This window comes from Catharus ustulatus, chromosome 25 (assembly GCF_009819885.2).
Source record: "Catharus ustulatus isolate bCatUst1 chromosome 25, bCatUst1.pri.v2, whole genome shotgun sequence".
NCBI classification, from domain to species: domain Eukaryota; kingdom Metazoa; phylum Chordata; class Aves; order Passeriformes; family Turdidae; genus Catharus; species Catharus ustulatus.
Genome location: NC_046245.1, coordinates 69,808 through 211,250, shown reverse-complemented (window position 1 = coordinate 211,250; position 141,443 = coordinate 69,808). Strand labels below are relative to the sequence as shown.

Genomic DNA, 141,443 nt, shown 5'->3' with positions numbered 1-141,443 from the left:
CCCAGGGTTGTGAAGGAGCTGGATGCTCTCACCATTTCACTCAGTTTGGTTCTGCAGGGTCAAACAGTCCCAGGCTCTGGGTGCCAAACACCTCGCTGTGTGGGAGAGGTCCTTGCTGGTAGCATGTTCCCATCCCACGCAGAGCTCCTCAACTCTGGATGCAAACCAGCCTGTGGCAGCCATGCAGCCCATGTTCTTCACTCCCCACATGTCCCAAGTCCTGCACAAAGGGACTGTTACCTGGGAGTGTTTTTCTCTGGCTGCTGTCCCCCAAAGCCTAATGATGCTATTTGGCTTCTGGGTTGCATGTCTAATGCTCTATTTTTATTTTTTTTTTTACAGCCAAAAGAAGAGTAGTGTAGTTTAACTGTGAGTCAGGGAAGGAAAAGAACGGAATAAACAGTGACAGTCCACAGATGGAGATGGAGCAGCTGTGAGGAGGTGCGAGTGCTTCCATATCAAAGGAACCACTGCTCCTCCATCAGAGCAAGCGTGGTCACGGGTGTTCTCTGAGCGTGTTGAGGCATTGAATGGACCAGGTGCATTCAATAAAAGGCCAGGGACTACAACCAACTCTTTCACCCACTTCTGAGGTGAGACACCATAGCCCAAAAGAGTGAGTGGGTGGGAGGATCTCTTGATCCATCTGTTCCTGTGTGACTGAGCAGGGAGAGGCCTGCGCTCTGCTTTGCTTAGACAACAAGATAAATAACAATTCAAAGGGGCAATTTTGAATCAAACTCCAAGTGGCGCTTGGCTCTGCTGTGAAGATCCTACCTAGGCTCAGATGCTCTGCACTGCTGGGGACGAGCAGTTGGAAGTGCTGTGGAGAATCTAAGGTGGAACATGGTCTTCCAGTTTTCTTTGAGAAGACCCAGTGCTGGTGGGAAGCCAGAGAGCATGTCCTTCATCTGGTACTGATGTGCAATGTGGGTTTTAGAGTAATGCGCAAAACAGGAGGCTGGGGATGGCAGAGCTCAACTGAGCAGATAGCTGCCAGCGCAGTGACGGGCTGGAAGGGCAGGTGAGAAGCTGCAGGACATCTCTGCTGTTCCTGTTCCTGCTGTTCCTGTTGCTTCTCTGTCTTACTGAAAATGGGAAGGAGTCCTCCCTGCTCTGTGCTGCTGCATTTTTGTCTCATTTAAAAGACGGATTTAGTATTAATCCTATTAGGAATTTTTTTCTTGTGAGGAAAACAGGATATTGTTTCAGGATATTGGGCAACAAAGCTGTCCTTGAAAAGCAACACTAAGCAGCCTTGCAGTCGTGCTTCTGACTGCATTTGTGGTGGACACTAATCAAGGTCAGCATCCGGGACAGCCAAACCATTTCATTTCCAGAATGAGAGACGCCTCAGCAGAGCAGTACAAAATCAGGTTTTCTGTGTTCCACTCTAAACACTAAGGACCTCTCAAAACATAATAATTAGTTCTGATTTCTCTTGGAATTAATGTCTCTAGCAGATGTAGAAGTCTAGTCCTCATCTGTCATGAATACACATGTCCTGCTTGATAAGAGAAGTAACAACATGAGTCCAAATCCAGGAATTATTGGAAATCTCTTGGGAAGGTCTGTTCTATTGAGATATCCATCCTAGTTTCCTGACTAGGCTTTGGAAAAGGGTTTTCTGAACATTTGGATTGACATTTGACTTCAACTAAGCTTCCAGGCTCTGAATTTACCCCATGACAATGGAAGCAGAGTAGAAGGCATCAGATCACTGTCCTCACAGAATGTGCAAGTTCTCCTCCATGGATGATATAGGTACGACATTGTTCAGGGGTATATTGCTGTAACAGCCTCTGTCATTGTTTAGAAGATAATCTGCCTTAGAAAGAAAGGGCCTGCTAAGATGTTCAAAATGGCCACTAACACCATGGAAGGCTTCTGTGGTTGTGTTCATTTTTATGCTCATTTAGGTCAACACTTTTTACCTGTCTGAGCTCCCATTGCTGCTCTGTTGCCCCCTGTGTCAGGCTCACACACATGTGCCCCAGTGATGCACTTAACAAGGTTGTGTGTCCCCAGCGATCCCCCTTGGATCCTGACACTTGTGGCCTTGTCAGAGAGATCTGCATTTGCCATCATGAAGAGCCCCATACTTGTTACCTAGTGGCAGTGGAGGTAATTCCTTATCAAAATCGGTTGTTGGGGCACTGTACGACAAGTGAGTGGTGAGGTAGTGATTTGAGTCATGAGATGATGTGAGGCCAGCAGAAGGAGGATCATCTCCTGAAGTCTGTCTCAGGAGCCCTGACCAAAAGGAACTGCCACCTCCCTGGGAGATCCAGGGGAGGAGGAGTGAGGAGGATGGTGTGGAGTGGTGGCAGTCAGAGGCAAGTGGCAGCAAGTCAGAGGCAACTGGCAGCAAGTCAGCTGGTCCTGCTGTTCCAGATGGGAAGAGGGCAACTGTGCCCTGTAGAGAGCCTTGCCTGCTGCATTTGCTTTGATCTATCTTTGCTGCATCCTGCCTAAGAAAGAGGAGCCTGTGCTGGCTCCAGCTGCATCCTGGAAGCTGCCACTCCTGCTCTTTGCTGCCAGAAGCAACTCCCTTTCCTTGGGAGTTTGCCTAGAAATAAAGGATCCTTGACCACATGGAGACCACATGGCAAAAGTTGAGATGTCACCATTGCTGTAGTCCTCCCTTGTCTGTTGCACTGTGCCTCTTCCCCATGCTCTGGGGTAAGAGCTTCCTGGCTCTGTTCAATGGGCCCCTCATGCTACAGACTGCACAAGCACATCACCTTTGGTCAAGGCACTTACCTGGCACAAGAAATAGTATCTCTGTTCCTCGTGCCCCTCCATTCCTGGGCCAGAGAAGGTGAGGCTATTCAATGTCCTTTTTCCAATACTAATTCAATGCTCTGTGAGGACTCACTTATGAGGGTCTCTGCTCTCTCTTCGAGGAGTGTGTGGGCTGCTGTCCTTCCCATATGATTGCTATCCCGTATGTTCCCAGTGCAGTGACTTGCTCTTCCCACATTCTCCTTCCTTGTTTCCCGAGTGCTGGCTGCCCGACAAGCATGTCTTGGCAGCACCAGTCCTCACTCAAGCAGGTAACTCATCCTTTAGGGTCTGTAGCCAGTGCTGCCAGTGCATCCATGCAGGCAGGGGAAGGGGCTCGTGTTTCTTCTAGCACGAGGAGCTTGGTGGGTGAATATCACCCCAGGGAGTGACAGCCCACTGGAATGGAGCATCACCATGGAGAAGACACAGAGGTGATGCTGCTGGATGAACACCTAACTGCATCCAAGCCACACTATTGTTGTCTTCAAGCTGGGGTCACCCAAACCGGTCTGACCAGCACAAGATCCTGTTCTGCTACATACATCAGATGCTGGGATCATCTTTATCCAAAAGCTTTCTGGCAGAGCTGGGGACCCCTGAGGCAAGAGGCGAGGGTACTGGGTCAGGCCACAGCAGTGGGTGTCCTTGCTGTGTCCAGCTCTCCCGTGGGATCTCTGCTGTCCCAGAACATGCTGTTTTAATGACTCTATTCCTGTTCTTGGGGTGGGGAGGAAAAGGTGGGGGCTCAGCAAATAATTTAACCATATCCTGCACCAAATAACTTCATATGTCAATAACATTCATTTGAAATGCTCACCTGCATTTCATTCTCCATTGTATCCCTGCCCAGAGAGGCTGTTGCCGTCTGGTTTCAGCCTGCTCTGCATGATCCCTGGCTGTCAAGAGATTGGTGGCTTTCCTAGCCATGTCTCTTGATCTCCAAACAGACTTCAGCACTTCTCCCTCTCCACACAATGCTTCTTTAGTTTTCACTGCTGGTGGGTTTGTTGACTGGGCTGCTTCTGAGAGGATGCTACCTTCAGTGAGCTCCGGGTAGTATCACTATGGGGATGAGCTGGAGCTCTGGGCTGTGCTCCAGTTCTGTTTCTCCTTTGCAGCATCTACAGCGGCTGTTTTATTGGAATATTGCACAAAGCCAGGCTTCTCTCTGGAGTACTTGACATTTTTGGTCCTGCTCTCAGGGGAGCTTGGCCATCAGTAATGAAAAGAGAGAGAAAAGTGGGACCTGCACCACACTGCCAGCAATGCCCCAGCCTGTGCAGCTGCCTGTCTCTTCAAATGCCCAGCCCCCAGCCCATCAGGCTGCATGGAGGTGAGCAGGGGAGACAGGAGAACCAGCACTGGCTGAGTGTGTCACTGTTTCTGCCTTCCCCTTGCTGGCAGGGTCCAGTGGCAGGATGGCCACGATGTGCTCCCATCCCACACTGTGAGCGCACAACCTATTGTGTGCATGTGTAAATACATATTTGTGCTGCCTTTTCCCAAAACCCCTCTTGTTCTGTTCCCAAAGAGCCTGGAATGACAATGTCAGGAAAACCTCTGTCCCCCGGCTTGCTTTGACCATGCTTGTTTAGAGGAAAGATCCCCGGAGAGGAGCTCACTGCTGCCCTGACAAGGGGCATGTCCCGACACAGGCTTGCTGCTGGCAGGCAGGGGGCCCCAGCTCTGAGCAGGGAGAACACGCTGCAGGCTCTGCTCCCTCCTAGGGCCCAATTCAGCATCATTTCTGACCCTGGGCAAAAGGGAACAAAGAGCAGTGGCCACGGCTGGCTCACTTGGAGACAGCTCTTTGTGAAGTAGGTCAGGTGCTCTCCCTGCACAAACACAGGCCTAAGTCCAGCACCACCAAAGTACACTGATACTGGAGGCAGCCCTTGCCCCAGAACAGGTTTTGGGGACTTTGCCTTTTGCTGCCAGGGAGATGGGTTTTCATGCCCTGCCAGTAGCCAAGCTCAGGCCAAGATGCAGGTGATTTGTCCTTGGGAAGCTGCTCCTTTACTACCACATCCACCACTTGTCAGCATCTTCCCCCCACCCCATCCCACTAGGATGGTCTCCCCACTCTGCCCACTCACCCTGCTTGGTCTGCCCATTCTGCAGGTCGTCATAGAATCATAGAAACATTTAGGTTGGAAGGGACCTTCCAGATAATTTCATTCCCACACCTCCCCACAACAGGCAGAGATGCCACATACTAGATCAGGTTCCCCTCTTCTCTCTGAAAGAGTGTTGTCCATAGTGGTGAGCAGAAAGAAGGATGTTTTGGGAAAGAAAATATATTTACAGAGCCCAAGTCCTGTCTTCCTGCATTACTGGAAATAAGGTTTGGACACTGTGAAGTGTCCACCAAAACTAGCTCTCACTGGCAAATTCAGTCCTGCCTTCTCCACATGCTGTTTTGTGTTGGGTTTGCACACACACTGGTGACTGAGCTCTACAGAGAGGAGGAGTTACATAAAGCAATTTAATGAGTCTTTTGTGCAAGCTGTAACTTCTTCTTCAACTGGATAGGTGCCTCATGAACCGGCTTTTGACCCATCACCCATCATGGTGGCACAACCACCCATGGCTTGACAGCTACAGAGGCACAGGGTGTGTGCACCGGGCTGGCTCCAAAAACCCTCAGCAGAAAATAGTTGCAACAACCCCAGTTACTAAATCCCTGATATTCCACAATCAGAGAAGAGGGTTAAATGTGCCTAATAAGCTCCTTCTAAATTGCCATTACCTCTCTAATAATAGCTGATAAGCCAGTCTTTTGTGGGACAACAAACATTTCTGTTATTCCCCAAACCCAGCTTGGGAATAAATAAAGCCAGCTCTTGTTTTAAAGCAGGAGGTCATGCTTCATCTTAGGATAAACGCACTGCTACCCTTTCCGTGGTTTACAAGCTTAAAGGAACAAAAGTGAGTGCTACAAAATGTCACAGAATATTTGATTTTAAGGGAGCAGCTAAAGACAAGTCATAGAGATCGTCACTGAGCTCCCTCCACGTGTGTGTTTAGCAGATAATTTGTTGTCATCCCAGTTCAAAGTTAACCTGCTAGAAAGCTGCTGTGGGAGAGTTAGTTGATCTGCAGTGTTTCAGATTTCCACGTTTCAGTTGGACGCAAACTAAAAAACCTCAAAAAGCTTGTTTTTGATTAAGCCTGTTGCTGCCGGATACAAATACTTACCTTCTGGGTGGAAGTTCATTAGGGCACAAGCACCAAACATGATTAATCACACAGTGCCCAGTGCCATGGCTTGGGTGGTGGCAGCTCTCAATGCTGCCCTGTGGTTTTCACTTCCCTGTCCTGAGATGGAGAGACGAGGGAGGAGGAGGAGGAGGAGGAGGACAGAATTTCCTTACACCCCTCTGTCTTTGGGGGTTCAGGCACCAGCCCGGGTGGGCCAAGGTCTCAGGCCTCTGCACTGGCTGCCCTCCTCTCCGAGCAGCACCATGGGTCCCCATTTGGCTCCAAATGCCCCAGTGCAGAGACACAGGGACTCCTTCAGCTCCATCTTGTTGGGTCTGTGGCAGGAAGCCGTGGTCAAGGCTGTTTGCCTGTCCTGGCTCATCTGCTATTCTTACACACCTCGCGGGGGTGAGCTGTGTTTTCACTGTCTCAGAGACGGGATTTGCCTCTGTTATGCTTTGGAAAAGCAGCCAGCTGTGGTCCAGGGAGCAGGAGGGGAGGCACGTGGTCTGGGCTCACAGAAGATATTTGTTGTAGAGCTAGTGGCAGCTGCAGACACTGCTTCCAGGTATCCTGCAGCATCCCAGTCCCCTTTGCTTTGTGGGATGCCCTGACCTGCTCAAGTCTCCCAGGATGGAGAATTTCCCTCTAAGTGAGTTCTTTCAGAACCAGCCCAGCACCTCTGCTGCGTTCCAAGCTGCGTGACTGCCTCTTGCCTCTGCCCCAGGAGCCCATGCTGGGGGCAAGAACCTCAGCCCCAGTACCACCAGGGCAGGAATGGCCACGCTGCCACCTGCCAGGGTTCCCCAGGGGCTCAGCTCTCTGCCACAAAGCCCCAGCACCCTGTCCCAGCCTCTTGTGTGTCTTGAAAAATCCCAGGTCCCAGCTGTCACCAGCCACCCTTGGCTAAATGACCCCTCCTCTGCGGTCTGGTCTCAGATCAAGCCACAGCAAACGTACATCCCAGGCAGGTCTTTTTGTGTCACCAGCCATGGCCCCAGTAGGGCTGCACGTGCACACGGCTGTGTAATGCCATAACGAGATTACACTGTGACATGATGGTTGTGAAATAATCCACAGTATCATTCAGTAAATCCCAGGATCCAATTACCTTCCCACATGACACCCCTTCCTGGGCATGGGTAGGCCAAGGGGCTGCAGTCCAGTGCCCTGCCCTTCCAACAGCCTCCTGCTTGGCTCCTCCAGTCCCCTGCACCTCTCTACCTCCTCCTCTCTGTCATTTAAGATTATCAAGGTTTGTGTTTCTCTGCAGGAATCCCGACCCTCTGCCAGGCTCTGCTGTGTTTTCACAGTCGCCTGTTTGCTTCCCAGCACCGCACTGACCCCCCTGCCCAGCCAGCCCTGGCTCCCTCACCACCCCAGCAGCACCTGTCCCTGCTGAGCTGCTGCTCAGCTGGCTCAGGCAGTGATACCAGCCTGCCCAGGGTGTGGCAAAGGCCCAGTCTGGCTGGCTGCAGGTCCACAGCATGCGGGAGTGCTGAGCACACTGTGGTGTTGAACCCAGAGAGCTCCGGCATGCACCCTGCCTCCCACAGCAGCAGTGTTGTTTGCAAACATTTTTTTTTTTCCAGGTCATTTTCCTTGTCGTGGCAGAGCTGCTCTCAGGAGCCAGAAGATCCCTTTCTGTGAGAATAAAGCCCGGGGCACAGGTATAGCTGCGCTCGGCGGCCCAGCAGCGGTGCCAGGGCACGCACAATGCCCCGCGGCCAGCTCGGCGCGCTCCACTGCGGGCGCCACGATCGCTCCTGGCCCTGGCAGGTGTTCAGACACCAACGCTGTTGCCAAGTCAGACAGGGAGTGTGGCCAGCTGCAAATTTCAGCTTCGTTTTTGGAGCCTTTGAATCACTGGCCAGCCGCCAGGGTTGTTATTTGTTAGTCTAAGTATTTTTTTCCCAAGTGAATTTCAAGCTGGCGAGAGGAGCCAGGCAGAGGAACTTGGCAGAGGGGCCCTCGGTATCCTCAGTGCAGGGGCAGCGGGACTGAGGGCAGGATACTGTGGAATGGTCTGCCAGACCCCAGGCAGCAGGACAGCAGGCTGCATCAGTGCTGGCAGAGCCTTCACACCACTAAAACTTTAGTTTCGCTTCCCTTGTGGGGGAACTTAGACAAAACTCCCACTTACCTGTCAGAATCCATGGAGCAGCCTGTTTGGAGCAGAGTCTGCACCTCAGTACATCCTTAATGCTGCATGGGTCTCGGTGAGGTTTCAGAAGCTGTGACCCCAGGCATGGATCCCTGGGGTGAGCAGGTGATTACTATCACCCATTTCCATCTGAAGAAAACCAGAACCCCACCTGAGACAGAGCTGAGGCCGGGGCTGTGTCCCCATCTGGATACCAGAGGCCAGGAACCCTAACTCTGGCCCTGCTCTCTACTGCTATGTTGTCCACTCACCCTCCGAGCTGCAGCTTTGTGCTTGGCCAGCTCGCACTTGCTGAGCTCCGGGGGCAAGCAGCTCCCTGGGAAAGGCACCTGGCTCCCACTCCCATCCATGTGAAGGTTTGGGCAGAGCTCACAGGGCTCATACTTACAGGAGTGGGCCTGGGTGCCAGGGAGAGCCACCACAGCAGTTGTGAGCTGCCCCAGTGGCAGCAGCCCTGGCTTCTAAGGCTGTGTGAGAAGAGAAAGGAAACAAAACAAAACAGGGACAATTTGCAGGGGAAGAAATTGCTTTTCTGCCTTGGAAACCTGAGCCTCAGATCCACTGGCTTCCAGAGACAGGAAACAAAGACTTTGGGAGGGAAGGGTGGCGGGTCTTTGGGAGAGCAGAGAGCCATGTGGGACAGGGAGCTGTGGGATAGGCAGCCATGGGGCCAGGGATGAGACTGCGGCCCAAGGGAAGTGCCAGCAGGAGGAAGCATGCCAGGATCTGGCAGGATGGCACACAGGCAATTGGAGCGCATCCTGTCCTTCCTCCCACACTTCCCATCTCTCCGTCACCTTTCCAGCCATTGTTCAGCAGCCCGGGGGCCAAGGCACAGCACGGAGAGAGGTTGCCTGTTCTCCCTTCCTGCCCCTCCACCTCTGCTCCCACTCCACCACCTTGCAGGTGATGTCCAAGCCCTACCACCAGGCCTCAGGAATGTGGATCTGGGGCACCCTGTGCTCTTGCCTGCCTCAACACCCCACCACTGTGGGGAACAGCAGCTGGCTTATCCCAGGACAGCGTGGCAGCAACCAGCACCTCCCCAGGAGCCAGTACATGGCCGGGAGCAGGGCCAGGATCCAGCTCCATACAGCCAGAGACACCCACAGCAGTTAGAGAGGCTCCATGGACCTCTCTGTTTAGATGGATACACCTTCCATGATCCCATCTCCAGGCAAAGCCATTTCTGTCATGCTGCCTCATTCTCCTGATATTACTGTGATGGATTTTGTAAGGGACTTTTCTGCCTAATTGTCTGAGTATCTTTTCTGGCCACTGCAGCCACATCAACCCATCTCTCCCAAAGGCAATCCCAGCCCACCTGATGGCAGATTGAAAAGCTGTTCATGCTGATAGAGCAGGAAAAAGTGTCAGCACCCACCCAGTACATGGCACAGTGGCCTGCAACTCTGTGCTAGGGGGGACACTCCAGACCCCTGGAGATCCCTTTGTGTGCACGGACCTCTCTGACATTTCCCAGCACAGAGCTGGCAGCCCACGAAGCCTCATAGACATCACAGGGGGCACGTGGGAGCCCCCAGTGCCACAGCTGCAAGTCCCACACGAGTCTGAAAGATTAATGACCTTTTCCCAATGTTTGCTTTAGGCAGACGCTCGTGCTCCAGGGCTTTGCTCAGATAACAGTCTGGTATGAGAATAAGCTCCCCTGGTGAGTTGCAATTTGGAGAACTTGAATGGGGGGGCTACAAAACTAGTTGCAAATAAAGAGATTAAGATCAGTATTTGTCCTTTTCTTTTCCTTTTTCCTTCCTAGTGGAGCAAAAATATTCCTGTTTATTGCTATAAACCCTTGGGGGCTGTGTGGTAAACTCCCAGTGGGAATTACTGTCTCAAGAGATCAGAGATCCCGAGAACATCCCCTTGCCAAATTTACAGTTATCGTTAGTTCTAATTAGCCTTGTTTATCTCTCCCTGCAGTGGTATTTGGGAAACCAGCTCAGGTCAAACACGGGGCAGTTCCTTTATTGTTACCAGATATCCAAAATCTCCCTTCAGGCCACACCAAACTGTCACACTGTGGACACCTTCCTCAGGCCTGTGCTGTACCCCAGCTCTGGGCTCCTGCATGTCTGTGAGGAGGAGTAAATGGCTGCTGGGAAAAGGTCAGGAGAGGAGGAGACCCTATTATCTCACCCCCAGCATAGCACCCGCAGCCCCCAGCCACCCCAACCACTCAGCTGTGACGCCTGCTCACTCACACCCTCCCTGCTCTATATTCTTCCTAAGAAAATAAAGCATCACTGTCCTATTAATTATGTGAGTTCTGGAGCAATATTTTTCCCAGAGTCACCTACTGGTTCACATATTCGTTTTCCAGGCAGCTTAGCCAGTAGCCTGGCAACACGGTGACCTTATGCTCTGCTCAGCTTTGAGCATTTTATTAGCCACACTGGACTCTCTCCACCGCTCCATATTGCTGAGCCCCTCATTAGTACAATTAATAAGCCGCTTCTGTCAATTCAATCAAATGCCAGGCTCGACAGCAGGAGAAAGCTTTGGCAGATCAAGTAGGGGAGATTCTGGGTAGCACTGGGAAATTGTAGGAAACCTTTCATCTCCCCCAAGGAGCCGAACAAGAATGGAATTGTGGGATTGGGATTCTCTCAGGTCATGTTTATTTATCGCTGGCTCGTTAGTATAATAAATCAGGTCCCCTGTCACTTTGAATGAACTCATAGGTTTGCTGGAAGGAACTTGGCAGAACACCTTGATATTATTAGTGATGGTGTGGACAAAGCCCCCTGAAAGGCGATGCCCTGGCTGGGGTGCGTGGGCACCTCACATGCACTCACTCAGCCCTGCACCCTGCCAGGGACTGGCACAGTCATGCCAGGGGACCAGGATTGTCCTGGGACACACCACACAGCATGTCCCAGGTACTCAGTAGCCACAGGAATGGATGATTCTCCCTGCTCCTGTGCTTGCTTCAGGAGACGTGTGTGGTGGGACACATCCCCTTGGCCCCACATGTGTTGCCAGTGCACAGCATGGGGCAGGCACTGCGGGCGACATCCTGCACTGGCAGTCACGTGGATCAGGCACATGTGGCGGCACTTTGCCTTTCACACCTCTCAGTGTCCTGCCAGACTTTGTCCTGGCTCTGACGTCGGTGTGCTCTTTGGATCCCATGCTAGTTCCAGGAGCTCCTGCCACAGCAGTGCTGGGATGTGCTGCGGCTGCAGGGCAGATGGGTGGCAGGCAAAGGCCTCATGCTCACACTGGTGCTCAGTTGCTGTGTGGCTGTGGCTCCTGAGCCTGATCCTTGTGTCCTCTGATTGGGACTTAGCAGCAGCAAGGGACCAGGAAGTGGCTTTTGCATTTCACCTCCCCCTGAACTGGGCATACCTAGTGGTCTACCAGAGATGCTGGAGAGGTCACAGTCTCCTTGCCTCGATCTGGCATTTTTCCACACCAGAGAACAGATGTGCAGGTTGGTTCCTGCATTGGAAATAATGCTGAGGCACCACAAGCAAAAGATGTGATTGGCATCACAGTCTGAGTGCCCCAAAAGAGCAGCATCACAAGTGTATGTTCCAAAAACCTTCCTCATATAAATTCCCTAGGAAATCTCTTGATCTGGTCTGATGGTGAGAACATAAATTAGAATATAGCTTAAAGGTTACAAAATAACCCTTCTGTTTTATTGTTTAATATAACACAGTGTTTAATATTAAAATGTTACTAATTTTCTTTTCATGGACCTTCTCTATGAAGACTTGCACCTTTCACTTTTGCTGCAAGTCAACTCCATCATCTCTGAACTGGCCCTGCATCACCCTTGAAATGCAGGAATTCCCAAACCATCTGTGTGCTGTTGAAGCATTCCCCATCTCCATCCCAGCCTGTTGCTAGTCCATAGGAGTCTGGGAAGCTCCTGGGGCCATGCTCCTGCTCATTAGCTCTCTTGACTCCGGCTGACCTATAAACATTGAAGGAAACAAACTGCTGGGAGGGAGAGGAAGGGCTCTAGGTGTTGGCAACATGTCAGTGGAACCAAGCCAGGCTCCAGCTGAAGATGCTATTGTGTCTCAGTGATTTCCCTGGAAAAACAGGCCTGGAGATCTCCTTACTGTTCCTGGGAAGAACTGGATGATTCAGGGCACCCGGAAGGCTGTGGGGGTGTTGGAGGCTTTTGACAACATTGTGAATGTGACCCTGAGCTGACACGATTACAAACCTGCAGGACTGGACAAGGCACCAGCACTTAGCTCCAGCACACATGGCTGGAAGCTCCAAGGCTCAGCTCTGGCTCCCAGACAGACAGTGGGTGTCTGCAAAGACATGCAGGTGCTGCACTTAGAGAGGTCCAGAACACAGGCACAGCAGCTCCTTGGCTGCTACCCATCAGCAGAGCGGTGGTCCGTTGGCCACCAAACCCGTGGACTGAGAGCCAGGAAGGAGATTGTGGCAGTGGGAGCGTCTCCCATGTGTGCTCCAAGCAAGACCTGTGAGCCCTGGCCAGGCCCACCGCTGCTGCTGTTTGGGTTTTGTCACCCCTTTCAAGGCCAAAGTCCAAAGTTCAGTCCTGGTTTGTTGGCAGAGTGGATGTGGAAAGGCTAGTGTCCTGCTCCTGGAGCAGGTGCACAGCAGACTGCTGCATCCCGGGGGTCTCCAGGAGAGGCAGCAGTGCCACCTGGCACTCATCCCTTCCTCCCAGGAAGTGGCCTGGATACTGGGGCCATGGCAGACACAACCAGGATCGCCCATTTGCATCCCGCCCCTCAGGGCTCTGAGTGCAGACACCCTGGGAATGGACTGGAGGAGACAGGAACATTCCAAGAACCCCAGCCAGAGCCCAGCCATCTCTGTGCCATGAGGAGAGTCTGTGGGTGATGGAGTCCTCCCCATAGTCCCAGTCCTCTCCAAAGCTTCACAAGCAAATCACTTCCATCTTTTTAAACGTCTGGCTTAAACCATTACCTGAGTATCCCGTACATCGCCAGCCACTGCCCACACTCAGCATGGTACATGGAAAGCTGTCTGGGGACACAATGCTGTCCCTCTCCTGCACCACAGGGGAACCTCCTGCATCCACCACCCCTTGACGGTCTGTAAACGCCCCCTCCCTCCTTATCTTTCCCTGAGCAGCAGGGGTCTTGGCATCTCCTTAGCCCCCGTTTCCTCTTCCAGCTCCTGTTGACACAGTGGCCTGGGAGAACAATGGGGCCAAGGGCAGCAAAGAGACAACCTGTCTATTCCTCTGGCTGCCCGCTCACTTTCCTGCGCACAGGCAGGCCACAGGGACCTGCAGCACAGCTGGTGAGGTGGCAGCACCAGGCAGAAGCCAAGGCAGGGTGACCCAACGGGAGAGCCACAACCTGAGCAGTCTGGCACTGCCCCATACTAGTACTGGGTATCCCACATTGCCTGGACGCTGGTGGAGATGTCCCAGTGAGGAAAGGGTTGCAAAGGTACCTCTGTGCTGATAGGAACAGGGCTGAGAGGGCAACGGGGGCAGATAGAAAAGTGGCTGTTCAGGGATTTGAGGGAGAGAAGAGTTTTAATTGTCAGTTATTGGCCAGGCTGGCACCCTCTGCCTTCCAACAGTGTCATTGGCACAAAGAACAATATTAAATAAAGAGTTCGTTTCAGGCCGTGCTCGTCAAGGCCAGCAGGTTTAAAAGCCTCCCTGAATTTCCAGCTTGCGAGGAGCAGGGAGGTGAGCTCACTCTTACTTGGAGGGAGTGCTGGTCAGGAAGAAAATTGCGTGCTCCTGAGGAGCGGCTGGACGCCCAGCCGGAGGTGCGGCAGATACTGTCCAGCCAAGGTCAGAGCCCCGCTCCGAGCCAGCCACCGCCAGCGAGGGCGGCGTGGAGGGAGCAGACCCGAGGGGCTGGGAGCCCAGCACCTGCCAGCACCTCCTGGCACCCCCCGCACCTCTCAGCAGCCGCCGGCACCCCCAGCCCGCAGCCGACAGCGGTTTGCTCAGCACCCCGAGGCCACCCCGGCTCCTCTGCTGGGGCTCGTGTGCCATCCAGTGGCGAGGACAGCTCCAGTACAGTCTGAGCCTTCCCACGCTGCCGCTCAGCGCCGGGAATGGAGGAAACATGCTGGGCTGGAGCCTGCGGAGCATCTCGCCGTGGAGGACCCACCGTGGAAGCTGCAGGCAGCAATGGGATGCGCTGAGCCACCCAGCCGGGGAGGCATGCCCAGGCCAACGATGCTCGTGTCAGGAGCGGGGGCCTCCTGCTTCTGTAGCAGAATCCCAGGCTTCCTCTCAGAATGCTCAGGGAAGCAGTCCAGGTGCTGAGAGAGGAGAGTGGCCCGAGGGGATGAGCAGGGCTGGGCTGCAGCAAAGCCTCCTGCACCTATCGTAGGGATCCAGGATCGACCTGTGGTGGGGAACGGGGAGATTCCTCATCTCAGGGAGCTGTTCAAGTCCTTCCATGGCAAGTCCCTGACCACTACATCTCTCTTGTCCCAGCCAGGGACAGGAAACGGATCGAGTGCCTCCTCCATTTTAAACCACACTGACACTGATGGCTGGGGTGGAATTACCTCCAGCGGGGTCGTTTCAGCTGTATCCCCGGGTATGCCACTGCTACCTGCTCTGCAAGGGCATGTGCCCACCTTAGCACGGTCAGCAGGGCTGGGCTTTGAGACACCTGTGGGCAATCCTGGGCACACAGGAGGTGTTCTGTGTATAGCACTAGCCCTGCCTGGGCAAATGGGTTCCAGAGCCCCGCTACGTCCACCGTGTGGGCACACAAGATGGGTCAGCTCGGAAGGGACAACAGTGGGTTATCTGACCCCTCCCATTGACAGAACAATTGTTTTTGGGACTGGGTGGGGCCTGTGCTCGCCCCACCCTCTCCTGGCCCTGCCCCTTACACCTTCAGACCGAAGGTACGGGAGGGGCTTGTGGTGGCACGGCCAGCTCTTCTCCCTGCAGGCCGAGGGTGCGGTCCGCAGTGGTCACCTGGTCTCTGCCCCTGTTTGCCCGGCGCCCGAGAGGACCCCGCTGCCGGCGGGGGCGGGGCGGGGCGGGGCGGGGCGGGGCGGGGCGGGGCGGGGCGGGGCGGGGTGGGGCGGGGCGGGGCGGGGCGGGGCGGGGCTGGAGGTGGTGCCTCCCTGCCCTGGCTCCGCCCTTCGCTGGCTCCCAGCTGATTTACCGCCCCGAGCTGGGGGGGATCACGGCGAGCCCCGCCCCGTGCGCGCCCCGCCCTGTCTAACCCCGCCTGCGGCCGGCGTGGCCCCGCCCCTCGCCGCCTGCGCGCTGCGGTGGCTCCGGGCGGGGCGGCGCGGCCGGGCCGGGGATGCGGGGAGCGGGACCGGCCGTGCGGGCCGCCCGCGGGGCGCTGCCTCGGGCCCGGCCGCTGATGTTGCTGCTGGCGGCGGCAGCGCTGTGTGCGCGGGCGGGCGACGCCGAGCCCTGCGCCGCGCCCTGCTCGTGCCGCCGCGGCCTGCTGGACTGCAGCCGGCAGCGCCTGCCCAGCGGGCCGGGCCCGCGGAGGATTCCGCCGCTGCCCGCCGGCACCACGGGGCTGTGAGTGGGGGCTGCGGGCCCGGACGGGCGGTGGGCTGTGCGCGGGGCTCGGCCTGGCGGGGGTGGGAGCTGCGGGCCCGGGGCCCGGCGGCGGGGGCGGTGCGAGGCCCGGGCTGCACGGCCGGCAGGGCTCGGGGCTCGGTGTTCGCACCTCTCTCTGTAACTCCCTGACAGGAGGGTGCAGCCAGGTGGCGGACGGGCTCTGTTCCCAGCTAACAAGCGATAAGACAAGAGGACGTAGTCTTAAGCTGTGCCAGGAGAGGTTCAGGTTCGACATCTGGAGGAATTTCTTAACAGAAGGGATGATTAGACATTGAAAGGGGCTGCCTGGGGTGGTGGTGGAGTACCATCCCTGGAGGTTTTCAAGCAGTGCCACGGTGTGATTGACAAGGTGGTGTTTGGTCATAGGTTGGTCTCAATGATCTTGGAGGTGTTTTCCAACCTAATTGATTCTGGGATTTTGTGCGGGATGTTGGCACGGAGCCTGGAGTGGTGCCTGGCTCTCTCGGGGGCAGCACCGAGGAGAGAAAGAGGGTCTGGTCCCCAAGGCTCCATGTGCCGGGGTCCCAGGGCGCAGCATCACGCTTGTCTTGCCCTACTCTGTGATGGCAACAAGTGAGAGGAGGGTGGAGTACGGGCGGGTTGGAGTTAGTAAGTCACTTATTAATGCTGTTCAGTCCAAGACTTGAAGTTGTTTCAAGTTAGGCTTTAGGACATTGTCTTTTAGGACTGTGCTTGGAAGTGTTCCTTCAAGGACCAGCCTCAGCTGTGTTGTGTTACTTCCTATTGCTTCTGGTTTCTCCTGTATCCCACTGCTGCCGTGCAACTCGGTGATACTCTCCTTTTCCTGCATTGTGGACTCCCAGTGACATTTACTGCCATTGTTTTTCTAAAGAAATCCCACAAAGCAGTTTAGAACCACCCTTAGTCTCTACTCCAAGTGTTCAATAACACAATCTGCTAAATAGTGTTCACACAGGTCAAGCCTTTGTCTTTCCTTGACTTCTGCCGTCACAGTCACCGTTGCTTTTGTTACCTTTGGCTACAGCATATTTGGGAGGAAGAGGTGCTGGGATATGAGGGAAATCAAAACTTGCTTCTGTGCACAGAGTTCTTAGTCTCTCTTGGAGTTCTCAGGCTTCCTAGTTGATAAAAACAACATTATTCCAGACCAAGAGAAAATTAAGCCTGTTGGGAAGGTACTGTAACCATACAGATCCCTGGAGTTAGCTCCAGGAGTTCCTTTAACAGGACTCAGAAGTCTGATCTGTGTTAAAAACTGGACAGGTCCAAGGAATCTTGTCACTTTCTTGCCCCTTATGAGGTTCTGTAGTTCTCTCCTTTTTCTACACAATCAGCAACTAGAAATGTTTAAGAGAAAACATGTATTTCAGCATAGAACTGCAACAACTTGTGTGTGGAACCTTTGGTGTTTAGAGAGGTACAAAGGTACTGGAACTTGCTAGGGAAGTTGTCAGTATCTCAGAAATGGAATTGGCAGTTCATCTGGAGGCTAAGAATCAAAACTATATCCGTGCTGTTTGAAGAGCATGCTTTCAAGCTGCGACAAATACTTGTATCTTTGTTCAAGCTGATAGAGGGTGTGTTTAAAACTGTTTGGCACAACCTGCAGTGGGGAAGAAGCACAGCTGACACTGTGCTATGTTGTGCAATCTCTTATGCTGCAAACAATAGTAAGGGGATCATAGACTGGTTTGGGTTGGAAGGGACCTAAAAGCTCATCTTGTTCCACCCCCTGCCATGAGCAAGGGCACCTTCCGCTAGAACAGGTTGCTCCAAACTCTAACCTGGCATTGAACACTTCAAGGGACAGAGCAGCCACAACTGCTCTGGGTCACTTGTACCAGGATCTCCACAACCAAGAATCTCTTCCCAAAACCCCATTTACCCCTGCTCTCTGGCAGTGGGAAGCTACTCCCCCTTGTCCTGTCACTCCATGCCCTTGTTCCCCTTGTTCCAAGTCCATCTCCAGCTCTCTTGGAGCCCCTTTAGGCACTGAAGGGGCTGTGAAGTCTCCCTGGAGCCTTTTTTCTCTAGGCCGAACACCCTCCACTGTCCCAGCCTGGATCCACAGCTGAGGAGCCCCAGCTCTCAGAGCATCCCTGTCACCTCCTCTGAACTTGCTCTGACAGCTTCACATCCTGCTGGTGCTGGGTTCCCCTAGGGTGGAGGCAGCTCTGCAGGTGGGGTCTCACCTGAGTGGGGCAGAATCCACCCCTGCCCCTGCTTCTCATGCAGGGGGATCAGCCCAGGGCTCGGGAATTGTTTTCTGGGCTGCAGATGGACGTTTCTGTTGAGCTGCTCATCCACCAACATCCCCAGAGCTGCTCTCAGTCCATTCTCTGTCTGTGCTCTGTTGTGGCTTTCAGGATTGTCCTGGGGTGATTTTGGCACATGAAGCATGGGTGATGTTTTTTCTTCACTAGGACTACTCTAGCAGTTCTGAATCTAAATGAACTATAATATATACCAGCTGTTTAAAATTAATCAAAGCCTAATTTTTCTCACATGATCAAGTCCCTTATGGGCTTTCTCTCTGTTAGTTCTGATACCATTTCAACCAGCACTGAGGATTAAAAGTTTTTTTTCCCTAATTCTCAAATTACTTGCAGGTGTGCTTCCAGTGTGTGTGTGCAGATTGGTTGTATTTTCACTTTTTGTTTTTAATAAAGCCAGGAGAGCAGAACTTGGTTTTCATGATGGAACTACTCACACAACTAACTTCGTTTTTCCTCTCAAGTTATATGTTTTGTGGCTAACCTGGTGGGTGATGGAAAGCATTGCAAAGTTAGGGAGTTAGGAAATATTTTTTTTACGTGTCTGCCTCTTAACATTTCTTTAGAGCAAGTTATGCCAGGCCTCTGTGTAGGGGCAGCAGGAAGCACAATGCTTGTGGTCACTGCCTCCGGTCCCATAGTAGTAAGTGTGTTTATATATCGTGGTAACCAGAGAGATGATGAATAAAAGTAGTTCAGGTATCAGTTAATTATTTCAGCAAGTTCCATTCACAGTAGAGTTTTTAGGTTGGGCTCAAGTGATTGCCTGCATTCTGCATCAACACATCTATACTGCCACAGTATGCTCAGCTTGGGTGAACTAATGTTGTTCTTCATCATCCATAATCAGTTTGGTATATGTGTTCTGTTTTATTTACTTAAGAAATGAGTACCAGTTAAGCTGAAAACGAATGTTTAGATGATGTTACATACAATACCAGATTAATCTCTAAAGTACAAATTTTGCATATTTTCTCTGTATTCTGCACAGCTCAGGCCTCCCAGTTACAGTGCAAAGGCTGCTTAAACGATGAGTTCTTTGGTTTTGGCTTTTCGAGAGCAAGGGGATTGCATCAGGATAGCAGGAATTTTAGCTGCGTGATTGAATGGTCTCTAAACACAGAAAATAAGCCAGTGTATTTCATTCTGTATTTTGTGATCTGTTGGTCTATTTGAAAAAGAAAATCATCAGTAACAGAATGTAGATATAAATAATGTCAGAACCACTTCAAATATCAACTATACCAAACTTCTTGAAAGAGTACTTACTATAATAAAAACTTTGTTGTAGTCCAAATCTGAGTAATAATAGAAAAATACTTTCCTGTGCTTTCTGAATTAAGATCTTAATTTCTAACTCAGTAATTAGACAGTAGGCTTCTGGGGGGAATAGCTGGATGTTAGCATGTCCTCATCACCCAGATCCTATGGCTGTCAGTGTTTAAGAGAAATTTGGATGGTGTCCTGAGTAATTTTAATTTTTGGTCAGTTCTGATGTGGTCGGGTGGACTAGAAGTTTGTTGTAGGTTCCCTACCTAGGTATAGTATTCTATTATATTCTTCCTGAAAGCCTTAGAAAAATCAAGTTTCAGTTTTCTTCGCATATTGATCTTGCTTCCAGGATCTATGTCAGTGCCCACTAGCTGTGCCTGACACAGGTTGGTCTGGCTCAGAACCCATGGCCTGGTTTTGCTCATCAGTGGAGTATCTGCACACCTTGAGGGGTGTGTTATCTTCCATGTCCATTGTCTCCTTCCTCGTCTGTTGTGCACCAGTTCTTTGGGAACAGCGTGGCTCAGTCCTTCCTGCTCTGCTTAAATACACTTCTCCAAGATTAGACTGCTCAGCACTGGCTAGGTGCCTGCAGGTTTGAAAAATGCAGGAATGACTGCTGCTGGGATTTGGGATCATGTCTCCCTCCACTTGTCTGTGCCAGGCTCCTGTGGATGCCCAGACGCTGGGGCTGAGCTGGGTTCAGGGGTATATGGGCAGCTGGAGAGAGTGTCTCGAGCATTCAGCCCCCTGAGGTGGGAAACTGGCTGAGGTGCAGCTCATCCTTCATTGGTTTTGTGTTTTTCCTGGTATTCAGGGCTGCCTTAATTCCCACACTTACTGAGGAAGCAGAGCTGCAGAATAGTTCTGCAATTGGCTGCAGTTGTACTCCAGGTTTTCTTGATTCTTTTTTTAAAATTGTTTCCAAACCCACACTGCTCTATCTGTGTAATTTACATCTTGGTGTAATCGAAAGAATACATTAACAACTGCCTGACTTGCATGACACCCAGGATTTTAATAATTCATTGTTAGAACGGAATCTTTACACTGAACCTGAGTGAGAGTTAACAACTATGACTATACTGTAGTCTATCAATTGTCAGTCCATGTTGTCTCTTAGTAGGGTTTTTGGTCTTACAGATCAAACATAGTCTGCCAGAGCTCAAGGAGTGTTTGGACAACGCACACGTGGTAGAATTTTGGTGTTGATCTGTTCTGGGCCAGGATTTGGACTTAGTGATTTTTGTAGAATCAGTTTTGGCCCTCGGTGTATTTGGAGTCAAGCACAGGCCCAAAGCTATTGCAGGAACAGAGGAGCATGTGAGTGCTGTGGCTTGTCCAAACCTGGTTGTCAATGGAAATATTTTGAACTATACTCATTTATATTTTAATATTAATGTTTTTTGATTCAAACAAAGATATAGAACTGTTTAGACTTGTATTGTGAGTTACCACTAGAACAAGTGCTTTTCTTAACTGAAGGAACAATTGTATAAAATACATTAATACAGTTTCAAACTTGAGATTGCATGAAGTATACATGGTTTGGGCTTGTTGAGAGTTTTTTATTATCATTCCAAGAGCTAAATAACCTTTTTCTCTGTTCTCTAGGGATTTAAGTCATAATCATTTATTATCATCCAACTGGAGCATTGATTTGTCTGTCCATACTCTCCAAGAAGTGTGAGTTGTTTTTTATAAGGATAAAGTCTAAAGATATCCTACCTAATTCTAATTATATTTTATTGCATGTCAAGATACCTAGTCTGACTTGCAGAAGTATTCAGTGCAAGTTAATTAAAAATGGATGCTCCATGTTGACAGCACATTTTATGTATAAAACTGTTCTGTTGTGAGCAGAAATCTTTCCCATGAAAGATCAGAAGACCAGTATTTTTAAAGGGAAATGAGGATAGCTTATTTTAAAGGAGGGAGAAGTAATAGTATCCATGAAAATTAGAAAAGCTAGCATGTTTCACTGTGCAAATTGTTCAAATTATTAGTATTTCAGCTCTTGGGGAATCTTTTTTGTCAACTACTAAATATTAATAATTCAGTAAAGTTATTAAATGCATTTATATGAATTATTTCTACTGTGTGCAGAAGGATTTTTCTCCTCTTTGAAATGTCAGTAATTTTTTTTTTGCCCTCTATTTAAGGAAAATGAATTACAATGAGCTAAGTGAAATTCCATATTTTGGAGAAACAACTTCCAATATAACTCTTCTCTCATTGTAAGTAATAGCTCATCTGCCTTTTTCTTGTTTAACAAATGGGAGAACCGTGTTAGAGTTCTGCTATCAAATTGTAGGAAAACATCTTTTTTTCTTGAAATACTGCTCATGTAAAGAGCAGCAGGGAATATGTAATCACTCTAAAGAAATACAAATCAGACAATCAAGTCACCCTAATTACCAATAAAATGCAGTCAGCCAAGGAAGGGAGCTTTGAAGGGGTGGGATTCTATCCAGGAATTACATTTCCCATAAGGTCCAGCTCAGGTATAGGCCTCAAAATTTGAATCTGTTCATATGTCACAGTGGCAAATGGCTCTTGGATTTGCAGTATTGCTTTAGGAATTAATGTTTTTGGAAACCTGTCCCATGCATGTCCCATTCATGAAGTTTACTGGTTGATATACAGAATCCTGTTGCTGTTTCAGCTGTGCAACTGCAAGGATGAGATGTTGTGATAATCATATTTATTGCTGATCTTTTTCAGGGTGCACAATACCATTCCAGAAATAAATGCTGAGCAACTCCAGGTCTACCTTTCATTGGAAAATCTAGATCTTAGTTCTAATCTTATCTCAGAAATTAAAGCCTCTTCCTTTCCCCGAATGCAACTGAAGTACCTGTAAGTATGAATGATCTACTGTCTCTGAGATTCCTGGCTCTACAATGATGATGTTGGAGACCTCATTTACTCTTAAATTAGTGTCTTAAAGTCAGCATCCATACACTGCTTTGAACTGGTAGCATTGCTTATTGGAGCTACAGATGTCTTTGAAATAAAATAGTTTTCTAACCAATCTGTATTGTATTTTCCCAAATAACATGGAGAACAACAATTGCTGTTGTCAGAATGCAGGTATGTAAGCCATCAGAGACAGGGTATAATTTCTGCCCTCTTTGAGTAGATCACTGTGGAATTGTGTTAACCACTTCTAACTGAAACATGGACGTGCAGTAAAAATCAACTCCTAACACTGATTCATTTGGGAAAAAGGATTTAACTTGGTATCCCAGAATTCAGATTTTTCATGCGACTTCTCAAGAGTCTTAGGTTCTTTTAATCAGTGGTTACTCTGAGGTGCTTATGCTATTGTGTTCATCAAATTCTCTATGTTCTGAAAGGTCTCTTTCCTTCTTCTTTCCTTCCTTAGGAATCTGAGTAACAACAGAATAACTACTCTAGAAGCAGGTTGCCTTGATAACTTATCTAGCTCCCTAATGGTGATAAAACTGAACAGAAATAGGATTAGTATGATTCCACCAAAGATCTTCAGATTGCCTCATGTGCAGTTTTTGTAAGTAACAGTCTTGAAAACATCAAAACAACATTTACAGCTGAGCTGTTAATCTCAGCATGTTCTTGACTTTCAACCAGTGATGCTTGTTGCAAGGTGTCTTAATATTTGAATGTCATCTTTATGAAAGGGAACTGAAAAGGAACCGGATTAAAATAGTGGAAAGTCTTACATTCCAAGGATTGGAATCCTTAAAGTCCTTGAAAATGCAGCGCAATGGGATAAGCAGACTGATGGATGGAGCATTCTTTGGCCTGGGTAATATAGAGGAATTGTGAGTATGCCTGGATGTGGAATTTTTTTAGCAAAAAGAAAATGGCTCTGGAGATTTGTGTCCTGTATGGTTTCCCTTACATCAAGGCTATGCTGAGATATTGACAAAATCATAGGAAAAGAGTATTTTCCCATTATTTTTATGTCATGTCTGGTTACTTTAGAAGTAGAAAGAGAAAATTCCCTATTCCTGGAAGTGTTCAAGGCCAGGTGGAATAAAGCTGAGTGGGTTGAATAGAGCAACCTGGTCTAGTGGAAGGTGTCCCAGCCCATGGCAGGGAGTTGGAATTGGATGATCTTTGGGGTCTCTTCCAACACAAGCCAGTCTTGTGATTGTTATATTGGTCCTCTTTCCGGCTTATTCCCACATGGTGGTCAAGAATGTTTGCCTCTGTAGTTGCTTTTTGCTGGTTTTCATTTGCAATCCCCGTAACATGGGATTGTTCTTTCCCTCTGTGACTTTGACAGAGTGAACACAAGGATGTATGATGCAATGTTAGCAAAAGACTTCTTTTTTAAAAAGCTAATTTTGAGAATAGGGATTATAGTTTTGCTTCTGCCAGTGAATCCCTGAAGCTGGTTACTCAGTTGGTTGAGTTACTCAGTTCTTCATATACCTTAGTTAATTTTTTAAATTTCAGTGGAATTGAAAGAATCATGCATTTTGTGTTGTCTGAGGCTTAAAGTTAGTAAATAATTTTGAGATCCACAAGGTGAAATTTTGTAAGTAGATATTTCATTGATTATCTATTTGGCAAATGTTTTTTCTGTCTAATTCATTAGAGAACTGGAACACAATAACTTAACAGAAGTAAACAAGGGCTGGCTGTATGGGCTGCGGACATTGCAACAACTCTATGTTAGCCAGAATGCCATCACCAGGATCAGCCCAGATGCATGGGAATTCTGCCAAAGACTTGCTGAGCTGTAAGTCCTGGGCTGCTATTCGTTGGGGACTTTTGGAATGTGGCAATGATTGATTGGCGAGAATGAATTACCAAAGGAAGTACTCCATTTCCTTGCTAGGCCCATGGTAATGATGTATTTTAATTGTAAGTATTCTGTTAGAGAAATTAGAACACAATAGTTCATTAAGTCAGTATCTTGATAATTAATCCTCCTGCTTGCCTTTAAAGTGTGTGTTGAATGTTTCCAGGGACTTGTCATACAATCAACTCACTCGCCTCAAGGAATCTGCCTTTGTGGGACTTGGCTTATTGGAGAAGCTAAACCTGGGTGACAATCGCATTAATCACATTGCTGATGGTGTCTTTAGAGGTCTGACAAATCTTCAAACCTTGTAAGTACAAAAAACTTCAAACAGAAGTTTTAGTTTAATGCAATTTTAGTTTAAGTGAAGCTTTTGGAAGTAGAGACAATGAATATTGCAGTGTGGAAGCCTGAGATCATTGTTGGTGCTGTTGTGCCTACGGGTATGGTAGGACTGATAACCTTTTGGCTTGCTAAGATGACAGAATTCCAGCCCAGCTAAAACAAACCAACCACTCAATTTCAGAGGTGGTAAGAAACAGTGACTTAGTGACGCTGAGTGCTCAGATGTGTGTCCTGCCAGTTCTGAGAGGTGTGGGTACGTTATGTATCCAGTTGTGGAGCAAATAACCTGGAGCTCTTTATTCTAGAGGACTTCCTTAGGTTTGGAACCTCAGAAACGAAGGACTGAACCCTTTTGTCTTGTAGAAGGTGTGGTTTAGCCCATCCTGCTTATGTGCTGACCTCACAAATGTAGCAGGGGGTGTAGAGTTGCTTCTTGCTGCTAAAGGCATGGCTTTGCACTTGCCAGGTCCTTTTGTGGCAGATCTTGTATCTTTCTGAAAAAAACCAGTCCTGTCCCAGGTAGATCTGAACAGTTGTATTTATCTTAAACAGCAGCACTTGAGAAAGGAGTGAAAAGTTATAACCCCTCTGTCACTTCATTAAATAAATGCTTAAATAAGCAAACTCACCAGAGAGATTTATGTAAGCAGTCATATTCTGTTAACCTTAATGCAACCTTTTAATGAAATAATTAAACCTAATTTCTTAGATTTAGAGTAGCATGAAAAAGAACAAGAGCAGATTAATCAGTAGGTTTTCCTGGCCTCTCAGGGGTGTCAACAGCAAGGGCCTGGCCCTTTGCTTTGGGACTGGAATGTGGAGGATGGAGAGCAGTGGTGATTAACAAGGCTCCAAGCATTAGTGCCCAGCCAGGCATGAGGAGCCAACTCCTCTCTCACACAATGAAGGGCTTTTCTTTTGGGCTGCTCACTCATTTTGCTGAGTGGTCTGAGTAGTGGAGTGTAAAAAAAAGTCAAAAAACCAAGAGATACCATGTGGTTTTAGTTCCATTGTTGGTGGTGTGCTGGTTGTTTGGTGCTACGTCCCATGTACATACTTCTGTATGTTCAGCTCCTGCCACTCTGTAGTGTAGAAGAATAAACAGTAAAACTGTGCATTAACTGCAAGTTAGGATTACTGATCTAAGAATAGCACTGAAGTTTTGATGTTTTACATATTATTACATTATTTACTTCATAATATTGTGAGCAGTTTGGCATTTGTATTCTCCAGCACTCACAGTCTAACATTCTGAAGCAGATTTTGAGATAATTCCAGAAATGTGTTTTAAATCAGTAGAATTAGCAACTTGGAAATAAAATTGGCGTATTATTCGTATAGCCTTTATTAGCTCAGCTCCATGTTGGGTACCTTAGCTTGAATAACTTTCAAAGAGGAAAAGATTTAATGTGAGCAAGTTTCAAGGCCATATTTGTTCAGACCTTGTGATGCATGAAATATGAATTCCTTTGTTTTTGTCCTGAAGTTGGACGTGTGTAAATGCAAATTGTGGAAGTGACTGCTGTGTGTGGTTTTAACAAGATTTCTATATTTCAAAGTAAGGAAAGTAAGAAAATGGTGTGTTACCACTGGTATTATCCTGAAGGTTCATCCAATCTCTTTCACGATGGTGTTATACACAATTTACAGTCTCACATAATGGGAAAGTAGAGACTGCATTTTCCCTTCATTAGCACAGGGAAAGAGGTGTTTATATGAATGGTATATACAGTTCCCTGTGAGTGCAGCTGGTTTTGTGTCAGTTGACTAGTTTGGATGCTTCATCCAGCTGTTGCATAGAATATCTGGTAAAACACAGGGCAGACTTTATTAGTGTCATTTCCTTTAAATACACTCCTCTCTGTGCATTGTGGTATCAAAACAGATGCTCTTGGCTCAGTCCATGCCATTCAGGCTAAAAATGCAAGTAAATTTATTTCATCTCTCTGAAGAGCACTTAATATTCTCCAAACTGTATTGCTCTATTGCTTTTGCTGTTTAGACCTCTCTTCTCCATGAGGGGCTGAAGTGCTGTGCTGAGGTCAGTCAGAAATCCCATTAGCTGATAACGAGATTTGTGAGCAGAATATCAACTTCATTTTGAAAATCCACCACGGTGTGCCTGGCAGGCCTACACTGTAACCTGGGCGTAATCCCTTAATATGCTAATGCTCATATAAGCCTGTTACTTGTGAAGATTAATGCTGCTGGTGTATTGGTTAATTCCCTTACAAGAACCAACTTGCTTCAGGAGCCTCTCCCAGCTCCTGGCAAATAGCTCATCACATGAAAAGTGCTGGTCAGACTGGGGCTTTCCTTAAATGCCACATCAGGAAGTTGTGCTGCAGAATTCATTTGTGGTGCTGACTGCAGCACTTACCATTAAGTTTTCCGTTTTGTCCCTCTGAAGTGAGAAATTAATCTCCTGACAAGCTTTAAAGATTGGTAAAAGATTTGAGACCTTCGAGGTGATGCTGTGCCAGAGTCCCATACCTGATCTGTCTTCCCTAGCTCACCACTAGCCCTGGTCACGAAGATTTTACAAGGCTTGTTTCTAAGAAATGTCTTCCCCTGCAGGGACTTGCGGAACAATGAGATCTCCTGGGCCATAGAAGATGCAAATGAAGCTTTTGTGGGACTCAGCAAGCTGGATAAACTGTATGTATTGCAAATTAAGGGAACAACAGCACTTCCCAGGCATGCAGAGAGGGACAGTGGAAAATACTAAGTAATTGTAAATCAATGACCAGAGGCAGAAAGCCTTGTCCACAGTATGCCAAACCTCTTGATGTAGTCCTAGGTTCCTTGTTCAGGAGCATCAGATCCATGTAGCACTGCATTTCCTTACAGCACCAATTTGGTGAGATTAAGCATAAGTATATATGCATTTATTATTCAATACCTCCCTCCCTCTGTGTGATGATTGTCATTTTTTGCGCTTCTTTGGTTTGGGTAAAAGTTACTGTTTATGAACAAAACAACCCCAAAATGCAAAGTATTTTTGAGCAAATTTGAAACACCACTGTATTAACAAACTTCTTGATACTTAGACTGGGCACTTTTCATCCAGTACCACGTGCTTTGTAGGAAGCTCCATCCTGTGTAGTTATACAAACGTTGCTTATAACAAATAGCTTGGTATGAGGGTGCAGTCCAGGAAGTTGTGTGGTGATAGCAGGTTGGTATTAGGAAGTTACTGCTTAACTCCCAAGTTCTACTTATTGCTGTTTCATCCTCCTGACTTGAATGATCTTCTGACACATTTCTAGCCCAAATCTCTTAAACTGAAAATAGAAATGAAGCCTTGTTCGCGGAAAAATTAGCTGAGCCTTTAAGCTAAAAAAAATAGTATTTAGTCCTGTATTTCAGCTAGAATTAGGAAAAAAATGTAGTTAAGCATCACAGGGAATTTTTTTGGGTCTTGTTTGTGAACTCATAATGATATTCAGACTGGTTTCTGGGCCTTTATTTTCAGAATCTTGCAAGGAAACCAAATTAAGTCAATTACCAAAAAAGCATTCTCTGGTCTTGAAGGACTTGAACATCTGTAAGTATTTTAATTGGTAGAACTCCTAATTTGTCAACTTCAGTCTTGTATTCTCTGTGAGATTTTCAAAAACTTAACTGAAGGCAGCATATGCAATCACACTGACTCATTATTGTGCTCTTTGCTTAACTTACAGGGATTTAAGCAACAATGCAATAATGTCCATCCAAGAAAATGCCTTTGCCCAGGCTCACCTGAAGGAGCTGTAAGTTCATGACAATTATTTAGAAATTCTTTACAAGCCCTACCTTGGAAAGAATTCTTCAGCTCTTGTAGGCTTGTTTGAAGTTGTCTGAAGTGTCTGCTTTCATCATGAAATATTTGCAGCAATGCTGGTAAATTATCAACTCAAAGTTGGTAGCAGTATATTTAGATTTAAGGTTTGATAAAATCTTCACCTGCATTCCTGTAGTTGCAATTACTAGGAATTAACTTTTTCTTCCAGTGCTGAACCATTAAGCTTTTCCTATCGTACGATTTTGCATCAAGCTCAGCACTGCATGTAGGCAGTGAACAGAACAAATAATTCATCAGGAATCTGTTAGGGGGATTAGCAAATCCTTTGTTTTTAATTCCTATTTTTGGGGGCTAGGGAAAGGCTTTAAAAGTCACAGCTAGACAAGATTTTGTATGTTGCTCAGCAGATATTTAAGCTGATAGAGTCTCTTGTGGTCTTCAGACAACTGAAGAAATATAATGTGAAGTGACCTTCACATCCAAGAGTAGTCCTACTGTATGCAATCCTTTCTGTGAGATAAAGTCTCTGACTGTTGCAATCTGGTCTAAAACTGTTAATCCATTAGTTAACCTAGGCCAGATGGACTTAGTCTGCAAAATCTGCCCCTGTGAGGAGACAATTTCAGGTGTTAAAGACTTCTTTTGCCTGCTCTGATGTATTTTAAAAGTGATGAGTCCTTGATATGTACAGGCAAAGAGCAGGATGGAATCCTGGCTTGTTTGGTGCCTCTTTTCTGCCATGGCTGGCTTCATCTTAGGGCAGATCACTTCTTGTTAAATGCTGGACTGACTCCAGTCAGTCATACTCATACTTGGATACATACCTACAAAACTCAGCCCCTCAGTGTCTTGAATTCAGTTCAGAGGTGGCGTCTGGCACTCCAGGGAATGAGTAATAATACTTAGGAAATTTTGAAAGCAGGTGGTAGGAAAGAAGAGACCTGTCATTGTTCTAGGTTTTCTGCAGAGCAGAGAAAGCGAGCTGCAGTTGATACCTGTATGAAACAAATCACTTTTGCCTTAAATATTTGTCAGCTGACATTAAAATGAGATTTGAGGCTTCTGCTCATTTCATAAATGGCAGTTGTGTTAAGTTTGAAACATGGAGCAGCTCTGCAATGTTATGTTCCTTTCAATTGCTTTAAAATGGGGTAGTTCTAAACACAGGCTTAGTGGTTTTGGGATTTTTTTTTTTTAGAAGTTGAAACTCTGAGTTTATATTCTCCAGGATTAAAATGAAATGTAAGGTTTTAATGCTGACGTAGAGGGATTGATTCTAGCATAAATAGCTAAGATTTTATAATAAATACTCATATGTATAAAATAATACTGTAAATTTGATGGTTGTGTATGTGTACGCTTTAAGTTGCTTTGCTGCATGAAATCACACATATGCATATAAAATGAACTTCACTCACCCTTTTGTTTTGCCCTGTTTCTGCAGAGTATTGAACACAAGCAGTTTGCTTTGTGATTGCCAGCTGAAATGGCTGCCCCAGTGGCTCAGTGAGAGCCGTTTGCTGCAGGCTGTCAGTGTCAGCTGTGCTCACCCTGAGTGGTTGGCAGGACAAAGCCTTCTCAGTGTGGACCCTGATGACTTTGTTTGTGGTTTGTATTTTTAGTGACTTTTGATGCAAAATCATGGTAACACAAGTCTTGTAGCTGAAATGAAGCTGTAGTGCTGGGGAGGTACTTGGTCCTGGCTGTGGTGCCCATGTGGGCCCATGTACATCAGTGAGTCTGCTGTGAGTTTGGGGTTTCATTCTGCATCTCTTCACTCTGTTTTGTGGTGTTTGAGCACTGAAGTTAACCTGAGGGAGTAGTGCTGTTGGGCACTGTTTATTATTTAGCCTAACTACTAAAAATGGATTATGCTTCCATTCTCCCTGCTTATGGCTACCTCTAGCTGTGTAAGGTCTGTTTGACACTGTCTTCCTGGTTCTTGCCCATACCAGCAGAATATCACAGAATCTTAAAATAGTTTGGGTTGGAAGGCACCTTAAAGATCATCCAGTTCCACCTCCTGCCACAGACAGGGACACATTCCACAAGAACAGGTTGCTCCAAGCCCTGGCCAATCTGACCATGAGCTCTTTCAGTAATGGGGCAGTCACAGCTTTTTCTCTGGGCAAAAATTAGAGTAGTTCAGGCTCTGGCACATTTTCTGGTGCTTCATATCTGTGATGTTTATGGTGGTCTCAAACTCTTCGCCCAGAATCTGGGTGAATCAGTCTGGTGTTTCCTTTTCCTGGTGAGCAATCTTACAAGAGTTATTTGTGTATATGCAATTCTTTCATTGCTTTGGTGGCAAAGGCTACAGTAATAATCTTGTAGGTGCACGCACTTACTTCTCCACTCCAGTATCACCAGGGTGGGTCTCTGTGAGAGTGTCTGCTGAAATAATAGATATGGAAATCAGTTTCATCGAGTGGGATGAGATAGTGAACTGCCAGCTTGTTATGCTTTGTGCTTGTAGAGCTTCAAGGCTCTTCAGGATATTTAAACTATCTGAAAGTCCTTCATAAAATGGCCTGGCTCTTCAGCTGAGCAGGATTTTTGAGTTTGATCTAAATATAGCGAGTTCAGACACTTGCACAAAAGGCAGGCTGCTCAGCACCGCACTTTCACACTGATTGTATTCAATGCTGAATCTCCTGCCTCCTTCACAGCTTGATTTCCAGCTCAAAACAGCTGAATTTGTCAAGCAGGACATCTGTTCCCAAAGTTTTGGTTGTGCTTACATTGTCTTTTGAGTGAGCTTTCTTGCAATATTAATTCAAGTTTAACAGGGAAGTAGCTAATCTTGGTGCTTTTCTTTTCAGATAATTTCCCTAAGCCACAGATCAGAGTCCACCCAGAGACCACGGTGGCCCTGCGAGGCACAAATGTGACCCTGATGTGCACTGCTGTGAGCAGCAGTGATTCACCCATGGCCACGGCCTGGCGCAAAGACAGCGAGGTCCTCTATGATGCAGAGGTTGAGAATTTTGCCAGGTACCAGCAGCAAAGTGGGGAGGTGCTGGAATACACCACTGTCCTGCACCTCTTCAATGTGAATTTCACTGATGAAGGGAAATACCAGTGTATTGTCACCAATCACTTTGGCTCCAATTATTCCAACAAAGCCAAGCTGACTGTCAATGGTAAGTAACCATGGTAAAAAGGGAGAAACACTCTGAACCTAAAACTTAATTTAAGTAGCTACAAGTCTGTTTTTCACTAAAGCTGGCCCAAAATAGTCTTGCAAACATCAATGGGATTTAGAAGTGTCACACACTATTTTATAAAGCTGGAAATAAGTGGTTTTGTTTTTATTTTTTGTGGTTGAAAAGCCTCTATTCACTTTTTGAAAGTGGCAGTTATCTCCTGTGCTTTATTAGAACACAATTAGTTGTTCATCTAGTCTAGTTAATTGCAGGTGGAATTGTTTAAACTAAAAGCTCCCTCCACTGTCTTCTCTGAACTCAGCACCTTTCCCACATGTTTGTAAAACTGGGGAAGACTCATCTGAAAATAAGTGGTAAAACCCCTGAAAAGTCAAAAGCAAAGTATTTTTTTTATTTTTAGCCATCATGATTATTTTTATTTTGAGGGAAGGGGAGGTAAGAAGCCCATATTCACATCAGTCAGCAGACCACAGATCCCCACAGTACCTCAGAGCAGAGGTGATGAGATGGAAGCTTACCTTCCCTTTTACCAGGGAACGAAAATGTGGAAAAGACTTTTCCCTGGATTCTTCCTATAAGAAATCATCATCTTCACATCATCTTAGAGGTACTTAATGGCTTTAAACTGAAGTAGAGTAAGTTACATTGGATATTAGGAAGGAATTTCCCCCACCGAGGGTGGCAAGGCTGTGGCACAGGTTGCCTGGAGCAGCTGTGGCTGCCCCATCCCTGTAAGTGTTCAGGGCCAGGCTGGATGGGGCATGGAGCAGCCTGGGAGAGTGGAAGGTGTCCTTGCCCTTGGGCATATATTGTCTTATGGGTCCCTTCCAACCCAAAGCATTCCATGATTCTATGAACACTGTAGATACAGTATTTAAATTTTGGGAGAAAGGCTCTTGGAAATAACCACTGAAAATTTGTGCAGTTCTTCAGAAGAACCTGTTCCTCTCTCTTACGGAACATTTCAGATAGGTTCTCAAATTTTCTCTGTGCTGTGGAGCTTCTGCTGCATTTTACCTGATACTGAAAATGCTGAATTGATGTCCCCTTTGATCCAGAGCTCCCTTCTTTCCTGAAAACTCCCATGGATCTCACTATCCGCACTGGGGCAATGGCCCGGCTGGAGTGTGCTGCCGAGGGCCACCCCCCACCGCAGATCTCCTGGCAGAAAGATGGTGGCACAGACTTCCCTGCTGCAAGAGAGAGGAGGATGCACGTCATGCCTGAGGATGATGTGTTCTTCATTGCAAATGTGAAGATGGAAGACATGGGGATCTACAGCTGCATGGCCCAGAACATCGCAGGGGGACTCTCAGCCAATGCTACCCTGACTGTGCTGGGTAAGTGTGACTGACCTGTGCTGGCAGATGGATCCCTGCACATCTGCAGTGGAAGTGTAGCTTAGCTACAAGTAGCAAGTTCAGTGGTGGAGAATGAAGTTAAAATGCAAAGAGCAATACAAACACTGGTGTAATGTTTACACAGTGAAGCTCTAGAAGCTGAGATGCCTGGTGGAGTTGTAGTGTGATCTTTGCAGGCAGCTGAGGGGTATATCTTAGTCCAGCAGTGTAGATTGGGCAAGTAATTTGTGTTGCCTTAGAACAAATTTAGTCACAGGTAACAAACTTGCCAGGAAGAAGACCAGGGGGATCTTGGGATGCATGCGAGAGCATTGCCAGCAGGTCAGGGAGGTGCTCAGCCCTAGTGAGGCACATCTGGAGTGCTGTGTCCAGTTCTGGGCTCCTCAGGACAAGAGGGATGCAGAGTTCCTGGAACAAGTCCAGCAGTGGCTGCTGTCCCCTAATGAAGGGAGTGGAGCATCACTCTCACAAGGAAATGGTGAATGGTTAGACTTGATAATCATAGAAGCATTTTCCAATCTAAATGATTTCATGATGCTGTGGAAGGCTGAGGGAACTGGGCTTGTTCAACCTTGAGAAAAGACAGCTGAGATGGGCCCTCATCAATGTGTCTCCGTGTTTGCAGGGAGGGGTCAGAGGGTGGACCTGGCTGTCCTTGGTGATGCACACCAATGGGACAAGAGGCCATGGGTAGAAACTGATGCACAGCAAGTTCTGCATGAATGTGAGAAAGAACTTCTTTACTGTGCGGGAACAGGCTGCCCAGAGAGGAGGGTGGGGAGTCTCCTTCACTGGAGATGTTCCAGAACTGTCTGGATGCAATCCTGCCCTGTGTACTCTGGGATGTCCCTGCTTGAGCAGAGAGGTAGGACCAGATGACCCACTATGGCCCTTCCAAGCTGACCCATCCCATGAACCGTGCTGAGTAATAATGGAAGGTCAGTTCCTTCCAGAGTGCAGCATTTTTTAAAGATGCTAACTTTTAACATTATGGCCAAATTTAAAATTGGCCTGCCACAGGTTTCCCAAAGCGACTGCAGCTGCCCCATCCCTGGAAGTGCTTGGATGGGGCTTGGAGCAACCTGGTCTAGTGGAAGATGTCCCTGTCTATGGCAGGGGATGAGACAGAATGGTCTCTAAGATCCCTTTCACCCTAAACCATTATAGGATTCTATGATTCTTTGAAGTTCTCTTACAATTCTATTTTTTGTCCCAGAAACTCCTTCCTTCATGAGGCCCCTGGAGGACAGGACAGTGACCCGAGGTGAAACTGCTGTCCTGCAGTGCATAGCTGGTGGTAGTCCTGCCCCTCGCCTCAACTGGACCAAGGACGATGGTCCCTTGACAGTCACCGAGCGGCATTTCTTCGCTGCAGCAAACCAGCTCCTCATCATAGTGGATGCAGGACTGGAGGATGCTGGGAAGTACACGTGCATCATGTCCAACACACTGGGCACTGAGCGTGGCCACATTTACCTAAATGTCCTGGCTTCCCCCAACTGTGATTCTTCGCAGAGTGCCATTGTCCATGAAGAGGATGGCTGGACAACAGTCGGGATCGTGATTATTGTGGTCGTGTGTTGTGTGGTGGGAACGTCCTTGGTGTGGGTTATCGTCATCTATCACATGAGGAGGAAGAATGAAGATTACAGCATCACTAACACAGGTTAAGTTTAAAATCAGCAGTCTCTGGTCCTGTTTTTAATCCAAAACACTTGAAATTCCTGGATTCGTTACAAATGGATAAGATTAAAGAACTGAAGATTTCCTTCTAAAATCCCTCCAGGGATTTGCTCAAATTCCTCCATTTTAGAGATTCTTTTAAATACCAGAAGTGTGCTAATTCTATTCCTTATGCACCAGGTTTGTCCTACATTGAGGGAAAATGGTAAAGTTTGGAAGTAAATATTTGAATAAACTCAGAAATGTTTTCAGGGCCTGGAATAGTAGATGTAAATTTTCTTTCTGGCCCTGTCAGCTTTGAACTGGCCATCTGGATTTGTAATTACTGAGGTAGAAAAAAGATACCTACATGCGAGTTGAAATTCTGGATGTTGTTGTTAATGTGGGGAATTGGTCTGATAATACCTTGAAATCCTCACACTGTTTAATGTTGTCAATGTTAATTCTGCCTTGCAGAGGAGATGAACCTACCTGCTGACATTCCCAGCTACCTGTCCTCTCAAGGAACGCTGTCTGAGCCTCAGGAAGGCTACAGTAACTTGGAGGCAGGGAGCCATCAGCAGCTGATGCCTCCAGCTGGCAGCTATATGCACAAAGGCACAGATGGTAAGCAAAGCCCTCAGGTGTATTGCCAGTGCCTCAGCAGAATACCAATGCACAGTCTCATCCTCAGAGTGTCAAGGTAGATCTTTATCCCGTTTCTTTCCTTTGGCATTTCAAGAGCCCAGACTGAAGAGTGGAAATAGATTTTGCTTGGAAGATGACTATCTGTGCCTCCTGTCCTTGGTATAGAATTCCTGCCTGTGCCAGACATCTGGTTGGCTTGTTACAATCATAACTAAAGGGTCTGCACTATTTCCCTGCCTTGTTTGGACAATTTCCTAGAGGTTTGTGTCATTGAGCTTACAGAGATGCCTTCTCTGCCATCAAAATGCTACAGACTCATCATTCACTGTATAGGCTGGCTTGAAAATTGATCCTCAGTGTAAGCTTTTCACACCTGTCCCTGATCCCTCCAACCCAGTCCCACTGCCCTAGAGTCTAAATCAGGAAGGAGTTGAGAAAGCAGCTCATCTAATCTAAGTTTATCATCAGCTCTGATGTGTGTGGGCATGCAGGGGCAAGTCAGGTCCAAGATGGATGTGGGCAGGTATCCTGGTTTAATCCTATTTAAGGATTAAATCCTGGTTTAAGGCTGTTTCACCATGGTGCCCAAGCTGGCTGGACCTGCATGGAACTTTTTGCTCACAGAATAGGGGAACATGTCCATGGTTCCCCTGGTCAGCTTCAGAAGGACACCTCTGTGGAGAATTTGGATGGGGGGAATCTGGGGGGTTTCTCATGTGACCTCTAAAGTTGAGTACTCTGTTACTCCCTTCACTGTAAAAAAGCCCTTGAATTTGTGCTGATCGTTCCAAGGCATAAGGCCTATGGAAATCTGGCATCCTCATCCTGTTTGAGAGTATTTTATTTTTCCATTGTGTTCATCAGGTGGTGCAACACCATTAGTGATCTGCTCAGATTGTTATGACAATGCCAACATCTACTCCCGGACCCGAGAGTACTGTCCCTATGCCTTCATCACCGAGGAGGACTCCCTGGATCAAACACTCCCGAATCTCATGGTGCAGATGCCCAAGGAAATGTACACAGCACACACCCAGAATGAAATCAGTGCTCTGGGTAATCTCTTAGCAGACACAGATGTGCCTGTCTTCCTTACCAGCCATGACAAAAAAAGTGATAAGAAAATCTCTTCCCAGCAGATTTTTGGTGAGTGTCCACTTTTCCTTTTGTTGCTTTGTATTCCTTGATAACTTTGGCTTTCATTATGCTGCCCTTCACTATTGACACACAGCTAATCCTTCAAGTGCCAGTAGTTTGTGGAATTACATTTATTAACCACTTGTTCTCCAAATGGCTGTGTTGCATCAGCAAACAGCTTGCATCCAGTACCTGAGACTGAAGAGGGTGATGTTAAAAAGATGGAATTTCTTAATTTGCAGGTTTAAGTTTGTGGAGTGTGAGCCTTTGCTTATACTTCAAGGACATGTATTAGCCAAAAGTTTGAGCTTCACATGAGAAATTCAAATAACCTTTCTGTTTGAGCTGGTCTGAAGTTCAAAGAACTCCCCAAATTGCTTGTTTTTTCTCTTCACTTTCTTCCAGATCACCTTTTTCAACAATTCACACCGAAGCTTTGTGTGTTCCCAATTACTATAAGAGATTACTGGAAAAGGAGAGCATCTAGTAAAATATACTCTCAAAACTAGAGAAAATCAGCTCACAACGACTGTAATTGCCAAATCACAGAGCTCAAATATATTTAAAATCTGAGTGTGATTGATCTCTGCTTTTTGTGAGCTGTGACAGAACCTGAGGGAAACAGCTGGAGCTGTATCAGGGATGGTTTGGATTAGGTATCAGGAAAAGGTTCTTCCTCCAGTGGGTGGTCAGGCACTAAACAGGTTCCCCAGGGAATGGTCATGGTCCCAGGTCTGCCAGAGCTTAAAGGGTGTTTGGACAATGCTCTCAGGCACAGGGAGTTTGTTGGCGTGTCTGTGCAGGGCCGGGAGTGGGACTCGATGATCCTTGAGGGTCCCTTCCAATTTAGGATATTCCTTGATTCTATGAACTTGCTCCTGTTCATCTTCTAATTTTTCTCCCTCAGAGCCCTTCCAGGTTCCTCTGTGGGGAGGCAGCAAAGACCTGGCTTGCTCTCACCCGCAATTCCTGCACCATCCGCTGGCCCCCGAGGCCCCACAGCCACTCCGGAGAGACGGTGTCGCCAGCAGTGACCGAGACCTGGCGTCACCCAGGCCCTGCCACAGGCTACGGGAGGAGAATTTTGATTTTAACAGGACACGGAACATTCGTGACCACAGTGAAACCACATAAGACACTCACAAAGCCTTCAAAGCAAATCCAGATTGACGACTGTATTTACTACCTCAGGACTAACCCCAAGGCCAAAGATGTTCATATTTGTGTCTGCAAGTACTAAACAGTCAGACTTTGTTGGAGGAGGTGGCACGTGCCCCTTTTTCTGCAATTTCTCTGTTGGAAAATGAGAATGTGCACCAAAGAACATGTGGATAATTAGTACAGTCTACAAAAATAGCATTAAAACATGGATTGTGTGATGCTGGAAGCAGCCTTTGTGGTGGTGTGTGCTTTGGAAAGCTCTTAAGAACATGTGTGGCTATTTCACAGTGCTTTGTCTGCATGGAAACAACCATCAGGGCCTCCTCATGAAATTCCCCCGGAACTATAAGCATAAAACTCTTGGCCAGCTTTTCCTTCCTTAGACTGTTGGCAGGTGTCTGTTTTCAGTCCAAGTTTGGGGCTTGTTTTCTTCTATGAATAATGGACTCTAGTTGTAAATAAACTCACATTTATAAATATTTTGTATACACTAAGCATATAAATGTGTTGACTGTAATGTAAATTATTTTTTATTATGCCAAAGTATATATCATACTGTTAGTCTTGACAGCTGCATATCAAGCCATATGGGGGGACTTGGGCAGACTGAAAGCTTGTTTGTGAGGGAATAGAGCTGTCGTTGTTTTCAAAAGAAATGCATTTACTTATACATATGTGGTAGAACTGTGATATTGATGAATTTCATTGTTTCTTACAACTGTGTGCCTGGCTGACCTGGCTGCAAGCTGATCAATTTCATTATATTAGCAGAATTTCAAGGTTTATCTAAGCTTTTATCTATAAAAACCCCCTTTGTACTGTGTCTGTTGAGAGGGTCTCCATATGTTTCCTAGCTGACAGTTAAATGAACTTTTAAAAATAATGTGGTGATGAAAAGCATGAGGTAAATGGAGAGAGGACTTGATAAATACTTACTACTTCTGCACAGCCAAAGGCATATGGAATTTAAAACACTGGTCCTTTTCTGTTGTAAAATATCAGGCTAATTTGTTGAACTAATAGTTCCCTTAAACCTTACTGTGGTCAAAATGTTTAAATATTTGGCAAGTGAGAAATGATACAATGCAGGCAACTCCTTGCTACTGAAGAATCTTGCTCAGACTCGATAGTTCCAGGAGATATGCTTGACAAAATGAGGAAGAACAATGGCATTATAAACACTTCCTGAAAAGTTCTTTTTTTGGGAGTAAAATGCCCCTTTTTGTAGACGGTGTTGAAAGAGTCCTCAGGGATAGGTTTTCAGCGGGTGCAGTGTGCTCTGTGCTCATGCCTTTAGAGTGAGGTGCTTCCTTCCTGGTCACTGCTGCCTGCTTTGGAGCTGTAGAATTTGTACCCAGATAAAACCATCTGTGTGATATTTTTATAAAGACACAAACCCCTTTTTGACCCAGCTCAGTTGTAGTTATGTGAGAATCCCCATTGATCCATTACTGGACTGAAGGGTTTGTGACTCAATTGTCAGGTCTAGTAATGCAGAATCACAGCTGAATTTATAGACTGTGGTGAAGTATTTGAGTAAATGAGTGGGGAAACACTGGGAATAATGATGCTTTTCCCGTGGCTCTTTGGACAGGAATAATAGTCAAATCTTTGCAAATGAGCAAATATTTTCAAGGGCTCTTCCCATGCTCTAAAAGCCAGCATGGCTGCTTTGGTAGACAGCAGCTTTAGTGGGAAGGGGATCCAATTGTCCTTGACCTTTGGGTAAAATAGAGAGAAACACAGGTGTGTAAATTTTTCTATTTTGACAGGTGAAATGTTTAAAAAAAAATAATCTGAAGTTCATTTCTTTCTGGTTTTATTTCCTCCAGACTTTTACTTTCCAGACAGCATTTAAGGCACAGTGCTTATTCTGAATCCAAAGTGATCACTGCTGCAGGGACCCAGCACTGTCAGTTTAAATCCAGATGAGAAAGGTCATGCCGTGAAACTACAGCAGCAGCAAAGCCTTATCCTTTTGGGCTGCTCTCTCAGGCCGTCACTCAAGCTGCTGGGGCAGGGGGCTGCTGGCACGTGTGATTTCCAGGAGTGAGAAAACTGCATCCCTCCTGCTGCTGCTGCTCTCTCATCACCGTTTGGCAAATGCTTGTTTCTATTTCTTTCATCCCTCTCTCTCTTTGTAGGAGCTGAGCACAGACAGATCTGTCACAGTGCAGCTGACGTTGTCCAGACCCTGGGACTACTTGGGGTACAACTCCCATGAACAAGGGAATTCCCTTTAGATAGGTGAGATGGCTTCAGCTGGACCAGGGCTTTAAAACTGCTGCTGTCTGACCAGAAGTATGCTGGCTGTCAGAGAGTGCAGCTAAAGCTGCTCTGACTTCTGTGAGAGAGTGGCCTATAAAAGCTGAATCCTGAATTAAGGCATTTACATCCTTCCATGAGCGTTTAAAGTCTATAAACTGGTTGTAAATAGCTGATGCTTGTAAGTAGGTGACACTTTGCTGCACTGTGGAAAAACTTCTTTGGTAGACTTGGAGGAGAAAATCATGTGCATCTTCTTTCCCCTTTGCAGAGGGGACAGAGTGGCCTTTCTTTTTTCAGTAAAAACAAGTGATTGCCTCAATCAATGCCAAAGCACTACCGGTACAGGAACTGAGGGGTCAGAAGCAGCAAGATCAAAGCTGCTTCTGCTCCCTCTTGCTATTTCCTATTGTCTATTTATATTTTTTTCACATCAGAATGTATATTTTGTATAGCATATGTAATATATGTTTGTCCATTGTAGCATACGTTCAAACAATAAAATGCTGTATACATTGAGTGTTCAATGTAACTCTTAGTTTGCAAATTGAATAATGATATTTTGTCCAATGGCATTTAATTTTCATGGGAGAAAAAATGGAGTAAACTTTGCCAACTGGACATGGTCCTGGGACTCTGAGATTTGGACAAGGTGACCTCCAGAGGATGTTTCTATCTCAACCATTCTCTGATTCTGTGATTCTAATTTCAGTTTTCCTGCAGGAAGTACCTGTACCCTTTCTGGAAAATGGGGGAGGTGCGGTTCTTCCATGGTAGTGTTGACTCTGGGCCAGGAGCCTTACAGATCACTCTGCTTCCCACACTTTTCTCCTGCTTTTCCAGTGCTGCCCTCCTGCAATCCTTGGATCATCTGAAAAGAAGATTTTCTTTCCAGCAGGGAGCCATCAACACAAGTTGGTGGGAGCATCTCCCATGTGCCAGCTGCAGGAGGTGCTGCTAGCCCAATCCCTTCTGAAAACCAGCATGAGCTTTTTATTCCTTTGAATAACTCCCCCTCTCTCTCTCTCTCTCTCCCACTGCATTCTTCTCCTGGTTCATGTTCTGATAATTAATCACCTTTGTTCTGTCCTGTGTTCTCCACTCTTATATTTGTTCCCAGATCCCAGCACCATGTAGCTTTTCCCAGGTTAACCTGAGCTCCTCCAGCTGCCTCATCCTCTGCCCTTGCTGACAGAGATGTTTACACCCAGGCAAAGGGCTCCCAAGAGCTGTGTGTGCCTTGTTTCCTCCACCCTAGACACACTGACTTCCATGTTTATTCTGGAGATGGACTTTGCACAAGGGCCTGTAATGACAGGACAAGGGGGAAAGGCCTTAAGCTGATGAAGGAAAGTTTAGATTAGATATTGGGAAGAAATTATTCCCTGTAAGGGAATCTGTAAGGGTGCTGAGGCCTTGGCCAGATTTTCCAGAGCAGCTGTGGCTGTCCCCTCCCTCTAAGGCCAGGTTGGGCAGGACTTGGAGCAACCTGGAAGGTATCCCTGCTCAGGGGCAGGGTGTGGAATAAGACGAGCTTTTAGCTTTCTTCCAACCTAAAACTTTCCATGATTCTGTGATTCATTGGCTCACATTCCTGATAACCAGGGATTCTTCCAGCCTCTGCCTGGGCTAGGACACTACCTGGCTGGGCAGGGGACAGCAGAGTCATCTGCCACCTCAGGAGGACCCCCTTATATTTATAAACCATAGTGGGGTTTCCTTGGAGCTGAAGCATTCAGAGTATCCACAGCATGCCCAGATTCCAGCTTTTTGTGTTCTCTTAAGTATTTTCAAACCACCTAAATTGCAGGAGAATAGCCTCAGTGATCCTAACCTGCCTCACAAGCCTTGATTTATCCACAAGTGTTGTGGAACCCCACCCCTGTGATCATTTCAATAAGATGCTCAGGAAAAACCAGCTACTGCCTTCCCTGGCAAGTTTTCAACTCTCCCTAGCACAGTGTCAGAGCCAACTGCTATTGCAGATAACATCATGAATAGTTAATGTTCTCAGTTACCCAAGCATATTTAAAAATTAACACAAGCCTGGTGCTGATGAGAGTAAAAAATTGGGCTATTAAAGACAGGAAAAAAAAACAGAAAACAATTGCCTTTACCCTTGGGCTTCACTAATGATGGTTTTTGTAGAGGATCCTAGCCCTTCCTCTCTTTAATCCTTCAGTGGTTCAATACTGGCTGCTTCATTAAAGCACCTTCCCTCTTGCCTGCCAGGTTCTCCTCCCTCAGGAGTTTGTGGCCCCTTTGGATGGGTCTTGGGTTTCCACCCAGTGCTTTTTGTGTGTCTGACTTGGTTGGTTCTGAATCTGCTCTGAGCTGACCAGGATGGAAATGGGTTGAAACACAGCACAACAAAGAAGGAACAACCACAGAGCATGTCCTTTAATCCAAGGGCCTTTTCCCTGCTGTGCCCAGAGGCAGACCCGGCTGGGGTTGCTATTTGGAGGACAATAGAATGCTATTAAGGCCACTGTTTATCTTGTTTTCTCCCAACGAGTTGCCTTTTATCTGCTCTTTGAGGCACATGGCACTGATTGAACTCTGAGTGGTTACTGACAGGCACAGCTGCAGGGTCGCTCCTGCTCTGGCCTCTCCATCTCCTGGTGGTGTTTCACATCAGGATTTCTCTCACACGAGGCAGAGCTGGGCTGAGGGAAGGATTAAAGCTCCATGCCAGGAGCCCCAACCAGGGATCAGAGCATCCGCTCTCTTGGGTCAGGGCTCTCATTCCAGCTCATCTCTCTTGGCAAAGGCAAATCTTCTCTGAACAAGATCCTCTTGCGCATAACTTGCATGTAACACAGGATAACTGCTCTGCTCATCACTTGGAAGATTTGATTTCACATTAGGTTTAATATATCTTCTGAAGACTTATCCATGTAATTCACCCTAGCAGTTGGAAACATCTCTGCTGTCCTTGCACAGATTTATCACTGACACCATTTGCCTGATGCTGGATGCTGCAGTTGCATCTATTGAGCAGAGTGCTGTGATTTGTGATTTGCCAAAGGGGATTTTGAGATGCAGAAATAAATGTGCCCAGCTCCATTAATAGCTAACGGCCTGCTGAGAGTATCCCTGGCAGCATACGTGGCTTGGGAAAGGTCTGGCTGAACTCGATGAGGAGCTGTTATGTAGAACAGGACTGATCCTGTCCTGAAAAATTTTAATTAAAATAAATGCCTAGGAAAGGGACAACCATTTGTGCTATTACTTCCTGAGTCTCATCCCTGCTAATTAAGCAGTGTGTCAGTGCAAGTGACCTACAGCTAATGCAGCACTCAATTTGCATTTAAATTAAAAATCATATTTTTAAAAGAAAGGTTTCATTATGGCCTCTTTGTCTGTCTGTCCAGGCATGCACATTATCAAATGCTTAATTGGTTTTTATTGACTGGCAGCAGCTCTAGGAGCCTGCAGAACACAGGAGGTGTCCCCTCTCCCTCAGATGCTCTGACATGTCCAGATCCCGAGAAGTTTTGGCTGAGCCTCTGCTTCCAAAGCTCTGGTGTCCTTGTCCAGGCTATAAAACCTCGGGATGCTGCTTCTGACAGTGAGGGGTTCTTGGTATCATTCCAAGTGGGATGTCATTTTTGCATCTGATATTTTTCCTCCCTGTGTTAGCACTGCCCACAGCTGCAGAGGTCTGCAGCTCCTTGGTGGTGCTGGGGCTGTGTCAGTGACTTTCTGGAGAGGTTTTCCCTCTGCTGCTTCCCAATGCAGCACCCACCTGGACCAGCTGGGCTGCCCAAAGCAGCTGCAATATTTGTGAGTGGATTGTATAAGTCATAAGTCACCTCACAGTGACTTATGCTAAACCAAGTGCCTGGAGGAAGCCAGAGCATCCAGCCTGGGAGAAATGAGTGTAGGGCTCTGCAGGGGCCTGAGGGGACAGGGGCTTGCACAGTTGTTGGCTCGAGGTGGAGGGGAGAACCACAGACAGAGAGCAGGATGTGTTGCTCCTGTGTGGCTTCATGACAGGGATTACAGGCTTCATGCAGGGTCCCCCTAGTCCCTCACACTAAGTGTCTGCCTGCAGCACCCACCATGCTGTAAGTCAGACCCTCATTCCAATGCTGGGGGATCCCCAAGGTCCTTAGTGAGAGTCAGGGACACCCTCTCTGGAGGAGGAGGTCTGTGTAGGGGGATGGGATGGAAGCATTTCTGGTCAGTGTGAATCCCTCACTCCACAGAGCCCAATAGCTCATTGAAACACTCCAGCAGCGCTGCTTCTCTCCCAGGCAAGCCCTCTCAACCACACTTCAAGTCATGGTTCTGGTTCTTGTATTCATTTATTTGTGTATTCATGCATTCGTGTATTCATGTGTTCATGTGGCTCATGACACACAGCCCATATTCAAAAGTGGATTGGATCCTCACTCACTGGGACCTCTCTCTTTCACACCCCCATTTTTAAAATTTTAAGTATTCAGGCATAACAGACCCTTAATGAGATCCTGTCTGGGTCATTCCATGCTCTACATGCTTAACACCAGCATTCCCCTGGAATGGAGAGGTGCTGCTTGGCTTGTCTCTGGGGAGAACCTGGGAGCTTTGGCTGTGCTGGGCAGGTCTCTCCACGGCAGCTTCATTGATGGGACTTGAATTTTCGTGAATTTCTGAGCAGGGGCTCAAATTACATGTGGAGGGCACATAAATACCCATAAATGCAGTGCCCCTGTTAAGGGAAGATCAGGCCAGCCTCGTCCAGACAGGTCTCTCAGCGCCTTGAGCCCTGCTGTGCTGCGGTATCAGCAGTGACATGTCTGCCTGCTCCTGGATTTGGGGGAAAAGGGGACTCTGGAGACTGCCTACCAGCCCCAGTTGCTGCACCCTGCTCGGCTCTCATGACTGTGCTGACGTCCAAAAGCTGCCAGCGCTGCCAGCTAAAACACATTCCCTCTTTCCCCAGTGTCACCAGAGCTGTCCCCATGGTAGTCCCATCTTGGCAGCAGCTGCCTGAATCCTTGCTGTGAGCTCCTGGTCTCCAGGCCCCTGGTTGTCGAGCTAGCATAACCTCATGGAACCCATCTCCTCTGGATATCTTTCATCTCAACACCATCAAACATCCTCTGGCTTATTTTCATAGAGACTGAAGCAGCAGCATCTTGCCTGGCTCCATTTCCCTCTGGAGCAGCAGCTATGCCAAATGCAACCCTGGTGCCTGGCTCCCCCCATGCCCCCACGTCTGCTGTGGGCTCATGGCCCCAGATCCTGCCCTGATTGATGTGGAACATTACTTGCATCATGCACAGTGGTGCCTTTCCCTTCCCTGGGCTCTGTGGCCATGGATCTGGCAAGTTGCTGAGCTGACTGAGGTGACATCAGGGTCCTCTCATCCTCTCTGTGTCCACATCTCAAAGCTGAGATCTTACAGTGGCTGGGATGCCCCACGGCCAGTGGTAGCTGGCTCCTTGCTGCACTCCTGCCCTCCCTTTCAGCCTCTGCTTGCGTCTGACTGTTCTGATTACTTGCTCCTGGTTAAGGAACACAAGGTTTTTGACAGATGCCTTTGCCATTATTCTTCCCTTAATGCTGTTGTTGTTTTGTGTTACAGTCAAATTGCATCTTCTTAAGTCCTTCCCATCCTGTCAGCTGCAGATGAGGCGCATGAAGGGCTGAGTAATCTCTTGGCTCTGTCTGGAGACATTGCCTTTTATTATTGATAAGGCAGCACTGCCTTTGGAGGTCATGACTCCACTGTGAGCTGGAGCAGGAGCTAGGGAGAAACGCTTGGCCCTGCCGGTGCCTGTGGGTGCTCCCAGGGAGGTCTGTCTGCCTCTGGCCTGGGCAGGTGGGAAAAAGATCTAAACAATGCTGCAGCAAGGTGAGTCTGACACTGGGAAACTTTTGTCAGGCACCTCTCCTGGAGGAGAAGCCTGCTGCAGGAAAGGGGCTGATCCTGCTCGGAGCATCCCAGCTTCTCGTCCTGCACCTCCCAGAGAGCAGTGCACCTATCTGCCCACTTTGTGTTTGTCCCCATTTCAGGTGAGTAGTGTGGCACCTGGAGGCATGTGTCTACCTTGGCTGAAAGACAAGCCCTGTGAGGATAGGACAGTGGCAGGGAAAATGTGCCATCCTGGCTGATTTGGGCTGGGGGCTGCTGTGGACAGAGGCGAGCCATGCATGTCCACATCCAAGCTCCCCTTTCATTCAATCCCCTTGGGTCCTGGTGGGGAGGCAGGGGGAAAGAATTCAGGGTCATGGCAAGCACTCTATATCTGAACAATAAATATTTATGTTTGTTTACAGCATGTTTCTGCACCTGGCTGCACAGGAGGGGCTGTGGCGCTCAGAGCAGTGTGTCCACACACGTGTTGTGGAGTGAATGCTTAGGTGGCCCCCTTGGCCATGTGTGGCCTGGACATGACTGGCCCTGGGCCTGGCTCTGGCTCCTGTGCCCATGGCTCTGCTGCTGCTCTCGAAGGGTCTTGGTTTGTTCCCACTCAAGACTGACACTGGCTAATGGCCCAGTGGAGTACCTGGTCCCTGGAGCTGGAGGTGGAGGAAAAGGGTAGAGGGTGCTGGCTGGGAGCACACAGGGGAAGGACACTGCTCCTCTGAGCACTAGTATCCCCTTTCCAGAGAGGATCTTGAGCCACCAAGCAGCTCCAGTTATACTTCACTCCATGAACAGTCCCACTTTTGCAAAGTGACTGACACTTCCCATGATGTGCTTAAAAGTCCTTGGCACCAGAACAGTTCCTGCGGTGTGGTTCAGCTGGTGTGAGCTGTCCCCACCCCCAAAGCTCTGTACAACACACCAGCCAACCAGGCTCTGCCGGACTGCTGCAGAACAAGAGGGGCAGGGCAGACCCCGCTCCCAGCTGTGGGAAGTGGCAGCTGGGAGATCCATGAGGCACAGGGCAGGTGACGCATTCTGGGATGCAACTTTACAGGAACTGCCTGGAACTTCCCATACATATTTATACCCTCCCATGCCACACGGGAGTGTGGCCTTTCTCCCAGGCAGCCACACAGGGATCTGTCAACAGAGTGCACAGGGATGGCACCCTTGGGGACAGTGCTGCATCCAGGGATGGATCCTCCACCAGGACCTGCTGCCACCACTAGGACATGTGACAAACTGTGTTGACCCTACTTTGTGGGTGCTGTGGGGCAGGACAGATTGATGGTCTTTCGAGCACAGCATCCAGCTGCCCAAACAGGATCCAGTTGTGGATCCAGGCTCTTTGCAGGATGGAGTTCATTGTGCTTCCATGAAGGTCATTCCCTTGGTGTGGGCTTCCTCCGGCTTGGCTTGCCGTTGGATGCCCAGATTCCAAGGTGATCCGTATCCCAGTGGTGCTGTGAGCAGAGCCCCCAGGCTGGGAAGGGGCTGAGGCCTGTGTGCTAGCATCCTTTGGTGATGAACTGGGCAGAAAACTGCCAAGTCAACACAAGCTCAGCAAAACACTCTTGTTGGAAGCCACCATAGCAAGCTCTATTATTTTGCTGATAAACCTGATTTTTAAATGAGCTGCACGTCAGGCTGGTAAATAATGCATCTTGTAAATGAAGAGAGCTGGAACCAGGCTGGAACAAGCAGCCAGTGCTGCAGGTACAGCAAGTCCTGCACAGCAGGGAGAGCAGTGCCTGCAGTTCTTGGGAGCACATTCTCTGCACTGCTTCTCAAATTGCTTTTTTAAATCTTCAGTTCCCACAGCACACTCCATAAGCTTTTCCCATAAGCATAAATCCAGGAGTAGTATTGATGGGAACAAAAAGGTTTTATATATATGAACTTCAGAGAGCAATAGGGAAAGCAGGAGGCTCTTGAGGCAACAGCCCTTGGGAGAGATGGATCTTTCTCATTTCAGGAGCATTTGCAGCCACATCAGAGCAATTCTGGTGGTCTTCTCGCTCCAGATTCTGGCAGACAGCTTTTCCTAGCCCCTTACCACCAAGACTCGTGTAGAATAGATTGTTAATTACTATTTAAACTCCCAGGGGCTGCACAGTACTGTGTGCTTCCTACCTGTCCGGAGCAAGCGGGGCAGAAACTCCTTGAGGTCTTGGATACATGTGGCTTTGCACTGGATAAAACTCCCTGTTACCTCCAGCTTTTTATGGGTATGTCCTGAGTGGGCTGTGCTGGGGGTGTGGTCTGGCCTGGGTGCAGCCCGGAGCTCAGTGCTGTGGTCTGAAGGGCAAGAACTTCAACTCACCATGGTTGATCAGTCTTGCAAATCACTTGTGCTGAGGGCTTTCACTGGCTGCTCATGGCACATCCCTGTACATATGCTAGCCATACAGAGCCCCAAAGTTGTCCTGTTTGGGTTCTGGCTCCTCCATAGATGTTTCAGGTGTTTTTGGGCACAGCAGCCAGAGAAGAGACCTGTGCTAGGGAAGGATTTGGAGTTCAGAAAGCACTTGGACTGCATAGCAGCTGGAGCACATCCAGATTAACAGGTTTCCTAAGGGTTACAGGGGAGTAAACCGGGGGCAGATCCCAGTTTATTTTGTGAGTCCTGTCACCATCTCATCTAGTGGGGACCTGGGACCTTCCACAAAGCAGGAGCAATGGCACACAGCGGTGCCAATGCAAACACCCCATGGGTGAGCTGGAACTTGCTTTGGTGACTTCCCAGGAAGGCTGCTGCCCATCTCCAGAACAGGCAGTGGCACAGGCTGCTCAGAGAAGCTGTGGCTGCCCCATCCTTGAAAGGGCTCAAGGCCAAGTTGGACAGGGCTTGGAGCAAGCTCGTCTAGCGGAAGGTGTCCCTTCTCCTGGAAGGGGATGGAATGGGATGAGCTTGAAGGTGCTTCCAACGCAAACCATTCTGTGATTCTATGATCTTTGGGCGGGCTGCAAGGAGCAGAGTTGGTCGGTGATTAATTATGTGCTGTCAGAAGCAATTACTGATCAATAAAGTGCCTTGAGGCAGCCTGAGGAACCTGCGGGAGGGATGTGAAACCAGTACAATGGGCTCCTTGACCACTGCTGAATGTGTAGGGAATAATTAGTGGCTAATTAAAACTCTGGATGATTTCCAGGAGCAAACAAAGGCAATAGTCAAGGTGCTTGTGAACTTGTTAAAAGACAAATTCTTCATTGCCAATCAAGCTACCGTCCTTGTTCAGTTAAACTCTGCAGCAGATCTCCCACAAAGGTAATTTTCTTCTTCTCTGGCTTAATTCTATCTATCTTTTAGAGGGTAATTAGCATCACTTGGTGTTCTTTTATGCCCAACTAATTGCATCTTGTTTCAGGAGTGAAAGTTAACGCCTCTTCATGTTGGTTAGTGCAGCAATTTATGAGGAGGGCTAGGGCCAGGCAGAGGTGGGGATCAGGGGTACCATTGCTGCTGCTGCCACCATCAGAAGCCTGCTGCTTGCTCCAGTGCAAAGATCCCCTCATTTTCATTTGAGCTGTTTTCTGGATGCTGTGTCTGGCAGCAGTGAGTCCACTGTGCTCTGTGTTCTGCTACTCAGCAACCGCCAGAGGGGTGCAGGACAGACCTGATTGTGCCAGGCAGTGTGTGGCAGCAGAAGGATGCCAAGGGCACACCATGGTCACATGTGGGTTCAGAGTCATAGGGGACAGTGACAGGGCTGTCACCTGTCACACAGTCAAAGGGGCTCAGCCAGGAGCAGCGCTGGTGCCACCAGAGAGGCAGAAGGGGCTGGATGTGGCTGTGGGACAGTGGTGATAGGGACAGGGAAGTACTCCTCTGGGATAGTCACTTTGTGGTGATATCTGTGGGTAAAGACTCCTGCTACAGCAGCATTTTTCAAATTGTTCTTTGCTCGATTGTGTCTTCCTGTTGCTGCTTCTGAAGAATCATGGATTCACAGCATGGTTTGAGGTGGAAGTAACTTTAAAGCTCATCTCATTGCACCCCTGCCATGAGCTGGGACACCTTCCACTAGACCAGGTTGCTTCACCCTGGCCTTGAACACTACCAGGCACCATGTAACATGGCTGTTTGACTTCCTTTCCCTGAAATGGCAAAGGCCTTTTCTGGGGTTCCTGTGCTGAAATCACACCCTGACCAAACCCAACACCAGCATGTCTGGGGCAAAGGTCTGGACTTGTGCCAGGCTGCCATTGGCAAAGCTCAGCAGTACCCAGCAAACAGCAATCAGGCATTGTGTTTGGAGGCCTCATTTATGGAGCTGCTGATGAGGCATCAGTTACTTTGATAATGTTAAGGACTAGAAAGTAAATGCTTCCACTATAAATCTTGTCTGCTTTAAAAGTAGGTTATACTTTCAAAGCGCTTTAGTTCTTAGGAATTTAAGATTTTGATGTCAATTGTAAGACAAGCAATTGGGTGGGGAGAAGGTTGTTACTGGAACCTGAGATTAAAGGCAGGATTTGAAATGCTGTGTTTGTGTGCAGGTAGGTGCTTTTGTTCATTGCAAATGTGAGTCTGGAGGTTTAGCAAGCACCATTTGTATTTGAAATCATGGAAACATGGAATATCCTGAGCTGGAAGGGATCCGCATGGATCAGCTCCTGGCCCTGCACAAGAGAGCCCCAAAATTCACCCTGTGGCTGACAGCATTGTCCAAACTCTTCTTGAGCTCTGGCAGCCTTGGGGCCGTGACCATTCCCTGGGGACCCTGTTCCAGTGTTCAACCACCCTCTGAGGAAAGAACCTTTACCTAACATCCAGCCTAAATCTCTCTGCACCCATGGAATGGCCCTGGCAGAGAAGACCACTCTCCCAGCACTTGCCATGCCCAGGGTACTCATCCACAGAGTGGTGTGTCCACAGAGTGAGCAACTCCAGACCTGGGCTTAATCCTTCCTGGGAGTGGGTTGTTTCAATCTCACCGAGCAGTTATATTGAGGTTATCAAAAGCTCTTTCTGTCCATGCTGGGAGATACTTGGGCTGCTTCTAGCAAAAACTCTGCCTCCTCCTGCCATCATTCACCCCTTCCTGCCTAGGGAAGGAGTTTCTATCCTCCCATGAGCAAAACTTCCCTGGTCCGTCCCTTTCCAAATTGCAAGCTGCACTATGGTGAGCTGGCATCAAGACTCCGAGGTGAGTCCAAGCCCTCCCTGTGGGGCTGCAACTGGACATGGAGCGTAGGTGCAACACCATGGCCATGGATTTCCTTGATGGGATGAAGCAGCGCTGGTGGAAGTCCTGGGGCACTCTCTGAGGAACTGCTCTCCCTGTGCCATGCTCTCACCCAGTGCCAGAACCATGCCAGAACCATGCAGCCCTGTCCCAGAGCTCCATGTCCAGCCTGCCTGAGCTGAGAGGAAAATGGCCTCAGTTTAATGACAAGATATTCCAGCCTTAAACTTTCTGTAAACCAGTGGCTGCTGGACAGGTGAGCTGGACTCCTGTGCCTAATGTAGATTGATAGCAGATCAACCTTTTCTGTCTTAATTTGCTTATGACCTAGAGAATTAGCAGAGAAGATCTGTTATCCTGCCAGTGCACTAACGACTCTGGTAAGAGAAGGGCTCCCCAGGGAAGCACTGGTATTTGCTAACCTTTTCCCGGTTTGCTTTACATAATAACTCCTCCAAATGTCCTCAGTGTGACTGGCCATTCTCCTTCGCCTGCACACACCTTGATATTTCGCTTTTTAAATTTCAAGACTATTGCACAGTAAGAAAAGGTGCTGAATTTCTCATGTCATTCATTTTCCTTCTTCCTTCAGTGGCTATTCTTAGCCACGCCATCAGTTTAGCAATTTAAAGGGAGGTACTTTTCCATCTCAAGGTCTCTAAAGATTTCCTGTATCCATATGTCCAGCTAGAAAAGAAAATCTGAATCTGCCTGCCAGTCTGCCCTTCAGCACACTGGTTTTCTCTAAAATGGGTTGCAAGGCTGGGAGCATACCAGAGACCATCTCCAGGAGCATTTCTAAAGGACAGCTGAGCAGCCAGTGTGCTGAGGATCAGGCAGGACACTCCAGTGACACACCATCCCAATGAATGTCATTGCAAAATATTATTGAATAGCCCTGGAGACAGGAACCTGGGGATGCTGGTGTGTGAGAGCTGGACATGCATCAGCCACATGTGCTGGGACTCAGAAACAACCCCAAGGGATGGGCTGATTGCAAAACATAGGCAGCAGATAACGGGATGAATTCTGCCCTGCCCACCTGCAGAGCTTCCTCCAGCTCTGGGAACCAACATCAGAAAGATGTGAAGCTGTCAGAGCAAGTTCAGAGGAGGTGACAGAGATGCTCTGAGGGCTGGGGCCCCTCAGCTGTGGATCCAGGCTGGGACAGTGGAGGGTGTTCGGCCTAGAGAAAAAAGGCTCCAGGGAGACTTCACAGCCCCTTCCAGTGCCTAAAGGGGCTCCAAGACATTAAAAGCGCCTAATTAGGATAATTAGAACAAAGACATTTACCTTGTAATCAGCATATATTTCAAGAAGATGTTTTAATTTACAGGTGAAAGTTCTGAACTTACTATTTAAATAATGTTATCTATATTGACAGCATACTATATAGATCTGACTTGTTTAGGGTATTTATGATACTCATTTATTTTTTTATCCCTTTCAATTTCATGAACACACATCATACCTCCAGGAAATGACAGAGTAGCTCCTCAGGGAAGACAGGCAGAGCTGTGTTGGTGGTGGCTGGGATTGCCATGGGGAGGGTCTTTACAGAGCTATAGCTTGGTTGAGGCACTGCAGTGACCCTGGAATCATACAATACTGAACTGGAAGGGATCCACAAGAATCATTGAGTTTGACTCCTGGCCCTGCACAGGACAATCCCAAAACGCAACCATCTGTTTGAGAGCATTGTCCAAATGTTCCTTGAGTTCTGTCAGGCTTCAGGCTGTGACCGCTTCCCTGGGTAGCCTGTTCCAGTGTCCATGATACTCTACAGCATGAGTTTGAGTGGCCTCAGATCTCTCCAACACACTCAAGAGAGAGATTCTGGCTCTGGGAAATAATTTCTCACTTCACTGTGTCAGTGAAAATAGCTGTTGTCAGCATCCAGGAGTTCCTGTGTGCCAGCAAGTGGGGTGAGAGGTTGTAAGGGGCTGGCTGCTTGTCCTGCCAAGGGAGTTGAGTATCTCCCATGTCCTCTGCTTAGCTCTCCATCCCTGGCCCCTGGGACAGCCTCACAGGCAGCTATCCTTCCCTCCTCCAGCAGGTACAGGATACCCCTGCCTGCTTGTGCCTCCTTTCCATCTGTGCCTCCATTCTGCCCGTGCCTTCATCCCGCCCTTGTCTTCTTCCTGCCCATGTCTCCATACCAGCAGCTGTGGTCTTACAGAAGAAGCAGCAGCAACAGCAGACCTTGCTCCTCCTCTAGACCCAGAGATTGCCTTTTCCCCTCAGCACTGTCTTTGGGAAGGTGTTTTTCAGTGACATTGTCCCTGTGAATGTTGGTGTCACCCCAATAGCAGGTGCATGGTGCTACCTGCCAGGACAGTGCCTGCAGCCAGGCTCCTGCCAAGGACAGGGATGGGAAGGGTGGTGTCACCGATGTCCCCATGCTGGCTGCTGGATGACAAGTGCCTGCACCTGACAGTGCTCCAGAACACAATGCACCTTCCCTCAAGAGCTGGCTGCAGCTGGCAGCCCTTCATCTCTCAGGTTTAAAAATAGTCACAGGCATTATAAACAACCTTGCATCGAACATAACAGAAAACTTGTTTTTTCATCCTCTCCATGTTCCTTGTGGGAACAAATGCTCTTATCTCCTTTCTGTGCTTGGTTGACTGCTCTGTGCAGGAGACAGGCAGGAACAATACAGCATATCCAGCAGCCCGCCTTGTGTAAAGGAAATTCTCTTGGTTTTTATTTCTGCTTCTGTGATGCTCCAAGTTCTTCAGGGGAACCAGGATGAAGCAGCTGCTTAGCAGCCACTGGTGAATTGTTCAGAGACTGGTGCCCACCAACCTCTGAGCTTTCAAAAAAAAAAAAAAAAAAAATCTTACAGAGGACAGATTTTGGCTCTTTCTCAAGAGCTCCTCCCAAATCCAAGCGCGATCTGGCAGACTCACCTTAATAAACACTTGCATATTAACAGCAACAAAGTTTTTATCTTCTGCTAAAAAGGTATGAATTATGCAGCAGGGGAATACATGAGTTAGTGGTGCACAAAGAGCTCGGAGCAGCCCATGGATACTCTGTGCAGAGGTGCCACAAGCCCTGGGGTTCTCCTGTCTCTACCAGCCCCATTCCAGTTGCCAGCAAGTCAGCTCACGGGCTCCTGTCCCCATTTGGTGCAAGCCAGTTCCCAGGATGGCCTGAGAAGCCTGTGAGAATGCCTGGCTCTGCTCTCCCTGGGAAAGACACAGCTGCCAGTGCTGGACCTGTCCTTGTCATGCCACCGGCTTCACTACGTTGGGCTTTCCCCGCAGAGTGGAGATAGTGAAAACCAGAGCCATATTGCTGTAATAAGGTATTTTCTGTAATCCTTCAGAACCTTCCCTTCACTGCCACAGGGGAAGGCTCTTGGTGGTGGCTTTAAGCCTGGCAGTAAGTATGACTTTTGGGAACCTGACTATATGGGACTAGGTCGTTCATCCCACCCATGTGCTGGAGCTATGGCAGCATTGCCTTCCCGACTTTGTTCTCTAAATCAGCTGCTATTTAGGCTTTGTTTATAGCTCTGCTTAACAAACTGAGTGTTACATGTAAAGGTTCTTCGTTATTATTTGGCAGACGGCAGGGTGGGGGGGATCTGTTAAATTCCAGTTGGAAATGAGTTGTGGGAAGATCAGGCTCTTTGCAGATTAGCTTTGAAGACCAGCTTCTTTGCAGAAGCTTCCTCCTAAAACAATGGAACAGGACCAGGGACATGGAACTCATGCACCCCATGGCACTGGCCTGGGAATGAGGGACAGCAATTAACAATATTAACTTCATAGAACCATGAAATGGTTTGGATTGGAAGGGCCCTTAAAGTTCATTCCCTCATCCCTGCCATGGGCAGGGACTCTGTTCCCAGGCCAGGTTGCTCAGCACCATGCAGGATTCTGTGCCACAGCTCCCAGGTCCTGTGTGTCACTCACGCACATGATGCTCTCCTGCTTTATGTACGCAGTAAATCCTGAAGGATTTCCTGCCTTTTTTCTCTCCCTTCTCTCCATGCACAGCCCCTGAACAGCCACCTCTCTGCCTGCTGCTCTGTATGGAATTTTTACTGGTGTAATATATATTTTGACAAGGATTGTGAAGGCCCAAAGGTGACAGAGTTATTAATTGCATACTGAATTTTCCACTCATTACTAGGACAAAGCTTCCCCTGAAATAATTCACAAGTGGAAGAGAGGCTGAGGAAATGTCTTCTCCATAATAGCATCCAGGCTCCCATGAGCTGAAGGAGAGAGTTAAAAACAAGCAACAGGCGAATAATTTGACATAGTTTTATTTTCTCACAGCACTACTATGATCTATAAGTCATGACAGGTAGATCTTTCCAAAGAAACTACAAGAACTCATTAATATGCATGCTGCTAATCATGAAACAGCAACGGTGCAGCAACAATAATATCCAATGAGTTTTGATCTCCTAGCTGGCCTGCTAGGTGATGGACAAGATGATCTGCTCCTCTCGTCTCGCTCAGGCTAGTCTCCCACCAATCCAGCCACTGTGTTTTCCATCAGTCTGCATCTCTCAGACAGAGGCTGTGCTGTGGGAAAAACCCCATTGCTGTGTTTACCCATGCAAGCCAATCCTCAGAACCTGCTTCATGGCACCAGGCAGCACTCAACATGAACCTGCAGTTAATTACATGTTCTTACTAAAATAACTGAGTAGCCTATATTCTGATCGCTGTATTTGCATCCTAATGAATTTATGTGTCAGCTTGTTACATGCAACTTTGGTGTTCTGTAAATACCAAATTAAGTTCATCGTTCAGTCTTGAGCGCCTGAGGCACAAGTACTCCACAACCAACCTCCTAAATGGAGGTCTTTTCCAAATTTAATGATTCTATTACTCTATTCTATAGTTATTCCAGGAACTCAGCTGGGGGAGGGCTCAGTGCCAGGCCTTGCCAGGGACAGAGTTGGACTCTGCTGAGCAAACAGTGAGATGTGGCTACAGTGCCAGACCAGTGCTGGGTGTCCCCTGCCACCAGCCCCAGCTGCTGGAAAACACTGCTGATGTTCTGCTAGTCCATGGAAGGGCTTCCTGAAGAGGCAGAGAAGAAACTACAAAACCATAAATGAACCTGGAAAACAGAAAAGTGTAATCCTATTGACTTCAGTGAGAGTTAAAAGCAAACAGTTCTGTTAACTATTAATTGTTATAACTGAACAAGATCAGAAGCCAAACCTGTATTCTATGAAGAAAATTGAAGCTTCTACAAAAGTCACCAAAATGATGCCATGCTCCCTTTATGGCTCTTTACAGAACATTACTTATTGTCAATGTTTTTCATGTTTGCTACCAAAACACAAATGATAGCGCCCTACAAAACTGTGCAGGTTAGTTAACCTCATTAAATCCTAAAGGATTAGTCAGCTGTTCCTCAGAGTTATGTGGCTTGGAAAGGGATTTTCTAATATGCAAACTTCAAAGGAATTTTGAAATCCTGCAGCGTAAGCAAGACAGACAAATGTTAATCCACTGGAGTGTGGCTTAATGGCCTGTTTAATTTTTTGTCTTGCTTGGTCTCTGTAAGCAGCTGGACATGAAGGCTGCTTGCAATTCCGCTTCCCATTGTACCACCCCACTCATTGAACACAGATTCCTCTTCCACATGGATGACAGTGCATGCAGGTATGGCCATGTTCCTGTGTCCTTTCCCTGACCTACAGTTATGCACAGATGCAAATCCACCCAGGGAGGCTCTCCCCAGGCCCACCGGTGGGTGATTGCAGACTCTTAGAATGGTTTAAGTTGGAAAAGACCTAAAAGCTCATCTCATTCCAAATCTCCTGCCATGGGCAGGAACCTCTACCACTATCCCAGGTTGTTCCAAGCCATGTACAACCCGGTCTTGGACATTTCCAGGGATGGGCCAGGTACAGCTTCTCTGGGCCACCTGTGCCAGGGCCTCAGCACCCTCAGAGGGAAGAACTACTTCCTAATACTAAATCTGATTGTTACCTAGTTAATGTTAAGGAGCACAGGGAGTCTGTGCCTGCCTAGCATATTACGTGGAATTGGGAACCCACCATCACACAGGCTTGGTGGGGACTGCCCTGACTCAAATAAACAATGCTAATAACTGTGAAGTAATGAAGGAATTGAACACACTGCATTTTGAGAGAACAAAGAACTGAAACCCACAAATTAATTAAGGTTCACAGCCCCCCTGGGCGATGCAGAGGTTGTTATTCAGTTCATGTTTCATGTGGGAGAAGAGAGAAAGGGATGTGGCACAGTGGTAGCAGCTCTGTAAAGTAATAGAAGAAACACAAGTGGCACTTCAGACTCAAGAAGATTCTCCTCTTCCAAGAAGCTCTTTTTTCCTCTCCTGGGACTCACAGAGGACTGGAGGAGCTTGCACGCTGGCTTGTGTGCTCCAGTGCTGAGTGGAGTCTGCACAGAAATCCCTCTGCCTCTCCCCATTAAACCCTGCAGCATCACGTTCTGGCAGGACACTCAGCTGAATCTTGGGATCCCCACTTATAAGTGCTGGAGCATGTTGCTGTAATGGAGACAGCCAGCAGTAAAGTCAGCAATCCAGGCTGCATAATGTATTCACTGCTGTGTTATCAGCTGGGAAACCTGTTAGTAATAAAAATACATGAGAAGAAGCAAGAGCACATGAATGTTTAAAGGGATGAGGGCATTCTCGAGAGTCTGCCTCTGCAATGTTCTGAAAACCATGGTGAAAGGGAGGCACCCAATCCAGAACTGGACACAGCGAAGTGGGAAGACAAATTCATTTCTCAGTGGATGCTCAGCTGTGGCACCTCTCAGCAAGAATGTTGTGGAAGTCAAAGAAAATAAGGAGACTTTTACATCTCAAGCGTGGGGAGCTCTGGGTGAGCTGCCATGTACAGCCCAAGGTAACTCTGAATCCCAATTTTTCCAAAGTTCTGCCTCTTATTGTAGCCACATCTGGGTGACCTCTGCCTTGAGGTGAACTTTTTCTGCCAGAGTGTGTTATTCTATTTCTTGTACTAAAATGTAAATTAACTTAAAGCCTTTGTAAGCAGCTCATTCAATATGAGCTACGGTTACAGCTGGGGCTGTAAAAAATGCTCTCTGTAAAACTTCTGTCAAAGTCATTTTGTGTTATTATTGCTTTCTGTGATGCGTCTGGATTGCCCAAACAGCAAATAATTCTGCACTTATCTTGGTTCCTTTGATAATATTTTTTGTGACAGATCTACTGAGACTGTAGCTACATCATTAACATTCAAAAAGAAGAATGGGGACAGTCTTTTTTTAAATAAGTCTCTGCAAACCCTCGCATGCTGCTGCCTCAATACTAATCATTGAAAGACAAGGAATGTATTAATCATACAGATTTGTACAAGTAATATAACCAGATCTGCATGAGCTGTTGCTCAGAATAACAAAGGCAGTCATGCTTCAACTGGGCAAGGCTGATCTGCTCAAATGAGGCCTTCTGGAAGGTTCAAGCAGTTGGAAGACTGACAAAATGACAAAGTGAGTGATGTCAATAGCAGTCAAAAAGAGGTTGACTGTGTCAGTCTGAAATCACACCTGGAACACCAGGCTGATGCACACACAGGTAAGCCTAGTGCTCCCTCCAAATGCAGGGTTGGGGGGGAAAGAAGACTTGGTTTTCCCTTCCTAACTTCCTAACACTCCACTGCTCCTCCTTCACCCTCTTTTCTAGAAGTCAAGAGAATTGTTAGTGTGTTGTTGCAGCTCAGACCCCCTCTCCTCTGTCAGTAGGGCTGGTGGAACTGGAGAGAGCAGGACAACGCCTCAATCCTCTGTCACTGGTTCCAGTCCAGTCCACTCAGATCTTTCAAGGTGTCTGTGAAAGACAAGCTCTGACCTCATGTAGAGAACTCAGGCTGGGAGGCGATGACTGACTGGAGTGGGCATCAACTCTCAAGAAAACAGATTTTCTTTTTGCTGTCTCCAGAGAAGTTTGTGCACAAACACGGAGGACTGGTGGTGTTGCTCTATGAGCTTTGACTGGTCCTCCTTGTTTCCCCAGCTGTTCGAGCAGCTGATATCCAGTGAAGAGAGAGAAAGTGACTGCTGCAAAGGAGCAGAAATCAGAGAGAAGCTGGGGATGACTTTTATGAGATAGAAACTGGGACAGGCTTTTGGACCATGCTGGCTACCCTAAATCCCTGTGAACAGGGTTATAAAACTTGACAAGGCTGCTACAGATATTTCAGATCCTATTAAAGATGTAAAACCATTGACAGAGATGAACCGCTTACAGATGTTAACACTCTGCTAGTGAAGGAGGCTGACAGCAAGGAGAAGGTCAAGTGAAGGATTTTAGTGGATGATGGTCAGAAACACACCCAAGTACAGAGAAATGGCTGAATGGATGGTAAAAATGGTAAAACATCACCAAACCAACAGCTTCTGCCATTCTTCATAAATGGATGAATAGCTTACTTTGCCAGTTTTGGTCCCACATGTCGAGGAGAGTTGGCCTGAGACACCCATGACCCAGGGTTTTATCCCAGCACAGACCATACCCAGTCATTAAAATTAGAGCTACAAAGCTAATCAAGAGTCTGGAGCATCTCTCTTATGAGGAAAGGCTGAAGGAGCCAGGCCCGTTCATCCTCAAGAAGGGGCAACAAAGAGGGGACCTCATCCATGTCTAAAAGTGTTTAAAGAAGGTCTGCCAAGAAGATGGACCAGGCTCTGCTTGGTGGTGCCCAGCAATAGAACAAGAGGTAATGGGCAGAAAGCGATGCACAGGATGTTCCACTTGACTATGAAGAATAATTTCTTTATATGTGAGTGATGCAGTACCAGAACAGATTGCTCAGAAAGGGTGTGAAGTCTCTCTCACTGGAGATAATGAGTGGTCTGTACACAGTCCTGTGCCATGTGATCTGGCATGACCCTGATGAAGCAGAGAAGTAGGACCAAATGACCTACTGTGGTCCCTTCCAACCTAACCCATTCTGTGATCTGTGATTCTGTAATTCAGTAGCAGCGGCTTTGCCACTGCTGCCAACAGTCCCCTCGTCCTGTCACACTTGGTCCTCGCTTCCCTCACTTCCCAAATACCTCAGTCCTGCTTGCCTCTCAACCATGCATTTTACTGCTTCTTTCCAGCCTTGTTTATTCTTCAAAGCATTAAGCTCTAGATCTAATCTCCAACACTTCATTACTACTTTTAGGCTCTAAATCCAATATGTAGACTTCAAACCCATGCTGTAATTCTGTACCGTGTGACTCTCCGCTCAGTATTTGACTGGGCCTTTATCCCCTCTTTGCATTCATTGGCATCGGCTTGATCACATCATCTGCATCCCAGAGCAAGTAGTGGAGGGGTATTTGCTTAGGCTGCTTCTTTATTCACATTGACAAGTCCTCTTAGTTCATCTCATTAGCTCTACCGCAGCATCCAACTGTACTTGTACGTGTAAAGCAATCTCTGTAGTTACTTTTTAAATTTATTCTGGAGGTTTTGACTGTTGTGGGGAGGCACAGAGGAAAGAGCAAAGAGGATGAAAAGCGCTTGAGAGTATATGACTGTATGCCCTGTACAACCCTGCACGACACCTGCTCTTGGAAATTATTCAATTATTCCCCTTGTTTCAGAAGTGCCTTGTGTGTTGCTCTCCTCCCCCTGCTTTTTTGTTCTTTTTGGTTTTTTTTTTCTGGCCAGCTTGAGGATAACTGAACACTGCTGTCATTGTACAAAGCAGTACAACACAGGTCAGGCGCAGACTCCTCCCTTGCCCAAGCTTTTAACCTGTTGGCAGTTGTTTGTGAAACAAACCATTTTGTGTCACTTTTATCCCATATTCTCTGTCGCACAGTAACAGAGCTTCCTTCAATTGAGGTGTCTTTCATTTCATGAGTGCTAGTTTAAAAGGATTTGTGATGTTTCAGGTGCAAAATGTTATTGAATATGCAGATGGGAAATTGAGGCATACAGAGGATCTGTATTTACTGTCTGATTTACTGTAAAATCTTGGTTGAAACACCTAAAATTCCCAGCCCAACACTCTTGCTGTTTACAGGATTACTGAGGACATGTTCAACACTGATCTCTGTTCTCTGGTGGCTGGTGATAGTAGCACTGAAGGAACAACATGGAGCTGTGTCAGAGGAGGTTTAAGCTGGCCACTGGTAAATGGTTCTTTTCTCTAGAGGGAGGCACTGAAAAGGCTACCCAGGGCAGGGCAGTTGTCATGGCCAAAAGGCTGCCAGAGCTTAAGGAGTGTTTGGACAACATTCACATGGTAGGATTTTGGGGTTGTCCTGTGCAAGGCCGGGAATTGGACTGGATGATTGTATTCTATGATTCTCTGATAGAATTGTATGCAATGATCAGTAGTTCTGCATTGCTCAAAAATGGTTATTTATTTGTGAAAGAGGAGCAAAGAAGGACATACCACTGTGTGGATGCTATTCGTGCTGGTACTTCCTCCCATTTGCCTGCTGTGCTGATGTGTTTATGAAATACAGGCAGACTTATGGTGCAGCTCTGCATCAGTGAAGCATGCATTGATCCCCATCTACAACCTGCTGGGTTGATACATTCTCCATTAGCAGGTGAGGACCGCAGACACCAGGGATTAGTCAGCCCAGGGTGACAAAGACTTCTCTTGAGGCTTGGGTCTATTCCCTAAGCTTTACAAAATTCCCTGGTAAGGTCTGGTTCCATGCAGCTTCTGCTCCTGTACTAGTTAATTTATGATATGTTTAAAAGTTTGCCTTCAGATAAATGTGTCTTAGAGTCACGCAATTTTCAAATAGATATCCTGGATATGTCTGTCAACAGAACAGCAAGTGCCTGGCTTTGAACCACTCTTATTCAATTGTGATTTGTTTGTGCTTTCTCAGAGGCCTGGAGCTTCCTGAATAATTTGTTACCCTGTGTTTGAGATGAGGGCTCTGTTAGGGAAGAACACTGTGCCCACTGCTGCTTCCTGGCAACTGTTTTTGTTTTCAGTTAATGCAGTGGAGTTAACCATCACTTCTTGGTTCTCCCAAAAGCTGTAACAACATTGTGGTCACGTAGTGGTGTTGTGAGACAGTCAGAGCTCCTGTGTGCCCAGTCACCAGGAAAATAGGAAATAACACCCTTTTGCATAAACAAATCCCTGCTCTGTATGAGTGCATCTGCCTTTCATGTCATCCTGAGGATGAAGATGTTCTTATTTCGGGTCTGTGCATGTTGTGGGTATTTTGCCTCTGTGGAGGTCTCCTCCCTGTAAGCACAGGACTGCTGACCTACATGTCACACCAAGATTTGCATGGCAGGCATTGAGCACGAGGAAAAGGACTTCAGAGGAGTCCAAACACAACACCACAGTTCCTTTTCTCTGAGAAAGTGTGTCTTCATGCTCTAATTAAACAGTGCTTTGACATGTTTTTGCTGTTTTGATTGCCTTTGAACTTTGGCAGTGTGATAAACAAACTTTGCTTTCTTTCCTACCAACAGCTTTGCTGCCTTGAAGCAGTTTATGTCCTTTCATTCTGATGTGGCAGAACTTAGCACCCTCTTCTTGCGGCATTCTACATGTGCTGACGCCAACAGCAGAGTGGAATGGCAGCTGCTGCAGTGTGATGGTTGATGAACCAGGGATGCTGGAGCTCTGGTATTTCTTTGATGGCCCCTTTTAGCTCACTGAGAGCTCCAAACATTAATGATTCCTCAGCCCTCAGCAGGTCAGCACTGGTGGGGATGCAGGGCACATTCCCTTCTGCTCATACCCAAGGCTGTGCAGACACTTCATATGTGTGGGATCTGTGATAAGTAATCTGGAACAAGGAATGAAAGCAGGACAAATGGACTAAAACTACCAGCCAGTTCCCAAACAGCCTGTACACATTTCAAAGCTTGTTCAGGAAGAGCAGTAGAGCAGGTCCCATGGGGTGAGATGTGCTGCGTGGGGTGGGCTATCCCAAAACCACCATGTGACATAGGGGGCCTGCCCCAACCTCCAGCAGTGTCCAACCCAGCAGAAGTGACAGCAGGGATGCTGGGGCAGGACTCCAAGGAGCCCCACAGGCTATGGTCATTATCTGAGAGCAGTGCCACACATCTGGATTAATCTGTGGTGCCAGAGCACCCACACGCCAGGTGCTGAAGAGGAGATGGGGGATTGGCAAGTGATGCAGAGAAAATACATTCAGCAACATTGATTTCTCGCTCAGAATACAATGAGACTAGCAGGGAGACGTGCAGCTCCAGAAGAGGATTATGGTTCATGTAATGTACAATGAACCTGCCCAACTTACTGGCATAATAAAATTTGCAATGATTAGGCAGCTTGTTTTGGCTTTTAAGTTGATATGGAAGCATACTCTTAAAGACAACAGCACTTTCATTGCAGAACGGCAGTTTCATTACATTTTTTTACCAGTGTTATTAACTGGCATGTCTCAACATTTTTGGGGCAGCCCCCCATTTCAGGTGTGTAAATACAGTGGGCATTTCAATCCAAGGTTTGAAGTCTTGGCCAGCAAAAAGACTGAACTGCATTTTTCTAAGGTGAGGGGTCTGCTTAGGGCAATGGACAAACTTCCAACTCTGGAGCCAAAATGACACTCAACTCTTCCTTGAGATGTCCACACTGTCTACACAGGACTCTGTGCATTCTCTGGAACATCTGGCAAAAGCTACTGTCAGAAGCTGATAAATTACAGCTAATGCCTGATGTCACAATTTCCATGTGAAAAATTGAAGGCTGATTTCAAACAATGTGACTCTGTCCCTTTTAATGTCCAGTTCACAAGTATCACAAAGCTTTCAGCCTTCCATTCTGCAAGTGTGAAAGAAAATTTATCTCTGGCAGTTTCTTCTGTGCCTGTTGGCAGGCGGCCCAATGTGCGTCAAAAAGCAGCGAATATGATGAGCTGAACCCATGCTTGTTGCAACCCCATTAGTGCTGGAGGCACTACATCTCAGACATATCAGAAGCATTTGGTTAATGTCCCCAAACAAGTTTGGATTTCATTGTTTTACCCCAGCAAGCATAGTTTTATTATAAGATTGGTGTTCTTCTGACTTCTTCGGAAGCATTCTTGCTTTTTTTTTTTTGTAAAAGCCATAGACTAACAGGCCTGAATGGTAGAAAAGTCTCTGGCAAATTCCTGGTTGCAGAAGTTACTGGTTTTTGTTATGAGCAGGTTTCTTAGTGGTTTAACTTGCTGCTATTTACTGCTGCAAAATTCAGTGTTGAAATCTGATACTTCTAACACACCGTGCTGTCCAGACTGAGGTGAACACAGGGACACAGCAATGGGAACAAAAATCCATTGTTTTACAACTCAGCAAACATTCTTTAGGCTCTGCAGGCACCGGCTTCTTCGCTTCCTCCTACAGAAGGGAAAGCAGTATTTGAGTCATACCTTTTTATTTGCAAACAGTGGCAAGGTTATACCTTCTCAGGACTCAGGTTTTTTTGCAGCCCTGCTGCTCCTTAAGGACTGCAGCCCATTGGGCACAGCTCGAGCCTTCAAGAGACTCCTAAAACACTGTAGACATCACAAGGGATTTGCAGTGGAAATTCAGCCTCTGATTAAGTGAAAAAAAATTGAGGACTGGGCAGTGAAATTTGCAATTTGAACCAGAAAGCTTTCAAAGGATTAATTTCCAGCTTTTGTGGCAGTGACGTTGGTTTTGAATTAACTTTCCTGTGGTTCACACTTTTTAGTGTTTCCTTTGTTTGGCAGCTGCGCTGTGCTCCCAAATGCTGGGATGTGCATGGCTCATACCTGGTGTGTAAGCCGCACACGGCATGAGTTAATTGCTATGCTGAGATCTGTGAATCACAGCTAACAGGCTCATGTGAAGAGAAAACCCACTGGATTTGTGTTTTCCAATTTAAAAAGTATCTGCATGTTTATATCTAAATTGTACCCACTGTTCCAAGCTCTGCTTTGGCCTGAGGTGCTCAAGCTATTCTGAACCAACTGGTTCCAGGGACAGTAGCCATGGGAATGGTGGGAATATACAGGAATGGTGTCTGCCTGCCTGGCTGTGCAGGCACTAAGTGAAAAAACAAGAGTGCATCATAGGCACCCCAATTCAGCTCTCACAACCATCTCAAACCCAGGTGCCAAGGAGGGCTCCTGGCTGAGGGGTTATCCCAGTTGAAGGTAAACCCTTCCTTAGGTGGGAGCTGACTGAGGGCTCCTAGCTGAATGAAGGCCCTGGCTGAGGAGGGCTCCTGTCGGAGGAGAGATCTTGATAGAGTTGCTGGTTGACAGGAAACCCTGCCTGGCATGGGCACTGACTGAGAAGCTCCTGGCTGAGGAGAGATTCTCCAAAACCCAAGCCCTGGCTGAGAGGCGACCCTGCTGCAACGGGCGCAGGCCGGGGGCTCCCGGCTGAGGGGACACCACGGCCTAGGCGGGTATTGCCTGAGGGGCTCTTTCCGGGCCACATCCGCAACGTGCCGCGACTCTTAGCGGGGTCCCGGCGGGGCCAGGTCCAAACCCTCGACACGCCCCGGCTGGACCCGGCCCCACAGCCGCACCGCCTGAGACCGGCGGCTCCGCGCCAGGGGCGTGCCCAGGGCGCAGCGGGGGCGTGGCAGGGCAGGAGGGGCGCGGCCAGTGAGGCACGCAGGGCGCGGCGGAGACGGGAAGGGCGGGGCCTGGAGGGGTGGGGCCGGCGAGGCGGGGCTGCGGCGGGGCGGGGGGGCGGCAGTCGGGCGGCAGCCGCAGCTGGGGCGGGAGGAGCGGCGGCGGCGCGGGGTGGGTAGCGTCGCCCCGTGTTGCGGCATGTCCAAGACGCTGCGGAAGAAGCGGCACTGGCTGAGCAAGGTGCAGGAGTGCGTGGTGTCCTGGGGCGGCCCAGCGGGCCCCGACCCCGATCTGCTGCGCGGTGGCGCCGAGCGCGGCGAGTTCCCATACCTGGCGGGCCGCTTGCCCGCGGGCGGCGAGGGCGCACCGGGCCCTGCGCTGCTCTCGGGCAAGGCGCCGGCGCCGGGGGACGTGCTGCTGGAGGTGAACGGTACCCCGGTGAGCGGCCTCACGCACCGCGACACGCTAGCCGTGGTGCGGCACTTCAGGGAGCCCGTGCGCCTCAAGACCGTGCGCCCAGGTAAGCGCCCTCCGCCGCCGAGCTGGACCTAGGCCCTCCCGCCGCCGCCCAGCCGGCCGCGCGTAGGCCCGGCCGCGCCGGCGCCCTGCGGGGCGGCGGGAGGGCCGCGGCGGGAAGCGGCGCCCGGAGGGAACCGGGGGGAAACCGGGGTGCGGGCGCCGCGCTGGGAAAGTTTCCGCGGGTTCGGGAAGGCGCCACTGCCGAGGGGGGTGATGCAGGGGGAGAGGCGGTCTCGCAGTCCCGGGGCTGCCCCGGGACGGTGCTCGCTTCCCTGGCCCGTCGCGGTGGCCTCTCCCGAGGGTCCTCTCCCCGCCCGAAATGCTCAGCTTCGCGCCCCGGCGATGCGGTGTTTGTGCGGATGTGACCCTCGCGGGGCTCCGGGTCACTCAATGGCCCCTAGAGGGTCCGGTGCCTGTGTCCTCCTCTCGGAGGTGCAGGAGGTGTTTTCCGTGGTGTTTATATAATCCGCTGTTGTATAGGTTCGAGGGCGGGTGAGGAATGGCCGGGATGGAGCACCGGAGTGCCATCTCTCCATCCTGTTGGTTTCCCGTTCGGCAAAGACAAAAACCCTGAGAACAAGCGTCGACTGTTCTTTTTTCTACAGATTTGTATTATTCTTTAGTACACTTCAATTAACTATTCCTTGTGGTAAAATTATATTTATCGACGTGCCTGTTAAATTAGCGCTGAATAGTAGCACTTGCAGCCGCATGAGTTAATTCATGAGCTCCAGAGGTACCTACCGCTTTTTCGGTCAGGCAACCCAGATGTCAGCCTGCTGCCTTATAAGAGGGTGTCTTGGGGAAAAAGCATTTTTCTCTGAATCTCAGTGGTTATCAGTATTTCTATGAATTGCGTCTGTAGTATTTTTCATAGAGCTTCTTTGCTGAACACTTGCCTTGTTCTTTTGTAATTGCTGAGTGCTATTTGACTTCATGTAATACATATTTTAAGTCAGGTTTTCCTTGTTTGACCACTAATGTAAAGTCATCTTCCATGTAGAGACTGTGCTGCTGGTCCTGATTCATATGACTTGCTAAATTAAAACAACAGTCCAAAAAATGAAACAGACATACATCTTAAAAGCACCTATAGAAACCTGGTAGGTTTTGAAAGAAGTCTTGATTTGCAAAATTGCAAATCCTTTCTGAAGGGAGAAAATAGAAAAGAACAAACAGCTGCAAGTTAGATGTGAACTAAGAGGATTTTATAAAGAGGGACAAATTGTTTAAAATAGAAAATAATCTCTTTTTAAAAGCAAAAGCTTGTGGAAGATGAAACTATGGTTCAACAGGTTTTCTTGTATTTGCTATGGAGGGAAATAGGGATATTCTTGTGCTGGGAATTTCTATAACAGAGATGTCCAACCGTCAAAACTGACAGAAAATATTTAGAAAAGATTGCTACAAGTAACAGTAGAAAATGGCAACACCCAGGTGATGTTCATGAGGACTTCCAGGTATCAAGTATTAACAGTAGTGTGTTATCTGTTCCTTAAATTCTGGGTGAGGTGGAAGGCATTGGAGTGGGGAATGTAGGGTACTTATGGAAAAAGGTTCCAGAAGATCAACAGAGGCTGGCTGGTGATTCCAGCAAGTTGATTAAAATTTGAGTTAAGGAGAACACTGGGCATGCAAACCAATACCACGTAATGAGGAGAGTAGGCTGCTTTCACTGGCTGGTTTAATCAAGTGTGAGTATTTTGGTGAGGTGGATTTTCAAGTAGGCTTTCAGTAAGGTATCACTGACTTGGATGAGACTTGCTGAGTGAGCATGGTTTGGCAGTGTAGCTGCCAAAATACAAGCGCAGAATTCTCCTGTGGCTTAGTAACTGGTTAAAACAGAGGAATGGTTTTTTCAACAGAAGAAAACTGCTGCCGAAGTCTTGTAAGGACCTGTGCTGCTTAGCATAGACATCCAGAGCTTGTAAACGCAACTCTCGTGAGTTGTACAAAGAAAAGGAGCATTTTTGTGCTGATTTTATGTCACTTTAGGAACAGATCAAACTGAATCTTCAGATCCAGCAATTTTTCCCATACTGGAACATATGTACCACATCAGATGATTTTTGTAGTCGTTTTCTCTGTTAGATTTAGTGTCCTTAAATATAGTATTTTAAAACATACTGGTTTTTGGTTGTTTTTTTGCAAGGCTGCCACAGCTGCTCAGTGGCAGTTTTCCAGTCAGGGTGTATGTAATTAGGAAAGCTGTTGACAAGGCATTCTCTGTGAAGACCTATGACTTTGAATTTGGCTTCCCTTTTGGTCCAGAGCCATCCAAACCTGCCAGGTTTTGGGAGGCATCTTGGAAGGTGCGTGGGACCACGTGGGTGGTTGAGATGAAGGGAGTGAGGGCCAGGACCTGGTGGTCCCTGGTAGGCTCATAATATGTCTGAAGTCTCAAAGACATGTAATTGTGTCACTGCATTTCAAGGTCCTGTGTTTCATGATTTTCCCCAGTCGAAACTCAAACCATCATTTGAAAGGCATGGAGTGCTCTGCCAGCAGATCTTTGTGTGCCCCATGGCTCTTCAGGCTTGGGTGCTATTGGGACAGAAGTCTGAGGGGATCCAGTGTCAGGGGTTGACAGGGAGGAATTTGTCTCCTTGAATCTGAGTTGTTGGGTATTTGTAAAGGTCTTGATGCTCACAGTCCACCTCTGCATTTTAGAAGGCTGAGTTTGGTGCTCCGTCTTCCAGGTGAAGTCTGTGCAGGTGACCTGGTGGCCTTGAACAGCAGGATCTGGACTGCCATAATTCAAGTCATAATATAGTCAGTCCCTCATTAAAGGCAGTAACAGCTTTAGTTGACATCAGTAAAATCTGTCTGTGATACTTCTTGCAAGCTCATAGAAAATGGAAAATGGAAATTTCAAGATGCTGTTTAGGCTTGTTTGATAAGACACTTAAAGGATATGAATGTTAATTTGAACGCCATCTGTTAACTGCACATCACAAATGATGGACCATTTTGTTGATGAAGAAATTTGTCCTTCCCATTCTTGTTCTCTTGTTATTACAGACACACAAAATCAACTAGGTTGGATAAGACCTAGTTGGATGAGATCATGAAGTCCAACCTATGACCTAACACCATCTTGTCAAACAATGGGATTGCACGAAGTGCCGCATTCAGTCTTTTCTTAAACACCTCCAGGGACAGCGACTCCACTAGCTCCTTGGGCAGCCCATTCCAATGCCCAGTCACCTGTTGTGTGAAGAACTTCTTCCTAATGTCCATCCTGATTAGCTGAGGAGGGAGAGCAAGACCAGTGTGCCAGGACTGAGCATCGTGTCCCAGGTGTGGATGGTCTCAGGTGCGTGCAGACTAGCCAGAAAATCCACAGGTCCAGTATCAATAGGGATTGACTCAGCGTAGTCTGTAGAAGGCCAGTGTTGAGTACTCTGCCAGCGGCACTTGGGACTGGTGCTGGGATCTAAGCTGTCTAAATAAAACTTAAATTCTAGATGGACTTTGAGATAACCATTTGCGTGTAGTTCATCATCATCATTGTGATTAGATGAGCTAAGCAGCCATACAGAGAGCTAGGGCAGCTTGTGCAGTGGGATATTTGTGTGGATGTGCATGCAAACTGCCAGGGACCCTCTCATCCTAATGAGTCCATTTGTATTTTAGCCATGCTTGGGAAGTGCTGGTTTTCAGCTTACTGCCTGCTCACATGCATTCAAACAACTGCTGCTGTGTGTTCAAGGACTTTCCCTGTCTGGTGTTATTTGGATTAGGGCATTGTAACAGGCTAGTGCTGCTGCAGCATCTTCTATTTCCATTAATGAAATAGAATGTTCTAGTCATATCCATGGTATTTGAGCGCCAAGTTCATTCTCTGTATGTACCTACTTTCCTTCCAGTACCTGAAGAGAACCTGCAAGAAAGATGGATATTTTTGGAAGCACAAGTAGTGATAGGACAAAAGGGAATGGATTCAAACTGGAAGAGAGTAGGTTTAGATTAGATATTAGGCAAAAAAATTATTTTCTGTGAAGCTGGTGAGGCACTGAAACAAGTTGTCCAGAGATGCTTTGGTTATCCCATCCGTGGAAGTGTTCAAGGCCAGGTTGGACAGAGCTTGGAGAAACGTGGTTTAGGCATAGAACTTTGCTGGTCTTGAAGGTCCCTTCCAACCCAAACCAGTCTGCGATTCTGTGATTGCCTAAAATCTGCAGTTGCATGCGTATTCAAGGGCAACTGAGCAACTGAGCTATGTGTGGCGTTGCTGCCTATGGTGGGGGGATTGAAACTGGGTGGTCTTTAAGGTCCCTTCTGATACAAACCGTTTTAGGATGGTGATTCTATGATGATTCAGAATTAGGCAGAAAGATGTTTGTATGTGCAAATGAGATTGCTAAAATACTCATCAGTACAACCCTGAGTGCCTTCTTTCTTCATAGCAGCATGGTAACCAAAATGCATCAAAACTAGACTGTAAATTTATAGTAAGAAAAACTACTGATATTGCAGGCTGAGGTGCCAGATACTGTGTAGGAAGGAATGTGTTCTCCAGACTAAGGAGCTTTAATGAATACAGCTACTCTGTGGCAATTATTATCCTTTCATGGCCGCTATAAGGAAGATGTGGAAGGAAAGGGGCAGAGTCTCATAGCTCTTCTACTTCAGCAGTGTTTCCAGAGCACATAGTTTGGTCCCTTGATTTTGGAGCAAATGGCTCCATTGTGTCAAAAATGATCTTTAATCAATAAATACAGCAACATGTAAACGGATGAAAGTCTTCTTTGGGCTAACTTTTTTTTCAGTGCTCCTGAAAGATTTGATTCCCATAGATTTGTTTCAGAGACAACGTTCACTCGTGGCTGGAGCTGTCCCTCTGGCTGGTGCATTTATTCCGTGTCTCCAGTCAGGATTGTCTGGCCTCTGGTGAGTGTTGGTTTGTGCTTCGGTTTTGTTTTTTTTCCAGTGGAACATGTGGAGGACATCCCAGCTCATGCTGTCAGAACTGACGTGATCTTCTTCCAATCCTTCGTGCAGTTTCCGATAGGTTCAGTACACCCTAGTCCAAAGCTGATGTGTGTTGTTGCTCTGTGTGTGCTCAAACATTGTCTGCAGTTTTGTGATGTAACACCTCTAAGTGCCTCGGATCTATTGCTTTATTTGAATTATGGAGCATTAGTGCAGAGGGTGAGAGGATTGACAGGTGGATGTACTCGTACCAAATGGATTTTTTGATTTTTTTTTTTTGTGGGTCTGTGGCCTTGCATTCCTAAAGAGCTTTCCTGACCAAAATGTAATATAAGCTTACAAGAAGACAACTTATTGCTGGATCCATTTTTTTCATGTGACTGTGATGAATCCCTAATGCCTCTGTTACTAGCAGGAGTTAATGGGAATGTTATGACTTGGTTTATGCATGGTGGGGGGTCCCTCTGAAGCAGAATGAATGAAGATGGTAACAAATCCAGTGGCTCGGAGCAGGATTCAGCACTTGAGACACAATATTTGAAGCCAAGGATCTGAGGTTCATTTACAGTTTCCTCTTGTGTTTGAGGTAGGCACAAAGCCTCTATGTAGGGGTAAACATTTACATGTTTAGCAATTAAGGTGGAGAGGAGGGCGAGCCACACTCCCTGGCAGTTTTCGCAAAATCAAATGAGTTCTAAAGGTGCCATGTTGAAACAGAGATCAGAGTACACACACTAGGGTAATTTTGCCTCTGAAAAGGAAAGGCATTACCCTAATTCTGTGTTTCTGTGGAAGCTAGCAGTGGTCCAGCTCCATGATGAAAGAAGAATGTGCTACTCGGGAAGCCTGAGGAGCTGCGCATCTAGCTTAGCTCCCACAGGCTTTGGTGGGTGTTGGATAGAGACTACTGAGTGCTGCTGTGGAAAACTGCCCTCCCTGCTTGAGAGTTAATGGGGAATCGACCCGTTCTGGACTGCAGAGGAAAGGTTGAGTCATTTGACCATGCTACAAAAAGCCCAGAGCATACAGGTCTGCTGTAATGAATGGATGTATCCCAGTTTCATTGAGTGATGCTGTCTTGAAAAAGAGAACTGAAGGGGGAATGCTGTCTGCTGAAGGCTGTTGTTTCTCTAAAACTGTCCTCTATCAGTTTGTGAACTGCACCTTAAATGTATGGATGCAGAGGACAATTAAGCACTAATACCACTAGGTATTAGGATGTTCATGTAGTTTATAATCTTGCTTCTAATATTCCTCTTCATATAAATGTACTCTTGACATAGACCTTATTGCTTTTCCCTTTCATATACTTCCCTGTTTAAATTTTACTGCGATGAGTGCTGTGTGCACCAAAAATACCCTCTAATGATTCTTTTCTTGGTGTGGTCATTTCAGATGACACGGAGGCCTCATGTGGCTTTTGCAACTAATTTGTACTTTTTTGTTCCCTTCAGGAGAACTGTTTTCTTCCCTGTTTCAATCCTTGATGTCTCTCAGGAGGTACCCTGTAGTATAGTGCATTTATCTGGAACTGGTGGCAGGGCAGGTGGTGCTGTGTGTTTTCCAAACTCATTTTCACTGGGACTGTACAATCAAGCACTTGTATTCCAAATATTCCTGGAAAGAACTTTCCCTGTGCAGGTAGATAGTTTTGATTGAAATTCTTCCATATATGCTTATGTTGGGTTTTTACTAAGCCCTCACCAACCCTAGGTGTCCATGCCAGTAGAGATCTTGCTTAAAATCTCTGAAGAGTAATTTTGCTGCTACTCTGCAATGGCAGGAGGATTTTATCTGTGAGTGAAGCCACGAATGAAATAAAGATGAACCTTCATTAGAAGTCATTATTTCAACAGCAGATTTCATCTCAGTGATTTTTGTCTAGGTATGACTCTTCAGTTCTTGGCTGGCTTTAATGAAATGCTAGTCAGTTGTAGAAACTGGCAGTATTTTATCGCAGAAGATACAGTATCCTTAATTTTTTAAGGGAAGTTTCATTTTGCTTTGATAAAACTGATACTTTGAAACTAAACTGTCTTTTTGGAAACTTCCTGAAGTAAACAAGTGATGCTCATATAACTTGGTGTGCTCCTTTATTATTGCTGCTCCTTTATTATTGAAGCATCTGCTTCAAGTTATTTCTCAGCTACAAAACTTTAAAGAAGAAGAATCTTAAAACGTGACAAGGATTGTACATTCGAATTGACAGGTGGAAAAATTACTCTAGTTTTCATTACTGCTCTAAGATCTTTAAATTTATTCTTCTGGTTCTTTTTTAATTTTTAATTCACAATGCTTCATTTTAAGAAATATCTTGTTGCGTTCATGGGCTGTTAGTTAAATTGCTTCTTGTTTCCTGAATGGGAACAATTTTCTTCGTCAAAGCAACCATATTCTTGAGAATACTAGACTTGAATTCGGAGAAATACTGTTTGTATTTGTGAGTAAATTCCTTATGTAGTTCTGCTGAACAGAAGGTTGGGGGAAAATGCAATAGGAAGATTGCAAGCTTGAGTTGATCTGTTACATCATCACAAAAATCAGAATTCTTAGTAATTTGTAATCTCTGTTGTTAATTGATGTCTGAATTTGTGTTAAATTGATTTTTTTTGGGGGGCCCGCTATGGGTCATGATAGGAACGAGATCTTCTCCCAGGTGCTATTTCATCAGAGGTTGGGTACTATGGCTTCCAATCTGATCAGCTTTAAAAGCAGAAGCAAGTACTTTAGGTGGAAGGGGTAGTATCTTGGGAAGGGTGTATCAAGAAGACAGTAAAGGCGCTAATGGTGTCAAGGGGGTTGTAAAACCTGTGTAAAGTTGTCCCCAGTTGTTTAAGGTGCAGATGCAAGTAGTTACACACAGCCATGTTCTGTCATTAGTCCAGGTACAGCTTTTGATATGAAACGCAATCACAGCAATCTTTTGTTCAGGCTTATATCACTGTGCTTATGCAACCTGTTAAAGTAATGGTTTTATGTGGAAATGTGATTCTGCTTGCAAAGCACAGCCAGCTTGTCAGTTGTAACTCTGACAGGAAGCTTTTAAATTGTGTTCTCAGGGCTATGTTTAAAAAAGCTTGCTTAGAGCTACTTTTCAATATGTATGATTCTCAAGCCTGTAGTTTTTTAATGAATTGGTGATTGCTCTCAGTTGAATGCAGCTTTTCCAAATTGAAAATCACTAGTGTGTTTATTATCCATCCTGTATCGCTCTTGCTGAATAATGTAGTTTGTATATCTTGATCCATTGTAAATTATTTTCCTGAGATACAGTTAAAAATTGAAATCATTTAAGCTATGAATTGCCACATCTCTTCAGTTACTTGTTTAAAAATAAAAAAAAGTAAAGCTGCTTTTTTGAATTGCAGCTCTATGAGATCATGGTGCACTTGAATGGTGGTTCTTACTGTGTTCTACTTCAGTGCTGTTTCATTATTACCTTTGGTAATAAATGCAATCAGCCTGGCAGCTGGTGACTGGTGAATATGGATTGGGGGTGCTATATAAATACCAGAAGTATTCTGGATTTTGGAGTCTGGAAATGCATTTTCCATATCTGATGATCCTAAGGTCCCTTCTGACCCAAACACTTTTGGGATTCTGTGATGTGATCTGTAGATGACTGGGTGGTTTGCTGTCTAGTTTAGTAACCCCTTTAAAAGTATTTAAAAGTAGTTGTTGTAGTTTAGTCAAACTTTAGGAAAAAATGTGTGGTGTTTTGGATGTGCACTGTGAATTCTGGACACGCAGCATGTAGCAGGGGAGGGATGTTCAGTGTATAACTTAGTGAATCTGGGCAGGAAAATCCCTCTCTTAAAAATTCATTGAAACACAAAGCAGAAGTCCCTGTTTTCCTTTTCCCTGCAGGAGTTTTTTGGAAGATCACAGCAAAAGTGTAACTGAGGCAGAAGAGAGGGTCATGTGCTGTGTCTGGCACATTTCTGGTGTTTGTGCAGCTGGTTTTGCCTATCAGCTTTGTCCCACAACTGAGTATAGAAGTGCATATATGTAACTTACTTCTTCTTTTGCTGACGTTATCAAAAAACAAACCATAAGCCCATTGATAAATAATTTGAACTTGGTGTAAGTTGATACGCTGATTAAGTACTTCCCTCCTGTACTAAGTGATTTCTATGAGAAATCTATGGAATTTTTCTATTATTTTAATTCTATGGATTTAAAAATTATTTTGACACAATTTGGTACCAAATAGACAACAATAACACCCAAACCACTTAAGCCATCCCCCTCTTTGAGGTTTCATTGCCTGGAGATGCAACTTTGCTTTGGCTATACACCAGGTTTCTCATGACCTTGTTGCAGCAAAAAGCAGCAGAGTGTGCTGGTACTATTCATTTAATGCAAGAGGATTAACATCCAGTTTATTTCCTCTAAAACCACAGAACTATCAGGAAATAACTAAGCCCTAAAGTTTTAGGTTTGTAGAAATTATTTCCTCCTAATGCATGTACTTGGCGGGGGTAAGGGGAGGAATTTCAGAATCCTGTTATGTAAAAGAGAGGCAGAGCCCTGGGAATTATGTTTAATGGCTTGTTTCATCCTTTATTGGTCTAAATAATTCCTCAAAAATCAGCTGACCAAAAGTGCCAGGGAAGTATTTTTGCCTCTGTTGCCGCAACTGTTATCTCTCAGTAATTTCACTAATCTTCTTTGCAGTGAGATTAGATCGAAAATGCTTTGGTGCAGAGAGGACTTGTTCGTGAAAACTGCTTGGTACTGTGGATGCCATCAAAGATCTAACATATTCATATACCACTTATGCACATCATTTTTGTTTTACGTGGCAATAATATGCCATACATAAAAAAAAAAATTAGTTTTCTAAATTCCCTGCTAGATAACGTATCAACTGTGGATGGGTGTGTTCAGTTGGGGGTTAAACCATGCAGAACAGCTGAGGTAATGGCTTGTGCTGTGTCCTCTTACACATTTTGAAAAAGGCAAATAGTTATGTCCTTGACAGACCTGGGTTCTATTATTAAACCCTATTTAGTGGTTTATTTACAGGCAGCAGGAAAACAGTTTTACTCAATCCAGGGCCTGAAGTATTGGTCCCGTTGTAGAATTACGGACTACACAACTTGACTCTAAATTGCAGGCTTTCCTCTCTGCCCTACTTATTCAGTCTAAAAAAACCTAATCCTGTGGATTTTATTTCCCTCTCTGTAGGGCAGCAGTGAGTAATTACTTTTCTGTGGTGAAGGTAGAGATGCTGGAAAAGTTTAATTAATGCTCATTAGGCAAAGCTACTAGTACCTAAAGGAATTAATTACGGCAGAACTCATCATGTTCATCAGAATAGCAAATAAATGCAGTGGAGAGACTGCTTACGCTGTACTGTGTGGTATATTTTTCTGTTCTGCAAAATGTTTCAGAATGTGTGGGTCCTCCACAGCCAAGGATGTCTTTTAACTCCTTTAAAGTGTCCAGATTCAAAATAAAGTTTGGGTTTATAGCAGAAAGAGCAGAAAAGTTACATATGTCTGCTCAGCTGTAAGGTACCACACTGGGAATGTTTCACTGTCACTTCGTTTGGGTGACTGAATGGCCTAATTAATTTGAATGTTTCATGTTAGTCTTTCTACCATAGTAAATATCTCACAGAAGGTGTTGAGAGCATGGTGACAACTTGTTTTGTGCTCCAGGGACCCTCTGTAGTGCCAACAGGAGTGCAGAAATAGCATCCCCTGGAAGCTTATGTGGAGGTTTGGGTGTCTTGTGTTGGAAATAATCCTGAACTTCCCTCCCAGAGCAGCCTAGAGAGCAGGTGAGATGCCCTGTGACCACAGCTCAGGTTGGCCTTTGGTGTCTCCCCATTGGTGGATGTTGGTCAGATCTGGTGGGTTCAGGGTCTGCCCTGGGTTTATTTAAACTCAAGTTGTGGTTTGAACCTGAAGCTACAATGATTTGTAAATCAGAGGTATTTTTATTGGTGAAACAATGTTTTTAGCACGTTTTTTAAAACTTAAATTATTTGCACAGCTCTTCATTTCCAGCTGTTAGCTGGCTGACGCTGGAGTTGGCAGTTGCCTCCTAAAGAAGCATTGGAAGAATTGTGTTATTCTGGTAATTCCTTATCGGAAATACGGAGAATTGGAACTCTGTGGATACTGGAAAACTCTGTTACCATGCTGTGATTTGCATAACTTTAATAGATTTTGCAACAGTCAGCATAAATTCTGTAATAAAATACAGGCAAGACAAGTGTAGGTAGGAAGTCTGTAGTAGCCAAGGTAGGAAGCAGGAGGTTACTTACTTTCTCTGGCCTTTGCAGAGGGAAGGAACCTGGAATGAGCATGAAAATTGTTGTGTAGATGAGCCACTATTTAAACTGTGGTGTTAGACACTGCTTAAAATGGAGTTATTTTTATCAGACGTTAGCAACCGTTCGGGGGCAGTGGAGGACGGGATCTTTGGGGTCTTCGTGAACCTTTTTGTCAGTCTGTGTTTGTACACAAGTGCAGGTAGTGTGTCCACAGGGAAGTTCCAAAGTATTCCGAGTTACCAATTGTTCTCTCAGTGAAAAGTCTACTAAAAATAGTACAGACATCAAAACACAATCTGTAATGTGAGGTGTCATGCTGTAGGAATAGTAAAAAAGCTTTTTACATGAGGAAGTTCTTTCTGTGAGCTGTTTCTTACAGTGGGTGAAATGCAGCAAGAAAAAAAAGGACTTGAATCACTTTCTGCTTTATTGAATTACCTTTAGATGGCATAATATTTGTTCTGAAATCCTTGTTTATTGCCTTTTGGCAAATACATTTGTGTTTTTTCTATTTAAACTATGTTCTTAAGAGGTCTGCTGCTCTTCCTGATGTGAGGCTGCAGAGAGGGTGAATATTAAGGAAATGGCAAAAAGTGTTTTCAAAAAAACACCGAGTTCTTTGACAGAACTTTCTGTGTTATCTGAAGAATTTGAAACTGGGACACGAGCACTGGGTGCTCACTTCAGACTGCAGTGATCTGAAAAGATTCAGCATTTGTTGTTACCTGGCTATCTTAAGTTTTAAATGCAAAGCGCAAGGCTTTCCTTATTTAACGAATAAGTGGAGATAAAAAGTAAAATCTGTTTTTTGAAGTAACAATGTGCAGCTGGCTCAAATGCAGGAAATTTGAGTGATGCCTGCAAACTTAGCTGGACCTCAGTGCTGCAGCAGATTATGTTGAGAAGTAGAGGATATTTGGAATTTTGCTGTGCAAAGACTATTCTTAACCTACATGGCAGACCTGCACTGGTATTTTTTAGAGTAACACATTATGCAGTTGGCCTTCTCCAGTCAGACCTTCCTGGCACCATAGACTTTCTGGGTGCCCACTGTGCTGAGTGGGTGAGAATGGCCTTGGCTTCACCTGGTTTCTCTGATGGTGCCTCTGGGAAAGCCCCATTGGTCTCTTAATAAGAATGTAAACTGACAGCTAAAGACAAACTTTCATCCCATGATTTATTATCCCATTTCATCCCAAAGTTTCATCCCATGATTTATTTGGACAGCAAGACGTCTGGTTCCTTTTCTTTGCTGTTGCTGTGGAGCTGCCAGTGGGGACTGAACAATGAATTTGGGAATGTAAATGGATTTATTTAGTAACAATCAAGTGCTCACTATGTAATTGCTGCCTGATTCTGACTTGATATGAAGAGTAAAACTGGAAAGGATCTTGACTAGATTCCAATCACAATTTTGTAAGATGATGAATGAAGTTAGGACAGGTGCCTGCTATCAGATTTGCCTGATGTAATTCTTACACTCGTAGGTGCAGGGTGGGTTTTCATCACCTAGATGAATGTTTTATTATATTGGCGAATTGATATAGATCATATACTGGTATTTAGACCAAAATGTAACCTTTAAAAACTCTCGCATTCAGGTTCATATGTGTCCTGGAAGTGAGGAGAAAAGGGGGTGGTTTAGGTAAGAACCATCTAGTGGTGGATAACAAGCTCTGTGCTCTAGGGAGCATTTCAGAGAGATTACTGCAGAACCTATGCGGTCAGACAAGGATTATAGAAAAGGAATGATGCAATAAATACAGGAACAAACTCTGTGCTGTTAGTTTGGGTGTGCCTATTGGGGTGCACAGCCATAGCTGCCTTCTAATTGATTGTGAATTGTGAGCAGAAATTGGATTTGGCTTTGCCCTCAAAGCTGTCTCTTTATTTTAAGTGCTTTCTTACAAATATTCCATTTCTGTGTCAGTCTTGAACTTAGTGAGCTCTTTAAGCAAATATGAATTACTCCAGCCTTTGCAGGCAGCTCCATACAGATGCTGGCTGGCGAGTTTCCCTGAGTGGAATGCACTGCAGTCTGAGAGCTCCACATGCATTGAAACTTCTGTTATTGTGACTGAGAACTCTTTTTGTCTCATAACCTAGACAACATGGTTATTCTGCTTACAACATTCACCTTGTGCCAAACTTTCTTGGGCAAATATTAAGTTATAGAATCACGGAATTGTTAAGGTTGGAAAAGACCTTTAAGGTCACCAAGTCCAACCATCAACCAGCACCACTAAACTATGTTCTCAAGTGCTAAATCAACATGGTTTTTAAACACCTCCAGCAGTTCCCTGGGCAATCTTAATTGAAACTGAAAGCAACTGGTGCAAGTTAATCACTGAATTTAATGACTTAGCAGCCAGACAATTGTCACAGACATCTGCTGAGAAGCAGTTGTTTGGTGCCCTGTTCTCTAGACTTTGATTCTTGTTCGCTGCTGAAATGTTTGTCATTTATTGTACTTGGAGAAGGGGTAGTAGGTATCTTTGAAGCTGACTGTGAGCAATTGTGCCATTTGTACCCTTACTACAGCCCTGCAGGATTTTCTAAAATCAGATGGTTTAGGCTTTTGAAGTGTGTTTGTAGAGAAAATGAAGTTACTGTGGACTTGTAGCCCATGTTCTTTCTCTCTGCTTTGACTAGTTCTAGTTTATCATATAGAGTAGTGGAAGAAGTTTGTTCTGAAGTCAAAAAATAATTGGAAATACAGCTGTGGCGTTTCCCATGTGGAACGACCTATCCATAGGTGAGGAAATACTAATACTCCCAGAGACGCTTTGGAGTTCATCAGTGAGTACCGGTGCATTTGTGCCAGGTTGGCTGCTGTGACCTGGGTTCCTGCAGGGAAAGGCTGTGATGGGATGTGCTAGTACTGCCTGGGCAAGTCCAGCACGCTTGTACTTCACTAGAAAGCAGCTGGATCTCAGAGGCTGAGCACTTCCTCTCTGCTGGCATCCAGCTCCTCACATGTGCACTCTTTCATAGTTCATTGAAAATCCTAGGTTCCATAACTAAAAATAAATCTTATTAAATTAATAGTGGTAAAATAATAGCATATCTCGTGCAAGCAGAAAGAGAAATTCCTTTCATTTTTAATAATATGTGATGATTAACTAAGCTTGTAGGGAAGTGGTCTTCTCTTACTTCGTTACTTCAACAACAGCTTGTGATAAAGGTTGTAAACAGAAGCTTCCCTGCAAAATTGGATTATAACAGAATTGAAGTTCATGCAGTGACACCAGAGGGATTCGTGGGTGTGACAGATCAACGTGGATCAATTTCTCTGCTCTTTCTGGGATGCTGTGTTGCACACTGGTGTGCCCCGGCTCCTTGGGTGTTGCAGCAGACTGAATAAAGCATCCCTCGGTGTAGAGCTGCCCCGTGAACTGTGTGAGTCAGGCACTGACATTAGTCATGACTGGTGCACAACTGGAGTTCCAGTGATTTCACTGTCTGCCCATGTTGTGCAGTGAGTACTGTGGGGGGTTGTTTTCCAAATAAACTGTAAGATGTCTCCATTCAATACCGCTGTGACACAGCACCTCTATGAGTGTGATCAGAGGAGTGCTGACCTGGCATGTAGATATTGGTGATTCCAGGTTCCTGGGAGACCTCTGGAGTGTGGTGACTCCCAGCAGCGCAATCTACAGCCTGAAGCATCAGCTGCCCCTTGGGAATGCTGCAGCCCACCCTGCAACAGTGCTGGGATTTCCCAGGCTCCTTGAAAAACGGGTTTCAGGAGGCTCTAATTCCTTCATAAAAGTTGCATGATGACTCATGCTTGTTGGAGCTGGAATTGCTCCTTTACTCTTTGTGCTCAGAGGGTCTCTGTGCTGGTGGGACCTTGGTGGGGGTCGCATGGGAAAGTGGCAATGAGTAGCCACTAAAAAGCCCTTGGGTGACATTTCTGTGTGGGAATGATCTGTTACAAGAAGCAATGCAAAGCAGGGATGTTCAGGATGGGGCTGGTATTTCAAAGCCCAAATTGCTGTTGTGTAAATTAGTTTATAGGTCCAGCTACGATGGTGCACACACTGCTGCTCACTGACACAGGGAGAGGACACCTCTGCTGAGAACATTTTCTGTTTTCCATGGTGTGTGGTCACCCCAGAAGTTTGTCTGTTCCAGGAGAACAGGCGTGCAGCATCTTTGTCGATAGAGTGTCTTTGTAAGTTTGCCCTGCCAAACTCCAGACTGAAGTAGGTTAGTGGGCCTAGAAATTATGCAGAGTATAATTGCATATCTTGCATATCAGGCTAAAAATAAACCTTTCTGTAATTTGCATAAATTCTATTGTGATCTGAACACTCAAAAAAGCAAAAAAAAAGTCTTGGCATGTGAACACGTACCCTTCTGTTGGGAAAGCAGTGCCAAGTTCCAAGTAGATTAAATGACTTGTGTAACAGAGAACAGCTGCAAGGACGTTTTTCTTTGGGGATGTGATTGAAATGTGTCATTCTGTAGAGCTGCATGCTGCTTGAGCAATGAGATATGGTATGTTAGACACACGTCACATCTGAAATGTGATGCACTCTCTGGACAAACAGAAGGATTGGCAGCTTCTGCTAAACCCTATAACAGGTTAGCCTGCACAGGTGCCCTGTGTGCAGTCCATTGTAGCAGTGTGACATGGGATGGTATTAAATGTCAGTAAGTTTAAATTTGCACGTAAACTGGAGATTTCCAAAGGGACGCATTAATATTAGAACAGTCTGGGGACTCAAGTAACATTTTGTTCAGTTGGATATGTTAATTGTGCTTCCCAGACCAAACGGGTTTGTTTGCTGTCTCAGTAAAGCATTTTCTCTAGTGTGAATAAATTAAAATCTCACATTGTAAATTTAAGGGACTAAACGGAAGATTATTTATAAATTGGGGGAAATAAACCGCAGTTAGCCCTAGGAAAATCATCTCCATTGTTCAAGTTACTTGTCTTTGTTTTGGTGCTTCACTTTTAATTTAAGAGTAGACTAAATGATTTATGTATTATTGTAACCTGTGATAGCTACAGAGGACTCTTATTTCATGGCTGTAAGCATCTGTGTTCGACTTCACAGTACAAGTGTTGCAGTGACAGATACTACTTACCCAGAATAGCCTTTGTAGTGTATTGAGCTGCACAGTGATTAAAACTCAGCAAGGCCTTTAGTGCATAATTAAGACTTTTTAATGAATTGCTATTATTAAAACAATTTTGTAGTTTAATTTTTTAAGAATGTGTTTGTGCATTAGAAATTCTGATTGTTGTTTTGACCCTTTAGAGTGTTGTAACATCCTTTTAACGTGTTTGAGCCCATTGGTGTATTGCCGTACCACAACAGCTCCATCACGTACCTGGTGGTTTGACTAGATCATGAACAGGACATGTCCTTAAGTTACACTGGGGGTGGGGTTTAGATTAGGTGTTGGGACATTTTTTTTCATGGGACTGGTTGTAAAGCTTTGGAACAGGCTGCCCAGGAAAGTGATGGAGTCACTATCCCTGGAAACGTTCTAAGGACCGTGTGGATGTGGCACTTAAGGATATGGTTTAGCGGTGAACATAGTGAGTGCTGGCTGATGGTCAGACTTGATGACCTTAGAGCTCTTTTCCAATCTTTACAATTCCATATTCTATTCTGGTCAGTGTATTTGATTCATCTGCTGTTGTGGTGTCAAAAGCCTGTTTCCTCTTCTGCTTAACGCCCCTTTCTCGCTTAGAGAGTCATAATTAGATCTTGCCAATCACATTTGGTTTTTGTGAGGTGTTTCAAGTTCCCAGGCTGGGCTCAGTGGTTTTTCCAGGCATCCCTGTAGTACATAATTTTCTCTGTATCAAACCTGACAGTGTGTTGGGGGTTGGGGGAGTTTTTTACTCTTTCCTTCTGTGGAGAAATTTTTCCCATTATTATGTTAAGCTGGCCGGGCGGTTCCGCTTTAGCTGTTAAGTGCTCAAGACAAAAGGGATAGCTGGGCTGGCTCGATTGCGATTGCGGAGGGGGGTTTGAGGGATGGGGGGTGGATGGTCGGGGGCTGCTTTGTCTTTCCGGGGGTGGGGGGACACTCGCTCTCGCTGGCCTGAACGCGGAGGAGAGAGGTTGCTTTTTCTCCATGGTGGGACTGCACTCCGACTGCTGCAGCTTCCTGCTTCTGAGAACAGCGCTGAGAACTGGGATGCCCACGGTGAGCGGAGTTCTTTCCTTCACACTTCTCCCACCTGGGACGGCCAGCGCCGCCTCGCTCCCCTGCTCCTGCAACTGCGACCGAGAGGCTGCTCCAGCCTTCTCCATTGGAACTGTGCGGAGGAGGAGGCATCTGTGACTGGAAAAAGGGGTTGAGACTGAGTTTCGTTCTGTTCTGTCACTGATTTTTTTTTTTTTTCGTAGCTGATGCTGTTCTTGTTTGTCTTGTAGATATATCAGTAAAGAACTGTTACTCCAAAACTCATACCTTTTGCCTGAGAGTTCCTTAATTTCCAAATTATAGTAAACTGGGAGAGAGGGAATTTTTTCACTCTCCATTTTGGGAAAAAACTCTCACCTTTTTCTAGCAATACTGTCCCTTAAATCAGGACACAGTGGCAGAGGCTCACAGGGTACAGTTTATTGGATTCTTGTTCTTTACCATCACTGCAAGTGATGCATCTGACTTGAAATGGAAATCATGGACCAGTTTACCCCATTTTTGAAAATACAAGTCTTTATAAATAGGCAAAACATTGTTAATCTGTTCAGTGTTTTTTGACTTATCAAGAAAATATTGAATTAAAGAGAAGAAAGTCTCCATGTGTAATAAAAAATGTCGAACTTCTCTTGGGTAAAGTTCTTTTCCATTTTTCTTCCCCACTGTTAAATTGAAGGAAGTGATTATATTTGCATTTTGAGACCCATTTAGTATTTTAAATTACTTCAGTTCTGCTTGTATCTCCTCCAGTGTCTGATCTTCTATCAGAAACAGCTGCACAGACCTTTGAACCTTGCTGTTCTCCTATTTAATAAAGGAATATTAAAATACTTGGCATTATCAGAGTAAACCCTGCTCATTGGTAATTCTCCTGACCGTATTCCCATGGTAAATGGATTTTTGTGTGCATGCAATGTATTACTGTAAGCATATCTGATACTAGTGTGTATGAAACTGGAATCTGAAAGTTGGAACTACTTTACTCAAAAGAATTTTCATTTTAAAAATCCTTAAGGTTGTAGGCAATTCATTAGGCTATGCAAGTTTTTTTGCTGCCGGTGCAGGGCATAAAACCGACTTAAAATGCTGCCTTTCCATGGAAATCAGCCACAGGCTGAGAATGTCTACAGATATAACAAGATACAGAGAAGAAAAGTAGAGACCCATGCTAGAACCATGTAACTGAGTAGTACTGCTGCCCTACGTACAGGTTTCTAGATGCAGCTGGTCTCAATTTCCTACTTTTTCCTTATTCCGAAGTGGTGCATGACCCAGCCCTGCCATGTGCTGGTTGGGACTGCCTGCTGGAGAGATGGCCATGTCCCAGGAGCAGATGGAAGGGAAATGGCAGGTGTCTGCCTGGGGCTCTGCTGATGCTCTCCCTCTTCAGAATGTGTTCTGGCATGTGAGCCGAGTGCTTGTGCTTTTAGGTGGTTTAAAAAAAAAAAAAGCTCTTTGTTGTTGGTTGTGCTTAGACCAGAGCTGTGGGTGTAGGGGAGTGTCCATGAATACTCTGGAACTGTCAGGGAAATGAGCTCAGGGTAGGTGGCAAAAGGTTAAAAACCTCTTGGTTTTACAGTGCTGGATCACAGAATCCCAGAATGGTTCAGGTTGAAAGGAACCTTAAGGATAGTCTCATTACATAGGCAGGGATACCTTCCACTAGACCAGGTTGCTCCATGCCCAGTCTAACCTGGCCTTGAACACTTTCGGGGACAGGGCAGCCACAGCTTCTCTGGAGAGCCTGTGCCAGGGCCTCAGCGCCCTCATGGAGAATTCCTTCCCCATGGCACTGGGAAGCCATTTACCCTTATCCTGCACTCCGGGCTTATTTTTCACTTCCAAGCTTCAGTGGTTCTGGTACATCTGTGACCAATGGCAAGTGTTAGCTGGGTGCCAAGTGTTATTTTCATACACTGTCCAAATGAACTGACAACTCTAGCTAGATTTTTTTTTTTTTTTTATGGCAGATCAGGAACCTAGCCATAGATACACACACTCTAGAGCTTTCTGTTACAGTTGACTTACAGTAATTTCACGATTATAAGCCGCACATCTGGGTGTTGGCAACTGTCTTGGGTTACAATACAGAGTGTGATAAAAGATATCTATTCTGTCACCATCTGTTGAGGGTAGGGGCAGTGATCCTTATCTCAACGGCAGATATTCTGCTAATGAGCCATCCATTGAAACCAGGTGAGGCATTGTTCTTTATCTTTTCACAACCCATCCTTCATCCAGCGAGTCGTTTTATGCTAATGGCCATTGAGTCCCACTGTGGCACTGATAAAATTACTGCATCCCATTGGGAGATGCTCCAGCCAGGGGGAAGAGCCCAACATTTCTTACCAAGATAAAAACAGAGGTTTTGGGACACTAAGGGAGCCCCTTTCTCCACTGGACTCCAGAGGAAAACCGGATTTCTCCACATCACCACTGGAGCTCCGGAGGGAAACTGCACCTTGTACAGGAGCACTGCTCCAGCTGAGCCACATCTGTCACTGCAGGAGGATGCAGCCACCATGGAATGGGACTGCTGCCAACACCCTGCCTGACGGGTGTCAGGCTGTACTCTGACTGTGTCAGGGTTTGGGGTTTGTTCTTTGTAGTGCTGTATTTCTATTTTAATTTCCCTCGAAAAGAACTGTTATTCCTAATTCCCTATCTTTGCCTGAAAACCCCTTGATTTCAAAATTATAATAATTTGGAGGGAAGGGGTTTACATTCTCCATTTCAGAGAGAAGCTCCTGCCTTTCTCAGCAGACACCTGTCCTCCAAACTAAAACAGCAACTTTTTGTTCTTTGTCCACATATAAGCCGCACCTGATTATAAGCTGCACTTTGGGTTTGGACCAAAATTTTTGTCAAAATGGTGTGACTGATATTCGTGAAATTACTGTAATTGTTTCTATACAACCAGAACTAAAATCCAGGGCGATTGTATCCAAGCTCCCACTGTTTACATTTCACATGTTATCCTGCTCAGCTCCAAGTATATTTTGTAATAAAAATGCCTGATTGGCCAGTCCTTTTTGTGTTTCTCAAATATATTTTCGGGATGTGTCTTCCAAAGGATATTTTAGTTAACTTCAGAACTTCAAATGCTTTAATGGTGGAATTTCATGAGCAAACAGTCACATTAGTTTTCCAGTGGTTTACTTACAGTGGCCTGGTTTATTGGGAGAATATTTCCAACCCTGTAAGATTTCAAGGAAACAGCACAGCACAGACTGCTGGGATATTCAACAATGTGGAATGAGAAACTGTCTCTGAATCAGTCACCACCTTGACTGAGGCTCTGTGGGCATTATGCTGTGATGGCTGGCGTTGAGCACCTCTTGGTTTTTAGTAATGAGTGATCTAAAGCTGGAGGCTTAAAAAGTAAAAATTCAAAGTTATTGGTGGTTCTGGAGTCAATTTTATGTTACTGACAAAAGTAAGAAAATCCCCAAAGTCAGCTGGGATGTACATTCTGTAATGGAGTTTGTGGTAACCTTATTTCTTAAATCTGAATAAATGGGTTTTCATTTCTTTCACTAGTACTGTAAATACCTTGTCAGTATTTTGAGCACTCTGATAAATGATTTATTAATGCTGTAAAGGCTTATCTCTACCATAATTTCTGTAAATCGGACTGTATTACCAAGAATTTATTGGATGGCATGTAGCAAGCTAGGACTAAACGAGCCTTTCAATGTAACCCTGTCTAATATTTCTCAGGTTTCAGGTAGTAAATGAGTTTTGTTTAATGGATTATTTTGGCTGTGAAGAGCCTTGAGATGTATTGCTTTGCCTGACAGGGAGTTTGCCTGCATTTTGAAGAGGCTGCAGTTTTTCAGGGAAGGAGCAGAAGTTACCTGGAGTCCATAATGCGACCAGGATCTCTTTTCCCAGATGGGTCACTGGTCCAGGCATAGTTGTCATCTCACCTCCCAAAGTGGTCTGCATTTTCTTAGGGAACTCCTCTCTTCTACAGGCAGAGTCCCAACTTGGATTGTTGCCTTCATTACCTGGAAGGGAGACAGGGAGGTGTTGAGTGTGAGCCAGGGTGCCCTTGGTGGCCTGGGGCATGAACTGCCAAGCAGTGCTGCTAGTCTCAACCTTCCTCCTCAGAAATCCCATGGCTGTGGGCCCCCTTCCCTGAAGGAAAAGCAGGCTTCTGCACAGGAATACATTCATCTGTGCTTCTAACTCACGAGCTGAGGAAGCACCTGCTGAACTGGATTGGACATTCTCAAAATGATCTAGTCACTTTTCTATATTGGTTGTAATAATTTGAGCCTCCCACCTTTTCCTCGCACTGAGAGCATAGGTGTGTGTTTGCCAGGTCAACATGAAAACTGCACAGACTGGATTCTTAGAATTTATTTGTATCTTTCGGTGTTCAACTTTGCTGTTTTACCAACATTGCTTATCTAGAAATGTGGTTTTCTGTCAAGTTCTAGGGGCACCATGTCTATGCTCCTCTGTTTGTAACTGCAATATGTGTTCTTGAGCATTTCCATGACAGGTTGGATATAAATAGCTGGTTTTTGTTCTGTTTAGTTACAGCAGCAAAGGCCACTTCACCATTGCATTGTTTGTAAAAGCCACCACCCCCATTTTCAGGATACCTGTGACTCCTGTTTACCTCCCTAATTCACAGCGCTGTGTTTTACTGCAGTGGCCCTTGAGCCTTTTTTTTTTCCCCTGTAGTCACTTAATTCTCCTCCAGCTCCAGTGTGCATATTCTCATCTAAACAGTTATTTTTGGTTAATATAAATTAAAATTGAAAACAAGAGGCTTGTGGCTGTTCAGCTGGCAGAACCTTAGTTGTATAAGGTATATTATTCCACTTGACTAGTCCCTGTGTTTCCTGTGTTATTTTTTAGAGGCGGCTCAGGAGCACAACAAACACCAGGCCAACATTTATCAGGTCATTTTGGAGAAGCCTATACATGAGGCTTTCCTAAAAGCCTGTGTGAATTAATCTAAAAAGAAGCATGTTCAGCTCCTAGAGGGAAAATAATGTGGCTTTTGCCAGAGGCTGCCTAAAGCATCCTTACTATTACTTTATTTTTCTGCTTTTTAACGCACACCATTCTCTATGTGAATTTCTGTGATTTTTCCTTTGCCCACTATTTTGTTTGACTTTCCTCTGTTTTCCGCAGGAAATCCTATCAATCTTCAGTCATCTTGATCTCAGAATGTGGTCCAGTCTCTAAACTTTTAATATTAACCCTTCAATATCAACATATCCTTAGTACCTTGCCTTTATTTTGTCTTTAAACTGAGTTGGTGTTTATTGGAAAGGGTTTATAAGCTTTTAAAAATTTAAACATTAAGAGGAAAAAATCAGTGAGTAAATGAAGTCTGTTATTCTACATCCAGAACAGATTCTTACATATTGCATGGTTTTTCCAACATGCAGTACTCTGAAAGTAGATGATAAACAGATTCATCTGCCTCGGTGAAATACAAGTATTGATCTGCCTAAGTGAAATATGCTGTGATTGCTGAAGTGCAGATCTGGCTTTGACAAGGAGATGACTGGACCATTACAGCAGCAAACAATGTTTTTTTTAAATGTTGAGGAACTCTCTTGTCTACAAAGAATAAAGTAATTTGTAGTAACAAATGGAAAATACTTTTCTTGCTGGAGATTGCCCCATTTGTTTCCATATTCCATGACATGTTTTCCTCATTATGCTGCAGGAAGCAAATCCAATATTTTGTAAGTTCATGCTGGTAAAATAGGGAATTAAGGTGGGGGCTGCAGTGTTGCTGTGCCTTCCTGGGAAGGGGTTGGTGGAGAACTGCATTAGTGGGAATTGCTGTTGCTTGTGTAACTGCTGGGTAGCCACGAGGGCAATGCTGAGGTATTGTCCCAATACTGCAAAATGCTTTTTATGTGTATGGCAGTAATTTTTAAATAAATGACAGTGTTAAGGCAGGTGAGAACTTGACTTCATTTGAAGCTCAGGGCTCATGTTCGGCACAGGATGTGCTACCTTTTTGGAGGGTGTGCTGGCGTTGCCTCGGCGTTTAAGGTGCTTTTGTGTGTGGACATCACGTCTATGGGCATCACTCACCTCTCTGAAGGGCCAGTAGGTAATCCACTTTGAAATGTTCATCCTGCCATGGTTTTGTTTGGAGGGAAGAGGGTGCAGAGGGTGAGCTGTGGTTGCTGAAGTCACGTTTGAGCATTGAGAATGAGGTGTGAAACGCCCTCACCTTCGCTAAAAGGGAAGGGAAAGTGTGAACTTGCCACAACCAAAACATGCAACCAGCTTCGAGGAAGTGGCACGTAGTTGGGAAAGTTTGGTTAGTGGTGGGAGGGTTTTGATAGTTTGGGATTTTTTCCAAATTTGACATTTACGTAAGTATGGTGATTGGTTGAAGATGTGAGTGGGCCCTGTATGAGGACTGCTGTGACCTGTTTGAGGTGGGCTCCCTAGCGGCTTTGAGCTCACAGGCTTCAAAGGCTCCTGTCAGAAATGCTTCTGGGGCAGGTTTATGCATTTCATAACCTATTGGTAATATAATTTAAGAGGAGCAGTTTTCTGTTCCAGCCTTTTCCCTGCTGATGTGGTGCATCAGCATCCATCTGCTACTGCCCGTCTCTTGCTCTAGGTTTGGAGACAAAGGCTGAGCTTTTTCCCTAAAGTCCTGAGTGTTCTGCTGTAGTACGTAACTTAAATTTACCAGGGTCACTGAACCCTATTTTATGTGCTTTCTGGGAGGCTGACAGGGTAAAAAAGATTGGTTTGTGCCCTCCTGTCTGAAGGATGAGGCAGTAATACAAGAGCTCAGTTATTTGTGTGCTGAAGGGGTTGCGGTTCTCCAGTGATGTGACAGATTCACTAATGATATCTGACAGAAGTATTGCAAGGGAGTAATTGTAAAAAAAAAATCAACTCCTTCCTATTAAGCAGTGTTTTTAAGAAGGAAATATTTTCTTTTTATAATTTGAAGAATGCAGTTTCCCATGTGACAAAATATTGAACTCAGGTGTCTAGTGAGTAGGTGTAAATTGAATGGGAGCTACTTCAAAATATAGTGAAATAGTTTCTTGTCTGTAGAGACTTTGAATTTTGGTAATAAGTTTTGTATTTTAGTACTTTATATTGATTTTCAAACAATTCCAGAATATTGTTGCTGTCTTGTTTGGCAGTTGAGGGGGCATGGTTGTTAGTCAGCTCTGCTTAAAATCACTGTTCCAGAGGAAATTCTTCCCTGTGAGGGTGGTGAGGCCCTGGCACAGGGAGCCCAGAGAAGCTGTGGCTGCCCCATCCCTGGCAGCCTTCAAGGCCAGGTTGGATGGGGCTTGAAGCAAACTGGGACAGGTGAGCTTTAAGGTTCCTTTCTGACACAAGGCATTCTGGGATTCTGTGATTTGATAGCACAAAATGGTGTTTTTCATCAAGGTTGTTGTATTTAAAACAACCCAGCTCTTCTAACTGCTTGCTTTTTCTGAAACTTCTATAGCAGTGAAACACAATTCTTGTTGCGAGATCCCGCTTTACAAATTATTCTAATTTATTCCTTTTTAAGGAAAAGTCATCAACAAGGACTTACGCCACTACCTGAGCCTTCAGTTCCAGAAGGGCTCGATAGACCACAAACTCCAGCAAGTGATCAGAGACAATCTCTATTTGAGAACCATCCCTTGTAAGTATGTAAAGATCAGTCTCATTTGATCTGTTCCTGCTAACTCCCACATCATTTGTGAGCTTGAAATGCCTTCTCTCTTAATCTGATTTAGAGTTTTACCTTGCAGCAGAGACTTCTGGCTTTACTAGTGCAGTTTTATATCTGAAGATGCCATTAATTGGTACAGCCAGTATGGGCTGAAAACCAGCAAAAACTTGAGAACTCAACGTTCAGATGGTTTCAGTAATATCTGTGTGTTGCTCTTCACAAGTTCATCAGTAGTTGTTGTTAGAATGCCTCCAGCCACCACAAGAAATAAATCTTTCTCAGCATGATCGAGCACTGCAAAAACGTCCTGATTTTTGTCAACATGTTAGGGCTTTTCTTCACAAAGAGCAAACTGAGACCTTGAGTGTCAAGTGCATTAGGCAGAGCAGGGCAGCTGGAAGGAGGGTGGGAGGAGGGGCTGGGTGCAGAAGGGGTGGCAGTGGCAGAATGTGCAGGCAAACTGTTCATCCTGAGAAGACTGATTAAAAAGGCTCATCATTGACTGTTTAGGTATTCATTGCACTAAAAACCTACTTTGTTGAGTAACGTTTTTGTATCTACAGGAATTCCGCTCTCTTCTCTCTGAGCACACCCAAGAGTTTGCGGCTTTCTTCAACTGCATTTCACTATTACTAGCTTTTATTTACTAGCTCTTGTTCATACTGCTGCCTGAAAAAATTATATATGCCTTTAAAATGCTATTAGGTTGTAGGCAGTAATGAATAGTAATGAATCAGTGCAGTCCTTTCAGGAGAGCTTTAATTAGGCTGTTGTAACTATGGGAGGCCTATTTTCTTAGGTGAAACACTTTGAGAACCTCTGCATTAACACACCAATTTACTGATAAAGTTTACCTGCAGCCGGGGGTTGGAGTGTTGCTAAATTACACTCTGAATTGTAGGTTAAAAAATAAATGTTGTGCCTAGTTATGGATTTGGTGGCCCAAAAATCAAATGTGCTTAGTCATGATGATCTCATTGCAAATTAGAGAGTTGGTGCTGGTGCAAATAGGAAAAGATACAGTACCCTTACAGCTGGGTTAAAATAAAATATCACAGCTCCCAATGTTCCCAGAATCCCAGACTGGGATTGCCTGGCTCAGGTGTAGTCAGCTGCCACAAAAGTTGTTTTTGGTTCCTAAGACCGTAAGAAAGAATTCTCTCTTAATTACCACCTCACCCAGCTTCTTCTCTCCTCCAGCACCAGAACTGTTGTTCCTGTATAATTTACTGGCCCAGTTTTTAGACATCATTCTTCACTTGCTCACCAGTTGTTTTAACTCTTACTGAAGTGACATCATCTTTGAATAAAGATTTGAAAATGCATTTTTTTTGCTGAACTTTAAGCAGGCAGCATTTGTTAACTGGCAGCATTTAAGTATCTTACAAGAGTGTTTTCTCTGTCTTTGCAGGCACTACAAGGGCTCCCAGAGATGGGGAGGTCCCTGGGGTAGACTATAATTTCATTCCTGTTGAGCAGTTTAAAGCACTGGAAGAAAGTGGAGCCTTGCTAGAAAGTGGAACATATGATGGTATGTGATGTTTAATGAATTGGGAATAAGTACCCAGTACTTGTGTCCAGGATCTTAGTCCGAGTGTAGCTCCTTGTGGTACCAGTTTTTCCGTTCACTTGATGGTCATGACAGCAATAGAGAGACAATAGTTAGTCTCTTTTTGGATTACTGTGAAGAGGAGGAGCGATCTTGTTGTAAAGCTTTCTGGTAAACCGCAGATTGTCCTTTCAACCACACTTAATCCCACCATATTATTTTCACTTTGTGCATTTTTGGGAAGCATTCTGAAAAGGTTTGTCTGTGCCTGGTACAAATTCAAGAGAATTTAGTCAATTTTGTGTAAACCGCAGAGAATGGAGCCACATTCTCCTCTCAGGTGTGCATCAAAAGGACAGAAGGTGAGAAATTCTGACCCAGCAGGGAAACAAAATCAATTTTCAATTAAAATTTTAACAGCACTGCACCAGATTGTCCAAATCTGTAGGATAATTGGATTAGTTAAATATGGTGAGGAAAAACATTGTAGTGAAGATGGTGAGAAAATAAAAGGAGATGTAAAAAGTAGACAATCCTGTGAAAGGCTCTTTGCCTCTTGTTTTCCATATGCCACACTACCTGTTAATACAGTCCTGTCTGTGGTAATCTCCTAAGCAAATTTAGGCTAAACTAGTACTTTCTAAAATTCCTGCACTTTGATTAATGCACTTTATCTGGGTGTTCCCTCTCTGAGCCTTGCCTTTGCTTGATATTTGCAGAAGGGTTTTCTTTCTTATTTTATTTGCATGGTCAAAACCATATCTGGGCACCAGTTACCCCAGCAGGAATTCTAGGAAGCTTCCTTGCTTTGTGCTCAATTCTCTAATAAAAATCATACAAGCAGTCAGGAGAGAGATCAATTGCTGAAATTCTTCTCCAGAAAACAGCAGCTGATTCCTTTGTGCTTTAGATTAAAATATGAAAGGAAAAATCTGTTCCTTTTTCTGAAGTAAAAATTATTTTTAGATGAAGCCATATCAACATCTTTATTTTGCCATGTATTGTCAGTAGAAAATTACAAGTGTTAAAAATCATCTACTTGTTAACTAGTTTTATGGAAAAAAATACATTGTTTCTGCACAAAATGAATTTGCTTTTTGACTTGAGTATTTCTGTTGCGCTGGTAATTAGTAAAAGGGGCAAGAATAATTGATTTTCACTGTTTTGCTCCTCTAAGGTTGCTCCCTAAGTCTCTTTGTGGAGTGTTAGTGAATTCCAGGCAAAGTTAACAAATCCATCTTTTTCTTTAGAAAACTTATGGCAGGATAAAAGTTTTCAGTTAACTTCTTGTTTTCTGACAACTAGTGCTGCATTGGCAAAAAGTCAGTGTATGAATAACTAGGCTTTGACTGTTGATTGGGTTTTGGGAGTGCTGACATCTTCTTTGAGGCTCTAAATTTTCACCAAAATATGTTTGCGTGGGCACTAAACCGATAACAGCCACTGCCAGTGCCTTCAGCTGTATCAGTGCTTCAGTGATCCTGATTTCTGTCTCATTTCCAGGTAATTTTTATGGTACTCCAAAGCCTCCAGCAGAGCCCAGCCCCTTTCAGCCTGATCCAGTGGATCAAGTTCTTTTTGACAATGATTTTGATACTGAATCGCAGCGGAAAAGAACCACATCTGTCAGCAAAATGCAAAGGATGGAAAGTTCTCTCCCTGAAGAGGAGGAAGAGGAGGAAAAGGAAGCAGTTAATGGCAGCGGTGGGATAGGTTGGTTGACAAGGGGAGAAATTCCCTGGAGTATTGTATGATTGGATAAGGACTATACAACTAACATTCGTGCTTCCTTAGTTTTGGTGAAGTATGAAGGCAGTTTCTATTCAGGCTAGTGCCTCTACTTGATTTTGAGATGACCTTTTAAAAAGAACCAGCTGTTCTCCCGGCCAGATGTACAATTGCATCATAAAATGCACTGCTTGGTCAAGAATATGTGGTGATGGATATGGGCCAGTTACACGAGTGGGAAGGAAAATTTGTCCACTCTTCTAGTAACAGAATCCTTCACAGAGTAGAATTCATACCCTGCAAATGTTGCTGTTGAATTTTAAAGCAATTACTGAATTTGTACACAGGAGAGTCTGGGGAGGTGATTGGTTTAAGGGGCAACGTTGGCTCATACTGTAAAATTTTCAGGTGATTTTGTGTAAGGGGACTATCACGCAACCTGAAACCACCTGAGGGGGAGCTTGTGGAGAGAAATAAAGCTAAGTGTGTTGAGGCTGGAGCGGTGTCCAGCAGGACCTTTCTGGGATTGGCAGGACACCCTTTTCCTTTTGCTGTCATGGTTACTCATCTGGAGGGGGGAGGATTGACAGTGGAGGGGAACTGTCGCATTGCATTTGCAGCTGATCCTGTGTGCGACTGTTTAGGATGGAGTTATACTGACCAGACCTGCCCTAAACTTGCCATCTTCAGGCCTGGCAACACCACAGAGGGGCCAGTGGTCAGGCTGGTGGTTGGGTGAATGTTACGAACGTCATCATGTCACAGAGGGAGGGTATCAAGCATAACCTCGGTTCTGAAGGGTACGGGCTTCTATTTAAAGGTTCCTGCAAGAATTTTTGGGATCTTTTTTCTGGTTGTGGCTTGTAGGAAGGTGTTGTTTATCTTACTGGAAGTTTGGGTGTTCTCTACATTTCCTTCTGATTCTTTGAGGAATATTAGTAGGATTTTTTGAGTTGTTTTATGGCATTACAAATACTGTTCTCTCTGTAGAAACGGCAACAGAGCGTAGTCAACTTGGATTTCTGCCAGTGTTGATTTTTCAGAGTAGGCTCAGATGCATAATACAAGGTTAATTCTATTTGGCAGGGGAAGAGCAGAGTTCAGTGTTTTCATGTCAGCTTTTCAAAGTTCACAACTGAAAAAAAAAAGTGAAAAAATGGACATCACATACAGGGATGTGTTTGACATCCACTCGTAGCCAGATTAAGAGGGTGGTTCTTTGTGAGAAACAGCATAAGCATCTGACAAACACTTTCCCTGAACAACTGCAGAAAACAAAGAAAAACATTCAGATTCTCCTGACTGGATGAAACCTGTTCCCAGCTACAACCAGACTAGCAGCAACATGGACTTCAGAAATTATTTGTCAAGGGATGAGACCCTGGAACCCCTACCCAAGAACTGGGAAATGGCCTACACGGACACTGGCATGATCTACTTCATCGAGTGAGTAAATTGCTCCTTGGAGGAGAGAAGTGCTGGTGGCTGCAGTCTGGAAAGCTGCTATTTCACCTCTCTTCTGCTCTTGCTGCTTCTATTTCTTTATGATATTTAATATATTCCTACTGTTACTTTCCTTACTCATACTCCTCAATGTTGCACACTCAGTGCAATTTGCCATGGTGCAGGAAAACCTTATGGTTCCACCTGCAAAGTCAGTTTGTTTGTTCATAGTTTTGTATCTCACAAATGCAAAGCTGGCTGGGTATTGCTAAGTGAAGTATAATATGGAAGCCTTCTCTATGTCATATTTCTCTGAAATTTGAGACCTTGGGGTTTGTTTCTTTGTTTGTTTGTTTGTTTGTTTTTCTTCTCTGTTTGTGTTCCTTGGCTGGGAATGGATGTTTCAAAATACTAATAGCCCAGATGAAAGTCCAGGATAGGAAAGTAGCTCGTTTGTGCACGTGTAAAGCTTCCTCATGAGTTCTAAGGCAGAAATGTAACAAAAACCTTCTGAGAGTTAAGCATATGAGGAGGCTAAAAATTTTTTTTTCCTATCGGGTAGAAACACCTGCTGTTCTCATATGAGCTTTTGTGGGCTGGGGAGAGAATCAGTGTCTCAAACACTTCCCATGTGCCCTGGATGGTATCCAGTGTGCTGATGCCTTTTCTATTTAGTATTTTTTATATGACTGAGGAGCAAATAAAGGTTGTATCATCTGAAATCTACACTTTCATACAATAGTAAACACTTGAGGCAAACTTTCTTCAGTGTGAAGGAGTTCTCTTACTGACACGTTCTGCTCCACAGTCACAACACCAAGACAACCACATGGCTTGATCCCCGGCTCTGTAAGAAGGCCAAAGCTCCTGAAGATTGTGAAGATGGAGGTGAGATGTTCAGAATGCATTTGACACCTGTCACTGATAAATGTATGAGTTTATCCCAGCTGGATACAATCCATTACTTCTGTGGTGGCAGCTTCTCCCTGGTAGATGTGACTCTGTAGCTGGCAGTGTAGTGATGAGCGTCCCCTCTTTGGTGACAATAGGAATTTACATAAGACTGGGAAAGTCCATGGTGTATTTTCCCTGGAATAGTAGAATCTGGCTGAATGGAAGGTTTATCTGCATTCCTGAGCAGAATATGATATGTTTTTTTCTGGTAAGTGTCATTCTTAAGGAGAAAACTGCATGTGAGTGATGGTCTCACTGGAAACTGTTGTACAGGTGGAATATGGCAAAAGCAGAAGGTCCATAAGTAACAGAACATAGATATAAGAAAGAAGGTATGGCAAAATACATATTGCTATTGATAACTATTGCATGTGACATAGTATTTGAATGCAGAAGCCAAGGGAACAATCTGACTGATTTAAATTCCTTCAAGACTTCCAGGTCAGTAAGCCTCCAGGCGATTCCTGCAACCATTTCCTACACAGCCAAGCAATTTAGTCTGCTAGAAAAGAGTGTCAGGTAGCTCTGTCTTCAGCAAATGCCTGACATGTTCCAAAAGCTGAAGAAGTCTCAGAATGACCTGTCATCCTCCAAAATTGCCCAGTCTAACAGCCATGTATATGTAATGAAGCCAACTGGAGCAATGGCTGCGTACTGCTGCTTTTTAAGCATACGTGCAGCTCACCATGGGACAAAAAGAACACTTTAAACAGAGACACAGGATATCCAAATGAACAGTACTTAAACTAATAGACCCACTGGGTCTTTAGTCAGACTCTGTGGAGCAATGCTGGTATTAGTAATTGGTAACATGCTGTCATATCCTAGGGAAATTTCTGTTATTGTCAAACTTAGGCCAGTCTCAAACAAAATTGCAGGGCAAATTTATCCTTACGATGTCTGGCTAACTGACTACATTCATTATTCCAATATTTTAAGAAAACTAGAACAAATGAACTTGATAAACTGACCTCTGTGGTAACCGCTTTTTGCTTTCAGTCAGTCACGAGCAGCTGACACCATCTTACCAGATGCTGAATTTGCCATAAAAAGGAGCCTTTTGCATGTAATTTTCAGTACAAACAGATTGTTAAGTTTATTATATGTTTAAAGTGGTGTGATTTCATTGAATACCAGGATTATTATTTAGTGGAAGAAAGAGTAAGAGTTACAGGGCTTCAGAGTTCCCTGGAACATGCTGATACTTTTCGTCAGGGAAGAAAATGGGACCTGTATTTTCCTCATATTTTTTTGTGAGTCTAGGTGTTCTTTAAGGAAAACTCTGATATTTGAGGATAGTTTTCCCCTGTAATGGAGAACTTGGTCTTTCTGATTGCAGAACTTCCTTATGGATGGGAGAAAATAGAAGACCCTCAGTATGGGACATACTACGTTGAGTAAGTGCTAATTACTGATTTGGCATACTTAAAAATTGAGCATGAAATTGTGAAGTGCTTGATTCCCAGTAAGTAGAGGTTGTAATGCAGTGAAAGGCCAGGTTGGACAGACCTTGGAGCAACCTAGTCTAGTGGAAGGTATCCCTCCCTGCTCATGGCTGGGGGGTGGAACTGGATGGGCTTTAAGGTTCCTTCCAGTCCAGACCATTCTGTGATTCTGTGAAACTATGAAATATATCCAGGAAAAACAGCTCTGGGGTCACAAACTCATGGCACAAACTTCTGGTAGCACGGGCATATGGGAAGATCCATAGAGTGACCTTAAAGATTCAGTGGAGTGTTTTTCATTTGAGGAAGGAAAGCAAGTTGCAACCAAAATAATTTATAGATGGAAATGAGCTGATGTCATTTTTCTTAGTTTAACAAAAATGTAGTCACTTGACTAAAGAGTGGCACCTGATAACTTTAAAAGAGCAAAAATGACATGTAGATCATCACTGTCTCAAGAACCAAGTCAACAATCACTGAACTGCTGCAAGAACTCTTTTGAATCTCCTGGCCAGAGGAAATTTAATCTCTCCTTAACCATGGAGAAGAAAAATGGTAGAGTTAAAAACATAGCTTCGGAGAACAAGCAAACATTTTTCACTTTGCAAAACCAACGTATTTGAATTATGCTCAAATCTGTTGGTTTTCCCCTCCTCTGCTGTACTTCTCCGGCATCTACTAGGAAGAAGGTGATGCCTGAGTTTGTAAACGCTATAGGTAGATGGGTCAAGAGAAAAAGGAGGTTTGCTCAGTTCTAAACTGTTACAAGTCTACCTAGTGATTAAAGGGAGTAAAATTTTATTTGCCTCAAAGTAAGTAAGCTCCTGAAAGAACAGCCATACTTTCAGTATTGGTTATGAGAGTTTTTTATTCATTTCTCCAGAGCAGTCATCTGACATAATAAAATATAGTATTTCTAGGGTTGTCTTTCTTTGGAAATAATCAGAATGTTTTCTGTTGAAATCCTGACCTACCTTTTATATACCTGCAGTCATATTAACCAGAAAACTCAGTTTGAAAATCCAGTATTGGAAGCCAAAAGGAAAAAACAGCTAGGACAGAATGATGCTGGCCCTTCCAAATCAGGTATCACTGAATATTGTGTTCTTTGTCACATATATCTTTATTTGCAAGTATGCTTTATAAAAACCCAATTCTGGAATTCACCAAGGCATCAGCCTTATCTTTTTGCTAGCCATTACAGTGTTGGCCTCTGAGATCTTTGGGGTTTTTGGAAGGATTTTTTCATGTCAAAATTGAACTGAGGCACTAAGACTGCCTTTAAATCATTTTGGTTGTTCTGAAGCTGGTTGTCATAAGCAGATTTGGAAAATCTGGAGGGTTGGAAGAACCATCTGGAAATGCAGGTAAAACCACACTTGGAGTTTTTATGCTTTTGATCTACTTTAAGCTTGGTATTCAAGGATTAAATTTGGGAATTCTACGTGGGAGATTTGCATACAGCTCTGTTGCCATCTGTTAAAGAAAACCTCTTTTCCATTCACTGAATTCAGCTGGAAAATGAGTGTAGTGGTTTCCTGTCCATTTGCTTTCCAAAGGACTAGGGAGGTCTGTCTTCACTCGAGATCCATCCCAGCTTACAGGAGCACTTATAAGGACATCCTTGAAAAAAAGTACCATGGGATTTGGCTTCACAATCATCGGAGGGGACAGGCCTGATGAGTTTCTCCAGGTGAAGAATGTGTTAAAAGATGGACCTGCTGCACAAGATGGAAGAATTGCTCCAGGTCAAGTATTATTTCTTTAAACTTCTATTTCCTGGGGTACTTTGGAGAACACAGCTTGAGGTGCGGGAGGTTGGATGACTCCATCCACATCCTCACTAAATGAAATGTTTTCAGATTTGTGAAAGATCTGTGCAGAGCAGTGGCTGAAAAGGAAAAGAAGCAACATTCTAGATAAAAATCGACCTTAAGGGCACTTCTGAAGGTTTCAGTACTTCTGCTTTTAGCAAAGACGCTTGTCTTCATGCTTATTCATAGAATGGTTTCCCTCCCTGTAAGTAAAGTAAAAATACTGTGTTTGAATCCTGGTCTTTTTTGCCTTGTTACTGGCAAAAACCATGACACCAATTATTAAAACTGCAAAAAACCCACATCAGGAATGAGGAAGCAAAGTCGTGCGAGCTGGACAAGTGAGGAGAGAAGAGGGATGAGGGTTCCTGCAATCCATGAAGACTTGCACATTTTTTCATGGTTGTTACGTGTGTAATTAAGTTACCTATGACCTTACTATAAGCTCCGGTTTGCATATTAGAAAGAGCAAAATGCTTCTTTGTGTATAACATAAACTCTTACTCTTCAAATGAGTAAAATAATTCATACTTTGAATTATTAATATTATTTACTTCCTAAATGGAAAAATTTCCTGTTTTGTTGCCAATGTATTGTTTGAACTTGTTTGTATGTACTTCATTTTCCACCTCTGCAAAAATAAAAACAATCCTACAGAACTGTTGGAGTGAAAAGATGTGCAGCTATTCTGACTGTAGTTCATGGAATAAGAGAGAGATCCTGTTTTACTGATGCCTTGGCATTAAAGGGATAGGACAGTTTGCAGGGCATATTGTAGCATGCATGCAAAGTTTCGCATCAAAATGATAAAAACACAAAACAAACTGTTGGGATCCAGAGCCCACATAGCTTCATTCTGAAAATGTATTCCTAGCCATGTGTGGCAGCAGCGTAAGAGTATGGAGCCATGTGTGTGTGTGCAATCCTAGCTTTAAGTTCAGCCAGTCCTAAAATAAACACAGGACCAAAAATCCCGATCTATTCTTCATTGGGTTTAGGATGCTGTGCAATATGAATTAAGTAGAAGACATCTGACTGCTGTAGTGTGTGTGTTCTGCTTCATCTCCCATGTCTGTACAGTATCATTTTTAAAATCTGCTGCAGATTAAACTTTATGTATTTAGTACACTGTGTCCTGAGATGAAATAGAATATATGCATAGAGGAAATCCTTAATGCTTTTTGGCAATATTAGCCGTGAGGTAATATCCCAGACACTAGTCATTAGTTTGAAGACTAAGTAAGGTAGGCTTTTGTGGAAGGTTTCGCTTCTGTTTTTGACACTGGTGAACTTTCTTTTGTAACAGGTGATGTCATTGTGGACATTAATGAAAGTTGTGTCCTTGGCCATACCCATGCAGATGTTGTCCAGATGTTTCAGCTCATTCCCATCAATCAGTATGTGAACATGACTTTGTGTCGTGGGTATCCTCTTCCTGACGACAATGAAGACCCTGCGGTGGATATTGTGACAGCCACACCTGTCATTAATGGCCCACCGGTGGCCAAGGGAGATGCTTCCGTGTCCAGCCAAGATTTAGTAGCGGGAACAGTTGTGTTGGACCAGAATGGGAAAGTGTTGGTCAACGGTCGCCTGAACAGTCCTTCCGTGGATTCAGCGGAGCAGAGGGTCTCCTTTGCCTCCTCAGGAGGCTCTCAGCCAGAGCTGGTCACCATCCCGCTGGTCAAAGGGCCTAAAGGCTTTGGGTTTGCCATTGCAGACAGTCCCACAGGCCAGAAGGTGAAGATGATTTTGGACAACCAGTGGTGCCAAGGTCTACAGAAAGGGGATGTCATCAAGGAGATTTGCCATCAGAATGTGCAGAGCTTGACCCACTTGCAGGTGGTGGAGGTGCTCAAGCAGTTTCCAGTAGGAGCAGAGGTGCCCCTGCTTGTCTTAAGAGGAGGTACAGACAAAATTGCAGTTGTCGCATTGGTTATTAACTTTTTTAAGTCCTATTTTAGTGTGATGTCTAAATCGTGTCTAGCCTTGACAGCTAAGCAGCAGCTCATTATATCTCTGAGCCATTATCTTATAAGTTTGATTTATACCCCTGACTATTAAGGATGAGAGCATGTTGCTGGGGTTTTGTTTGGGGTTGTAGTTAGGTTTTTCTTTGGGGTTTTTTCTTCAAAAATTGTATGGTACTCTGTTTATGCACTGTCTCTTCCAAGTCTCCGGGGAGTGCTACAGCAAACACATAGTCTCCAGTATAATGCAAAGCATATGATGGACTGAGTTTGTGAGGTTCTCCAAATGTATTCCAGTAACTGTGTCTGTAATGAACAGGGGATTGCAGGAGATGGGAAGAAGCATTAGCAAAGAGGTGGGGCTGATCACTGGGGATAGCAGAAAAAATTCTGGTTTTTCCTTTGCATGTCCATACCTCTTCCTTGATTGTCAGTCACAGACCAGAATGCATCTTCTTCCCAAAAGCTGTAGTAGATAGTGCATGTCTTTCGAAGGAAGCTGCCTCTGAGTGTGTGGATTGTGAAGCAGCTCATGCCCACTCAGTGTCCCTTCAGGCTTTATTGTAACCTTGACTTCAGCCACTGGCATTTGCAAAAATCTTCAGATCTTTTTCTGTATAAACGCTACTATTCCTTAATCAGCTAAGGAAATAATTAAATTTCTTTGTGAAAATCCTTCAGAAAAATTTGTAAGTCTCCTTATCCCATAAACCGAGGGGTGACTTGGTTGACCAGTTTCTAGCAAAAAGATAAATATATATTTTAGTGTTGTACAGCTTTCAGTTCTAATTGAGACTTCTCGAAAGTGATGGTTTTGGTCACATTGCCTTCTAAAAACACGATGAATCAGCTGCTATTATTTTCACCCCAGGAGCAGCTGATTATATTGCCGTAATGTTGTTGCAACCTTCAGTAACCTGCTATTAAAATTACTTTCTATTTTCTTCAGGTCCACCCTCACCTACTAAAGCTGCCAAAGGAGTGAGTATTGGTGATGTATTTAACTTGGTTTCTGACCTGCTTTGTAATCTCTTTTCCTCTGGATTTTAGTCCCTGTGATAACCTACCTGCAAGATGGTTTAGCAAAACCACGTCTGCTTGGTTGGCAAAAATTCTTTGTCTAAGTAACTGCTGTCAGAGTACCCATTAAAATACAGTATCTATTTTTTCGTTGCTAATTATTACAGTCAAAGGGGATTTCTAAAGATCTTTTTTAAAGATTTTTTGATTCTTCTCAGTCCTCACATAGAATGCTCCCTTCTGGAAATACTTATCTTTGGATCCATATTTTCAGCAAGTCTCTATGGAGCTGTGCATTCCTAGCTCAATACTCATTGCTCTTGGAAGTTTGATCAGGGCACCTTTAATATATATTAGCTCAGTAAAGAATCCTTGGTCTTAATAAAACAACCTCTGATTTAATAATGCTGACGTTAATGCTTATGTTTATTATGATGGTTTCTGTTGTGAATTAGGCTGGTGAAACACTACTTTAAAAATGCTTCTTGTACAGAACAAATCAGGGCAATTTAGTAAAACCCCATTACCAGAACACAACTGTAACTTCTCATTTTATCTTTATCCTGCTGTTTGAGTGCAACCTTAGTTGTATCCCAGCAGTGGGATGACACAAGCACACATGTTCAGCATGCTCAAAGATGACTGTGCTCAATAAGATCTTCTGATTCTGTTCCTTGCAAGCATCCAGGTGCCCACACTGAATAAATCAGCAGAAATCCCTGCAATTGGAGGGCCCTGGCCCTGTCAGCATGGATCCCTTGGCAATGTGCTAAAAATAGCTTGGTCTTGGGGACTGACGTTCTATTCCAGCACATACACAGGAGCAACAGCCCACAGAGCGATCGATGCTCAGTGGCATTAAGCGGTGTGGCAAAATAATTCACTTAAAAAGGGCGAGTTCTTGTGTGCATAAACACACAAGAAGTGTCAAACTGCTCAATGGCTCTGGGCAGTTTCTTCTGCTCCTGATGAAAGAACAGATCTACATCTGTTCTGCTCCTGCTGTGGTTCAGCATGCACTGCCACGTGCCAGTTTTACAGGCTGCGTTTCAGCCCAGGAGAAGTCTTTAGAGTTATTTTAGTGCATAGTTGAAAGAGAATTTAGATGAGAGACCACAAGGACATTTGGTGTCCTTGCCTCACGAACAGGAATGTTGCAGCTATCAGATCATGAGAAGGCAAATAGTGAGTTGTTAATACCTCATGCTACCCAGGTGTGTCTTCCTGTCCTGTATGTATATTGGTCCAGCAAACAGCTTATGCTGGGAGCACCTCTGGTGCTTGTGGGGAGGAGCTTGGCAGAGGGCAGAAGGCAATGCCTGTGGAGCAGTGTGTGCCTGTGGAACAGTGTGTGCCCATGGTGCTCGACTGTGGTCCAGAGCCTGGCAGGTGCCTGAGAAATATTCGGTGTCTTCTCCAAATGTGATTGGTCCATTATGCCCCACTTCATCCTGTGTGTCGGTAACCACCGGCATCTGCCCAGCTTCACTCCTCTCTGAGCATCAGTCTCTTCAAACCCTCTCTGAGCCTAGTCTCTGGTAGAAATTCATGTGCCAGAGAGGAAGACTTGAGTACTCTGGTCAGACACATCCACTGGGAAAGCTGTAGTTTTGTTCCTTTCTTCCTGTGTTTTCCTTCTGCATGGTGTTCATTGTCTTTTTACCCAAAGGTGTAGTCATGCTTTTATTTATACAGATTTTGTGTCTGTGGGCTGTTTCAGAAGGACAGGCAGGACAGTTCAGGGAGTTTGGAAGCTGTCAGCGATGCCATTCCGCAGCCGATGCCCTTCCCGCCCTCTGCTATGCGACCAGGCTCTCCTAAACTAGACCCTTCCGAAGTCTACCTGAAGTCTAAGACAATTTATGAGGACAAACGTAAGTACATGATCTTCAGCTTGAAAATACTCAATTATGAAGCATTTTTTTCTTTTGAGGTTATGTGCAGTAAAATTACTGAGACTTTGTTGCTGTGTGTTAACCTGCTGCGGATAAAGCATTTCAAGTAATGCATAATTCAGAAAGCAATCAGAAAAATAAAAAATGTTTCAACCATATTTTCAGTAAAACAGTTAATTGCAGAAATGATCTCAAGGAAGGTTCTGAAGTAAACTGGAGCAAACCTGCTTATAAAAGTAGCTCTGGGCTGTGTCACAGACTGGCTTTTATCCTGGTCTACTGCACAGTAGTATAATTGTGATTCCCGCTTTGAAAATCAGTTACACCATTTTGAAAAGAGAATATCACTGTATTTCTGGTTACTAGTGTTCTGTTACTAGAAGGGTCAGTGTACGACCAAAGCATAATCCTTCAATAGTCCAAGATAGCCCCTCCATGTTTTGAAATGCTGGTTTGTTTTTTTTTTTCTTAGCTCCTAACACAAGAGATTTAGATGTTTTCCTGAGAAAACAAGAGTCAGGCTTTGGTTTCCGAGTGCTTGGTGGGGACGGACCTGATCAGCCTGTAAGTGAAGCTGCTCACAGTTATCTCATAGTATTGCTGTTGGAATGATCCTACCCTGTCATCCTCATTTCCCATCATCCCATCCCATCCAGGCAGTTCAGTGATGGCAAAATTGATCCATTTGCTACCTGCCTTTCAGAGATCAGGAATTAGTCCTACCTTTATTTTTTTCCCTCTTTGTGGGCTCCAGTCTTCAAGGTTCTGTGCCCTTTCCGCTACCAAGCCCATCCTTGGCCGCAGTTTTTTGTTGGGCTGAGGACACTGGTGGTGTTTCCACAGCTGTTGCTGTGTCTTGTAGCCCTCGGAAGGGCTGTGCTGGTGCCCAGCCTTTACCCATTGTCACCTGATCCCAGTGGTGATCTTGGCACAGGATGTGCCCAGATTCAGTGATTGGTGTGCTGTGCACAGCGGCACATCCTGGGAAGCAGCTGAGCGGAAGGAAGTGGTTGCTCCTTGTGTCAAAATTTCATAAGGCTGTTCCTTTTCTTGTAGCCCAGTGGAACGAGGTTTGAGATGGTGACACACCCCTTTTATTCCCTGCGTCTCCCACTGGATTTTTAAGTATGCATTAACTTGGAGGCAGCTGGGCTAATGCCAGCGCAGACACCCCTGGATGGTCTGTTCTCCAAGGGCAGGTTTTAGGAGATTCCCCTCTATTTTCAAATTTGCATAAATTTCTCACTGGGAAGAAGCACTAAGACTTGTGCTATATACTATATTCTTTAAGCTGTTAAGTGGAGAGAAAAAGCTTTTGGAGTAGATCTGCATAGATTGTTTTTTGATTACAGTGAAGGAATTCAGTTTTTCCATTCCCAGCTGTGATCCCTTTTTTCTTTTTTTTTTTTCTTCCTCCCTAACATGCATTTAAAGTAAAGAGCAAAGCTAGAGAATGTTACTTCTGTTGCACTTCATAGCATTTGTGGTGTTTGGTTTCCATAACACCCTTAGCTGTTAGGAAATGTGGAGCTGATGTCTTAAAATGCTGTGTACTGATGAGCTGCCCACTATTGCTTAACCTCCAGTGGTACTAACTGTAGCTACCCTTAATTTTCCACTTAATCTGAAAGTGATTCTAGCATATGAAAAATAGAGTGTGGTGTTCTTCTCTGTATTATATTTAGTAGCACTTTCTGAGGTGGGGGTGGCAGAATTGATGATGTTTGAATTCATTATCTAATTACCAAAAGCTGAGAACTGAAGCAACATGAAGTGTGGAACTGTCTATAAGCAAAATTTCAGAAATAAATTTGAGTTTATTCAAAAGCTTTTATTCCTTCCCCAATCATTCTGCCTCAGTCTTGGTAAAAAAAAATAAAGTAGAATGAAGGTCAGGGGCTTTTGTGTCATTAATGTCTAGGAAATCATATATGTGAGAAGTACATGGCATGTGCTCATTGCAAAAGCTGAGCTTTTTAATAAACTGACAAACATGCTTAAGAGAGAAGAAGTGACAAAAATATGGATTAAAGATTTTTGAAGTATTTAGTGAATGCTTTGAGACCCCAGATTGTCTCCACTATATCAGCTTGTGCAGAGTACACTTGCTGGCAGCATTTCTGCTAGAGCTGGACAGTGAAGTAATTTCACGATTATAAGCCGCACCATTTTGACTAAAATTTTGGTCTGAACCCAAAGTGCGGCTTATAATCAGGTGCGGCTTTTATATGGACAAAGAACAAAAAGTTGCTGTTTTAGTTTGGAGGACAGGTGTCTGCTGAGAAAGGCAGGAACTTCTCTTTGAAATGGAGAATGTAAACCCCCTCCCTCCAAATTATTATAATTTTGAAATCAAGGGGTTTTCAGGCAAAAATATGGGAATTTGGAATAACAGTTCTTTTCAAGGGAAATTAAAATAGAAATACAGCACTACAAAGAACAAACCCCAAACCCTGACACAGTCAGAGTACAGCCTGACACCCGTCAGGCAGGGTGTTGGCAGCAGTCCCATCCCATGGTGGCTGCATCCTCCTGCAGTGACAGATGTGGCTCAGTTGGAGCAGTGCTCCTGTACAAGGTGCAGTTTCCCTCCGGAGCTCCAGTGGTGATGTGGAGAAATCCGGTTTTCCTCTGGAGTCCAGTGGAGAAAGGGGCTCCCTTAGTGTCCCAAAACCTCTGTTTTTATCTTGGTAAGAAATGTTGGGCTCTTCCCCCTGGCTGGAGCAACTCCCAATGGGATGCAGTAATTTTATCAGTCCCACAGTGGGACTCAATGGCCATTAGCATAAAACGACTCGCTGGAGGAAGGATGAGTTGTGAAAAGATAAAGAACAATGCCCTGCCTGATTTCAATGGATGGCCCATTAGCAGAATATCTGCCGTTGAGATAAGGATCACTGCCCCCACCCTCAACAGATGGTGATAGAATAGATACCTTTTATCACACTCTGTATTGTAACGTGCGGCTTATAATCAGGTGCGGCTTATGTAGGGACAAAGAATGGAAAATTGCTGACACCCGGAAGTGCGGCTTATACTCAGTGTGGCTTATAATAATGAAATTACTGTAATCTTTAAAATTAGTCTTCCCAAAAGACCTCATCTGCTCAGATTCACCTGGATTCCAACCACTGTGTGTTCTGATGAATTCATGCTCCCGTTCAAACCCCTGGACTCTGCTCACAGATTTATATTGGAGCCATAATCCCATTGGGAGCAGCAGAAAAGGACGGGAGGCTGCGTGCAGCAGATGAGCTGATGTGCATCGATGGAGTCCCTGTGAAAGGGAAGTCACACAAGCAAGTTCTGGATTTAATGACCAGTGCTGCACGGAACGGGCAGGTGCTGCTCACTGTCCGGAGGAAGATCTTCTTCAGCGGTAGGTGTCTGCTTGCCCAGAAAGAGTACGTAGGGCTTCTAATGAAATCCACTGAAGCTGCTCTGGAACTTAAGTGCTACACTGGGGCTGAGCAGCCTGAGATTGAGGAAGGTCAGCTATAACTCTTAAACGGAGAAAAGCAGAATTTAATAAGCTTGGACTCTGTTGCTCGCTAGCTTGCGCTGCTAACACAGGTAAGGCTGTGAAAATTATGGTGCAGGAGTGATCTCTTCAAACCTTTTTGCAGGTAGTAGTTAGAACAGCCATTAGTGCTATGGAAATTGCAGAATAACACATCTCAGAATGGTTTGGGTTGGAAGGGACTTTAAAGCTCATTTTGTCCCATGCCCTGTCGTGAGCAGGAGCACCTTCCATATGCTGTATACTCAATTCTTTTGGCGTCAGTGTCTAGCAAGATTAACCGTATTCACACATGAGCTGTTTCAGGGAAGGATCTTGAGATACTGCAGTTTCAGAAAAGATTAGTATGTGACTCCATGAATGACAAAGCTGGGGTGGGATTTACAGCTGACAAGGGCCCCCTGCTCTGATTAGCAACTGCTGTTGCCACGTCATGCTGGCACTGACAACTGAACTTCATGGTTGTGCTGAAGTTGCTTGGTGTGATTTGTTCCTTATTTGTTGTTTGTGTATTCCCTGCAAGGTCAAAAGCAGGCAGAGGAGGAGGAGCAGCCACAGCCTGTCCTGACACAGAATGGCTCTCCCCGGCTGAACCGTGTTGACTTTGCCAACCAGCCATGCCCAGAGGTCTACGATGTCCGTCTGCAGAGGAAGGAGAATGAAGGATTTGGCTTCGTCATTCTCACCTCCAAGAATAAACCTCCTCCTGGGGGTAAGTGCCATGTCCTGGTGGCTCTGCCCCTGTCGGGCCTCAGTGGAGTTTCTCCAGGGATGTCTCTTCCTGTGCAGTGGAGTATCTCTCATAGTCAGCATTCACTCACACTGGCACAGTCCAGCCAGGTGAGTCTTGGTCTGACTTGCTTCATATTTATGCTCCTGTTCACCCAACTGTGACATAAGTGGGGAAAACGGAATTTATATCCCACACAACCCATACCCAAGAGTGTGGACTTGTCACAGGGCTGCTTTTGGGATGTAGATATTGGTCAGGCCATAGTGATGTTGCTTTAATTCGCTGGCATTTTAATGGAAGCATAGTTTCAACCTTGGCTTTATTTTACCTAGTCAGGTAAAGTTTCTTATTTTGGGATCTGAGGAAGTAAAGTCTACAGTATTTGGTGGAAAGCAATGAAAACGTTACCGTCGAGTATGTTTGTCTAGAAAGATCATCAGTATGAAAAGGTAGCCTGGTCTGGTGTTGCAGTTGTGAGATACGGACATGGCTCAGGCATGTCTCTAGTTCTGCCTCTGTGCTTGTCTCTGGGAAAGGAACTGAAATCATTCTTTTTTCCTTCTACTTCTCATAACATTTCTTCTTTTCTCCGTTCTGTCTGTTCTGGCCCCATAGCTTTGGCTTCTGGAGGAGTCTGTGTAGGGCATGGTGTCACTCTGGGGTGAACTGAGGGAACCGAGCCAGGAGAGCTGGAAGAACTTTAAGACAATTATTACAAGTGCCTGTTCATCTCAGAGACCAGGAAAAGATGGGTCTGTGCAGAGCTGATGTAGCACCTTGCTGGCCTTGCACAGGCTCCCTCCTCAGGTCCAATCCCTGGCAGGAAAAGTTTATTTTTAAAGTGTCTTTAAGGATCAATTTTTGTTTGCAAGTAGGAAGAGTTTGCCCATGCATCTGAATCTCTGCGTTACAGTGAATGGCCATAACTCTCTCTGAGCCCACGCTGTCCATCAGGGCCGATGCATGGACTACATTATATATGGTAAAACAACTGTTCTGGTGCTCTCTAGGGCCACACGTTCTCTCTCATCCCTTTGCAGATATGACCCATTTCCTTCCCATGTTTTACTTCAGGCACAACACCCTGTATGTGACAAGGACATGCTGTTGGGTTGGCATCTCCATTCACTCACAATGAAGTATTCCTCATAGCAGGTTTGTCCTGTGCAAGCAGTGCCACCCTTTGGAGCAGAAAAGGAGGGATGAATACTGATCTCGCTCAGTAATGACCAGTGTCAGGACCCAGGAAATGGCTGGAGCTGTGCCACATTGCTAGGTTGAATATTAAGAAAAGCTTCTTGCCCCAGAAGGTGGTGGGGCACTGAACAGGCTCCTCAAGGAAGTGGTCACAGGCCCAAGGTTGCCAGAGCTGAAGGGGTGTTTGGACGGTGCTCTTCAGATGCAGGGTGAGATTTGTTTGGATTTTGGGATGTCCCGTGCAGTGCCAGGAGTTGATAATCCTTGTGGGTCCCTCCAACTTAGCATTTTTGTGATTCTGTGACTGGCAATTCTGGGTCTATGTGATGCTTATCTGATGTGCACATGGTAGGACACTGAGGTTGCCCTGTGCCAGGGCCAGGAGTTGGACCTTGATCCTTGTGGATCCCTTCCCGCTCAGGATATTACATAATTCTGTGAATACTTACGGTGTTGCTGTGCTGTTCTTGTTTCCTAGTGATTCCTCACAAGATTGGGCGGGTTATCGAGGGAAGCCCGGCTGACCAGTGTGGGAAGCTGAAGGTGGGTGATAGAATCTCAGCAGTAAACAGCCAGTCCATTGTGGAGCTCTCCCATGACAGCATCGTGCAGCTCATCAAGGATGCAGGCAATGTGGTGACCCTCACAGTGGTGGCTGAGGAAGGTAAGGAAGGTGCTACCACACTAGCAATAACAAAGCAATGAAGAGATAAATTCTCATGTGTGAGAGAGAGAAAGTGCTGCTGACATAGAAATGTCCTGTCCATACCATGTATTCTCCAGCCAAAGAGAAGTTACCTCTCTTCAGGGGGCTGCAGCAGCCACAAGGATGATGCTTAGTGAGAAAATCTTCTCACCCCAGCTCAGGGCCTGGCTCCTGCTGCTCAGGTGCTGCCAGAGCTCTGTTCCCAATGAGGCTAGTGCTGCCAGGATGCTCTGTCCCTGCTCTAAGGGCACAGGGACTCCTGCTTTTCAAATCTCTCCATTTAAACTTGGAGTTTTTGCTTTCTCTCCTGTTAAAACATGCAAATTCCCTAATGCTGCATCCCTGCAGCAAAAGCATGCTGCAGTTCTGTCTGCCAAAGCTCCCCTTTGGAAAAGGGTCACATCCCACCACATGGGAAAAACCCCTTGACAGGGTTTTCCTGCCAATCTTGCACCTGCTGAACCTTCTGTGTCATCTGAGCAGCAGAGTGAGTCCTAGGGACTGCAAAGTCCCATCTTCAGAGACTGACTTAATGACAGTTCCCGTATAACACTGTATGCACTGTGATATTGTTTCTAAACAAAGATGTAAATATATAAAATCCAGTAATTTGGAGAGAAAAGCTGTTTTCCCACCCTGCACTTTACTTGAATGCTACTTACGGCTTTAATTAAACTCCCTATCATTATTTTGTCAGAATGTCGACTTACTTCACCTTTTAAATAAGAATAAGTAGAGCCAGGCTGTGAATAATGCCAGCAGATGATTCTCTAATTTGACATTCATTGCAAATATTTAACATGCCATCTCAGCCCGTAACACAGAATTTCAAAGACTTAATGTTCTTTTTTGTTAATGTTTGAAGTAGAGAGACCTCTATAAGTTATTTTTTTATTACGATTTTTATTTTTATCAAATCTGGTTCATTCCAGTTTGAAGGGACACACTTCAAAGCAGTTGCCATGGGTGATGTTTATAAAGCAACTGAAGTTTGAGTTGGTTGAATTAGATCTGTTTTCTCTGCAGCTTTGAGTAATCAAATTCAGACTGGTTTGGGTTGGACAGGAGCCATGGACAGGAGCACCTTCCACTTGTTTTCAAAATAAGTTTTCTGGATATCATATTTCTATCCATTACTTATGCATGACCGTACATGGACTTTGTGTAAAAACCTTCCCCCACTGCCTCAATTACAGATTTGGAGCTGAAATACAGAGATAAAACCAGAACCTGGGGAGATTCAACAAAGAGAAAAAAACCCCTCAGTAGCAGGTGGTAAAACCAGAGTGAAGATCAGTCAGAAAAAATCCGTGGCTCAGAGGAGCTGGAGTTGGCGTGTTTCAGATGCAAAGAACTTTGTGACAATGAAGGAAAAAGAAGCAGAACTGGTTCCACTGGAGTGGGAAAACTTGAAAATTCACCTTGATGTAGCTGAAGAAAGAGTTTAGCTCACAGTAGAACCCTGCATAGTGAGGGAATCCAGCATGGATGTAGGTGAGTCAGGGCTTCAGGCACTCAGGAAGAGAGCTGAGTTTCTCAGGGGTGGCTCACACCCAGGGAAATCCAGGATATACAGCTCCAAAACCACAAAATACAGCTTTTTTCTGGAAGCTGTTGAGCCTCACAAGGCAGAAACTCTGATAGAGTTTGCTGTTCCCCAGCTTTGTCCTCTGAAAGTGGCAACAAAACCTTTGCCTGGTCCCCTTCCCTCCTCCCAGGCTTTCACAAACCTGTGATGTTTGCTTTTCATGGGAATAAATGAATTCCCTTCATGCGCCAGAAGAAATTCTTTAACATTTTTCACAAAAGCAGGAGCCTGTCAGCTTTTATCATGTATTAGCTGGGAACACAGGAGAAGAGGCTGCAGAGAGGGCTGCAGGATTTGTACAAACAGATGGCGTTTTTCTTGCCTATGCTCCTAAATTTAAAATGTGAGGATAAACCAGGAGTAAAAGTTGACATTTTTTCTCTAGAGAAAAACTTCTTTAAGATGTATCATGGGAACAGCACCAAGCAGTCCTGTGGAGGGCTCGGGAGGTGTCATATACCTGAGAAATTCCATGTAATATGCATCAAATTTCCTTTGCCTTGACATTCTTGAGCACTTCTTGTATTTTAGTGAAATTTGTTTGTTCTTTATTAAGAAATGCAGTAATGTGCTGTGCCTAACAGGGCTGGAACAGGTCTAGTTTTGGTGCTGGGAATGATTTCTTTTTTAACCCTTTCACAGAAAAGGAGTTATTAGTTTATATTTCAGCACAGAAGTCCATCTTAGGCCACTGCTTGCCATTCAGGTTCTAGCTAAGAGGCACCTTTTTGCATGGACTGTGGTTCTTTATTCTTAAGTGAGAGTGTCATTTTTGTGTCCTGAAACATGGTGCTTTTTCCAGAAATGCACTGGATTTATTGTAAAGTGCCCACTAACAGTATTTTCCATGGAGGGGAAAAATAATAGGAAGTTATTTTTAAGTTGTTTTATTGAAACCTTTTTTAACTTAGCTTTTGGGAGACAGCAAAACACTTTAAAATTCCTCTTGATTGCCTGGCAATGAACTCCTCCCCCATCTGTGGCTGTGGAACCGGTTCCTCACCTTGCCTGGAGCTGGGCAGTGGAAAACGCTGTTGTGCCTTAATTGAGTTGGCAATTTCTCTTTATTTGATGGGGCCTTCACCTCCAAATCCCCATTTCTCCTGCAGATCCTCATTCCTTATCTTTATAGAGGGTTTTTTCTGAAATTGACATTGTTCTTCATATCTTCTAAAATTTTTATTATATTAAATAGCTGAACCAACTTATGAATCCAATCATCTCTGATCCCCTCTGGCATTTACCAAGTTGCAAACAGGCTAAAGCCCTTCAGTTCATGTCGGGATCCATATAATTGTGTTGATATTTCCTGAGGAAAAACTGAGTAAAAGAATAAAAATAAAGAATAAAATTCTTAGGAATTTATTGCATGGAACTAATGAGCTGTACTAGTGTATCTGGGTTGGAAACTCTTCTCTCTGTTGTGCCCACATGAGCAGCAGTTCCTTGGGAGCAGTAGCCCCAGCACTGTTGGTGACCGTTGTCCTGGCTGTGGATTTGTGAAGTTGTGACTGTTGATTTTGTTTGGATTTCAGAGCAACGTGGTCCTCCATCGGGAACAAACTCGGCCAGGCAGAGTCCAGCCCCACAGCACCGACCACTGGGATTGGCACCAATCAACCCTGACAGGTTGGGAAAATGGGCTGGGAATGGTGGGAAAAGCTTGGCCAGGGGGATTAATGTGAAGGTAACATCCACATCATTTCACCTTCTTGTAGGGGAGCTACAGAAGGTGAAGCTGGAAAAGAACTTTCTTGTAGTTACCAGCTGTCCTGGCCCGAGCACAAGTACATGGCGCAGTTGGACGCTGCTTCAGGTGTTGGCAGCCATCATTCCCAGGTACAAAAAACTATCCAGAGAGTGTGAAGCCATAGGGAATACTCCTCTATCAAGGCACTCCAGTGGCATTGCCACAGAATTCTCAAAAGCAGAACATTAAAACATTTCCCTGTTGGACAGGTAGAATAGTTGTGTATAAAACATACTGAAGTGTCTCACAGAATGTTTTTGTTCATGTTTTAAAAGTGATTATCTCCTTACGGTAGTTGAACACTCATTATAGTTACGAAAGAAACACGAAATGCTTGTAATGGAGCAACTGCAGACCCTTTGGCAAAGTTTCTTTAAGAATTTTGTGCCTATCTCAGATTTCGAAGGAAAGATGTTCTGTATGTTTAGACTTCAATTTAAAAACCATTACCCTGAGCTGGAATGAGTGCTGTTTAAATGCTCAAAATACAGAAATGGTTTTCTGCAAAAAAACAGAAGGTTAAATTTGCTTACAGGTCCTCATCTCTTCCCCTCTCTACCCCCACCCCCAATTTCCTGCAGAGTCCTGGCTGTTTCCCAGTGGAGTTGGAAAGGGGCCCTCGAGGATTTGGATTCAGCCTCCGAGGAGGAAAAGAATACAACATGGGCTTATTCATCCTCCGTCTGGCTGAGGATGGGCCAGCAGTCAAGGATGGGAGAGTCCACGTGAGTTTGGCTTCTCTAATCAATTTGTTGATGCAGTTGATCCATTAATTTGCCCAGAGTGGTAACAAATTTGGATTTTCACAAGCACAGCGTCCCAGAACATCGTCTGGGCCTCTGCCCTTCTTCCAGCTGTCCCTGTGGCCATGGGCTTTTGGATGAGAGATCCATGAACAGCTCTGGCCGTCCCAAAGGAATTGTCTGCCTTGCTAGGGTTACAGCAGCAGCCCTGGGTGTGAGCAGCAGCTACTCAATGGTATTTTAGAAGCCCCAACACGAGATGGCACAGTGGACCAGAGAGCTGGGAGGAGAATCACTGTCCAAGTCAGTTAATTTTTAAGGTGTACATTGTGCTGCTGCTGTTCTGTGCCGTTTCTGGAGATACCATCCTGATTTTTTTTCCAAAACACTATGTTAATTCTTGCCTTTGTGTGAGGAATTCACTCTCAAATATTGTAATAAAAGCAAAGTACGTGGGTACGACAGAAGGAATGATGGTGGCTACTGCCCTGGGATTTTCAGAGGCTGGAGCATGGAGGTGAGCCATGTGCCCATGAGATGCCATCCCTTGCAGTCCTTGTGCTTCTCTCTTGCTGGCACGTGGCTCTGCCTCTCTTTGTCCTGTGTTTGTAGAATGCAACTGGCACAGATACTTGCTGCGAGGCTTAATAGGATGTGGAATTCTTAGTATTCTTAACTTCTCTTACCCTGTTCTTCACAGTAATTAGCATTTTTCCCCGTACGCTTGAGAGACAACATGATTGCAATATTCAGTGCTAATATTTTTTCTTATAGTCCTCCTTCAAGTGGTGTCATACTGAGCTCCAGGGCTTTGCTTTTATGGGCAAACAAACAAAAAATTGTTCAGCCCAGGGAAGAGGAGCAGAAAGACAGACCTCGCCGGGGTTTGCAGCTTCCTCATGAGGGGCAGTGGCAGGCCCTGGGGAAATGGCTGGAGCTGTGTCAGGGGAGAGTTAGTTGGATATTGGGAAAATGTTCTTCCCTCTGAGAGTGGTCACACCGTGGAACAGGCTACCTACCTAGGGAATGGTCACAATCTCAAGGCTGCCAGAGCACATAGAGCGTTTGGACAACGCTTTCAGGCACAGGATGGGATTGTTGGGGTGTCCTGTGCAGACCCAGGAGCCGAACTGGGTGATCCTTGGGGTCCATCCTTGACACTAAGCCCCTCCCAGCGCTGGCATGTGCCGAGTCCCAAGTCCAGCCCAGAGCGGGGAGGGGCTGAGCTCGCCCAGCCTGAGGTTATTCACGCTTTCGTTTCTTGTCATCCGGATGTGGTGTCGCTTTCTGGCTGTACTTTAGCAGTGTGAGGAGGAATTTCTCATCCAGCTAGCTGAGCTCTCTCGTTGTGTCCCTGTCCCAGCCTGTCCATGAGGAGTCAGCAGTGGCCTCCTTTGACAGAGTGACTTCAACAAAGTCCAGGAAGCCTCTTTAAGCTGCTGATGTTACACACCAGTGACATCTTTTGGCTCCTATGTGCAGTGCCAAATAGGCTCCCTCTCCCTTTTTTTCTCATTTCCCTTCACAATTTCCCCCAATAGAGAACTCTTTCTGGGATATGCTATTCCAGCCCCTTTCCAGCATCCAGGGAAGTTAGTGCGAGCTGAAATTACCTGCCTGGTACCTGTGAGAGTTGTTTACTGGCTCCAAGACCTCACCACTGATCTCTCCAGCCTGAAATAACAGTTCCTTTCCCTACATCAAACCTGTTTGTGCAGTATTCAGCTCAGCAGTGGGTGTAGGGAAATTGTTGTATCCTCCCCTGGATAAGGTGACCTCGGACAGGTGCAATGTGGTTGATCCATGTGCTCCTTCCAAACCATGAACTATAATGAAAATACATTCAAGCACATCCTGTATCTGCTTCATTACTTGTAAATAAATAGAAGATGTGGTTTTGATCTCTGGAATCTTCTCCTGAGCAGACAATCTCTGTGCACCTCTGAACCCCCAGACCCTGGGGTCACATCCTGCTTGTCATGCATGGAATGGTGTCACTAATGCCCAGTGGATTTTAGCATGAGAAGGAAAACAGAAGCATCTGCCTCTATTGTTTTTTCTTTCTAAATTAAAAACCAGTTCACAGTGTCAGAGATTTCCAAAGACTAATCTGCTGCTCTTTTTTCCTCAGGTTGGTGACCAAATTGTGGAAATTAATGGAGAACCTACCCAAGGAATCACTCATACACGAGCCATTGAGCTGATTCAGGCTGGAGGAAATAAAGTTTTGCTGCTGCTGAGACCAGGGACTGGACTGATACCAGATCACAGTACGTTTTCTCAAGGGCTGTTTGGTGTTGAGAGCATAAGGCCAGGGAAGTGGGATAGGGAGATTCTGCTGCTTTTTCACTGCAGTAATTGGTAGTTGCCTTTGTGACTGCTGTGCATTCGTTACTGAATTACATTAAAAATTAAAATATAAAAATTGAAAATTAAAATACCTGTTTTCAAATACAAGGAATATTTGGGGTAAAATAAACACATTACAAGTATGTAGGAGTATTGCACAATCTGAAATTATTCTGTATTTCTAATTAGTTTCTCAGCTCTGTCCAAGCTAATCAAGTTTTTCTATAAAAATGTGCTAATTAATCCTGATTGCCTTTTAATTTGAATGAAAATTCTTTGTGCTAGAGTATTGTTGAAAGTTTGTTGCTGTACATATTTACTTCTGCCTTTAGCCTTCTAAATAATGAAACACTTTGTTTTTCAAAGCCAAAACTTCAGGAAGCAGGAAGGGGGCAACTTTACTCTCCAAGGGAATTCAGTTTGATTCAAGGTGATTTCTGCATCTGCAAAAGGAAACCACAACTTTGTAGGCCAGAAAAAGCCCAGTAAGGACAGCAGAGCAAATGCTTGCAGGAGTCACAGAGTTCAGAACTCATAACTTTGGGTCTGACTCAATCCCAAGACTGCAAATCAGAAACCTGTGGCAGTGGCAGCATTTTAAAGCAAAGAACATTTCATTTCCTAAATATGCATGTTAGTCTTTGTAACCCCTGATGTTGACACCAAGGTGCTGATGGTTAAACCTCCTAAATTGTAGGGTCACTTTTTTTCTGATAAGGAATTTTTCAGTCACAGTGACCAACCCCGAGTTTATCCTTTCAAAATCCCAAACACACAGTTTGAGCTACCAAATACTTTGTGTGTTCAGCCACACAAAGGGTAAAATCTGCTCAGAACTGTCTCAGTTTCTTTCCTTCTGAGAGATAGAAAAGGGTCCTGAGCATCACTCCTGGCCCTGCTGGTCACAGAAATTCCCTGAGCTTGAGGGAGAAACAGAATCAGACAAAAGGGAACCTCTGGAACATGTCCAGGCCAGCCCTCTGTCTAGACTGGGGCCTGGTATGAGGTGAAGGAAGAGGTGGAGTGGAGAAGGGTTATTTCCTGTTGCCTTGCTGTTAATCCCACATTTCTGATTGAAATCTTGCTTGCTGGACTCTGTGGGTTTTTTTTTTTTTTTTTTTTTTTTTTTTTTTTTTTTTTTTTTTTTTTTTTTTGGTATGTACTTCTGGGCTTTTTCTCTTCCTCCTTCAGGTTTGGCTCCTTCCAGTCTGTGTCCCTACGTGAAACCTGAGCAGCATTAAGGGCTTTCAGTGCTTTTCTTGGTTTTTCCTTAAAGACTTGGTAAATCTGCATGTCTTGTTTCATCTCTTCCTATTTTTAAAGTGCAAAGCTATGAATAACCCAAACGTTTCACTGTTTCAGATTTCTTTAGGCATAACATGTTCATTTGGTTTTATTAAACAATGTAGGTCAGGGACTTTTTAATTTGAATTTTTACTGTATAGGCTCTAAAATTGATCCAAGACTGTGTCAGTCCTGCAGGGATCAAGCATTCTGAGCACTAGATTTTTTCTTTCCAAAATCACATCCTCAGAGTTGTGGTAGAACAGCATAATACAGAAATCTGGCTAAATAAAGCTTTGAAAATATGCCACTCTGTAATGTGTTTTGAATTGAACTCAGTACTCAGTAGTGCTGATTATTACTTTTTGTGTATTTAATCAAATCTCTTGCCATTTGCTTCCAGGTGATTGGGATAGCCACAATCCTGCTTCATCAAATGTAATATATGAAGATCAGTCACCATTATTAGCTTCATCTTCCCATTCTGCTTCCCCATCTGAAGTGTGTTATTTAGCAGTAGCAGGAGAAGCTTTAACCGGAGTTCAGCTGTCTGAGGAACTGGAACAAGCAGAGAACACTGTGCCTCATAAGATAAGCACTTTAAATGAAAACCAGCGTGAGAGGAAGCCTCAGTCTTCTCCCCAGAGAACAAAGAAGAGATGGGAATGTCCCTCAAGTCCTGGGTTTGGAATTACTAAAGGTAGTTTAGAAGCAGAGATCAGAAGGGACAGATCTGCCAGTCCAGCAAAGTCAGGGGCTGCTGAAGGATACCCTCATATGGGATTGTACAGCCCCAGGAAAGGGGATCCTGAGAAAAACAATCTCTCACATAAATATGATGGTTCCAGGAGCAAGAGTAAAATTACAGAAATAGGGGTGGAGAATAGTGACAACAAGGAGTCTTCCAGTGGAAATCGAGGAAGGTCAGCAAGTCCCCAGATGCATCTTGGCAAGCCAGGAAGCACAGAAACAGCGGGAAGGATCCAAGGTAGAACATCCTGTGGTGAAAAAGTAACTGTTGAGCAGTTGAAAGGTGGGAATGGTAAACCAGAAGTGACAAGGAAAGAGATGAAGCAGAAGACCCCAGGAAAGACAGAAGGGTATTCTGCAGACCAACATTACCCAGTGTTTGGTGGGAATAACCTTCCCTTCAGGGACTCCAGGAGAAATGCCTCTACGGATGATTTATTAACAAAGTCCAGCTCTGGAGACACAGCTTCCGGCAGACTCAAAACATCCAGCCTGTCCAATATCCCACTGCTTTCTGTGGAGAAACAAAGGAGGGTGGAAACAGAGGAAGCTCTTAGGCTGAACATGCACCATGGAGAGAGACACATTGAGCTGCCCAATGAAACCAAAGATGGAACTTCCCAACCTGAGAGGAATTCTACAGTAAGGAAAACAGTGATAACTCCAGGGCCTTGGAGGGTCCCCACTGGCTGTAAGGGCCCCCCAGCAGCAGGGATGCCCGGAAAACGGGTCTGACTGACTGACAGACACTATTTTTTGGAACATGTTTTAATCAATTTTCCAGTAAGGATAATTTAAAGCATTGGTTCTTCTCACACAGTTGTCTTTTTGGTTTTTTTCTTTTTTTTTTTTTTCCCACTCAGTAACTGGCTAGAGGGGAGAAAGTATTTGATTTGTTCTTAAATTATCTAAGCTTTCAGTGAAACCCTTCCATGAGCTGCTATCCCCATGTCCCTTCACAGGCCACTTCTGCTGCTCTCAGTGTTGCACTGCTGCAGCTTCCCTGAGTATTGTGAACTCTGAACAAAGTTATTTAATGCCTCTATTGCCAATGTGATCCTGACTTACTTTCATTCTTGTGCCAAGCTATCTACTGTGTCCAGTCAATCTAATCCTACCCACATGGATTCCAGTCACAGACAAGGCAGGTTTGGGCTCAAGTGGGTGTTCTCGTAGAGCATGTTGCACATTTGCATCAGGAAATCCACGTGTTCTTGCTGGGTCAGGGTGAACATGGGCAAGTTGGTTCTGTCAGTTCCAGGGCAGCAAGTGAGCTGCCGATGCTGCTCAGTTCATATGTTTCCTAGAATTTTTATAACTAATACCAAACCCTGTAACTAAATGTGGTACTTGACATAATTTTGCAATTTTGCTTTTTCTGACACAGCAAAATCATTTTAGTACTTTGATTCGCAGGGGTTTGGGCTGCAAACATCTCTGAGAGGAAATAAAATTCTGGGTTCTGTTAAATAACAGAATTCCTTTGGTTTCACTCGTGGCACCATGACACCCTCAGCCTCGATGTGGAACTGATACTGAAGTCCCATCTTTATTCATTTAATGCTATTTAGGAATTGGGTGTTTTCCCTCTGTAGAGGCAACAGGTGACCTTAGGATGGACTCAGCTGCCAAAGCAGCTTTTTCAGTGAAGTTCTTGCCTATGTATTTTAGAACTTTCCCCTATTTACTATGAATGTGCGATCAAGGAGTGTTGATTACAAACAGGATACAGGAGAAACACCATCTATGGTTTGGGCTGGCAGAGGTGCTTTAAAGAGGAATGTTACCACCAGAACCTACTGACACATTAGTCCTACAGCAGAACAACAGAAACAGAAGGGGTTTATTTTATTCACAGTTTTAGTGATTATTTCCTGACATCTGAGATTTTTAATGACTTCAGAAAAGTGGTAAAAGGAGGCCCTTGGTCCAGTCTGCTGGAAAAAGAAGAGTAAAGGATTGAGCTTTACTAACCTAAAATACAAACGGGATTTACTTTTTGCAAGTGAATATCTGGTTTTGGCTTTGAAATATTAAATGTGTTTAAAGGCTAACAAAGCACAGTGAGGCAGTTCTGAGTGGAATTCTTCACAAGTACAGCTGACTGCTCAAACAGCTTTTAAACGAAGACTTTGGGAATTCAAAAGGCTTTTAAAGCAACTCTGAACTGTGCTCACCTTCTAGACACCAGGTGAGCCACTGACACCGGGTTTGCTGTGTAGCGTAACACGTACGAATACTCCCTGGGTGGAATATGACTGTGAAATATTTAATACTCTGAAGTAACCTGTGTAGATATCGCCCTGTGTTCTACCCTAGAAGTTGGTTTATGTTGAGCTGTGTGCACGCAGCCTGACCACTGAGTACAGCGACAAACCCAGTCCTTCAGTTCCAGATGAATTAGCCTCACTGAAATAATTTCCCTGACATCAACTCCTCTCTATTTTTTATATGTTCATGTGACCTGATAATGTCTTACCTGTGTGTGATTTCTCCTTCCAGAGACCTTGTATCTGTACTTCCTGTATCAGACTTAGCCATGTGGCCTTGGAATGCTACGCAATGTATGGATGTACTGGGTGTAAATGTTTATATATTGTACAGCACCTTTCTACAGACTTCTGAGGTTCTGACTAGAGAGAGATCTGTAAATCGTTCATTATTTTTTATATAGATATTAAAAACAAATTCCAGTTCATGGCCTGTTGGTTCTGCACTGTCTAAACCAGGTTCTCGGTCGGCTTTCAGGGGTGCAATCCAGGTTTTACCCACAAACATGCCACTCTTCTGGAAAATAAATGCAATTTAGTATTGGAAGTCCTTGATCCTCCGTTCAGAAACCAAATGTGCAGCAAAGCTGGTATAAAAGTCATAAGGTCCTATCAAAACACTACAGCAATGCAGTACTTATCCCGTATGTTTATTTATACATTTTTCTATATAAAATTGTCATCTCCTTTTACGTCTCACAACCTTTCCTTGTATATAAAATAGCTGTAAACAATTTAGTACCAGCTGCAGCTCTCATAAGGCTTTAGCATTTGGTGTCCCACACCACTTCTTACCGGTTTCAGTGCTAGCTGTAAGGATTCGGCCCCATTAATCCAGTTTTTTCTGTGCATGCCATGGGATGATGTCTCTGATAAGGCCAGTGCATTCTGGATATTGTAGAACAATAAAGCAGAGGGAAAACAACTGATACATAGACTGAGAATCCATTTAAAGTTTGTAATGAGAGATTTTCATAATTTTTTTTTCTTTCTCCCCACACCGCTGGTTCTCATCTCCGGTGTCCGGTGGACATGCCTAGAACTGATGCTCTGTCAGCTCACGGGTTTATTTGTCTGTAACTGCAAAAGACAGAGAGTGAGTTTGGGCCTAAGCCTTAGGTCTAAATGCTTTTTACCTATTGATGGCTCTGTGTCCCTCAGCCGTCCAGCTCCGCTCAGTGAGCTCCAGTTTCAGGATGACCCACAAGAGGACCAGGATAAAAGGAAGGCATTCCAGATTCTCACAGCTTGACCTGAAGAAAACTAAAACTGACACGAGCCCTGTTCTTCCCCTCAAAAGTGCTTCAGGGAAATGGAGACTCACCCGATGTGTTCTGGTCACTGAATTCCCCACGCAAAGCCAGGCCTCTCTGCTCGGGCAGGAGGAATTTGGCCACATGCAGAAGTGACCCCAGAGCTGCTCCTGCCAGTTTGTGCATTTACTCTTGATACTGAATTCTAGCAGGCCACTGATAACTCCTGAGAGAGCAGGGAGGATGACACCCTGAGCGCTATTGTAGGTCAATGGATTCACCATCAGTCTATGCCATGTGAATGGACTATCCAATTCCTGCAGTAAGTATACAAGGAATAGAGTCCTTTAGCATTCAGCAATATTAGAGGACTAATTCTCTGACTTTTAGCTTAACCCTCCAACAGACTGTGATGCCCTGAGCTGCCTCTGTGGCCATTCTTAAATGTACGTGCAGGAATTCCCACACTACTCAGAAGGATATCCTGCTGAATCCAAAGTCTCTTCTGCAGCAACACCAGCTGCACAAGTGCCTGACACTCCAGGATGCAGAATTTACCCAGACTAATCTATGTGACTCCCAGACTTTGCTCACTCCTTCCCCAATATCTCTCTGCTGCTGTCAGCATCTCCTACCACTAGAGCTGCTGAAGGACAAAGGAGCAGGCAGCAGAGATGCTGTGCTCACACCAGCCTCGCTTAGCTAAACCACTAATCAAAAGTTCACAGTGCTAATTAACCACGCCAGTCTTGTATTGTTCCATCTCATGTCACAACTGTAGGACCACCAAAAAACTCCCTCTGTGAGGACTAACTTTAGGAGCCAAGGGAAGGGCAGGGCCACATGTCACTGTCATAAGTCACCGCTTCCATAAAACCTAGCTATTCAGGCAGGGTATGATACCTTGCAGCAGCTTTGTGTATAGTTTTAGGACACTGTTTACCATAGACAGCTGCACTTTCTCATTTGGATTTTTCTCCATCTAAAGCTACAAGATGATATTCCAGCACCAGCCCCAAACCAATTCGTAACAAAGGGAAATTAGAGCCATTTTTGCAGTCTGCCATCTCTCCTAAAGAAGCGAATTCAGCACCGATAACATCGTTCTTTTCCAATTGCTTTGGCTAACGCATGTGAGCTCAGAGAAAAAAATCATCCAGAACTTTAGAATTTGCCTGTCCCAACATGACCGGCTCATGGGTACATGAGGGGCCTATATTGTATGGACCTGTATGGGCCTATACTGCATATATATGTAATATATAATATATATGACAATATATAGGATAATATGTATTGTTTAATATACCCTATATGAAATATGATATAAAATATATATAACATGATAGAGGATATAATTATTTGTTATGATAATATTATATGATATCACATATTATATGGTATTTATGATACATATCATATATTCCATATGCGACGCCTGTGCCGGGCGTTGCCCCTCAATAGCCCCAGGTGCGAGCATTAGGGCACCCCAGGTGACCATGAGGAGGGGGCAGGCCCTGCTGGGGGCTGTTTCCGGGGGAGGGTCTCATTGCTCTCTTCGGTGTGGAGCTGCTGGAGAGAGCAGTTTATGGTGAGCTCCCAGGAGCGTCTCGTGGAATGGCGGTGAGAGCACCTCACAGGATCTGGGGGAGCACTGGGATGTGGAGAATTGCTTAAAGGAGGTGCCGAGGGACAAACCTTTGTGCGAGGAAGCAGCTGCAGAGCACGTGAGCCGACGGGGCTTTGTAGTGGGGGGACTTGTCTCCTTTCCCTTTTCAATTTTCATCTTGCCGATCCCTCCCTGGTTCCACCAGAAAAAAAATGGGGGCTACGAGGGCAAAAGAGAATTGAAATTGAGGGAAGTAACTCCTCTTGCAATATTGTGTGTGTTTTAACTGCGGGGAATGCCTCTTCACCTGTGATTTTAAGAGGACTGATAGAGTCGTGCCGGCGCGAGCCGAGCCGAGCCGGGCGGCGGGCGGGAGCGGCGGCACAAAGCCGAGCCTGTCCCCGCCGCTCTGTCCGCTCCGGGCGCGGGGCTCAGGCGCCGCCGGGACCCTCTGGGCGGGCAGGAGCTGTCCCGGCGCAGTCCCTGCCGCTCGCTTTCCCGCCGGGGGCCCCCCGGCACCGTGCAGCGGCGCCGGCCCCGGAGCGATCCCGTCCCCGGAGCGCTGGGGGACGCCTGGAGGCTTTTCTTGTGCCTCCGCAAAAGCCACGAGGCGGGAACGACAAGGGCGGGGTTATTAAGGTTGCTTAAGAGAGAGGTAGGGGGAGGGTGTAGAGTTTACCATCGAGAATCGCTCCTCCAAAGGAGAGGGGTCGGGGGTGGAGCCCGCCACCGGAGTTGCTGTAGCGCTTTTTGTTAAAAACCGCAGGAGCGCGTGGACACGTGCGTTACGGCGCCCGGGACCGCGTGGCAGGGACGGGGCACGGGAACGCCGAGAGTTGTGCAAGTGCAGGCGTGCGGGCCAAGGGCAGCCGGGACCGAAAAAGTTGCGGCGCCGGGATTGAGTCTGGGGGAAAAAACCTCGCATGCCGGGACTGGGGAAAAGCCGGGGAGTCAGTGCGGAAGGCAATATTTTCAGAGGGTCCCAGTCCTTTTACCCTCCCCCCCCGAACTTATCTTACTTGATTTTTGTCCTATTTTTCTAGCACTTCTGTCTGTCCCTGGCTTCTGCCTCTCTTTTTCTAATTAATTTCTCTGGTAACTTAAATATTGCTTACCCCTCCCCCACAGCACAGAAAATCTTCATTTTTTTAGCAATACAATACAATTTATTTTTTTCAGAAAATAGCGTTAAACTTTAAAATAACAATACATATACATTCATTCACACTCATTCGATTTTTTTTTTACTAATAAGTTTTTCTTACTACTTTTTACTCACAAGAAGACAACACAAGACTGAAGTACCCTATTATTTTTTTTTTTTTAACTTTGGTCTTCAAATTTTTTTTTTTTTGTTGGACAATCCTGGATGCTCTTGGGCTTTTTTATGACTCAAACCAGCAATGTTTTGGGATCCCCACTGTTGTCCTGTTCCCTAGTGAACTGTGCTAGGAAACATTCAGCTCCCTTTATTCTTTGTACCCCAGTTTTTACATGAACCCCAGTTCTTATCTGAACCCTTGGTACCTGGGTTTTGAGGTTTCTTACAAACCTGACCCATACCTGACTGGTGCCTCTGGCCCCTGATCTTTCAAATAAAAATTTCTTCAGCAGATGCCACCGGCCACTGCTTTACTTTAAGCCTTTTTAACAAGCGCTCCCAGCCTCCGATTTCTATTTAGAAATCCCATCTTCACTCGCTTCGTAACAAAGTTACATCTCAAGCATACACCAGTCATACACCAAGCAATACTCACAGTCCGGTGTTCTTTACTGCAGTTTTCCTCCGGGAGCTCCAATTCCTTGCCTTGGCCTTATCTGTTCTATGAATTTCCTATCCCAGCAGAGCCCAGCAGTCACCCGGAGCCACCAAAGGTGGGGCATGCCTTCCCTGGATCAGTTGTTCTCCCCTGAAAAACGGAAATTCATCGCATCACCGTCACCAATTTTGTTATAAATTCACTCACTAATAATCGGGTAGGTTAATCAATAAGGCAATTTATTAATTCGTTGATAAGGAACAGGCAAGCAGCGCTGGGGACACAGGGAGTCTGTACTCCACCAACACGTCTGTCACTGCCCCTTTTATAGGTGGGCTGTGACGTGCCCACCGTGCTGGGGTACAAGTCCAAGCAAGCCCAAACATGTTGGCTAGGGCCTAAGCAGCAGTGGCTACAAGATTCCACCAGGTCTGGACAAGGCTGGAACATATTGGAAGGTTACATTCTTTGCAAGAAGGTAACAGCAGTGACAAGACTGTTCCTGTTCACACAGGCCTGCATTTTCCTTATACATAAAAAAATGGATACAGTTTATGATTATAGTGGCAAAGTAAAAAAAACACATAGAATCAAAAAGCACAGCAAAGTAATTTTAACAAATACAATGAAATCATTGCATTTTTCTGTGTTCTGTGTTCATGCTTTACTTTGAATTCAGTATTCTTGTTGATATTGATTTCATGGTGTATTTCTGTAATGACACGAATCACTATATAACCTCTCACATTCACCTGCACACCTCAGGTGGATGTGACAGAATTGGTGTGGCCTGACAAGGCATGAAGAGCTGTCTCTATCCTGGAGTGCCTCAAAACCTCTCTCTGGCAGGTTTTGGAGGGGTTTCTCTTTGGGATTTCATGTGATGCAGCACCTCAGGTGTTCCTTTGTGCAAAGTCCCGGGGTAAAGGATGGAATAACTGACAAATGGGGTCTGGGATGAAAATGGTTCTGTTAAAATAAAGCAAAGAATGCAATAGGAAAAATGAGCATCCTTTTAATGACTGAAATAGTTAGGAATAAAAATGCTGGGAAAAGGCACTTTTATATTGGAATTGGTGTCACCTGGATAAAATACCACAGTGAGCAGAAGTGTGAAAGCTGGGAATCTCTGACTTCTGCAGTGGACTTAATTTTCTTTTCCTCCTCTCTTTCAGGACAGGAAAAAGCATTACACTCCTCCCATCTTTGCCAAAAGCTGTGGTGTTTGAGCAGCCAAAGCCAGGAGGCTTCAGCACCAGGGCTCTGCCCTGGAGGGCTCCTGGTCCTGCCCATGCCGTGGGGTAAGTGAGACGGCTGCAGGGCTCCTCTTTTCCTCCCTGCTGGGATTAACTGCCTAAGGAATCTGGGATCTGGGTGAAACTCCAGCTCTCCTGGTGTTCAGGGGTGCAAGGTCTGAGGGACTGCGTTTGCCTGTGGCTTTGCAGGTCAGCAGGAACAAGAGGAAATGGGGTGCCAGAGCCGTGTGCCATCGGGCCGTGTTTCCCTCTGAGGACAGAGAGTCCTGGCTGAGGTGAGATGGGCACGAGAGCCGGGATGAGCCATCCAGGGATTCCAGGGAGCTCAGAATCGCAGCTGCTGCCAGAACCGCGGCCTTAGGTCCGCTCCTTCTGCGTCTGTGCCCAGTGGGATTTGTGCTGGAGAGAGAGGTGCTGTCGGGAACAAAAGGTGGAGGAAATCCTCTCTGGGGAAGTGCATCAATTGACCGAATGGTGCGGAAGGAGAGGATTTATCAGCTCTGTCACTGCTTCTCCCAAAATTGGGGTGGAGCAGTGATTGAGGTGGTTGGGATTGGTCTGTGCCTGTTATTCTTTGTGCAATTTTAAATTGTTGTATGATTTGCTGTCCAGTATCTTTCTAACAAAAGCTGACAGAAATTTAGGTTAAGCATTAGATCTTGGGTCCATTCACTGCAAAAACTTGCCAAGGCTGGAGGACTGGGGTGATGATACTTATTAATGGTACTTATTAATACTGAGTCAGATTTCCCTCAGTGACTGTCAGGCCTGACTGGCTGAGAGCTGCGAGTTTGTGCTCTTGTCACTGGGGAATTGGAAATAATTTCAGTTTTTCCAGCTACGATCTGTACGGAAGTGAGGCAGGGAAATGACATGAGGGACCAGGTGTAAATTCAGAGGCAGAAAGAGCAGATGTACCAGCACAGGGGCAGGAAAGGGGAGAGGTTTCAGAAAGCATTTCTGTGGTCTAATTAATAATATTTTCTGATTCCCCAGGGAGAAGAACACCAACTCACAACCATTCAGGCCTGGCAGTACCCTGCAGAGAGAGCTCAGCACACACCCACAGAGGCAAGTCCAGCATCTGAAAGAAGAAAAATCAACAGCAGAAAAAGGTGATTTCTTCTACTTCAAAGTTATTTCAAGTTCTTAAAGCCCAAGCAACATTTGCTCTGGATTTTGTGTGGGTGAATCACGAGCACTGGGCAAGGGTCATTGCCATTCATTTAGTTGTCACTGTCTGGGGTTCTGCCTGCTAAAATTCCAAAGGGATCGGGATTTCTCCCAGACCCAATGTGCCACCACTTAGGACCCTGGCTGCTTCCCGATTTGCAAGCACCTGCTCTTTACTGACTTCACAAGCCCTGGGTACCTTTGGAGCTACAAAGGCCTCCTCCAGAGTGATTATCTGAAAACTGGGAGGGTGACTTTCGTTTCAACAGTGAAAGGGCCAAAGTTTGTGTTTCGAGGTCAGTAGCCGAGAGCTGGCTTCTGCCTGCTAAAATTCAGAATGCATCAGGATATCTCCCAGATCCAAGCTGCCACTATTTACAACCCTGGCTGTCTTTGGAGTGACAAATGCCTCCTCCAAATTCTATGTATATACTGGGGGAGATGAGTTTTGTTTCACAAGGAAATAGGTCACACTCTGTGTCCTAGGAGCGGGCTTCCCCTTGCTGAAATTCCCAACGGATTAGGATTTCTTCCACACCCACGCTGCCACCACTAAGAACTCTGACTACCTTTGGAGTGACAGACTGCTGTTAGGAAACTGGAAAGTAAAGGTTTTTTTCTAAGGGAAAAAGGGCCAATGTTCTCACCCATGGCCCCGTGCCTGGGACCGAGCTTCTGCCCGCTGGAGTTCTGAACGGATCAGGATTTCTCCCAGACGCAAGCTGCCACCACTTAGAACCTTGGCTGTTTTTGGAGTGCAAAATGCCTCATTTAAACTACTGTCAGGAAACTGGGCAGGCAACTTTTCTTTCAGAGCAAATTTGGCCACCTTTTGTATCCAGCGTCCCGGGCCTTAGACCGGGCTTCCGCCTGCTACAAGTCCAAACGGATCGGGATTTCTCCCAGATCCAACCTGCCAGCACTTAGAATCCTGACTGCCTTTGGAGTGCTGAATACCTCCTTGAAAATGATATCAGGACACTGGAAGGGTGAATTTTCGTTCACAGGGAAAGAGGCCACCTTTTGCGTCTAGGGCCCTGTCCTGGTGACTGTGCTCTACCCGCTGTAATTTCAAACGGATCAGGATTTATCGCGGCTTCAAGCGGACTCCATATAGAGTCCTGACTGCCTTTGCAGTACAAAATACCTCTTCTAAACTGCGATTATGCTTCTGGGAGAGGGGGAGTTTTGGTTCAGAGGGCAAAGTGCCAATGTTCTTGTCCAGGGCCCTGTTCCTGAGACGGGGCTCCCGTCTGCTACAACGCCAGACAGATCAGGATTTCTCCCAGACACAAGCTGCTAGCACTTAGAACCCCGGCTGCCTTTGCAGTGCAAAACAGCTCTTCCCTACTGATGTCACAGAACTGGGTGGGTGAGAATTACTTCACAGAGAATTTACTCTTTTTCTTGTTTTTTTTAAAACATAGGTAGCCCTGAATAGAGGTCTCTGTGACACTTACACCGTTCTCATTCCTATTCTCATCCGTCCTAGTTAGCTATACACATAGTAAGTAGTTGCATTCGCTAAAGACTAATTAGATCACCTAATAAATTCTCTCTGATATCTAGCTATGCTGCTGAAATGCAAAGTTTTATTTCTGATGCGATTTTTGCCCCTTTTTCTGAATGCAATTGTTGCAAAAACGGAAGTATTTGCATTTCCTATAAAATTTTTTGTATTGAAAAATAGCTCACCTTTCTCTTGTTGAATTTCCTCACCTCGAATTCAAGTCTGAGGAGCCAAACAGCCACAGTTATTCTGAGGCCTTTTATACCTCATGGGATTTCCTCCTCCTTTTCCTGCAAACCAGGGGCGGTCCCAATGAGGGGTATATTAACCGCAGCCTTTGCTAGTGGCCTCCATTCTGTCTCTGGGAATCAGCTGGGATAAGGGTTCTCCTCTCATTTCAATGCAGAGGATGTTTCACCTTATCTCAGTTTGTTTTTTAGCAGGTGCTTTTGGGCATCTAAAGCAGAGAATTTGAAGATTCGGTGAAGGAAATAGTATTAAATACAGTGAGCATTTAAGTTCATAGTTTTGGGTTGTGTCTTCGGAGGTAATAAGGTGCTTTTGTAATTTGTAGTTGTGTTCTTGGGTTTCTTTTTTTTTTTTTTTTTTTTTTAAGGTGGAATGCAGCTTCCTGAAATTTTAGGTGAAGTATGACACCTGAGATTTTTTTTCAGCTCTTTTGTCATATGACAAAAGGCATTTGACCTGTGTTAAAGATGTTTGAGGTTGAAGCTTCAGGTGAGTAAAGGGAGGACTGTGACTGGGAGATGGAGGGCAAGCAGGCTATCCAGTTAGGAGTTACCTTAGAGCATGGGTGGGGGTGGTTTGAAGGCAGTACGGTGTAAAATGTCCATTTGTGGGCCCTTGAGACTTTTCACAAGTGCGGCAGGTGTATTCGCACATCTTACAGTGCATGAGCTCACCCACCTCGCTCACAGAAATGCCACCTAACTTTGTCTCTTCCTAAACCAGGTACCCACCGTAACAGCCTCAGGCTCTGGCTGAAGCTGGAGACTCAAGGACCCCAGCACGCTCAGGAGAGGGTGAGGAGCTGACTTGTGGTGGTTTGGCACACACAACACTGCTATTCCTTGGGGCTGTGGAATTATGTGGTTTTGGCTAATGTGCTCCTCAGAGCATACACTGATGTTTGGTTTTCTTTAGTGTAGGTGACGCAGAGAGAGGAGCCCGGCGATGGCAGCGGTGTCCCAGACATCGAGGGAGCCTCGCTTTGCGCCCAAACCGGATTCACCTCTCCGGGTGTCTGACAGATAAGCGAAGGGCTGTGATTCACAGAGGGGATGACAGAGGGTTGCTGGGTCTGTAATTGTCAGGAGGGGTTTTTGAGGCAGCTTTGGAGCTGGAGATGTCCAAGAAGCAGCCCCTTAGGCCCCATAAGAGGCAAGTCTCAATTTGAACTCAATGCTGAAATGCACAGGGTAGAGCAGTTCTGGTGGGTGTCATGACACTTGTTTCTTGTGCACTGTGTGTCTTTTGAGTGTGTTGTATTACATGTCCTGAGTCTAAGCCCTTTGAGGGGCATATAGGAAATTCTGGGCTAATTTTTAGCCTCCGCTTTCCTTGGCCTGGTGCCGGCCCATGGGAGCGTGGGCTGGCATGGTAATCACATCTCTGCTTGGAAGCATCCAGTCTGCTGTCTTTGAAGCTCTTCTTCTGAACTGTATTGACAGCTGTACACCACAAGGGTCCATTCCAGAGGTTTAGGATGTGGAAGAATGTGAAGATAGGGAGAGGATTCTGACCAGAAATTTCTCAGCCATCCATCTCTTCGGTTCTTGGGATTAATGCTTCTGCTAGCAACTTCTTCCAGCCTCATCATCTCCCCATCAGTCTCCCCGCCGTCATCCCATCTTGCATTCTCTCAGTCCTTGTGATTCTTCTTCCTGCTGGGAGATTTTTTTTTCTTTTTTCCCCTCCCCATGTCCTCCCCTCGTTTGTCATGTCCTGTGTCATGGGTGCCTGCATGCATTTGGGTCTGTAGCTGCTCTGCCCTGCTGTGTAGTCTGGGTGTAGGTGTGCTAGGACCAGTCCTAGGGACTTGCTTTTAGTGATGTGGGGTGGTGTTGGACTCTAGTTGAGATCTGCAGATTGATCCCAGATCTCTGGAGGGGTTAGGCTGTCCTGCAGCACTTGGACTTTTGCCCTGCCTCTGTTTCAGATGCAGATGGATCCAAGTTGAGGACAAGGGCCCCCCCTGGGTAAGGGGTTCAGTCACAGTTTGCCTTTCCATGGGAAGCGTTAATGGCGACTGTGTTACAGCATTTGTCTTTGTTTTTAGAAAATGAAGCTGGATATCAGCAGGGAAGGGGAAGCAGGCCAGGTGAGCAGTTTCTAGGGGTCTGAATCAGTTTTTTTTGCTCAGGTCTCAATCTCTGGTGCAGCTCTCAGCATTCATTGTTCTTTGTGTGTTTTAGGCAGTGCCCTTGAACTACCCTGAGATGGCTCTGCCCAGCTGGCCAAGAGACCCAGTTCACTGCTCCTGTGAGCCCTTGTCCCGGTTTAAAGGGACAGTATTACTAGGAAAAGGAAATTCAGGAACTCACAGGCACAAAAAAAGGTATAGGTTGGGAATAACAGTTCTTTACTGATATATTTATAAGACAAACGAAAACAGCATCAGCTATATGAAAGAAAAAAAAAACAGTGACAGAACAGAACGGAATTCAGTCCCAGTCCCTTTTTTCAGTCACCGATGACTCTCCGAAGGAGCAGGGCAGGCGGCTTCTCAGTTGCGGCTGCTGCAGGGGCAGGGGAGGGGGCCAGGTGGCCTCACCGCCCCAGGTGGAAGAAAAAGGTGAGGAAGGAATTCTGCTCACCGTGGGCGTCCCAGTTGTTCAGAGGAAAGCAGGAAGCTTTAGCAGTCCAAATCCAAGAAGCCTGATCCCAACCGGAGAAACAGAACCTCTCTCCTCCAGTTTGGCCGTCCAGCTGTAAGAGTTCTCCTACCCCCAGTGTCCTCTTACTTGCCCAAAACAAAAGCAGGACTCCACCTTTCCCTAATGGGGCCATCAGCTTGCTTCAGCTAGTCCTTTGTCTCCAGCTCTTAACGGCTAATAGGAGAGCCATCCCGGCTAGTTTAACATAATAATGGGAAAAATTTCTAAACCTCGCCAACCCACAACAGCCCTCCAGCAGTATTCCAGGACTCTGATGAAACCTTCACCTTCTGCAATTTGAAAATGCCAGCTGGGCAGCCTTTGGAAAGAGCCAAGCAGTTGGGGTGAGTCTGGGAGTTTGGGAAAAGGAGTTTGGGTCCCATCAAGTTTCAGCCATGCCACATCACCTTGTCTCTTCTTAAGCCAGGTCTATTTTGTGATGATGGCATCAGACTGTGTGCAGCTGAAATGTGTGACCTGAGCCCCTGGGCATTCCTGGGAGATGGTGAGTAGTGAAATTCAGGTTTTGGCCTGTATGCTGCTCAGAGCATGCACTGATGTTTGGTTTTCTTTATTGTAGCTGACTAAGAGACAACAGCCCAGCGATGGCAGGAATTTCCCACATGGTGAAGCTTTTTTACTGCACACCTCGCATGGATTCTCATACCCGGATCTCTGACAGATAAGTGCAGGGATCCAACCCACAGAGGTGATGGGAGCGGGATGCTGGGTCTGGAATTGTCAGGAGGGATTTTTGAGGCAACTTTGGAACTGGGGATGTCCAAGAAGCAGCCTGTCAAGCCCCATAAGGGGAAGACTCTCTATGATTTCAGCATGAACAGCGCAGGCCCTAAGCGACGCCAGCGCACAGGGATCCCCACAGGCCCAACGTCAGCCCTTGCAGCATCTACCCTGCTTGCAGCTCTTTATCCCAGTCCCAGTGATTTCCAGGTCCCCCGTTTCCCCAGCCCGTGATTTCAGCTCTTGGTTATCCCACAAGCTTTATTCAACTGCCTGCTCTGCTCCTGCAGCTGGGCCTTTCTCCATCTCTGCCAGTGGACTCTTGTGCAGCTTGGAATGGCAGCATGTGCGTCGTGGCTCCAGCTCTGCAGCCGTTCAGCTCTCATCCTAGAGCCTTGAAGCCCACCCCACGGTGAGTATACCAGCCCCAGAGCGATTCCCCCTCCGGCCCCCATGCCAGCTCCTGAGCAACTAGGCCACCCCACAGATGTTACACCTTGGGTGACACAGTCCCTTTCTTAGCATGACAGTTTGCTTGGCGGAGCCACTCACAATGCCAGCACCACTTGGCATTTTCCAGCCGCATGCAGACTGACTTCTAGCTCCAGCCCCTACTGCGGCCCACTTGCCCACCCATACCACATGCAAGTATGGGTGGCCTTTCAGGCCCTAGCAGTCCTCACTTGCCCTTCTCAGCACTGCCCGTCCCATCCCATGGTAAGGCACAAGACGCAGCCCCCAGCATGAACAGCGCAGGCCCTAAGCGACGCCAGCGCACAGGGATCCCCACAGGCCCAACGTCAGCCCTTGCAGCATCTACCCTGCTTGCAGCTCTTTATCCCAGTCCCAGTGATTTCCAGGTCCCCCGTTTCCCCAGCCCGTGATTTCAGCTCTTGGTTATCCCACAAGCTTTATTCAACTGCCTGCTCTGCTCCTGCAGCTGGGCCTTTCTCCATCTCTGCCAGTGGACTCTTGTGCAGCTCGGAATGGCAGCATGTGCGTCGTGGCTCCAGCTCTGCAGCCGTTCAGCTCTCATCCTAGAGCCTTGAAGCCCACCCCACGGTGAGTATACCAGCCCCAGAGCGATTCCCCCTCCGGCCCCCATGCCAGCTCCCGAGCCACTAGGCCACCCCACAGATGTTACACCTTGGGTGACACAGTCCCTTTCTTAGCATGACAGTTTGCCTTGGCGGAGCCACTCACAATGCCAGCACCACTTGGCATTTTCCAGCGCATACGCAGACTGACTTCTAACTCCAGCCCCTACTGCGGCCCACTTGCCCACCCATACCACAATGCAAGTATGGGTGGCCTTTCAGGCCCTAGCAGTCCTCACTTGCCCTTCTCAGCACTGCCCGTCCCATCCCATGGTAAGGCACAAGACGCAGCCCCCAGCATGAACAGCGCAGGCCCTAAGCGACGCCAGCGCACAGGGATGCCCACAGGCCCAACGTCAGCCCTTGCAGCATCTACCCTGCTTGCAGCTCTTTATCCCAGTCCCAGTGATTTCCAGGTCCCCCGTTTCCCCAGCCCGTGATTTCAGCTCTTGGTTATCCCACAAGCTTTATTCAACTGCCTGCTCTGCTCCTGCAGCTGGGCCTTTCTCCATCTCTGCCAGTGGACTCTTGTGCAGCTCGGAAGGGCAGCATGTGCGTCGTGGCTCCAGCTCTGCAGCCGTTCAGCTCTCATCCTAGAGCCTTGAAGCCCACCCCACGGTGAGTATACCAGCCCCAGAGCGATTCCCCCTCCGGCCCCCATGCCAGCTCCCGAGCAACTAGGCCACCCCACAGATGTTACACCTTGGGTGACACAGTCCCTTTCTTAGCATGACAGTTTGCTTGGCGGAGCCACTCACAATGCCAGCACCACTTGGCATTTTCCAGGCATACGCAGACTGACTTCTAACTCCAGCCCCTACTGCGGCCCACTTGCCCACCCATACCACAATGCAAGTATGGGTGGCCTTTCAGGCCCTAGCAGTCCTCACTTGCCCTTCTCAGCACTGCCCGTCCCATCCCATGGTAAGGCACAAGACGCAGCCCCCAGCATGAACAGCGCAGGCCCTAAGCGACGCCAGCGCACAGGGATCCCCACAGGCCCAACGTCAGCCCTTGCAGCATCTACCCTGCTTGCAGCTCTTTATCCCAGTCCCAGTGATTTCCAGGTCCCCCGTTTCCCCAGCCCGTGATTTCAGCTCTTGGTTATCCCACAAGCTTTATTCAACTGCCTGCTCTGCTCCTGCAGCTGGGCCTTTCTCCATCTCTGCCAGTGGACTCTTGTGCAGCTCGGAAGGGCAGCATGTGCGTCGTGGCTCCAGCTCTGCAGCCGTTCAGCTCTCATCCTAGAGCCTTGAAGCCCACCCCACGGTGAGTATACCAGCCCCAGAGCGATTCCCCCTCCGGCCCCCATGCCAGCTCCCGAGGCAACTAGGCCACCCCACAGATGTTACACCTTGGGTGACACAGTCCCTTTCTTAGCATGACAGTTTGCTTGGCGGAGCCACTCACAATGCCAGCACCACTTGGCATTTTCCAGGCATACGCAGACTGACTTCTAACTCCAGCCCCTACTGCGGCCCACTTGCCCACCCATACCACAATGCAAGTATGGGTGGCCTTTCAGGCCCTAGCAGTCCTCACTTGCCCTTCTCAGCACTGCCCGTCCCATCCCATGGTAAGGCACAAGACGCAGCCCCCAGCATGAACAGCGCAGGCCCTAAGCGACGCCAGCGCACAGGGATCCCCACAGGCCCAACGTCAGCCCTTGCAGCATCTACCCTGCTTGCAGCTCTTTATCCCAGTCCCAGTGATTTCCAGGTCCCCCGTTTCCCCAGCCCGTGATTTCAGCTCTTGGTTATCCCACAAGCTTTATTCAACTGCCTGCTCTGCTCCTGCAGCTGGGCCTTTCTCCATCTCTGCCAGTGGACTCTTGTGCAGCTCGGAAGGGCAGCATGTGCGTCGTGGCTCCAGCTCTGCAGCCGTTCAGCTCTCATCCTAGAGCCTTGAAGCCCACCCCACGGTGAGTATACCAGCCCCAGAGCGATTCCCCCTCCGGCCCCCATGCCAGCTCCCGAGGCACTAGGCCACCCCACAGATGTTACACCTTGGGTGACACAGTCCCTTTCTTAGCATGACAGTTTGCTTGGCGGAGCCACTCACAATGCCAGCACCACTTTGCATTTTCCAAGCATACGCAGACTGACTTCTAACTCCAGCCCCTACTGCGGCCCACTTGCCCACCCATACCACATGCAAGTATGGGTGGCCTTTCAGGCCCTAGCAGTCCTCACTTGCCCTTCTCAGCACTGCCCGTCCCATCCCATGGTAAGGCACAAGACGCAGCCCCCAGCATGAACAGCGCAGGCCCTAAGCGACGCCAGCGCACAGGGATCCCCACAGGCCCAACGTCAGCCCTTGCAGCATCTACCCTGCTTGCAGCTCTTTATCCCAGTCCCAGTGATTTCCAGGTCCCCCGTTTCCCCAGCCCGTGATTTCAGCTCTTGGTTATCCCACAAGCTTTATTCAACTGCCTGCTCTGCTCCTGCAGCTGGGCCTTTCTCCATCTCTGCCAGTGGACTCTTGTGCAGCTCGGAATGGCAGCATGTGCGTCGTGGCTCCAGCTCTGCAGCCGTTCAGCTCTCATCCTAGAGCCTTGAAGCCCACCCCACGGTGAGTATACCAGCCCCAGAGCGATTCCCCCTCCGGCCCCCATGCCAGCTCCCGAGGCACTAGGCCACCCCACAGATGTTACACCTTGGGTGACACAGTCCCTTTCTTAGCATGACAGTTTGCTTGGCGGAGCCACTCACAATGCCAGCACCACTTGGCATTTTCCAGCATACGCAGACTGACTTCTAACTCCAGCCCCTGCTGCGGCCCACTTGCCCACCCATACCACAATGCAAGTATGGGTGGCCTTTCAGGCCCTAGCAGTCCTCACTTGCCCTTCTCAGCACTGCCCGTCCCATCCCATGGTAAGGCACAAGACGCAGCCCCCAGCATGAACAGCGCAGGCCCTAAGCGACGCCAGCGCACAGGGATCCCCACAGGCCCAACGTCAGCCCTTGCAGCATCTACCCTGCTTGCAGCTCTTTATCCCAGTCCCAGTGATTTCCAGGTCCCCCGTTTCCCCAGCCCGTGATTTCAGCTCTTGTTTATCCCACAAGCTTTATTCAACTGCCTGCTCTGCTCCTGCAGCTGGGCCTTTCTCCATCTCTGCCAGTGGACTCTTGTGCAGCTCGGAAGGGCAGCATGTGCGTCGTGGCTCCAGCTCTGCAGCCGTTCAGCTCTCATCCTAGAGCCTTGAAGCCCACCCCACGGTGAGTATACCAGCCCCAGAGCGATTCCCCCTCCGGCCCCCATGCCAGCTCCCGAGCAACTAGGCCACCCCACAGATGTTACACCTTGGGTGACACAGTCCCTTTCTTAGCATGACAGTTTGCTTGGCGGAGCCACTCACAATGCCAGCACCACTTGGCATTTTCCAAGCATACGCAGACTGACTTCTAACTCCAGCCCCTACTGCGGCCCACTTGCCCACCCATACCACAATCAAGTATGGGTGGCCTTTCAGGCCCTAGCAGTCCTCACTTGCCCTTCTCAGCACTGCCCGTCCCATCCCATGGTAAGGCACAAGACGCAGCCCCCAGCATGAACAGCGCAGGCCCTAAGCGACGCCAGCGCACAGGGATCCCCACAGGCCCAACGTCAGCCCTTGCAGCATCTACCCTGCTTGCAGCTCTTTATCCCAGTCCCAGTGATTTCCAGGTCCCCCGTTTCCCCAGCCCGTGATTTCAGCTCTTCGTTGTCCCACAAGCTTTATTCAACTGCCTGCTCTGCTCCTGCAGCTGGGCCTTTCTCCATCTCTGCCAGTGGACTCTTGTGCAGCTCGGAAGGGCAGCATGTGCGTCGTGGCTCCAGCTCTGCAGCCGTTCAGCTCTCATCCTAGAGCCTTGAAGCCCACCCCACGGTGAGTATACCAGCCCCAGAGCGATTCCCCCTCCGGCCCCCATGCCAGCTCCCGAGGCAACTAGGCCACCCCACAGATGTTACACCTTGGGTGACACAGTCCCTTTCTTAGCATGACAGTTTGCTTGGCGGAGCCACTCACAATGCCAGCACCACTTGGCATTTTCCAGCGCATACGCAGACTGACTTCTAACTCCAGCCCCTACTGCGGCCCACTTGCCCACCCATACCACAATGCAAGTATGGGTGGCCTTTCAGGCCCTAGCAGTCCTCACTTGCCCTTCTCAGCACTGCCCGTCCCATCCCATGGTAAGGCACAAGACGCAGCCCCCAGCATGAACAGCGCAGGCCCTAAGCGACGCCAGCGTACAGGGATCCCCACAGGCCCAACGTCAGCCCTTGCAGCATCTACCCTGCTTGCAGCTCTTTATCCCAGTCCCAGTGATTTCCAGGTCCCCCGTTTCCCCAGCCCGTGATTTCAGCTCTTGGTTATCCCACAAGCTTTATTCAACTGCCTGCTCTGCTCCTGCAGCTGGGCCTTTCTCCATCTCTGCCAGTGGACTCTTGTGCAGCTCGGAAGGGCAGCATGTGCGTCGTGGCTCCAGCTCTGCAGCCGTTCAGCTCTCATCCTAGAGCCTTGAAGCCCACCCCACGGTGAGTATACCAGCCCCAGAGCGATTCCCCCTCCGGCCCCCATGCCAGCTCCCGAGCAACTAGGCCACCCCACAGATGTTACACCTTGGGTGACACAGTCCCTTTCTTAGCATGACAGTTTGCTTGGCGGAGCCACTCACAATGCCAGCACCACTTGGCATTTTCCAGGCATACGCAGACTGACTTCTAACTCCAGCCCCTACTGCGGCCCACTTGCCCACCCATACCACATGCAAGTATGGGTGGCCTTTCAGGCCCCAGCAGTCCTCACTTGCCCTTCTCAGCACTGCCCGTCCCATCCCATGGTAAGGCACAAGACGCAGCCCCCAGCATGAACAGCGCAGGCCCTAAGCGACGCCAGCGCACAGGGATCCCCACAGGCCCAACGTCAGCCCTTGCAGCATCTACCCTGCTTGCAGCTCTTTATCCCAGTCCCAGTGATTTCCAGGTCCCCCGTTTCCCCAGCCCGTGATTTCAGCTCTTGGTTATCCCACAAGCTTTATTCAACTGCCTGCTCTGCTCCTGCAGCTGGGCCTTTCTCCATCTCTGCCAGTGGACTCTTGTGCAGCTCGGAAGGGCAGCATGTGCGTCGTGGCTCCAGCTCTGCAGCCGTTCAGCTCTCATCCTAGAGCCTTGAAGCCCACCCCACGGTGAGTATACCAGCCCCAGAGCGATTCCCCCTCCGGCCCCCATGCCAGCTCCCGAGCAACTAGGCCACCCCACAGATGTTACACCTTGGGTGACACAGTCCCTTTCTTAGCATGACAGTTTGCTTGGCGGAGCCACTCACAATGCCAGCACCACTTTGCATTTTCCAAGCATACGCAGACTGACTTCTAGCTCCAGCCCCTACTGCGGCCCACTTGCCCACCCATACCACATGCAAGTATGGGTGGCCTTTCAGGCCCTAGCAGTCCTCACTTGCCCTTCTCAGCACTGCCCGTCCCATCCCATGGTAAGGCACAAGACGCAGCCCCCAGCATGAACAGCGCAGGCCCTAAGCGACGCCAGCGCACAGGGATCCCCACAGGCCCAACGTCAGCCCTTGCAGCATCTACCCTGCTTGCAGCTCTTTATCCCAGTCCCAGTGATTTCCAGGTCCCCCGTTTCCCCAGCCCGTGATTTCAGCTCTTGGTTATCCCACAAGCTTTATTCAACTGCCTGCTCTGCTCCTGCAGCTGGGCCTTTCTCCATCTCTGCCAGTGGACTCTTGTGCAGCTCGGAATGGCAGCATGTGCGTCGTGGCTCCAGCTCTGCAGCCGTTCAGCTCTCATCCTAGAGCCTTGAAGCCCACCCCACGGTGAGTATACCAGCCCCAGAGCGATTCCCCCTCCGGCCCCCATGCCAGCTCCCGAGCAACTAGGCCACCCCACAGATGTTACACCTTGGGTGACACAGTCCCTTTCTTAGCATGACAATTTCCTTGGCGGAGCCACTCACAATGCCAGCACCACTTGGCATTTTCCAGCCACATGCAGACTGACTTCTAACTCCAGCCCCTACTGCGGCCCACTTGCCCACCCATACCACATGCAAGTATGGGTGGCCTTTCAGGCCCTAGCAGTCCTCACTTGCCCTTCTCAGCACTGCCCGTCCCATCCCATGGTAAGGCACAAGACGCAGCCCCCAGCATGAACAGCGCAGGCCCTAAGCGACGCCAGCGCACAGGGATCCCCACAGGCCCAACGTCAGCCCTTGCAGCATCTACCCTGCTTGCAGCTCTTTATCCCAGTCCCAGTGATTTCCAGGTCCCCCGTTTCCCCAGCCCGTGATTTCAGCTCTTGGTTATCCCACAAGCTTTATTCAACTGCCTGCTCTGCTCCTGCAGCTGGGCCTTTCTCCATCTCTGCCTGTGGACTCTTGTGCAGCTCGGAAGGGCAGCATGTGCGTCGTGGCTCCAGCTCTGCAGCCGTTCAGCTCTCATCCTAGAGCCTTGAAGCCCACCCCACGGTGAGTATACCAGCCCCAGAGCGATTCCCCCTCCGGCCCCCATGCCAGCTCCCGAGGCACTAGGCCACCCCACAGATGTTACACCTTGGGTGACACAGTCCCTTTCTTAGCATGACAGTTTGCTTGGCGGAGCCACTCACAATGCCAGCACCACTTGGCATTTTCCAGCGCATACGCAGACTGACTTCTAACTCCAGCCCCTACTGCGGCCCACTTGCCCACCCATACCAC

General features: G+C 46.2%; 2 protein-coding genes and 4 long non-coding RNA genes across 10 annotated transcripts; 5 read left to right on the top strand and 1 right to left on the bottom strand.

Annotated features, from left to right (window-relative positions):
* Nucleotides 1-15,567: 15,567 nt before the first annotated feature.
* Nucleotides 15,568-40,075, top strand: LRIG2 (leucine rich repeats and immunoglobulin like domains 2). Of its 2 annotated transcripts, none has more exons than XM_033080030.2 (18): nt 15,568-15,662; nt 20,846-20,917; nt 21,394-21,468; nt 21,956-22,090; nt 22,620-22,763; nt 22,894-23,037; nt 23,820-23,963; nt 24,193-24,336; nt 26,949-27,029; nt 27,847-27,918; nt 28,055-28,123; nt 29,600-29,763; nt 30,978-31,298; nt 32,381-32,662; nt 33,900-34,349; nt 34,823-34,972; nt 35,858-36,139; nt 37,038-40,075. In XM_033080030.2, the coding sequence occupies exons 3-18, from the start codon at nt 21,398-21,400 to the stop codon at nt 37,262-37,264; spliced, it is 2,880 nt and encodes a 959-aa protein (XP_032935921.1). In that variant the 5' UTR covers nt 15,568-15,662; nt 20,846-20,917; nt 21,394-21,397; the 3' UTR covers nt 37,265-40,075. The 2 variants fall into 2 exon arrangements, with proteins under 2 accessions (XP_032935921.1, XP_032935920.1); XM_033080029.2 differs by lacking the exon at nt 15,568-15,662 and adding an exon at nt 19,536-20,554.
* A 25,203-nt stretch (nt 40,076-65,278) lies between these two features.
* On the top strand, nt 65,279-121,870 carry MAGI3 (membrane associated guanylate kinase, WW and PDZ domain containing 3). Of its 3 annotated transcripts, none has more exons than XM_033080013.1 (22): nt 65,279-65,662; nt 90,588-90,704; nt 92,146-92,265; nt 93,787-93,996; nt 95,283-95,457; nt 96,263-96,342; nt 97,748-97,805; nt 98,845-98,939; nt 99,413-99,601; nt 100,974-101,573; nt 102,587-102,618; nt 104,381-104,531; nt 105,025-105,116; nt 107,739-107,931; nt 108,596-108,784; nt 110,481-110,666; nt 113,832-113,925; nt 114,015-114,135; nt 114,628-114,771; nt 116,921-117,059; nt 118,330-118,419; nt 118,826-119,138. In XM_033080013.1, exons 1-21 carry the CDS (start codon nt 65,341-65,343, stop codon nt 118,377-118,379), a joined length of 3,357 nt encoding a protein of 1,118 aa, XP_032935904.1. In that variant the 5' UTR covers nt 65,279-65,340; the 3' UTR covers nt 118,380-118,419; nt 118,826-119,138. The 3 variants fall into 3 exon arrangements, with proteins under 3 accessions (XP_032935904.1, XP_032935903.1, XP_032935905.1); XM_033080012.1 differs by having other exon boundaries at nt 104,378-104,531; XM_033080014.2 differs by lacking the exon at nt 118,330-118,419 and having other exon boundaries at nt 104,378-104,531; nt 118,826-121,870.
* On the bottom strand, nt 120,249-126,146 carry LOC117007114. The gene is made up of 3 exons (XR_004420090.2): nt 126,062-126,146; nt 124,394-124,523; nt 120,249-122,522 (listed from the first exon to the last, which is right to left on the bottom strand). It is a non-coding gene; the product is annotated as an uncharacterized LOC117007114 (long non-coding RNA).
* Nucleotides 126,147-126,201: 55 nt separating this feature from the next.
* On the top strand, nt 126,202-128,398 carry LOC117007110. Its single transcript, XR_004420087.1, has 4 exons — nt 126,202-126,281; nt 127,240-127,365; nt 127,510-127,750; nt 128,317-128,398. It is a non-coding gene; the product is annotated as an uncharacterized LOC117007110 (long non-coding RNA).
* A 2,872-nt stretch (nt 128,399-131,270) lies between these two features.
* On the top strand, nt 131,271-132,510 carry LOC117007113. Its single transcript, XR_004420089.1, has 3 exons — nt 131,271-132,222; nt 132,303-132,344; nt 132,439-132,510. It is a non-coding gene; the product is annotated as an uncharacterized LOC117007113 (long non-coding RNA).
* Nucleotides 132,511-133,073: 563 nt separating this feature from the next.
* Nucleotides 133,074-133,789, top strand: LOC117007109. Of its 2 annotated transcripts, none has more exons than XR_004420086.1 (3): nt 133,074-133,244; nt 133,328-133,405; nt 133,492-133,789. It is a non-coding gene; the product is annotated as an uncharacterized LOC117007109 (long non-coding RNA). The 2 variants fall into 2 exon arrangements; XR_004420085.1 differs by having other exon boundaries at nt 133,481-133,789.
* The last annotated feature ends 7,654 nt before the right edge of the window (nt 133,790-141,443 follow it).

Excerpts from the sequence above, each read along its gene's own strand:
- MAGI3 (XM_033080014.2), top strand. The coding sequence starts at position 65,341 with ATGTCCAAGACGCTGCGGAAGAAGCGGCACTGGCTGAGCAAGGTGCAG. Across the intron at positions 99,602-100,973 it reads AGATGGAAGAATTGCTCCAG|GTGATGTCATTGTGGACATT; the intron begins GTCAAGTATTAT and ends CTTTTGTAACAG. Across the intron at positions 114,772-116,920 it reads TCAAGGATGGGAGAGTCCAC|GTTGGTGACCAAATTGTGGA; the intron begins GTGAGTTTGGCT and ends TTTTTTCCTCAG.
- LRIG2 (XM_033080029.2), top strand. Across the intron at positions 24,337-26,948 it reads CTGACAAATCTTCAAACCTT|GGACTTGCGGAACAATGAGA; the intron begins GTAAGTACAAAA and ends CTTCCCCTGCAG. Across the intron at positions 28,124-29,599 it reads CAGGCTCACCTGAAGGAGCT|AGTATTGAACACAAGCAGTT; the intron begins GTAAGTTCATGA and ends CTGTTTCTGCAG.